At 37.6% G+C, this 121,896-nt stretch overlaps 2 protein-coding genes across 2 annotated transcripts; both read left to right on the forward strand.

Annotated features, from left to right (window-relative positions):
• The first annotated feature begins 44,009 nt into the window (after positions 1-44,009).
• On the forward strand, positions 44,010-56,175 carry ZC3H15 (zinc finger CCCH-type containing 15). The gene is made up of 10 exons (XM_076342173.1): positions 44,010-44,143; positions 46,549-46,650; positions 48,982-49,093; positions 50,577-50,729; positions 51,827-51,918; positions 52,979-53,161; positions 53,862-54,008; positions 54,188-54,292; positions 54,533-54,659; positions 55,376-56,175. The coding sequence occupies exons 1-10, from the start codon at positions 44,066-44,068 to the stop codon at positions 55,567-55,569; spliced, it is 1,293 nt and encodes a 430-aa protein (XP_076198288.1). The 5' UTR covers positions 44,010-44,065; the 3' UTR covers positions 55,570-56,175.
• Positions 56,176-70,377: 14,202 nt separating this feature from the next.
• Positions 70,378-121,671, forward strand: ITGAV (integrin subunit alpha V). The gene is made up of 30 exons (XM_076342174.1): positions 70,378-70,572; positions 75,180-75,307; positions 87,478-87,569; positions 88,074-88,188; positions 89,495-89,556; positions 91,154-91,199; positions 92,737-92,862; positions 93,588-93,632; positions 93,820-93,863; positions 93,952-94,008; positions 94,478-94,530; positions 94,942-95,144; positions 97,259-97,450; positions 97,559-97,604; positions 98,194-98,295; positions 99,081-99,139; positions 100,173-100,327; positions 101,855-101,992; positions 102,724-102,791; positions 103,990-104,137; positions 105,331-105,423; positions 106,431-106,510; positions 108,705-108,785; positions 109,849-109,954; positions 110,902-111,060; positions 112,465-112,578; positions 114,182-114,295; positions 114,390-114,497; positions 115,523-115,645; positions 116,046-121,671. Exons 1-30 carry the CDS (start codon positions 70,421-70,423, stop codon positions 116,139-116,141), a joined length of 3,105 nt encoding a protein of 1,034 aa, XP_076198289.1. The 5' UTR covers positions 70,378-70,420; the 3' UTR covers positions 116,142-121,671.
• Positions 121,672-121,896: the final 225 nt, after the last annotated feature.

The following is a 121,896-nucleotide window of genomic DNA, read 5'->3' on the forward strand; positions in this document are numbered from 1 at the left end:
CAATGTATAATATCCTCGCAGTCCTAGTGGTTAATATTCTAAAGTGCCTCTTCATACCATAATGCATTTTTAAAAGTTAATGATTACATAGGTCATAAAATACAGAACCTACTCAACTCAGAGGTCAATAGATGGTTTTGTAGCCACATTTTTGCCAAATCACATGGTACATATCCATTTTGTTCAGCCTGCCATGAATTGACAGCCACTCCTCTGAATCCATCATTACAAGAAAATGTGAAGATCAAAGAGATGAACCATGCTGCTGTAAAATGACCTTCAATTTACTATTACAGGCAGAAAGAGAGAATGAGCGTGCACAGGCAGACATGTTTTTCAGAGGAAGAGAGATTGTTTTATCCCGTCAAATTTATATTAAGCAATCCTACATTCATTGGATGACCAAAAAACCGAACATTTTCAGACACAGTATCATGAAATAACACTATTGTAGAGTGATGAACCGCCGCTAGGTTAAATAGCTGTGACTTTTTTAAAATCACCTTCTTTACATGAATGCCAGCTGCTCTCTTACCCAATCTGACAAAGATTCTGAAGAACATTTTACCCTCCCTTCAAGAGGAATTTTACTGGCAGCATCAATTTCACTCTTGAAAAAATAAGTAATTTGCTGCATGTTTCTGTCTTTGCTTAATGAGATGATATTACCCAAGTGCAGGTGCTCAGGAGGAATGGCTTGATTTCCCTTAAATTACCACTATTATTACCACTAGTGACACACAACAGATTGGTACACATAAAACAGATTTCGTATCAGATTATTAGCTCACTGTTAGGACCGTATGAGGCCACTTATCTAGATAGCTTGTCACTTTGCTTGCATTTTCTGTTTAAAGTAGCACAAAGAGGTGGCACTGTGAGCAACATCTAGGCCGGTGCCTGAAGTAATTTTCCAGTGCCTGTCAGCCTAAAGACAAAGCTTCATGAAAGTGTTTTCTTTTACAGAGCACCAAAGGAAATTTAGTAGGATTAGGAGAGAGACAGCAAACCTGTGGGAAGGTTATTGCCATTGTATTTCTTGCATACATTACATAAACAAGGCTGACATCTTCTGGCAAGCTGCAGTTTGAGTTCTTTGATGTTGCTGATTAGGTTTTGGGCTAAAACAAAGCTGCTCCTGAGAAAGTAGTGTGCCAGCATTTCAGTACAGAGACACTGATTATTACAGCTGCCTACCAATGACCCAAAAGCAACAGCTGCTGGAATAGGATGACCAATGAATCTACAACAGTTAAAAACTAAAGTGATCAACAGTATTAGGTGAAGTCAAACCCCTTCTGAACATCTGGTTGTCCCCTTCTAATAAGTCACTTAGGTTTAAAAGACCTCTGAAATACAGGGTCAACAAATTTATTTCATAAAGTAGGACTGGGGACAAGCTTACTGGCAAGATGTCCGACATGAAAACCAGCTTTATTCCTACACAAAGTCTTATCAAATATTAAAGTTTTGCCTGACAAATTCATATTGCAGGTTTGGGATCTCTGAGAAATGCATTCATTTGCTTATTAAACTATGAACAAGACATCCATATAGAAGGATGTCTAGACAGTTTCTGTACTTGGCAGCCACAGAATCACAGAACAGTTGAGGTGGGAAGGAAGCTCTGGAGATCATCTAGTGCAAACCCCTGCTCAGACTTGAACACCAAGAAGCAGACAATAGTTACATGCTTCAGAGCAGCCCACTTCCCTATAAATCAACATAATATCCTAATCCCAACCAAGACTAGTGAATATTTCCTACTTGGTATGTGCAAATTTCATTTTTTCAAATATTTAATTATATCCTTCTGTGCAGTTTAGACCTTGGAAGTTTCAATCGGTAAATTTTCTACTTCAAGTTACACATGTATTAATAAAATTTTTTAAACCTCTTTACAGAAGGTTACTGTCAGTATTTAATTCAAATAGTTCATTAAATACTAATTTTTTTCCTGAAAACACCTTTTCACCAGCAAAATATAATAAAGGTCCTCCAAAATGAAGTATTTAAGAAGCTAGAGTATATATATTTGTAGACAGCAATTAAACTACAATTTTAATTCTAGTTTCACTGAAATATTCTTACTGGTATCTAGAATTTGCCCTTGAATATAGATAACACCAGCTACAAGAGGGAAAAGATTAGGGTAATAGGACATGCCTGCATGTCATTTTTCCAGAGTTAGATAAAGCAGCTTTTTTTTTTTTTAGAGCAAGGTTTCCAATACTAAGAACTGTTTCATTCATTTATCTAACTATTCTGATTGCTATAGCAGTTGAATTTTATTTAATTACATTAGTTAACAACAATTTAAAGGCATATATTAATCAAATTCAAAGGCAGGGAAGGTACACAACTTGGGGAGAAAGCATTCTTGAACTTTTTTTTTTTTTTAACTTCTGTTCGTAATGACAGAATGCTGGTCTTGAGTAAACTATGGGACGGAAAAGCAAATCCTGGTTTACGTTAGTAATTATGCCATTCATGTCTGGAAAAATTTTCTCCAAGAAAAAAATTGCAAGATCAGTGATGTAAATAACACACTGGCAAAATGCAGGGCAAACAATGTTGGTGAAATCTTTCTAAACTGTATAACTACATTAGACTTATCTTTTCCAAGTTCAGCTGCCAACAGCATCAATGCAAAATGATGTAATAGTTTCATTCTGGTTTCTGACACACACAGAGCAATGAAATGATTTGACAAAAAAAAAAAAAAAGTGGAGTTTACAATGAAAAAAGGTCTCAGAATAAAATGTGACAGAATAGTAATCTTGCCCAAAAGGCTGTTCACCTTAAACAGTTGTGTTTGAAAAGCCAGTCTGACTCAAGACCTCTGTGTGCAATAGCAGGTCTTCTATGGAGGCATATACATAAAATGATTGCTGCCGCTATGATTTAAAACATGTTGCAATAGTGGAAAAATACACAGGACAGTCATATGTAGCACCTGGTTTTACACAGCTTTGTCATTGCAACGCATACAATTCCTTCTCAATAACAACCTGGCCTAAAGACCAGGTAAAATAGGGGAAAAAGCTTCCCATTGGATCAAGGTATAAGCCGCCTCTGTAAAGTAATGCAGCAGTATTCCCTCAGTATTTGTTTTTATCATAGGATATTCCGTTTTCTTTTTTACAACGATATCAAGATAGACAGTAAAGTATCTCAGAAAATTGAGAAGAAAATTTAAAGCTTTTCCCTTCTGTGCTCAAAAATCTCCTTTCTGACAGAGGCATCATCATGGCTTTTATGGTAGTCAAGCAGTATGAAAAACTATCCCAAATTGTTGGGTTAGTGTCTAATTGAATATGGCAGCATAATCTCTCAAGGCTGACTTGGTAAAGTGATAAAAAAAGAAATCTTTCTGAAAACGATGCTATTTAAACTATAGCCTTAATCAACGGTAGTTGTCAACCCACTATCCTTTCTCCATGGTAAAACTCAATTTACATTCAAGCACTAAAATCTTAAGTGCTTTCAAAATACTGTTGTCTCATTTCAGAGCTAGAAGTGTGGCAGAACAAACATCTTTCATCAGCTCAAGGCTTAGCATTTAGTCAAATAAAAGGAATATATTTCCATCAACATTTATAAATAATGTGAAATTTTGAAACACTAACCGCAGTGCAAGTATGCAAAACATCCCAAAGAATTAGAAATCTGTACAAAATAATAATAAAAAACCTTTAAACAACTTCTCCTTTAGATACGAAATTCAAACAGCAAACAAAATCTACAGTTAGCAACAGACACACAAGAACAAGAACATTAAAGAGTTCATAAAAGCAAAGTCATGCCTTTCAAGAACATTAACAGCATGATAAGGGCCAGCTAAAAGGTAAAAGCACTTGACTTTACCTTGATTTTTAACAAATAGTCTTGCCAGTAGCATATTTAAACCAGCTATATTAGGGTAAAAGATTATAACAGAGACTGCACATCAGGCACCAGCAGACATCTTTGGAAAACAGAAAAAGTGTCTCCAAAATCCAGTAAAGGAACTTATTACACCTTCTAGTTTGGTTCCTGCTAGTGCAGACTGATCACTCGTTCTCATTTACAAGCACTTGGAAACTGATGGGGTTTCCATCAACACCATAGTATTCCCCATGTCGCTCACTGCAGTTTCAAAATTGAATTCTCACTATCCCGAAGAGCTTACATTATTTTGAATATCCTCTGGAAAAACTCCTATAACGAGAAGCACAAGGGAGTATTCCCTTATGGTCAGTCTAAACCATTCCTTTCCTTAATTTCTGAATTTTGGTTTGCTTTAACATCTCAGCATTCTAAATTATCACTGTCCAATCCTTTACAAATCTCTAGCCACAGAACAACTAAGTGAGGATTAACTTTTGATCCATTAAAAAAAACCAACCCAACACTATATACATATTGTTTGTTGTTTTTGTTTTGGGGTGGGTTTTTCCTCCCCCACTTTAGTTACTAAGGAACCCTAAAAACATTTATTATTGCACACCAATCAGTTTGTAACTTCCCTCTCAAAGAGTTCATGTAGGAGAGGTCTCAGTGGATGCAGTCAGTTTTTTAGGCACTTAGGAAATTGGAAGCGATTATTAATTAGGCAAAAGCCATGTCTTCCAGGACTCTAAATAGGGCTACAAGAATCAGGCTACACAGAATAATCTTTTTACAACGGGCATTTTTTGCAAGCAGCATAAGCATTTAATAGCAGCATTTCCAAAAATAGAGTAATTCAGAACTGCAGGGAAAAGATTTTTCCAGAGATTGGTAATTGGATGCGGAGCATTAGATCATGAATGATTCAAACATAATCCAGCTCAGTACTGACCTTTAGTTGTTACTATTAGAAAGTCTAAGAAAATAAGCTGATGATCTCATTCTAGTCTTTAGCAAGAAGGTATCAATTTCACAAAACCACAGACACATTTAGAATTAATTGTCGCTCTTGTTGTCAATCACTACAAGGAGTTCACGGATTATGCGATGCTTCAGTCTACTCAAAGACATTGTCTAGACTCTTTGAAAAGGTACATTCTTCTACCTTAAAACAACTACTACATACAATCCATCCTTAGATACAAAGACAGCAAGGCCAGATACTTCAGTATTCCTCTTAACTTTAAGCAGAGGCAGAGTCTCTTCACCATGTGAACACACTAATTTGATTCTTCTACAAGTTGTGTTGTGGGGTTGTTTTGGGGTTTTTGTTGGGTTTTTTTTGTTTTTGTTTTTTCTTTTAAGAGGCCAAGGGAAGTTGAAGGAAGTAATTTGGCAAACAAATACCACCACTCCTGTTTCCAGCCTTAGAAGAAATTCATAGAGATAAAAATCAGAAAACAGCTCCAGTATTCAAGCACCTTTTGTACCCCAAAACTCATTTCATCAGTAGGACACTAAGCCATTATTTTGGAATATGGTGAATTTCCATCCACCTCATTTCTACCCTCATTCAAAACAAAACAGAAGCTACAGCATCATCTTCTGCTCAAGAGCTGCAGGGGATAGTCCTGCCCAGGAGGATTTCTATTTGTTTGGTTTTTAGTTCTCTGTCATTTAACATTTTCTGACTTCTTGCTGGACCTAGAATGGAGATGGAATGTTCTCAATGAAGAGAGAAAGCAGGGCTCTGAAGACTTAAAAATGTAAATCAATAATTAAAAGTGAGCATAGGTTGCTCAGAAGATTTAGTATCCCTGTAGAACATAACGCTTCTGACATTATGGACTGGTGCAACAGAAACACACAGGACTTGATCCAGAGCACATGAAAATGGAGGAACAGCACAGAAACAACACCTTATGGAAGAATTTAACTCTGCTGCTAGGGTGACAGTCTGCAGTTGAGATGACTGAAAAGAAGCAGGAAGGCAGGGAGGGTGCCAGAAGTGTCTGCATAGCTCTGATGAAAGTCCATTGAGTACCACTCGGATACTACCACTGACTCCTGTAAACAGTGAATCTCACTCCTAGTGTAAACAACAATTGTTAAGGTGCATAATAATTGTTTACACGTTACTTCAGTGACTGATCACTATTCTTCCTAAATATTTATTAGCTTGCAAGCTCATAAACACTACTCTCCTCAGTTTACCATGCTGCTGATGAGCTCGGTTTAGGATGGATAGTGAAACAGCCTTCTCTCCCCGTCATCTAGAAAGAAATACTGTCATTTCAAGATAGATGCTGCAAGAAAACTTGTTCTAAAACCGCTTATTAAGCACTAGGCTCAATCAGTAACCAAGAGACCTCATTCTCCAGATAAAATGCACTGACCAATGAGCCCTTAATAATTACCATTCCCAAAAAGATATCCCACACAGCTTTAATCTGATTTTGTACACATTACCAAAATATTAGAGTTAAAGATCTACTGCAAATATAATTTATGTGAATATTTGTTAAATATAAAATTATCCTTCGTATAATCAGGACAAACTTATCTCCAACTTAAGGAGGCATCTCACAGAAACTGACCCATACAAATGCAAGGTTTAGAGCCCAATCGAAAAAAAAAAAAAAAAATTAAGCTTCATCAAGATTCTGGGTTATACTTTATTTTAAGACCAAGCAACCACTGACTACAAAGCCAATTCTAAGTTACTGTAAACAATTAAGCATAGTCTATCTTTCATTCAGAATTAGAATTTATTTTGTGAATATAAATGAAAACAATCTGAAATAATACTTGTGCAATTAGTCACAGGGGTCTTGTTCTTGACCTTTGCGCCTCAATCAAAAGCAGCTGAACACTTACTGATGCTCTGCTCTTTCAGTTCTGACTCCAGGAGCCACAGCAACTGCCTATGCTCATTTATCCTTAAACAGGATACACCACCAAAGAAAGAAGTCTGATTACAAGTTTAGGTTAACTCATTAGTACCATCTGTATAAATTGCTTGCATGTCTGCTTTTAATGATCAGAAGAAAATATCGCTCTACTTCAAAGATACATCACATAATTATCTGCATTTCTGGATTCTATCTATAAACTAATTATTTGTTTGGGGCTCTAAGCAATTACTTCTTGTTACTGGAGATGCTATCCAACACGGGAAAAACTAGTTTCTTTGTACTAACTTTTTCACCCTTTTGACAGGAGGCTTCTTTTTATGTTATTTTTCATAAAAGTACAGAGAGGTGGCTAGTTTGAGGAGGTTTTGTTACTCCTGTGTATTTAATGGCAATTTTGAAGCATTCCCATCTAAAGAAGTATGATACAATGAAACATGATTTGAAAGGTTAAAGAACAGATGTTCTAACTATTCATTTCTGATGCTACTCTATTTTGAGTTTGGTTTTTATTTTCAGCTATAACTTCCTTTGAAATCAGGCCTAACTCCATTAGAGTGAGGGGGAATAGCTATTCCCACTTTAAAATTTCCATGTTATTGATAGTGTTCTCATTACTATTAAAATAAAACACACAAGATTCAATATTTTCCCTTTTCCCATCATTGGTGATATCCAGTAGTCCCCTAAACAACCTTCCTCTGTCCATTCAGAAGGCTCTTCGATCCACTGCTTCTTACAGACCATAGGGACATTTTGCACAGCTCCTAACTCCAGGATGCCTTCGTGTGTTCCAAATACTCCCAACATTTAATGCTTTGTGCAGCACTTCCGTTGTTTGCTTTCAGGTTCCAAGTTCCATATTTGTATTTAAAGTTAATTTCGATTTCTTTAGTATGGAGAGTTTTCCCCATTGTGACACATCCCTGCATACATGTTTGCAACCTCTGTTAAGAGCAGTGGAATTCAGCAAGTCTAAAACAAAAAGAAACCAAACCACAAAACATTTTGTGTCACACCTCTGACTCAACCAGAAATTTTCAGTGTTTGGTTATTTCCTTTCACAAAAATGGCAGAAGGTAGGACTGGGACTCTCTTGAACTGCAGAAGAGCAAACAAATCTCAAATCCCTCCACACCTATAGACTGTGCCAACACAAATCATAGTTGAGATCCTCACTCATTTCAGTAAGTACAGGATCAACACAAATCAAACCCTTTTAAAAGTATTTGCTTATTATGCAAGTTTGTATGTATGTGTAAGGGGGAGTCAGAACTTGTGTTCCTAGTACAGGACTATAAATTTCTTAAAAAAAAAATCTAATGGTCAATGAAAAATACAGAAAAAGTTAAGACAGTGACTTTTAAACACCCTTTCACCCTTGAGTTAATATTGATTTACAAGCATTCGTATTATTACATGTGTGTAATTTCGCAAGGATGGCCCATATTTACTAGCCCTTGGAGAAAAAAAATAACCACAAACCCCCACACACACACAAAAAGACCAAAAAAATGCTCCAGCAAATTACTAATCACTCTTGGTAGGCCCAGTTCAGACTACCACTGAAATCAGCCAGGTCTGAAGAGGCCATATATGCACTGGAGCCACCACAGTTCGAGTGAATTTGTGGAGCAGGAAACTCCAGTCTAACAGACCAGCATTAAACTTCAGCTGCTTCGGCGCGGATACATGCTGCAGTCTGCCATTCTTGCTAGTACTGTCCTGAAGGAGGGGAGAGGCTAGAATAAACTAACTCTTCAGACACACAAATTAAATTATCAGTTAAAATATGAGTTAAAACCCTTTGCTAGGAGGCAAATGAAAATGTATCACTCAGCCCAAGAGACTTCTCAAGCATATCATGTTACTTTCTACAGTTCCCTTGCAATAGCTGTACTTTTTTAAAGTCCATTTCTATATTCATGCATAATTTATACCCACATCAACTCACTTGACCTCTCTTGTAAATACAGATAGGCAAACACACTATAAACAAAGTTGCTGTAGTAGCTGTGGGATTGTATACATTTATACACACATTTTCCAACAAGTTGTCCAATAATTCCTTTTACTGGCAGGAACCTAAGACATTCATATCACTTGTATACTATATATACACATTACACAATTTATATTTATGCATGTATGTATAAAAACAGCCTGAAGAAAAATACAGAGGAAGGAAGGGCAAAGTAAAGAGGCATATAATCTTTGTATCATTTTTGAGAAAGTGATAGGAGATGCTTGGACCACACAGCTCCTTGCCAAAAATTGATTCAAAACTTTCTATAGTTGCTCTCTAAAGCCGTGAAGCACATTTATGGCATGTGCACTACCTGCCCCAGTTTAGTTTTTGTCTCATTGACTTACCTTGTAGAGCAATGCAATTGAAAATCATTAATGTAATAACAGCTGTAAGACTGATGGACCGACAACCAGCCCATGTCATTTTGTAGAGCTGCAAATTGTAAAGTGCTTATTATATTTCAGTTTCACCTTCTCTACACTTTACCACACATCTTCTCTACACTTTACTACACATAACATAGCTGTTTTGTCCTCTGTTATCAGTGTCATCTTTGCCCTTCTTCCAAAACATAATCTAAACATTATTCCTGCCCCACCTGAACCTGCTTAAAGCCATGTTGCTAGGCAGCAACTTTCTTAAAATTGCTTGCAGATTTATCTTCATTTATCCTACCTTTGCTCTAAATAAAACAAAATTCATAGAATTACACCTTTCTAATAGCGCAAGGTTTATATCATTTTCAATGCTTAAGAGCAACAACTCAGAACTGCAGCATCTTCCACCTTTTCGGTCTTCCCCCTTTGCTCTTAGCAAGAGCCCCCCCTGCTGCTATAACCTGCTCCTACACCCTCCAGGGAAGGTTACACGACAGCTGTCCCCAGCTAGAAAATTAGAAATAAAAACTAAGTTCGGGTTCATGTGTCAGAGAACCTAGCCTTCTTGCCAACAACTTAGTGTAATCCAGAACTGTTACATATACACAACATCCACCTGCATACCACTGACCATCTTCAGCTTTTCCTTTTAGATGCACGCAGTCTCCGGTTTAATCACTGGTCATCAGGAGGATTTAAAGAAACTCAGGCACACTTTCTCCAGCAATCACTTGAACACGAGTAACCTGGATTCTCAATCACAGGCTACAAAGATCATATAGACGACCTCCGTCAGCACTGTGCCCTGAAGGCTAATGCAGTAAGACTGCAGTTCAGCATCAAGATAATCTCGCCTGAGTTGTTATATATTATTTGGAAAAATCTGTTTACATCAACAGTGAGATATAACCCTTAGTTAGCAACACCAAACAAATCCACACTTAGATCCTGAAAATAAGGAATGAGATTGTCTAACAGTTCTTTTGCTGTCCCATCCCCCCCAGCATAATCCTTATCTTCCAGAAAGAGAAAACTAACATTTCAAATTATACCCATACTTTTCTTCAGACGAAATTGCTTTATATTCTGTGTGGTAGGTAAAATTCTGAAGGATCTGAAATAAGATCACTGACTGCAGAAACTGTACTACGGCAATACTGGTGCTAGGAGAGGCTAAAAACTCCCCAAAATAAAGTACGTCGCTACACAGATGCATCTAATACTTTGCATCCACTCAAGCCTTCCCTAAAATGTTATCAGATGTGTTTCAAGCACTACAGTATGAGATTCTATTTAAATATGAATAATCCAGTACATTGAAATTCAGTCACAGCTTAAACAATTAGTAATCACAATTGAATCTGACAGCTTTCAATCCTTCATTTTCCCCACTAATATTTCCATAGAGAAATTTAATTTATGCTGGAATCTACTACATCTTTCCCACAGGCAAACAGAAATAGGTTCCAACCAACTTGGAGCTGCAATAAAGAAAAATACTGGAAACAGTTTAAGCAACCACAGATTGCCTTTGGGACTTCTGTGTTCCTGCTTGGATCATTCAGGGACGTATGTTAATTCTAGACCCCTGGAAAAAGGCACCAATAAAAATGCCTACCATCTCTCCTTACAGTCACTAGGTTTCTTATATGTTTTGTGGCTGTTTTCTTAACTGCAGCGCAAGGAAGAGTTGGCATCCTTAATTTACAAGCTGCAAGCAAACTTTGAAGATGTTATTTACCACTGGCAATATTGGCTGTTCAATTTGCCCTCTTCATGTCTGCTTCCTTCTTCAACACCTTTCCCCACACAGGAAAAAAATTACCTAAGTACTCTTGAGAGTAGAGAGACCAAATCACAAACACTTCATGGAAGGAAGTTTGAACAACTTAAACTGTTCTTTGCAAGTTTTGTAAATGCTAGTTTATGCAATTCAGTATATTCATCACCCCACCTCTTTTGTAGGCCACAGGAAAACACTGCATTTATCCCTCCACAGTTGGATACACTGTTTTGTCTTCGCATTTTATAGTCAAGATTTCCATTCTTCTCTCTAATGACAAATTCAAAGTGTGTATTTAGTTATATATCCTTCTTATATAAATTTAAGAGTACCAGCTTCAGCCCCACAAAGCCACTGAAAGTTTTATTTTATCTCACAAAAGAAAATAAGAACCCAATGAGACATCAGCATCTCCTTCCTCCTGGATATGGATCCCTTTACCCAGATTTGGCACACACAGCTACATTAAGAGGACAAGGTGGAGTGATTCTGTCAGTGGATCAAAGAAAAGAACTGCAACTGAGAGGCTTTATTCTAAAGGCAATTATCCTCTGCCTCACAAAAGGTCTGGCTGCCACCTTACTTTGCTAACACCATCTGAGAACCTATACTCAGGCATCTTTACTTTCTCCCAACAGTACAGCAGCATGTTGATCTCTAGTAAAAAATCCACAGACGTGATCTCTTTGCTACTGCCCTGATTAAATAAAATTTAAATAAAAATAATAAAAACCCACCAACCACAAGCACAGCTTCAAGTTACAGTTACGTGAAGCTCTCTTACAGGTACGTGAAGCTCTCCTACTCTTAGCATTAAAGAAACAAAAAACATGAACACAGCGAGACTTAAAAACAAGAAATAAAGATCTTGCAATAGCACACTGCATCGCTCATTTTTTGTTAATGACAGCCCCGCTATTTTCTATAGGAGGCTAAGGTTGGGGAACCTGGAGGTATTCCTTCAAAGCAGCAACATGTTGTTGGGCAACTGACCAATAGTTTTCTGCTCCAATGCAAGGCAGGACTAGCACTGATCCAGTTACCCTTAGAAGTCACTGGAAAACAGCAGCTTGCACCTGGCTCCTCTTACAGACACTTCTCTAAAGAGTCTTGGCTCCCGACTCTCAGCTTTCCTGACTGTATTCAAGATATTCCTAGATCCAGTCTCATGCACCCTGTGATCCACGTATATGAGCAAATGGACCAAATGGCATTGCTCAAAACCTGCTGCATTTGCTTAACTATAATAGGATTTCCCAAAGGAACCTTCTTTGTGTCAGCTCTGCTCTCCTTCATTCCCACAGTTCCACCGCAGGTTTCTGCTCAAGGCTTAGTACAGACTATTCAAAAAAAAAAACAAAACAAACAAACACCCAAAACAGGGAAAAGAAAATTCAAGAAGTATTTCAACAATTAAGCTTTCTTCTGGAGTAGTGCCAAACCATATAATTCATGAAGTATAGAACATTTTTACAACTTTAAATAAAAAAAAAAAAAAAAGCCACTAATGAGAGCGCCTTAAGACTTTTATAAAGCATTTACCAGTTGAACAAATAAGATGACCAAGGTTTCTCTCAAAGGAAGAAAAACAAGTGTGGGTGGGAGATAATTAGCCACAGTGGCCAGTGTCACATTTTATTTCTGGAAGAATGAGTAATAGGGGTGTTTTGCTAGATATTTATTGAAGTAAAACCTGTTGTGGCCTGCGAGGATAAAGGGTCATATTTATCAAATGCCAACTGGTCAGTAACTCATTCTGACTTTTAAAAACTGAACTCGGGACACAGGGCTAAAAGGAAGATTTGAGAGATGTAGCTATGCAGTCTAATTTCTAACAAGTGCAAAGCTGTTATTTTGATGGCTGTAAATAACAATACACATTCCTTAGTGCACGCATTTATTTATGCTTAGGTTTGTTACGCTGGGCGATTTAAAGTGACTCTGCAAAAGAACATGTTTTGCAAAGAGAGTAGGCGAGCAAGAGTTAATTAGAGGCCAGCAGAAGGGGAGTAACTGAAAAAGCACTGGCTAGTAATGACAGTTCAGTTCATGCATTCGTGTATGCAGTCCCAGTCAAGTCAACAGAAGCTGAATGAAAATAATTGAATGTTGAAGGGAAAGGAAAAAGAGTCCATAGAGTTGACTCAAGATTATTTTTTCCTATTCTTAACAGGAAAACATCTCTTTAAATAAAACAATGATTTTCTTTAAGACTCCTAAATTGCACCAAATATTAAGCATTCTAAAACTGCACAACGACAAACCTGGTAAAAAAATAACTTGGGACAGACAATCTGGTGATATATGTTAACACAGTTCAACTGATCTCTGTAGAGATTCCTCTGTTTAAGAATTTGGTTCATATTTGACTATCCATACACATCTACTTGGAATCCCAAGTTAAAACTTTAGTAAAAATTCTTCTGCTTTTCAATGGTTTTTTTATGAGGAACTAAGACCTTAATAAAGCTAATCATTTTATTGTACCAGCTAGAAAGTCATTTGGCTGCTATACATTTTATGTGCAGATATATACATGTATACGTATGCTTAGAAGTATGCATATGTATATTTACATTTACACTATGAATATTTAAATATACATTTACAGCTATATATTTATATACACAACTAAAAACCCACAGCTATGTTAGATTTGTATCAATGTATTTTAATGGGGTCAAATGATGTTCGGCCCATTCTGGGTTTTACTATTTAAGAGAAATGTGCTGTAAAAAGGTCGACATTTTTTTCCAGAAGCAAGATGAAGTTTCCCAGATGTCATCATTCCTTGAATGCATTGTTTGTATCTCTTGTAATAACAGATATCTGCATTTAGAAGAAAAGATAAGCCAGATCAAGGCATATCCATAGGCTTCAAAATAATGTCATACATGGATACCTGACAGTTTGCCAGTAAAATGCTGTAGTCATACCAAACAGCATTAAAAGGAGATTCCTGTATGAAACTACCAGAGAGGCTCAAGCAGTACTTTTACATGCACATTTCACAGTTGTTTGCTGTAGGAAGCAACAAAAATAGTATTGTTGATTCACCAATAAAAATAGGAAAAGATTAAGTACTCTTTCTTTAAAGAAGTATTCTCACATGATACCAGGAGCCTCCTGAAAACCATTGGATACAATCAAGTTCCATGAAATACACTGTTGATAAACCTTACAGATCAGATAAGACAGAATTTTACATCAATCTCAATTTTCCATCTTAATATATTCTCTTTGTTGTGACAGGTAATTATACAGAATAAGATGGCTGGATGAATTTCAGTCTTGCAAAACAGAGATCACTTAATTAAACATAATCGGTACAACTGAACATTTTCTAAACTTCCACTCAACGAAAAAGAGTAAGTTTCCCTCATAAAAAGAGTAGCTTGAGGGCATTTAGAGGATTTCCTGGACTTGGGGGACAGGGCCCAGGGGAGATAGCTTGTTTGTTTTTAAGTTTTGTGGAGCTCCTCATCTGGATCACCAGCCATTGAAAACTGACAGAAATGTTAATTGTCTCATCTGAACAGCTCTCCTCTTTCTCTTTTTGGCTTCTCTCTCTTCTCTTAAAGAAAAAAATACAGCCTGGTATCTCTGAAAACAGAGATTCCTAAAAATGAAAAAATAATTTAATACTTCAAAGAATAACACTTTTTTCTACCTTTAATAATGCTTAATAAGTTTTTGCCTTTTCAAAGCTTACAAATAAAGCTTACAAATTAAACAAATTGTTACAGCTGGACACATTCAAATATTTCTTTTCTAACCTGAGCCGAAAAAAATATTTACATTCACAGCAAGAAGTCTCAGTTTTCAATGTGAGGAGCCACACAGATGATGAAAATGTCCACTTTATTGAAAACACTTAACTGAAAGTAGTCAAATTACCTTTTTCTTCTCTGAGGATATGCACTATAATACCGGTACCTTTCCTGTTCTCTTATTTAGAGTAGAAGAGACAGGACTGGAACATGTTTGCTAGGTCTAATAAGGTCTACTGTATATCTTTGTGATAGACATATTGCTATGTTTTAGACTGGTTCTTAATTCCTCAAATCCCCTGGGGTAAGCAAGAACTGGGCAGCCTCACAGACTTCCCAAGGGTCATTCCCAGGGGTTGAATTGGGACCAACAGACAACATGCACCGAGTCAGGCTGCAAACAAAGGCGCATGCAGTGGAGCATGCCTATGTCCTGATGAGACACTTCTGCCACCAATGCTCTTTCCACATGGATAAAAGGTGAAGCTGCAGTACACCTTTCTACCATGGTATACTCACGCTCATTCAATGCAGAACATCACTGGTGGGCAATATCTGAATTACAGATATGCTGCAATGATCAGCAGTGTGGCAGTTGCAGGAAGCTTTGCTATGTTTCCACCATTTCTATAATGTTTCTCTTCATTAAAGAGAAAGTATTAATCGCAGGGACAAAGACTCATCTAATTGAACCTATTCTTTTTATTGCAGCAAAGAGGGAAACAGGAGAAAAATAGCTTGAAGCTATACCAGTTCCAAGCTTTTATTAACCGTCAGGCATGCACTGACAGCAAGAGAGATGAGATGACAATCTTTAAAATAGCACTCCCAGTAGCAAAAGAGTACTCTCTTCATCTGACTGGCTAAATAGACCATATTGCATTAAAATAGATTTTAAAGTAAAGAAATCACATATATCTAGTAATTTTTACAAGGAGTATCCAGATGCTGATTTCTTTCCTCAAACCAAATATTTTATGAGACTAAATTTAACGCACCCTTACCATGCACAGAAAGCGTTGTGAAATGAGAAGTGCTAACATTTTCAAACAAATCGGATGACATTATAGAACATGATTCTTTTTGTTACTTGTGAAGAGAACATGCTCTTGGTGCAATTGATTTCACACATAAAAGGCAATGGTTTGAAAGACCAACACTGCTATTTTTGGCCAGTTAGTAGAAACCAATTTCTAAAGCTGATAGCAGCTCTGACAATTAATTACAAGCTAAAGATCAAGCATGTCAAATCCTTGTGAAATCCCTAGACATGAATCAGAATGACTCCCAAGTGCCTCAGTAGAGTTCAGAGGAACTATTCCCCTCTTTTTTTGGCTCATCTTTCAGTGTGTCTGAGCTGCAAAGATTATGAGCATGAATATTTTATGAAATAAGATAAACGGAGCCAGGAGATTTACCTTCTACTGAGTTTATGTACAACAGACTTACCACTGGTAAATAACTGTTCAGTTAGGTATTCATATGTATTACAGCCAGGTGAGTAGTGGGGAAAGATACTCACAAACAAGACTGTAAAATATATTGCAGTGTAAATTGCAATTATATCCATCCATGTCTGTAACCTTCAGTTTGCACAACTGTGCTAGGCATTTAATAAAGGTGTCTGATGAATTTGTGTAGCAGCACTATCGGTAGATAAATATATTAAGGATAGAAAATCAGAAATATTATGCCATACCTGAGTTGAGGCTGAAACAAGTCAGGGTAAGAACTGAAACAGGTTTTGCTGTGAGCTAATAGCCACAAAGACATAACCCAGACGTGACTGTCCCAAAGGAGGATGACTATTTTAAATGTGCGGTCTCTACTCTTCCAACAGGCCAAGCTAATCAACACATCTGACCATCTGCTACAGAATTTGCATAAGAAATCCATTGAAATTGTTTGGTGTAATGGATTCATTTTGCCAAAATATTAACTGTAATAGGTTGGCACGGTAATGACTTGAAGTTTTCCACAATACCATAAAGTACTGATTCTTCTGGAAAAACAAAGTAGATTCTGATGCACCATTCAGGCTTCCTGGAAAGAGACTGTGTAAACAACACTAGGTAGTTTTGAATTGGCCTTCTCCAGGTTTCTCAAGACTGGTGGGAAGGCTTGAAATATGTTTGGATTCTGATTAAATTCAGAAAGCAACACAGTAAAAGAGACATTAGAAGAGCTTTTAAGTATACCAACTATGACAATATTTACTCATTTTCTTCCCTCCCTTCCCCCTGGAGTCTGGCACTCATTAAAAACATACCTTAGGAAGCTTCTACTTAGTTCTACAAAGGCATGTTGACTTTTTGACACTATGATAATTAAAATCAACAGGGAAAATACAAGACAAAAAATAGAAAATCTAGGTTCTGAAAGGAGATGTTAACCAAGTCAAACCAAGATTTTAAAAATAAAATGTTCAGGAAATGAGTCACCCACCCCTAAAACAAATGCAATGGGAGGGGCGACTTATTCATTTCTAGTTTTACACTCTGTTTGCATTTCCCTCTTCCTTCCCCATTTATTTTAAATGCAAGCCCTGCTTTCTTAGTGACTGCTAAGACACTAGCATTTTCCATCCAGCCAGCTGAACAAGTAACTCCAGCTTACAGGCATTTAGTAGTGAGGTAAATTCTCTTTTCTATGCTCTACCAAACTGCACACCTTCTGAAAAGACAGTGTTCACAGCCACAAAGCAGGCCACAGCTATATGCTGCATTTTAAGATTGAGAGTAATCTTTTTGATTCTTTGGTACTGGTGGGAGAAGCTTCCCCACTTGTAGTAATAGCCATGTTTCTACTCATTAGGAGAAATGGGAAAAGGCATAAAATGACTCACTTTGCTTCCCATATAACTTCTGAAAGATGTCAATGAGAGAAAAAGCTGGTGCACCAATGTTTTTAAGTAAGCACATTGCTGCATCAGTGCCAAATTCCAGCCTGACAACAGAAAACTTCTTAAGCCACTGTGACACGTTAAACTTATAGAGCATTAATCAATCCTAGAACTAAATAATTACATTATTCTGGGGTAGTGACTTCATAGGTTTCCTAACGATTTACACCAAAGAGTTTAGATTACACTTTCAGAGAATAGCCAAAGTACACTTTACCTTAAAACATAAAGAGAATAGGCATAACTGCTGAGCCCCGCAAGCCTCCAAAACACTTGCTACACGAGTAAAAAATGCATCCAAATTGCACACACACACAAGACTCCACACAAAACAAACCAGCACTCAAGCAGCTCTGGCTTGCTCCCATCCTCTGAAAGACATGATGTACACAGAAGACAGCCCATTGAAATGGGTCTGAAACATCCACGAGATGCAAGTTAATATTTACATGGAAGAGACTGGTACTTATACAAGCTATTTCCAACAACAAAGAAAAGCAATCCTTCATGCCTTGTTGATTCAGGACCCTGCAGTCCCATGTAAAGTCTGCAGTGGTTAGCTTTTATTTTCCTCTCCCCATCCTAGAGCTACTTATTATTTAATCAGAGCTCCGATACAAGCGTCTGTATCAAAAAGAGAAGCTATTTCTGGAACAATCTTTCCTTGGCAGCTTTATATAAAACAAGGCCAGCCCTGAAACAGAAGACACTTTCCAAGCCACGAAGCTAGTTTTATTTCCCCAGCTGTAATTTCCACAGCTAAGCAAATGTTTCTAGCAGAAATTATGAAGTGATAAGTTTTGGCAACTACACAAAATGTCAGTCAGCTTTGTATGGAAACCCACAGCCTATTGGAAAATAGTCTAACAGAGATTAGGTAGTGAGAATAAATAACTTATTTTCACATCCCTGATGGTATTTACAACAGATAGCATAGTCTACATTAAAGTTTGTAACACTCCTACTGGAAAAGATGACTGTAGATTGAAGGAGGAGGTAGTTCCAAGCAATAAAGGTAATAAAGGGACACATACTCAAGATTTATTGCTTGCCATGCAATGAAGAATATAAGTGGCAGTTTAAAACATTCTAAAATTGTTTCATATAAAAGACTGCAACATGAAACTGTTGCTGCTATGCCAAGTAAGTAAACATATCACACCTGGTAAGCACTGTACTTGGGAGATAGCAATAACAGATGGATTAAATGATACCAGCTAAATAATTTACACCCAAGTATCATACTATGCTCTATTTCAACGTTTTTAACATTCTGTTAAATGGTTAAAAAATAAATACTTGATGCAAAATATAAATACTCCAGATGGGGGATGGAAGTGGGAAAAACCAAATCAAACCCCAACCACTTACTTCTCTGAGCACACAGAAGTTTCTCAAATTAGGACTTTCTCTCTCTTCTGACTGCTGCACTTTTTCCTATGTTGAAATCAAAATTAAAAACACAGACAAGGGATGAAATGCAAAATGAGACAGAAGACACTGAAAGCCACATCTTTTGCTTATGCAATTTGAAGGTACATAACTGACAAGCAGCAGATGATGTTTTGGCCCAGGACCTGAAAAAGTCAAGGTGTATTTCACTGCTAAGTAAAAGGCAGGTCAAAAAAATCAACACCAAGAAGAGTGCAAATTCTGTTGCATTTTGGAGGGCTTTCTTAGAGTTAAAGCTGCTTTAATTGCTGCCCTTCCCTACCTGATGTGGGACTGATATCTTGACAGTGTCCCCTTAAATAAAGTCATATCTTTAAATGATAAATTTCTATATAACCAATTTTTTTTAAAGTTTTATATATACATATATTTCTTACTGCAGGCTTAGTTTAAAAAAAAGAAAAAAAGCAACTTCTAAGAAGGTTGAAAGCTAAGACAGCCTACTTTTGATCAATTCTTTACAGGGAAATATCAGAAGAGAAATATGCTCAGTCCATAAATAGTTATTGCATATTGTTTTTATCCTGAACAGAGTGGTTGGTACTTTTCCCAAAAGACAGCATAAAGAAAATCTAAGAATGATCAACTGTTTAAAACCCTTTATAAACTGAAGACCAATGTTTTAATTAGAAGAAATCTAGGTAACTAACACACTTTTAAAATATAAAAACTTTGAGCTACCTTTGTTGTTGTTTGCTATTCTTCATCAAAACAACATTTATCCTCTGTTCTAAATAGCCACAAAGTGCCTGATGCTTGAACTGATGCTCAAGGAGTAGCTATTGATCCATGTAGAGGATCAAGGTTACTGTAATCAAATTTAAGTGTCCCACAGTAAATTTCAGTTTATCATGTCATTTCTGATTGATAGTCCTTCATCTCTGAAAGATATACATTCTCCTCTTGTTTCTGTTGTCTGAATACACTACACGAACATAAAAAGCCCATGAAAGTTCAAGGAGAGGTTGGACTGTTTCATAGAAGAAAAATCCATTGGGATGTACTGTATCTGTACAAACAAACTGTCTCAGGAAGTCCCTGAGCTACAGATGTTGGACACTGTTAGAGTACTTGGGAATTATCATACTTTTCGGTTTTATACTTTTCTTTAAGTATATGGTGGGGGCCACTGTCAAAGACAGAATACTGTTTCAGGTGGAGCCTGGATCTGACCCAGTAGGACACTGATTTTTATTAGTGTTATATTAACATGTACTAATCAGTTTATGTCCATATAAATACCTGCATACAGGTTTCCAGTATTTTTTTATTCAGATAGAAGTCAGCACACTCTCAAGAGGGACCGAAACTAACACCTCCGATATAATGCAACACGCTTCCAGCTTACCATCAGGTAAGCCAGTCTACTTCAGTCTCTTATCCAAGAGATATCGTACAAAACTGAAGGTGAGTTGACAAACACCAAATTCCAAGCATTTCATCTCTCCAGCACATAAGCATTTTTAAGAAGTTAAGGCCAGAAAGAAATAGAAGCCAGCTAAGGGAAGGAGCTGCTCACCATCTCATCCGCCTGCATGTCGTTAGGGAGCACACCTGGACTCTTCCAAACTCAGGATCCACCACCTATCCTCCTTTAAACCTTTCTGGGTTTTAGTCCAATAAACATTAAAATAGTTTCTGTGAGATAAGTACATTAGTTATTATTTATAAACAATCAGTTGTAGATACTACCTTTGTTTTCCACATGGAAAAATTCTTGAAGGGGATTTTAGCCAAAAATATATACTTCTGGACATATCCCAAGTGACTCCCTGTACTCTTTTAATAGGGGACAGATGTGGAGTTCAGAGGACTTGTGACATTTCTGATTAAAGTCCTTCTCCACCTAGAAGACAGGCTTTTTCCAGTAACAGATAGGTTTTAGTTCTATATAGATTAAATCCAGTTTCAAGAAAACATTACTTTTTATGGTTTTAGAGTAAGAAAATCCTTTCATGCAAGGAAAAAATGCTCTTAACCATAAGAAGAAAAAACTAAAAGTCATAAATATGAGCTATTAAGTAAAAAAAAAAAAAAACCAAACCCAACAAAAATTGTCATTACCAGTGAAAGATGAGCCCCAGAGCTCTTTTTCACCAGTTGATTGTTTTACTTCCCCCACTATCACAAAACACACAAAGCATTCTTCAGCCAAGCACTTACCAAATAGTAACCCATGGAAACAAAGAGCCATTCAAGAAGCAAATACACTATTGTATCATTTATATCTGTTTTAGTACAAGTAGTACAAGCAATATCATAGGTTTTCTCCAACTTTGGATAAATACACATAATGCAGAAGTCTCTAGCACATGTTTATTTGCTAATGGCTTGGACCCCAAGCAGGGAAAAAAACCCCCAACATTAAGTAGTAATATTTTTATACCACTTCACATTTACTGAGTAGCATAAGCACTATGTTGTAAACCTGCCCAAGGAGGCAGCAAGACAAACTTCATACCTATATAATAACCCAAACTCAAAACCATTAAAAATATACCACATGGACTTATTACTACAACACACCAAGACAAAAAAATTTCTGCTATAAATCTTCTACAATTAGCTCGCAAATTTTTTTTGCCCCATTTTATGAACCACTTCTTCCTAAAAAAGTTTCCAGACCCCTCCTTCTAGCCTATTACATTTGATAGAACAGCTACAACAATTTGCTTCATAAAAAAAACCAAAAGTCAAAGCTCTACTTAGCCACAGACCCAAAAAGCTCGCATATCATTACCTTATACTCATTTTATCAGACCCCTCCTACCACAAAGTGTAGAAGTAGTATACCAAAGCATATCTGAACCTTTCTGCTGTTTGGAATCCACTTCTACTTCCACTTGTAGGTGTTTCCTCTATAACAGAAACAGCTTGATTGGTTATTGGCTGTGCCTCATTTGTTTCAACATGAGGTTTTCTTGAGTAGTGACTTAGTACTACAAATTTTAGCCCTGTAGGGGCTAAAATGAAATGGAGAATGAGAAGAAAGGCAGGGCAAGCATCATCTGAACAAGAACTAATAACAACTCATGGCCCACCAGAAGTCTGAAAAAGTTTCCCTCACAACAGTAAAGATCACACAAGTGAAACAGAAGTTTCTAGAAAATCTGATCGAAATCATTTGTATAGTTACATCCATCTGTTCCCCATTAAATTAAATAACAAACAGGCATTAAAAAAACCTTTCTTTTTATGCTTTATAAAGACTAACCATGGACAGAAGAGACAAGCATATATTGAAACAGAAAATAAAAATAATCTTACAACATCCAGGTCAGAGACCTTTCGGGGATCCCTAAGGCAGAAGCACAATTACTAAACTACCTCTTTAAGAGTTAACCGCCAAAAACACATGGGGAAAGCACCACAGGTGATACTCATGGAAGCCAGGACCCGGGGGGGGGGGTCTCTCCCAGGCAGAATGTGAGACAGCTGTGGCTAATTTAGAAGAATATCTAAGGATGACAGTCCCATAAGGAGGTTGATACTGTTTGAATAAGATTAGTCTCTTGTTCTTAATGGACTGCTAAAAATAAATGTACATTTATTTGCATATTTTATATGTAATACTTGCTTGAATAACCACCCCCAATAATGTTTTCAAATAAAGTTTGTCATCTGATATAACTAAGAACTTGCCATTAAAAAAAGCTACTTTTCTTTCAAAAGTAAAATATTTTCTGTTGTTTTAAGGAAAAACAGGCTCCTCTGCAAGTATCAACAACAGCCTTTAGCTGTTTTATCACCTTAAAACTAGTTTAGTCTGAGTCATAGCTTCGTATGCTAAAGCTGTTTTAAATTATTAATATAACTTTCTCACAATTAGCTACACTGCTTTAAAAGCAAAGAGATTCTCCTGACTATATGTTCATTCCAACCTTACAACATCCAGCAGCAAAATTCAGCCTTTTCTTTGAGATAAAGATCATGGAGTTTTCCAGGAAATCTTACTGTGAGAATAAAAGAATATAGAGATGCAAAATTGTTTGTGTTGCACATATTTTTTACTAATGGTGCTTTAAAAGTGTTACGTGAATTGTGACAATCTCATGGCATGACAATACCTACCACAGGGACAAATACTATAGAACACTATAATGCTAAATCTATGTAACTCATGCAGAACTCTTATTTTATATGTACACAAAACATTTTTTGTGGATCAGTATTCAACAAATCCTTACAGCTATTTGCTTTACAAGCTCACTCTTTCTCAGTGGAGGTGATAAATATCTAAACATACAATATGTTATGGACCTTGAAAGGAATGCAAGTGTGATTCGCCCTTACTCCTCACAGGATGGATGGTGATGACCTGACAAATATCACGGATTTCTGGATCATGGCCATTTACAACGGCTCCTACTTTTTTGCCGAGAAACAGGGAGTCCCAATGAACTAGTTAGGTACTTCAAAGAATGTCTCACCTGCCAATAAAGGCTCCTGAAACACTAACTCAAAATACTGGGAGGAGAGAGGCCACGCAGACACCAGCTACTGCAGCTTTTAGATGCCTTTGACATGATTTATTCAGTATGGCCACACTCCACAATCTCTTTCCATAGAGATTCTCTTTAGGTACAAATCCAGACATTATGATGAAGGGGCTAATTCTCTACTGTATTTAGAATAAATCAGGGAACTTCACTGTGTTAATGGTTCATGTGCTCCCTTCACTTGAAACAGCTCCCACAAGACCTTGACAGAGAATTTGCTTGAACCACCAGGTGATCAAACTACATAAATCTTCAAATATTGTCCTTTCTAGCATATTTTCTTATCATCCTACACTTATGAGATCTGCCTAAACTGCAGTACTAACTATCTGGTCTGAACAATATTGCTATTCCCTCTTCCCTATTCTTATTATTCCCTATACCTCACAGAGCTCATTCTTATTTTTCTTTATGCTCTGCTCCAAAGCGTGTTCAAATCAAGGCTTCTCATTTTTTTTTCTTTCCCTCAATTGTGTTTAATTATGCTGCTTTTTTCTTTGAAGTCAAGGGAAAGAGTCCTATTCATTCCAATGAAGATTTAGCCTGGCCTTTCATTTGAAGTGTTCCACCTCACTGTATCTTCAAAAACGTTTTTCCATAGAGACAGGGATGCATCCAAATAAAGACTAATAAAAATGCAATTACTATGGTATTATTAATTGAAGAAATAGGATCGCATTTTTTAGTGTCAGTGATCTTCAATACACTACTCAAAACAACAAATAATATGGAAGTGTCTTGGGTCTAGAATAGAAACAACATGTACATTAAACAAATCTGAATAATATCCCCAAATATTGGGTAAATAATCAGATATACTTTGAAATTAAAAAATGTTTCCAATGCTCCAAAATGAAGCTGAGTTAATTTCACCTAGCGAAATGAGACTAGAGATTTATTTATTTGCACCTTTTAAGCATGCAAAGCATTATAGTTACATTTTCATCTTGGTGTTTAAAAATAATTCCACTGAAAGGAGAATTTCTACTGCCCCAGCTGTCAGTACCCACTGGTTTATGAGACTTGCCTTGTGGGGAGTTTTTCTTTTCACACTGCAAGTCTGAAATTACTATTCACTTTGACAAACCTGCTCCTGATTGCACCCTGATGACGTGTCCTCAATCCAGCTCATGACATTGGTAAGATAAATGTGTAGAATGAGAATAGGGGCAGAACACTAATATATGTTGCTTAGCTCAAAGAGATGCAATCAGACCCTTTCAATATTAGCTGATGTATTCTTGACAATATTATAAGGCAACTAATGTCTATATGTATTGGCTGATGGAGGTGAATTATGGTCAGTTCCAGGAGGCGATTGTCTGAACCTGGAGATGCTGATTAATTACCTAGCAATAATTCATTATTAAGACAGTTAGGTCTACTTGTGCTCCACAAAGTCAGAGGGAACAGTAGACAATAAATCATATTAAAACTATTCAGACTAAACAATGTTTGCAGCTTCAGCCATAAAGTAACCTATATACAGAGACAATAACATTTTCTTAGAAAAATTAGATTCTTAGAAGCAAATTATCAAATCAAGTGGGCTGAGTATCTCCATACCATGCAATGGATGTATCAACATATGCACCAGGAGTCCTTACACTAGAAGGCTCAGTATTTCCCAGATATACCCGCTCGCTACATAGAATAGTCACCATACACGTTTGTACACAGGGTACAAACAAGGAACCAGACTGCATAGCCTCAGGCTTGTATCTCATGCTGCTAAACTGAAGCAAAAGGACATGAAAATATATAAAGGCTGAATCCAGCTTTAGAGAAAAAGATCCGTATGTTAGTACTGATGTTAATTGACTAAATATCATTTAAAGCAGATATTTGCCTGTGTCTCATGATCACATAAAAATGTTTTTTCAGGTATGTGCAAACACAATGTGTCTATTTCATGGCATTTCTTGCTTTCCTTTTTCTTTATCTGGATCATACAAATGTCATCTTTCTTTGCTATCACCAAATTGTTGCCCCTTATGTGGATTGTTCCCTAAAGAGTTTAAGTATTAGAGAAATGGGTTACTGCACAGTGCAAAATTTGAATTGTGACTTAAGTATTTTACAAAGGGAATTTATCATAGTGGCACTCTTCCCCCAACACGAGAAAGTTATGGGAGTTATTCTTCTGAGCTGATGTTCCTCCTTCTAAGAAATATTTCAGTTCAAAGTGATCAAGACATTTAATGTTTGAATGAGCTTACTGATTTAAGTAGCAGTAGTATTCATATGTTTACAGCCAAGCATATGTAGACCATATATGCCTCACTGATTGAGCACGCAGGACTTGCAAGTCCAGGACTATTCTGAAAAACTTTAAAACACATACCTAAGTGTGCTTTTCAGCACAGATGTAAAAACATACATACATTGTTGCTCCCTGTTGTCTCTATTACCAGGCAATGCAATACAAAACAACAGAAGAAAACTCTTTTGCTCACATGGCTAACTTTTAAGACAGCAGCATTCTCTGTCATTTAGACCTTGATGACCCTCAAAATGGAATTGTTTACCGGGAGCTTCATCTCATGCTTTTTAGCACTCAGGACTCAAAGACAGCAAGAACAATCATATCTGTTTTCAAAGATGAAGAGTCCTTGCTAATTCTTCATTTATCCTTACTAAAAAAGCTAGAAAACTAAGCTTTATATTGTAAATGGTTAAGCAAAAGGAGAGCACAAATTTTCCTAAGAGCTACATGCAAGTAAAAACCACTTAATCCATTCCAAATTACTTCATGCATACCAAACCTTGCAAAGCATGCGTGAAAACATTCACACCTAGGCACAAGGTATCTGTACTGAGAAATGCAGTCTTTCACTTGCACATCAATATAAGTTAATAAAAATCTTTCAACAGCTTCCTCAGTATTTTTGAGCTTTCAAATATACATTTAAATAACTACTCATCAAGAACCCACATATACGTAGATCAGACACAGCAATAATAAATAAAAAACTGACTCTCTGAAGGAGACAATTTAATTCATAGTATACAAGGTAATGCAAACAAAACTAAAAGCAATAACTAAAAATAGTCATTATCTTCTCTTTTCATCAAAAGCTGATTACAATCCCTCTAAGAAACCAGCATGATCTACACAGGTTCCATTGTCCTATGCAAGATACGGTGGAATTCATGACTTGGATTCATATAGTGGATTCACGACCTGCTTAGACATGGTATAGGGGGCAGAACTGAGCAAGCATGGGAGGTATCTGTAGCATCTGTTGAGTCATACATAGAACATGTGCTCAAAGTGTAAGTTTTTGCAGGCAAATACACATTGCCACTGCAAAACCACACACATTATTTATGTTTCCAACACATTTCTACATACGATGTCATGCCATGCAATTTGTAACAAAACAAAAAGCTAGAATCAGGTGACTTCAGAGAATGCTTGCTGATTTACAAGGTTAATAAATTTACCATATCAGCATCTAGGCAGGTTAGTGAACTCTGATGCATTTTCCTTTCACTAATGGAATAGAATAACATGCTGACAGAACTGATGGAGAATATTTTTTTTTCCCTCTTTCATAAGGATATTTAATGTGACTTTTACATGACCCAACTGAGAAACACAGTATGAAGTGAGGCATTCTTTCTCTAAATAAACTATACATGACAGGGAGAAGAAAAAAATATTGGTTAGAAAGCAACACTTGCATAAACTATTAGCTTTTTGCCATCAGCCTTTGAAATTCCTATTCAACAGAGGGCTAGTATCATGGAAGGAGAGTAGGCAGGCAAATCCATATTCAGAATTAAATCTGTAAGTAAACAAAGGAGGATCCAAAATTTCAGATTCATAAATTTTATGAAGTTCACTTCTCTAATTCAAAAAGAGACAAGTTTTCTAAGTCATTGTTACTGAGGTAAGAATGTTCTAGGAGTTTTCTACCCCAAAGACAAAATTGCAATCCTGCCACATGCACTACTGCAGATCCTGTCTGCTACAAAGACCATGCCACAGTGGTATTAGATAGAACATGACAACAGCTCATGTTTGCGTACCTCCAAGAGTCCACAGGAGATGCCTCTGACTTCTACCAAGATTATGGACAACACACATCTCTGAACAGAATGACCAGCACAGTATTCTTATCTGTACAAGCAGGCAGCAGCAAGACAACCGGGAATAAAAGAAAATTCAAAAGAGAAGCTACCTGTCAGCTCTGTATTGCTTTCATTAAGAGATGTCACAGACCAAGGCATTTTTTATGAGATGCCGTTCACAAAAGTACTCCACATGTAAAATTCCATTGAAATGATTGCATGAAGAATTTGAATATGCTGTAATCACAGTAGAAGATTAGACATTTGACAGTACGAGCAAATGAAAAAGTGTTTAAATTATCTTATATATAATATTTACAAATATTTTTGTAATGGACCAGTATCATTCTGCCCTGCTTCATAGGGCAAAAAATAAACACTTTGGTAGAGCAATGCCTCATAGTATGCCTGCTCAACTCTGCAGCATATTATTAGCTGCAGAATTTTCTTTTAAAGTTCATTTAATTTTTATTATCACTGGTATCAGTCATTAAATGCAACTTATAGAAATCAAAATAAGCTGCCTAAATTAACATTAATATTGTTTTAATATTGGTTTGAAGAAAACAACTCTGAAGAACTACACACACTCTGAATTCATGTTTAAGTGATATCAGCAGATCCTTTTTGCCAGTATGCAGATATAAAACTTGCCTGGATCTAGTTTAGCAGTAATATACTTCTGTAAACGACATACCTCTGGGTATAGAGAGGAACTTTTGTATCTAACTGTACTGCCAAGAACTTGTGGGACTTGCAGTGACTGAAGACATAAAGTCAGCCAGACATAAAGTCCAATAGTTTGAGTCCACCAGAGACATAGAGGTGGACTCAACCTAACATGCCTGGCTTTCACAGGCTTAGCAACTCAACTTAGTACTGCACCAGCAACAGCTCCTCAACTTCTCGTTCAGACCTGACCTCAAGCCAGCCACCTGGAAGCACCATGGGCAGGGGGAGGCTGCACGTCAGAAAACACTTTAGGTATCTACCAATATTTCCTAAATTGCTGTAAGAAGGTCCAAATACCAAAAGCAATGCACATTTCTGGGGCTCTGCATAGTTTGGATGCCATCTGCAGCTCTATGCTTCAAGACAAGCATACCAGGAGCAGACTTCGCCTGAAAAAATTCTTTTGGCTTATATTTTCTAGAAACCACAATTTTCCCTGGCCTTCCTCAGAAGTTCTTCCATACTCCCTAAATGCCACCAGAAGTGTGAGACATCTGATCTACAGTTTGCTTATTCAGGAAGGCATAATAGATTTTCCAGATAACACATTCAAATAGTTGTTGCTGAATACAGTAGGATTTCTGACTACAATTACTCTTCACTCAAATGGAAAAAGATAAAATGTTGCACGTTTAGATATTATTGCAAATTCTGTCTTTCAGGATCTCATAGGATCAGAATTTTCCCAAGAATGCCCAGTCATTCTTCTGCAGCAACAGCCTTTTGAACTCCCTCTTGCAGTCAGTTTGAATTGGTCATGGTTCATCTTGGAACTAAACAAAAGCCCTGGTAGCAAAAATGAAGACTGAACCAAAAGCCACACTCTTCCTCTTTCTGCTACTTTCTTCATTACTCTGGACACTTCCCTACCAACCTCATTGTATTTTTCTGTATTAAAGGTAAAAGGGATGGATCCTCATTCATTAGGAGCATCTTCAGAGCTAATTTCAATAGAAAAACACATGCTTTATTGTTACCTGTTTTATTTAATTGCACGTAAACCCACAAAAAAAGGGAAATATGGATATACCCTCGATCTCACTTTATATAACACTATGTATAATGGCCTCTCTATTGGAATAAATTTACTGTCAGCCACTGATCTGCCCATTGTTTTACAACTATTTGAATAGGACCAATTTTAGATCTATTTATTTTATTCTTCTAATATTGAGATGAAAGAAGAGTCAGTTAAAAAGCTTACTGTTTGAAAGTTAATGTTCTTACGATGCTAGGTGAATATGAGAGACAGAATTGCAACTTGCTTCAGAAGGTGGTTACTGGGTAAGTGGTTACTCTAATTCACGGTCTCAAATGAGGTGGTCCTCACAAATGCTTAAAAAAACCCCACAGATTTCAAATGAGAGTCTGGTGGCTTATTCTAGTGTTTAAATGCATGTATGCATCTGAAAAACTTCTGTTAGCATTAAGAAAAAGAAGTATAAATACATTAAGAGAAAGTATGCATATTTCCCTTTATTTTCAGAATATTTTCCCTTATGTTCTGAATATGTATATATACAATATGTGTATACAGCATGTACACATAGGTATCAAATTATAACACACAAAATGCTGTTGACTGGATGGACCTGTAGAAAGTGTACAAAAAGCAGAATGACTAATGCTTTGATCTTAGATCTCTCAGGTCTTATTCTTAAAATACCCAGTCAACAACTTGATAACATGGTTCAAAAGTATATCAAAGTAAATAAATGCTTTTATTTCCTTTTTAAATCAGCTACAAAAACTTCTAGATTCATTCCAACTAGATATAACGCTAAAGAGACTGCAGAGTACTCCATAAGAAGGTATGTCTATATTGTGTTACTGGAAATGCCGCTCATTTTCTTAAATGAGACTGCAGCATTGTTGAAATATTTCTAGGATCAAGCAAACAATTCCCCTTATTTTTCTATGCATAAGAATTCAGGCTAATCTTGAGCTTCATTCAGGTATATACTTAAGTTTAATGATATTTTTCTTCATTTAAAGTTAAAAGAATCATCTTCATTTCTATGAACATCAGATCTATTTCAGATGCCGTTTATGACACTGAAATTCTCATGACTAAGTCACTCCCGAGTTACAGCAGTGTTTCTTCAGCAAATACGGAGCTCTTCCCTTTAAAAAGAGACACCCAAGAGGACCTGATAAAACTGTAATTTAGCACACACCCAAATGTACACAAAATCCTGTTCTTTTAAAAGCAGAGCAGGATGGCATAGCCAATATCACATTAGATTATGAAACAAAACATATTTTGTCAGTGTTGTGTTTGTTGTTTTGGGTTTTTTTGATTGCATGCTCATCCATCAGCCTGCTGGATGACAATGCACAAGTCACTTCACCTTTCTGTACCGTAAGTACCTATTTGTAGACTAGGGATAGGTATGCTGCCTTCTGTTGTAAAGCACCGGCAGATCAATTGAGACCATCTCAAAAATGGGTCTCACCTAAGAAATAGAGTGTTTCTGTGCTAAGGTTTTCTCAGTTGTAGACATTTTGCTATTATTACAATTCCGTAGCTTTCCTACTCCTGTAGCTACTTAATTGGAACTTAATCAAGATAAATGTAGAACACCTGAGGACACTATATATAGAGTCAGAGAGAATGTCATATATGTCACTCTGTATATAGTGACAGAGAAAGATTCCACAGAGCACTTCAAGAAATAGATAAAATGTGGCCTTGTGTGTATCTGCACACTCAGTTTTCATTCTTCTATTACTGGAATCCTTATACTGACAGAATAAAGTAAGCAGTAACTGCAGTATCATCTTGCACTGCTCTGAACTTTTCTTCCACTTACAGAAAAGGTGTTTACTGCCATCTTCAGGAGCGCCTGTTTGTCTTAAGCTACAACGCACTGTTCTTTACAGTATGGATAGAGTCGTTACTGAAGATGGAGGGAATCAAGTGTCCTCCACCAAAGGTACAATAAAAACAAAACTAACTATGCCTTTTTTCTCCTTGATAACTAGACTTAGGTGAAGCATTTCTGATACAAAAAACAAGCCCAAACTTCATGGAATTACACCAAAGATTTGAAGAACTCAAAACATTTGTTTCATTTTTCATTTTAAAGTCAATTATACGGACACTATTATTTCTAATACAGTCAAAATACAGGAATGTCAGAAACCTCGCAAGAAAGAACATGAACCAGTACAGTACTTATTTCTTAAGCCAGCCTGCACTCTAACACAGTTGAGAGTCACTTTTTTTTTAAGACAATAAAACTTTGCACTTATACACACAATAGCATCCTGCTCTGCAGAATTTTCTGACAGAAATTTAGTCCACAAACTTGCCAAAACAGAAATTTTGAATACTTTCATTTTACATATGCAGTATGAAATATTTCTGCTGCACTAAAAAGAAAAAAAAATCATTAGAGAGCAACTTATGCTACAAGGTGGAAGTAAAATATTATACAAGATTGCACCACGTCTTTTCCCAGTTAGCATTTATTCCATCAAGGGTTACAGAGTGCTGAAGGTGCAGAAAAGTGGAGAATGAAGAAACCTTATTTAATTGCAAGCAGTATATCTTGCAAGAAAAATCAACAAAATGTTTTAGTATTTATTTTGTCATATCCTTTTAAAAGAAATGAAAAAAGAGCTGCAAGTGACTAAGAAAATAAATCAAAGTAGAGGAAGGATGTCCTATCATATTTTTAATAACTGCTAATAAGCTCAAACATAGGAGCTCCCCCAGGTCTCAGTGTGAGAACAGCAGAATTCTAATTGCTATGGGCAATTATTAATTTACACTGGCAGCAAAGTGTGCATACACTAATTATAATTATATTTTATATTTTATGCATTCCAATTAATAAATCAGTCTCCAGAATTTTGAAACTTTTTTATGATTTCTTACTACTTTTTCTGAATGCTTTTAGAAGAAGTTTGGTGTCTAATATGGATGTCACCACTATAGGCATCAATAGCACAAGAGTGGGTTAATGCAGCATAAAAAAATTCAGGTAAGCTTAGATGAACAATAGCAACTAAAAACAATTGCCTGAGCAATTCCATACTGATTCACTCCAGATTTGTGACAGCTCACTTAGGCAGAGCTAAGAGAGGCACAACTCTTGATTAATTTCTTGTTATGGCAAGAACTACTGAAAAAAGAAGACCAGGAACACAGATTCTTGTAATAAAGAAACTGAGTAACTATATTGATTGTGGATCAGAGTTCCTGGCTGTGCTTCTCATATAGGAGCTCATTTCAGGAGCCTGACAACCCATAGGACAGAAAGTCTGGCTCCCAGGCTCACAAGAGATTCTCTGAGCTTTTGGCTAGAAAAGAAATCAATTAGCATGACCTTCATTACATCACAGGATACTATAGTTTATTCCTATCTTGAATCCAGATAACTTGCATATAACTAACTTATCATTTCCCAAATGATATCCAGATTTAAATGGAAAACAATTTACTGAATCTCTACTACAAATGTTATGGTTTTTCCCAGCTGCAAATTAGTTACAAATACAGACTCTAATTTAGCTCCAATTTCCAGCCTTTCCAAAGTAGACTTCCATTTGTACTTGGGATTTCCATCTTATGTTTATACATAGGATGTGAAAATAAGTATATAATGCATTAAGTTCCCTTTATTTTTTATATACTAAAATAAAAAAAGAGACCCCAACTTTGTCACCGTTGGAGATGTGTTCTCCAGAGGGGCACGTTTCCTCCATTTTTTGAGTAACTGTGACTGTTCGCTCTCTCCCCTTGATACTCTTCACATTTTTTCAAAATCCTTTTACAGTGATTTGACTATTTAATAGGGATGTCACCAATACTGATATCAAATGTCCTCCCTGCTACAACTAAGTTCTCCCCTGCTTATACATTTAGCATCACTTGAGTCTTCTTTGTGAAGGTGTTACAGCGAATATTCCTGTTGAATTTTTAAGTATTGTTCAGAAAGTAGCTTGTAAACAAAGAAAGCCCCTTTTCATAACCAGTTTTCTTGTTTCCAGAAAAAAAAAAATTACACTGGGCAGTAAGAAAACATTTTGTATTAGCACAGCTCACTAAATGGTCCAATTATTCTGCATAACTGCTTCATCTTTATCATTTACCAAGCCATTTATTTTTGTCATCCATAATATTTATCGTAAAAATGCTATAATTCTTTCCAGTTCAACAATGAAAATATTCAGAGAGGTCCTCTGCTGGTCTTGGCAGACAATGTTTCCCCACAGATACCTACTTCTGTGATCTCCTCTTAGTCAGTTCTTAGTGCATTTATTATGGGATAAAGTACCAGAGTAGTTTCAGCTTTGTAAATTAGGAAATCATGTGGTATTTAGACTTCATGAAAATTTATGAAACAGTTTTTTAACATTTAAATATCAGAATTGCTTTCCCTAAGTCCACAGCATTCATTAAAATGCCTTCTTTACAACATCAAATGCTGTTACTATCTCTAATATTCATTAGCTTATAAAGGGTAGTCCTACAAAGAGCTTATAAACCAAGTACCACTGACACTGGATCACGATAATTTTGAAAGCATTTCATTTTGCTGTCTCAAATGACACTTAAACCAGATGTCGCAAAATAGCTATGGTATCAGGAGCTTACAAACCTACTCTGTAATATGTGAACCTTAGACAAAAGCATCCATTTAATTCTTAAAATTGATTCATATTTTTTTTAACGCCTATTAAAAATACCTCCTTAATTATCTACCCTTTCATGTTCTAGGGAATGCTATCCTCTAATAGAATTTTAAATTTATCATATACAATTCTGTAGAGAAATTAGAATTATCTAGGATTCTTCTATAGCGACAGCGCAAACTCTGAGAATCCTAACCCAAATTAATATACAGAGAACACTTAGAATACAACAGCCTCGGTTAGGAAGATGTACAAAAAGAGACATAAAGGTTACAGCATACTTCCCAAAGCACAAACCTCAGAAAGGTAATGCCATCCAGCACAATCTCTGTGATATGAGCCAGGCTACAACAGGGTTATTCCAGACATGGAGTTGATGCTACCCTAGTGCAAATCCAGAGAAAACAGTGCTGCCACCTCTGGAGACACCTCCCCTCTCCTTCACATCCCTGTATTGGCACTGGTCATGTTCTAGGTACAATATATGTGGTTCCAAGAGTATGTCACATAAAAAAACAGGGAATAATGTGCAAGTTTACATCCCTTTGGATCTTCCCCACTAACCCTGTCTCTGAATCTTGCAGTCTTTGAAATTACTTCGTTAAATTCACACTTCTTTGTTATATAACAAGAAGCTATCCATTGTCATTTATTTTCTGTCCCTCATTCCTGGTGTGAAAAGAGCTTTTTTAAAGCTAAAATTTACTTAAAGGATACATATATATGTATGGCAACCATATAACTTTTCAGGAACTTGACTTGCAACCTGTGAACCCTTGTAATTACTCTGTAAATTAAAGCACAATTTGACTGTACAAGCTACAGTTTTCTGGGCAATTTACTTTGAACATGGGGGAATTCTGACACCTTATGGCTGTTCCTGTATATGACCTATGATAAGTCCTGAATAAGCATGGCCCCAGCGCTAGCAGAAGCAAAATGACCAGTTTAAGTGCTATTTGGATTCCTGTAAGTTAATTTACATTCTCACACACTTTGCACAGAGTCCCCTGATGCTCAAACAAAACAATCTCAGTGTCCTTCTGCTGAAGATTGAAGTTTTATGATCCTTTCTGTACCCCTTCTTGATTCACCTATAACTGTCTTCATTCACTATTTCTAACACACTAGATTCACTGACGAACAGTGCCTTGTGTTAATTAGCACCTGTCTCATCACAGCCATTCCAAATCAAGTTGGCAGGTATGGCAAGTGCATCTATAGTACATGAGAACTAACCACATCTCTGCACAAGGCGTAAGAAACATCTCTCACTGGAACTTCAAATAATCATTGAGCGTACTTTGCTCAACTGCTAGCACATGACCAATGTATATAGGATAGCTAAGACTTACCAGTTTCTCACCAGAGAATTAAAACAGTGCTTCAGCCTACACTCACAATTCCAGTGTGCTTTTTCATATCAACTTTTGCCTGATCTCACAGTGCTCATTGTGCAGGACTCCGCTCTTGAGCAAAACTGCCAAAACTCCTCTGAAAAGTTCTGAGACTTTCCCCCCCCTCAATTAGTTGCACAATTACCTGAGGAAACGGAAAGTAATGAACAAAGGGTTAGTGTGACACCTGCTCCATTGTCAAAACAGTCATGTAGCTGCGCAGCTCCTCCCAGGAAAGCTGGCATACACCCAGTGTTGCTTTCAAAAAGGTTTAATTAGATTTGTATATAAATAAATGTGAAATAATGCATTTCACCTAACAATATGTGAATAAAGTCTTTTTTATGGTAAAGGCCAATATATAAACCTCACAGCTTTCCAGACTGCCACATTGTCCTCATTCCTCCCATTTCATGGGGACAAAGGACTAAAAGTAGATTGTTTTTAAAGGCAATTACCTGCTCTGTGGATCAAAAAAGTAAGCACTGAGAAAGTAAAAGACATTCTAAGGAAAAGCTAAAATTTAGGAAAAAAAAATACTTGTTTAATGTCAGAAGGCATAGTTAGTTTAAGCAGGTGTTTTGGGTTCCAAGACTTAGCTAAAAGGCACAAGTTGATGGGACAGGTAAGGGGGCATCCCAACAGACAGAAGTTAGGAAAAACCAATACTGTCACTTAGATTTAAAGGCAGGGGTAATACTGTGACAATATTAATTGGAAGGCCTTGTGGATTTACAAGAGCCCATACTGAGAAACGGACAGTACAAAGTAAACCTCAAGAGACGCAAACCTCTGTTTACAAAACCCTGCAAATGAAGTAGGTAACTCTAGGTGCCAAGGAAGAAACGTAGCTGTGAGTTCATAATAAGCATAAATTAGCCTAACTGTAGGTTACTAACAGAGGAGTTATTTCTCCCACATGCCCTCCCTTGAATTAGCTCCAGCAATTGTGTGGTTGAGAAATGGCTGTTTGTAGACATAAAACTAACTCTGTTATTTGTGTAGCAAGACATGTTCTTTCCAACAGCATTTTGCTTAATAATGCAATTAATATTGACACTGTGAGATTACAGCTTCCTAAAATGAATCCTGATTAACTAGGGAGTAACTTCTTCCTGCAGTGACCTAGGTTCAGACTTTACTACATATGTAACAAGTCATCACAAAACTTTCCAATTGGGAAATTCAGTGATGAAAACCAGAGTTCATTTGATGTGAAGAAGGTACATTAAACATAATATTTTGGGGAAAAAAAAATACTTATTTAAGCATACTTAAAGCCAGTGCATTTATAGACTTCTCGTTTCTAGTGTGGGTTAATGAACAGAACCAGATGATTGCAAACAATGACGGACATAATACTAAATATCTATATTCATACAAATGCTATGTCTTAACTATTTGTTGCTTGAGACTCTTTAAATGAGCCTATTGCATGTTTCAGAAATGAAGCAAAAATAACAAAACCTATTAATTATAGTGCATCCTAGCCTGGAATGCACTCTTGACCAAAGTCAAGCTTGTCTATATTCAGCACCATTTTTTTTACAGGACTTCATTCCAACTGAAAGAATACTTCTACTTTATTTCCACCTACAAGAGAGCTAAAAAAATCATTTGAGAAAAAAAAGTCATAGTAGTACTTGAAATGTCATTTATAAAGTGCAATATACCATGAAAGCAATTTATTTCTGTAACACTATTTTTGATGGATACACTCTTTGATTATCTGCTATTGCAGTAAAAATAGTATTGGTCTAACAATGAAGAAAGGGTATTCTAACGTGTTCAGCTCATTGTAATGGTCCAACACTTTGGCATGATGTAGAAAGAAACAAAATGTTCTTTTAAGTCCTGACCCCAATTTCTAAGAATTTTGCTGTGGGGAAAATGAAAAAGGCCATGTTTTTGCCAAGTAATAGGATTTAAGAACAGGCCTGCAATAAGAGAGACACCTGTTGATCTTCACTACCTCTCAGGCCTCTAATTCTGCCCTTTCCCTCACCCTCTTGTGTAAATGAACGTCTCTAATCAGATGTGTAATTCTATACAAAAGGTGTGATTCTAATATAATAAACAAATGATGTAAGCACGGATTAAAATTATTTGTCTTGAAAAATCAGATTATTTATACCTTTGTCTTGGGTGGTTTGTTTGTTTTTAAACACCTAATTGTGCAATACAGTAACTGTAAGCCAGTTTCCCTCAGAGCAACCAGCAGAGGGGCCTTCCCTGAGGAGAATTGTTTACATACTGCTTCTACAGCGTTTCTCTCCAGGCTCCACAATGTCTTACTCTCATCAGGATATCAATCTCGCTATCTAGCAATCCTGTGGCAGTAGCCTGGCCCCAGAGAAAACAAAATTTCCCTCTTCCAGGCCGCGTAGGAAATCAAATGCAAGTGAACAAGGACAAAGGTGGAGCAAAACGGCACAAGTACGCTTACGGGTTCGCCCTGACTAAAAGCTTTGCAGCCACGCTGCCTCCGCAGGCTCTGCGCTCCCTCACAGAGAGGGCTGATGGCAGCTCTATGCTGAGCACAGGCCTTTACACAATATGTTATTTTAAATTCAGCCAAGTCCAACACCCCAGAGGTGCATCAGGATGGGTTTTGACTATGTCTGTAATTTGTTCCACTAACCTTGCTAGTGTGGGACTTGCCCATTTGTCATACCATCCTCTCGCTTTGAGATAACATTAAGAAATTATTGGCAGTGTAGCCACATGTTTGGGTTAATACCTAGACTGTAGTCTTCACTGTACTAGCCTGATTACCTTGTACAAACAATGCATGCCCTACAATGACTATGCGCTTGAAGAAGAACTAAAAGACTGATAAAAGGGGAACATCCAGCCCTAGAAGGCATCGGAGGCTAGGTGATTGCCAAAGAAACAAGAAGTCAGAAAGAAACCCTGCGGTAACTAGGGGAAAGGTAAAGGCAGCAGGGGGAGATCGCGACCACCGACTCAATTCAAGACTGGAAAGACTTGCCCCCCCCCCCCCCCCCCGCAAGGAGCATGTGTGCTAATTTACATGGCAAGCGAGGCTAATTTGAACATAACTAACCAATGAGCATGAACTTAGGTGGGTTTTTGCTAATCACGTAACAATATAAATACGCGGTAGTTCTTTTGTGTGGTGTGCTAGCTTTGTGGAATTACCACCTAGCACCCATCTTTGTGCAAACATGAGATAAATAAATATCTCAGCTCTGTGTGTAAGATTGGCTTACTGCACACTGGGTACAGGACCCTGCTTGTGGGACAAGAGCAGCAGTTTGCTTTCTTCCCTTTCCCTCTTTTCCTGAAAGGAAAAAGATGGTACATAAGACTTGGGAACCTGTTTCAGGGGAAGTCTCTGACCTTGCTGGTAGAAGCAGTCAACATTTTAAAGGTAAAAAGATGGAAAGCAGAGAGTTAGGAGTTTTACATTCTTATTTGGTTATGGGATACAAGTAACTCACCCACCACCAAAGCCCTGTTTGCAGAAAGGGTTCCTCTGGGGCAGGTGTTCCTGCCAAGACATTTTTGTGCCTTAAGGGCCTCCTCAGCCCTTCCTTTGCACCACTGGAGCTACGCTCAGCAATGAGGCTGTTCTGGTTAACTCTTAGCACAAATAAATGGTAACAGGCTGTCACCCCCAAATATAACTAGGAGAGCTGTCTCCTGATCAGTGAGATCACAGGAAGATGCCACAGCTGATCCATTATTACCCCACTAACACAAGTCAGCAGTCCCATTTACATAGCACCTCCACACACCCCTCACCCTGGGCTCATGTAAATCCCTCCCAGCCTCCTCAGCCTTCCCATAAGCAAAAAGAGATTATACATACATTAACATGCAGAAGATCACAACAACACTCACTTTTCACTAAATTCCTAGCAGGAATTACAAACCATTTCCTAGTCCCCCAAGAACACTATATATACCCTGCCTTTCCCTCAGGATATGAGCTGATAGATAAAGTTGTCCAGGTGGCTCCTGCCATTAGCCAGAACCTCTCCAGTTGATTTAACCAATTAAATTAGATTTTATCTTATAAAACCCTCCACTGGAGACTAGTGTGGCTTGAGGAAGGATGTGGTGGAGTGGTTTGACTGTGTCCCTGTTTGGGCTATGTTAGAGGGGGCCTCCTGAAAGGAGGAGAAATGATGTTTGTGTTGTCTTTGTCAGGTTCTTTTTGACAGTTTTGAACCTATTACTCAGTTTCAAGGAAGTCTGTCAGAGGGATAGAGGCTTAAAATGTTGTTTTAGCACAGATGTTGTGAAAACAGGTAGCTGGGGAGATGAAGAGGACTAAATGAGTGCCCTTGCTGGGGGGGGGTGGATTATTTAAATGCAAAAGAAATACACAGGTGAGTAGGAGTAACAACTGTACAGCGGGTTTCTGATGGAGAAGAAAGGATCTGAAAACTACTCCTCATTTTCCAATTCAGATGCAAACTGTAGCTCTTTCACTGTGCTTTTGTAAGTTCATACTCAATTTTTTCACTTAGCAGAAATATGTAGTTAGATTTTTATTTCAGTGGAAAGAAGAGTACAATATATCAAATTTGGCTTATTTTTTTAATTGTGGAAGATGCACTTATAACGTGGTGAAACAGAATAGTTAGTAAAGTACAATGGGTTTTTGGACTACCCATAAACACCTTAAAGTTAATTATTCACTTGTCATTCATTCAATTATTCATAAAGCAATTGATGTTAATAAGAACTAGAGTAATGATCTTAATTTTTAAGGTACGGCAAAGAAAGTGGAAAAAATCAAGAAGCTAGAGTTATGTTAAGCCTGATATTTCTATTGTTATTTAGGATTTTTTAAATGAAATATTGTAGATAGTACTGACTTGTATTTGCTCATAACTGTAGCCTCAGCTCGTTCTAAATCTAACGCTGGATGCAAACTAGAACCAAGTTGCATAAATTCCTAGGAACTCTAAATAAAATACTGTTCTTCAGGCTTAGATGGATAAATCTTTTAATTACGTGTTTTATAAAGAACTACAATCTCAATAAAGATAGGTTAGTGTGCTCAACACTGAAAGTTCTGGATATGATTGGTTCCTACAATGTATTTTAGATCAATTTATACATTTTTTTTCTCTCCAATATTTAGTACATAGCAATTTATTTTTTTAATGGCATTTTTCAGGCATTCAGGTCTCAACCTACCAGATATCATTGGCAAGAAGTTTTTTCTGCTTTTCATGTTTATCTGAAGAACCAGTCAGGAATTTAAGGATCTGCAGCCTCTGCTAAAAAGGAACTCGCACCAAAACTTACGGCAGTTCCGTATATGCTAGTACAGAATTAGGCCTTAGTGAGTGTTAAGTTTTGGGGTTTTTTTCTTGGATTCTGAGTCTCAGAACAGGCTTAATTATTTCTTAGCTGAACAAGTGATCAAAATACAAAATTCATCATGTGAATGTGCAACACAAGGTCGTGAACTACTTAAATGAATGGCTGAATGTACTCCGACCGCAAATCAAGCTTTTATAATTTATATCAAATACAATATTTATTATAATCTTTGTTTCCACTAATTCTTTCAGATCATGATGAGAGGAAACAACAAAATGGGAATAATTTTTCCTTTAAGTTGGAAGATACTGATGAATTTTGCTGCAAATGCAATACATTTCACAGGAGAGGAAAACATTACGGCCTGGCTCCTGGCACGGTGGAATCACAATGACATTAGTGGGAGCTTGACTGACTTAATGCAGCAAGTTGTCCCAATAGCTCGAACAAAATATGCTCATTTCTCAACTGAATTCCTCCTGTGTTAGGTTCCAACTATTGTGTGCTGCTATATATGTTCTGATGGCTCGAGAAGTCGTTGGTTATTGCAAATCTTACCCAATGTAATAAAGTATGCATATTAATCAATTAGCCTCTTAGACCCTCCATTGCCTCATGCTTCTTTGTGATTCTGATCTTAAAAACAAAATCTGAAATTGTATCTCCTATATTAGGCAGACTATGTAGAACCAAAACTGTAGAACCAAAATATTCCATCCTTTTTGAGCATACAAGTAGTGACAGATGTAACAAATGGCTGGTACAGTTATTTAGCTGAGCACTCTGAAAATTAAGGTGTTTTATTGATCTATTTGGATCTTTTGTGTTGCGGATCTGTGGGTGCTTAAAGTCCTGTAAGAACCGCTTGCTGTTTGCTTACAGAACAGCCTGTTTTCTTACCTCTGGTCCATGAGATCATTTTAAAAATATGCCTCGTTATTAAAATATTTTTGGATGCAGATTGTACCAGAAACTACTAAACTTGGTGAGGAACAGAAGAATCTTTACCTGCTGTACAAAGTATGAACCTACATCATAGCAAGACTTAAGCACCTTACTCAAAATGAGAAAGGAAATTTGTGCTATAGTGGCTGAAACGGACATTAAAATCTGTTATCAGCAACTAATATTTTGATACTGGAACATTTGTCAGAAATCAAAAGTTGGCAAATCTGGATAACATGTCCCCCTACATGTTACACTTTTTTTGAAAGCATTTCTACTAGTCATTTTAGATGAAACAGGTACCACTCACAAACAGCTAACATACATTTCTTCCTGTTGTAGAAGCTCCTCCACATGTGGGAAGGAAAGAGCCATGAAAGCCCATCTCATGAAACCAAAGGCAAAATGACACTCGTGGCATGATGAAAGAGAACATGCCTGCAAGCCATCGCATGAGAAAGTAGCAGTGCATGTCAAGGCTAAGAAACTCCATGCGGTTTAAGTACCAGACCATGGTCCTACTTAGGCATTTGGAGTCAATTTGGGATTGTTTCACCCTTTCTACAGAAAGATTTGTGCCAGTCTTGGTGGCACCCAAACCCAACCTTGGCTCTTTGAAAGAAAATGAAGAGGATAAATGGAAAGCTTATCTTCCCTCAGGCAGACTACCGTTGTTTCACACACCCAAACCTGATCCAGTACATAAAGTAGAGCACACCTGCCCACAGAAAGACTGCTTATTTACAAGGGATGGTTTATTCAGCAGGGTTCCCCTGGGCAGTAAGTAGCTAATGTTCAAACATCTGAGCTCTTTGCAGTACCAAATTCTCTCCCGTTAGTCCCTAGTGAGCATCAGTGCATCCAACATAGAATCTGAGTTCAGCACTGTAGTTGTTTTTTTGGAGGCAGTCTTTAGAGAAAGATGTGTTTGTCAGGTGGAACTCGGAGGGAAAAAAGATGACCGTGCAAGTGGCTGACTTCAGATATATTTATTACTTGACTGTTCACGAAGCCTGGGAGAGTGTGTTTTTCTCCCTGACGTTTGATTGTCTAGCTTGTAGGTTCTCTGGGATGTTATTTTGTAGCTGATCAATCCTAAGGAAATCATTGCTGTTAATAAGCAGCAGTGTCCTGTGTCCTCATACAGCAGTTGCCTTCCCTCCTCTGGCAAAGAGATTGCAGCAAAAAATACAGCTATATACATGCATGAATGCGCTATCACCTTACTCATCCCCACTCCCTTCATAAAGTACATGTCCTGTATGGGCCAGCAGTGATCCAGCGTGCAGGTGCTCTCTGAAGACAAACAGCCCTATGGTGGGTGCTGGTTGTTGTCCTACAGCCAGCTGCTCACAAATCTGCCGGCGGTCTGTTCACCACCTGCCACTTTTCCAGCGAGGCTTCCCCTTTGGCCTTACGAGGGCTGTGCAGCGGCACTGATAAGGGTGTCCGACTCCGCAAGGCTGACCCTTGTCCAGAGTTTCCCCTTGCGCCTCTGCAGGTAACACCAACGCGTACCCAACCGTCACTCTGCATCCGTTTAGGCAGTAATCAAACTTCTTGCTGCTTTCCGGATTGCTTCCTTGAAGCCTTGGAGCTGGCAGAGGTAAGGGTGGGGTGCCTAGAAGGACTGCCGCTGTTTAACTGGGTCCAGGCTCTCTGTGGCAGCAAGTTCAACACCCTGCTCGCTGGCAGGTCACTGTCGCTGAAGGTGGTGGCGGTAAGCGCATCTCCATCCAGCCACCGCTCATGAGGGGAACCGGCCACAGTTCCCACTGGGGAACCACCAAAAGGCGGCTCTCCCAGCGCTGGACAGGGGTTCGGTCGGGGAAGGCCCTCGGGGACCGCCATCCCCCCTCACTCGACCATCTCCCCGGCCGGCGAGGCACGACCCCCGCAGAAGGGGCGGAGGGGCCGCGCCTGTTACCGCCACGGCCGCCTCCCCAACCCTAGCGTCCGCCCGGCGGAGGAGCGCCTCCAGTCTCTACAGGGAGAGAGACTCCACAGAGCAGAGCCCACCGCCGGCCCCAGGCCCGGCCCGGCCCCCCACGACCGGGGCACGGCACCGGCCCGCTCCCGCCCGGGGGCGGGGCACCCCGGGCGGCGTGGGCCCCGCCCCTGCGTGACGTCAGGTGGAGCGCCCGGCCATCGCCCCGCCGCGCGCTGCCTGCCGGGAGATAGTTGGGCCCTCGCGCACCGCCGAGCTCCCAGCGCGCGGCGCGCCCCGCGCTGCCTTCCCAGCGTGCCCCGCGGCCGCCGGCGTTGCGAGCGGGATCCGTTGCGCCTCCCCGGCGGCGGCGCCGTCCCGCCCCGCCCTCCCCGCGGCCCTGAGAGCCCCCGAGCGAGAGCCGAGGCCGCTCCGCCCTCCCCGCCATGCCCCCCAAGAAGCAGCAGCAGCCGGCGGGGGGTAGCAAGAAGGCGGACCAGAAGAAGAAGGAGAAGATTATCGAGGTGAGGCGAGCAGGCCCGCGCCGGGCCCAGGGGGCCGCGGCCGACGCCGGGCGGGCCGCTCTCCCGCCGCGGCCCTCCCCTTGCCCCCGCTGGGGCCTGCCGCTTCCTGCCGTTTCCCTTCCGACGCGGGCAGCTCTCTCCCTGTGCCCCCCTCTCCCGCCCCCTCGGCCGCGGGGGCACGGACGCTGCTGCCGGCGGCAGCCGGCCTCCCCGAAAGCCCGCCGTCATGGCCCGCGGACAGCCGGGCCCGCAGGCCGCCCCTTCAGCTGAAGCGGCCAAGGAGATGGTCATAAAGCCAAAAACTTGGTGTGCGCGGAGGGGTATGCTCACGCACGCCTGATCGGTGCCGCAGCCCAGCCCAGAAGCACCGTTCCGGGGGATGCTGGTTCCCTTCGCGGCCCCAGCGCTGTCCAGACCTGTCAAATTACTGACCGTTGCCCTTTCACTTGTGCTGGTGGCCGCTTCTCGGACTGGGGTTTGGGTTTTCGGGCTGGACGTTTTCTGGCCAGAGCTGTCTTTGAACTGAAGGTTTTCTGACAAGAGTGCTGTTCTTTTTTTTTTCTTTCTTGTCCTTTCCCTTTTCCATCTCTCTGTTCTATGTGTTCCTGTATTTTCTGAGTCCAGCTCTCTGAGGTGTAGGTTTGCATTTCTCACTCAGTTTAAAACATGTGTGTGGTTTCTTTTGGGTTTTTTTTTTTAATACGGTTTGGCCTGTGTGGCCAAGGAGGCATTTCCTGGAGTAACAGTTTAGTAAATCTTTCATAGAAGTTGAATGCAAAATAATTCGAAGATTAATCAGTAGTATCTCATATTCTATTTAAACTTCTGATGCTCAATTCCACGGTAAAACCAGATTTTAAAAAAAAGTGCTGGGGGGGAGTGTGCGTGTGTGTTAGTTATTAGGATAGTCATGTAAATCTTCCACTACGTTAAAAAAAAAGCTATGTTGAAAGTACAAGGAGAGAGCGGTTGTAGAAAATTAAATGTTTGCCTGAATCTATTGGCAAGAAAGTTAGTAGCTGCTCAGCTGTTTAGGCAGAATATCTGTGTAACGGAAGTGTTCTTTTAAATCTAGCACTGTGGAATATTGTTTCTATGTTCTTTGCAAACGTTAGGTTGGAGTGGTTGTTCTCTCTGTTGGCTTCAGTGTTTCTTATATTCTTGCTGAATCCAGCTACATAGGAAAATTCTACCTTTCATTACAAAAAAATGCAGCTGAAAGGGGAAAAACTTGTATTATTAACAATAATTTATTACATAATTCAAATACACAGTGATTATATATTCTGTGTGGCATTTGACACAGAAATCAAGTGTGTGAATGATCCATTTTCTTTCCCAACTAGTTATTCTGACAAATTACAGACTTTTCAAATTAGTGTAAAGTAACAGAGGACTACCTGCTGTTGATAGGGGATACATTGTAAATGAAAACAGGGTGACTCTGGAAATTTGGATCTGTTTATAATTCTTTTATAATATATTTTTGGATTGTTAGGGTTTCCAAAAGTATGTTTGAACTGAGTTATTATCACTGGATGAACAGCTGTTACTTGTTCCTGGAAGAAAAAAAATGTTGGTATCAAATCAAAGGCACGGATAAGTTTTTAATGTAGGTATTTCAGTTACAAAAAAATAATTTCTGCTTTAGGTACCTGTGTGAAAGTGAGCTATCTTTTTCTTTTTTTAAATGAAATTTTTAATAGGTTTTGTATAGAAACCTGTCTCTCAACAATAAAGCTAGAGATGTAGAGGAAGAATTGTTTCAGGCAGTAAACAGAAACTTCTTGCAGTGGAGTTTAGGAAGTACAAACACCTGCTTGACATAGGAGAAAGACATCTTCAAACTAGTACAGTTAGAAAATGAAAAGCTTAAAATACTTGAAAATAAAAAGTAATATGTTACATGTGGCAATATTAATCTGCATAACAAATATATAACATTTATCTATGAATATTTGAAGATAAAAGTAATAAGTGATTTTAGGTACATAGGGGAAAAGAAAAGCAGAATTTATGGCTATTCAATCTTAATATTTTCCTCAGATGTTACTTGGGTAGTCGCCAAACGCATCTTGTCCTTTTGTTTTGAGGAGCCTGAAAACACTGTGTGTACACGCTCACGCTAATATTTGGGCACAAGTAGGTCTGGTGATAAAAGCAATAGCTCACACAAAAGCAGCATTTAGTAGGTTCTTTTGAAAAACAAATTTTGAAGATGATGTGAGGAGTCTAAATATTGTCCATACTGTTTCTTGGATTGCTTGTGTTGCTAGAGGAAATAGTCTGTGTCTAACTGAAAATCTGAGAGGAGTGGCAAGTCTTTTTTTTTTGGTAACAACTTAAGCTTCTTCCAACTGTTGGATAGTTTCAATTAATTTGGCTGTATTTATCTCTTGATTTAGGACAAAACATTTGGCCTAAAGAATAAAAAAGGTGCAAAACAACAGAAATTTATCAAGGCTGTGACTCACCAGGTTAAATTTGGTCAGCAAAATCCACGTCAGGTAAGCATTTAATCTGTAATGTTTTCCCACTGTATAGTGAAATCATCTTTCACTGCACATATAGATTGTCATATAATGCTGCAGTAGAAAAAAGTTGAGATGTTACTTGCCTGATGTATTGTGACTAGCACAGATTTAACTAGATAGTCTTCTTGCAAAGCTTGTCTAGCTGAGTATTATGTACCAAAAAACTCAAACTCAACTAATAAGGGTGTGTGTTTCTTTACACAGTATTCTAATAGTAACATAATTGAGTTTAAGGTATACCTGAAAATAAATTGTAGAAACTGGCTATCAGAAAAGTGCAGTTATATATTCTTTCTCTTTTAATTCCCACCTAATTGAAGAAATAGTGAACCATTAAAAATAAGAGTAGTTGTTACTAATATTAAAATTGGAATTGGGGGAAGATTAAAAAAAATGCATAAGCCCAGATGTGCTGCTTGTTCTACTTATAGAAGTATTTATTATTGTTTAAAATGGAAACAAGTCTGACAAGTCTGCATCTATTTGGTGAACTGGTCAAAGAAACTGAAATTTTGAGCCACTGTCTACTAATCTGCTCTTTTGTATGACGAAGTAAAATATGATGTGGCTGAGATACAATGTTTAGATTACACTTAGTCAGAAAGCACAAATTTCATGAAAATATTTTTATAATGGAAGTGAGCCAGGTCTCTTATTCCTACAGTGCTAGGGAAGCTAGTTGCTAAGTATTTATGCAGCTTCCTGTTCTATGAATAAGCCTGTAGAATATTACATTTGCATCAGCTAAATTCATGATGTCATAATTTATGTTAAATTCCTTGCATAACATAAGAATGAACTAACAAATGTCAAATATAACTTTAAAGGTAAAGTTGATATTCAGGTCATTAGATCTAACAATTTCATGTAGTGGAAAGGACTGCTTGATGTCACTTCAGAAACATTGGCGTTACTCAGACAGCTCTGAAATTTGTATATGAAATCCCTGAATCTGTAGCATTTAATGGGACACCAGTATGTAAATTAGCCAACCTAAAATAATTTGTTTCTCAAATGTTCTTATCTATTGACTGATAGATGTCAGAAGCTAATTTTTAGACCAAATTACACCTTTCTTACCCGGTAAAATGGTTTTCAGTTAGGATTGTCCCTGAGAAAGAAAGAACACTTTAAAGCAATTATTGTTGTCCTGAGATCCAAATGGAAATTATGTCAAGGCTTTTTGTTTAAGAAGAAAAAAAAAAAGGCAAGCTTCATCTTCATGCTTTTAGAACCCTAGAGTGAAACAAAAGCATTCTTAAAGTACTACTTTTTGTAGTTGACATATGTGGGTCTGCATGCTATGTAAAATAGGATTTGTGGACTTTCAGTATGAAAATTGAGTGTTCTGTATGTGGACCAAATTAATCAATTCCCTTTTAAAACAATTTAGCATTTTCTTGCCAAATTTACCATAGGAACAAAGTTGCTTTTTTAATATTACACTGTATTTTGCCAATAAAGTACCCCATGTATTTGTATAGTGGTGTTAATCTCACTAGCTTCCCTTAAGAATAAGAATCAAATCATCTAACAATGTTTTTCCCATGTCCTCTTTCATCTGTCTTCATCCCTCTCTACCACTCTGGTATAGATACAGGCCTTTTCTGGCTTATGCAAAAAGGGTAAGGCAGAGTCACATGTGATTTGTTTTTCTTTATACACAAACTTTTCTTTTCCTAGGTGAGCTTGTTTTTCAGACCTTGGCCCCTCGTACCTATAGAATGAATGTTCTTGTCTTCTAACCCACTGGTTATCAATGAATTGATATAAATTCAAATAAAAAAGTGTTCTAAAAGCAGTTCCTAACTTCTACAGACAGATTTCCTGGAAGTGCTGCTGGTACACATGAAGAGAAAGAACAAAGCAGCATGTAGGGGACTAAAGATAGAGAAGCTTTTTGCACAGATCTTGAAGTAACTGCATTGAATAGTTGCACTGCTAATGTATCACAAAAGAGCAACTAACTTTTCTTCTCCTTAGTCTCAATATCTTTCACTTGATTTCCTAGCCTGTAAAGGTGGAATAGAGGTAACTGCATCATCTAATGGTACCTACCAGCATCTCGCATCTCTGACAAACTGCATTTGAAATCTCTTCGGTTGGAAAGGTCGGTACCACTAGATGGCACTGGCCATTCATGCAAGGGCAGGAATTCTGAGAAATTCAGAAATCACAGGTTCTTTCCCTCCTCTCCTTATAAACTAATTTAAAATGACTTGCTATTTTAATGTACAGTTCATGTGAAGTGAGTAATGTCACTCTAATTATATATTAATAACTTCAAATTTGGGGTCATCATAGGCTGCTCAAACAGAAAGCGAGAAGAAATTAAAAAAAGAAGATAAGAAAAAAGAATTACAAGAGTTAAATGAACTCTTCAAGCCTGTGGTTGCTGCACAGAAAATTAGCAAAGGTATGAGTAACTGAATTCTCTTCATTTATGTTCTCTTATTCATAAATCTACTTCAGGTAAAATAACCCTTTAAAAATGCCAATTCATTTTTTAATAAAGTAGATATGTCTGTTTCCTTCTCTATCTAGTGTAACAAGTAGTTTGTCAGTAAGGATTTGACATTTTTTTAGGAGGTCATCTGGGGTTAGTAGATCATTAGAATCTCAAAAGCTACATTGATATTGACAGGGCAGCTACAGATACTTTGCTGTATTCAGGTTCATTAATTAGATGCTTCTGGATCAGTGGCATCACTTTTTTTTTTGTGTGTGTGTGATGGTATTTGTTTAAAGTAGTCTGTCTCCCCAGGGAGACATGAACATCCAGGTATTACAAGGAATATAACATGATAACTATCGTCTTCACAGAAGACTTGTATTCAAATCAGAACAGTAAAAATTTTCCAGTTACTTCTGTCCCACCTCACAGTTAACAGTGGGACTTGGTTTCGGAAGTGTGGTCTTATTTGAACTCAGTTATTGAACAAACTAGTTTTGTGATGAAATGTAAGTTTAAGAGTGTTTGATACTTCTAGGAAACTCTACAATTGGTTGCCATGTGGGAGAAAAAAAAAAAATCATACTTTTAGGAATGTTATCACCTCTTTTGCTTTATTAATCTTCTGGAACTAATGAAATTATGCACAATAATTTTTTATTAAACAAGTATGATTTCCATGTATGTCTTTAAAGTAAACCTGATATTTGTTCACTGTGGCACTTAACAGCAACAAAGGCCAGCTTTCTGTTTATGATCTGCAGTGGTTAGCTTTCTCCAAATAAAGTAGCTCTTGACTTAAAGTTATTTCAGAAGACTAATATTGTCCTAATTAAAGCTTTGCCTTTCTATTGAGATTGCCAACAAGGAGAGCTATATTACCTGAAGTTCTTTTAGGGATTCACTCAGCATTTAAAAACTAGATTTTTAGTTAAGACTTTAAACAGGTGTTGCTGTACATACTCTAGTCACTGGTGACTTGCACCAAGCTTAAAATCAGCAAGTGAAAAACTCGAGCTTAAAATCTTACATGAGCGCTTAATGAATATTACAAGATGCTTTACTGTGTATTAGAGGCAAAACCAGCTTATTGTATAGGGAAGAAGTTCCACAGAGTGGTTATCTCATACGTATTATGTTATATGAATGAATAATTTGCTCAGGCACACTGCTTTCTGTATTTCTTCAGTCAAGTGCCAGCTTTGATACGTTGCAAATACCGTGCCGTACAAAGCAAATATGACACATTCAGGACATGGAGTATTTACTTGTGATGAACTTCACATGAAATAACTTTGATTTTTAAAAAATGTGTTTTCATTCTCTACAGATCCTAAAGCTTGTATGATCCTAGACATTGTTGTCAGAACTCTTAATATACAGCTTTTGCTCCAGTTTTGTGTTTCACTTAAAAGTAGTATTAAATATAAAAACTTTCTTCACTCAGGTGCTGACCCCAAATCTGTAGTTTGTGCTTTCTTCAAGCAAGGACAATGCACTAAAGGAGACAAGTGCAAGTTTTCTCATGATTTGTCTTTGGAAAGGAAGTGTGAAAAACGAAGTGTCTACATTGATGCAAGAGATGAAGACCTTGAAAAAGGTATAACACTTCTAGAAAATGACTACTAAGCTATCTGATTCTGAAACTGGATTTTTAAGATTAAGAGTCATCTTGTGTTGTGATTATGATCCAGAAGAGCCTGGTCAATGACCGAGGCAACCCATACCACTATGTTCAAAATTACGAACAACAGTGAAACTTCCTTTAAAAAGTGTGCTCACAAGTATTCTTTAGACCTTATTTAGAAAAAGAAGTATGACCTAGTGATATTCGGTGGTGGTTTTTAATTCTGCTGTGTAACGTGTTATGTCATACAAGTAGCAAGTTGGTCTTTCTTATAGTTGCTGTTTTTTTCTAAGTTCTATGAAATGGAAGTGCAAAAGGAGGAGGTGTAATGAGCAACCATAGTTGCTTTCCAGAACTATTACTAGTGTTTGCCCAAATGTGCACAGTTCTAGAATTCAGGATACTTTGGAATTTTTTCTGTGACTTTATCTCCTTCCTCCAAATCATTTGCTGGCAAAGTACTCTGGATTTTACTTTTACTTAGCAGCGGTTAGAGATTTTATAGTCAAAGTAATTTCTTTTGTTTTTCCATAATTCATCATGTCTCGGTCTTTGTTTGAATTTTAGCCTGTGTCGTCCTAAATGAATGACAGGATCCCATAGACTCACTACTACTGTTGCCATTGGTGATCTTGCTTCTTTTGATGTCACCTTCTTTTAACTTTAACACAGAAAATTTGGTATTATCTCTTTCAATCCTCAAGTTACATCATCGGTATTTCTGGACATTAGCCTCCAACCTTCTCTTTTATTCAGTCATCTTCCTTTTCTTCTTTTCCCTTGTCTGTGCTTGGAAGGGTACAGATGGAATGACACATTTTTTAGTCTTTAACTGAAACACACTATGCATGTCAAAATATAAATTTCTAAGGCTTTTGAGGGAATTGTCTTGCAAGCAGCATAGGAGAGTTTGAAAACTTTTATTATAAAAGCCTGAATTTATTTTCCATTCTATAAACTAACTAAAATGTAAGAATTGCATATTAAAACTGTTATTAGGGAGAAAAGCAACTTGACAGCATTGCTTAGTATTTGGAATTTTTATGAAACCATCCGTTGTCTTTTTCTAGATACAATGGATAACTGGGATGAGAAGAAGCTGGAAGAAGTGGTGAACAAGAAGCATGGTGAGGCGGAAAAGAAAAAACCCAAAACTCAAATAGTATGTCTCTTTTTTTTTTTTTTTATTAATTGAGCTGTAGTAGAGAGAATTAACTGCAGACTGGTATTAGATATGGTTATCATTATCTAAAGATTTTGAATGGAATATTATAACAATCTTCTGAGTATACAGTTGGGCTGATAGTATTTCTAATAATGTATTTAAAAAAACAGAAACACCTCAAAGCTCTTTCAGTCATCATAAAGTTTTTTCTCATGTAAAATGTAAATGAATAGTAGATGAAGTGCTTCCAAAATAGAAATGCTAAAGGAATCAGTAATATATTTAATGCATCCTACTTGCTTAGAAGATTCAAGTATTGTGATTAGTTAGGTCTGTCATCTCATGTATACACTCCCATGTATATTGGCTTTTTTATGTACTGGGTGATGTACAAACATTTAAGTTTAAAGTTTCTCCTGTAAGCTGGAATTTACTAATTGAAAGTCATTTGTCGTTCCTGACCTCTAACTTTAAGATATTATACCATTTAGTGCACAAACTAAAGAATATTCTTGATCTCTTTCATTCTTCAGAACTATTTCACCTTGTTTTCAATACCAAATAATTAAATATTGTATTGATGCTGCTTAAATTTGCAAAAGTTAAAATTTGATAGGGCTAAATGTGAACTATGAATTGCTTGTTAGAAGCTCCAGAATGGCATCTTTACCTCAGGATCGTGAGCTGGAAGGTTTAACGTCTGAGGCAGATTCTATTTATTTTTATTAGAACTACACTGATGTTGGTGAGCAGGAAGAGAAGGACTGTCGGCATGCTTTTACATGTGCAACTGGTTTTACACAGTTGCCAGTCTTCTGAGTCATCCTTTCTTTTTAAATCGGGATTGTATTGAGAAAAAGCTGTTGACTACATGAGTTTTAGTTAATTAGTTGCGCTTCTTTTGTCTACTTTTTTAGTAGCAATGCATTTCACATGTTCTGTTTTGAGTACAACTGGCTTTGAATTACTGCACTTTGACAGGTAGTAGCTATACACGTAGTGTAAATTGCTGGGGATGAAAAGAGAATGCAGTGCTAACAACCATTGTTTTACACAGGTCTGCAAATATTTCCTTGATGCTATTGAAAACAACAAATATGGATGGTTTTGGGTCTGTCCAGGTGGAGGAGACAACTGCATGTATCGCCATGCTCTCCCTCCAGGTTTTGTATTAAAAAAAGACAAAAAGAAGGAGGAAAAGCAAGATGAAATTTCTTTAGAAGATCTAATAGAAAAAGAGGTAACGTTGTCAGACAGGTACCTTTTGGTGGTATTTGTTTTCGTTACTCTGAAGAGACAGTTGTAAATGACTTCCTAATTACTAATTAAAAAGTATAAAATGTTTTTATAGCTGTATGAGCTAGTGTGAAGGATGTGTAGTATTTGATTCATGTTTTTGTTTAGGAACTGTTACCTAGTGAATAGATTAAACTACAGCTGCATATACTTAGTGCAGCTGTTGCTAATCCTTTTTTAGGAGGCTTCTATTTCTTACTGCTATTTTTCCTTTATCAGTTACAACTGTTTCTATGGGCCTTTCTCATCCCCAGCCCACTGCCTCCTTAGTTCTCGTGTAACTCTGTAATGAGGAAGCAACACCAACAGAACAGGGCCTTCTGAAGGTGTTACGTTGCTGCTCTGCTTATTTCTGTCACCATTGCCTGGCAGTGTCCATTTGAGGAGAACCTGAGCTGTTATCGTTGGTTTCTTTCCTCCTCCACTTTTCATATTAACTTCCATGTTGACTTACCTTATTAACTGGAAAATCATGTGTTGAGTCAAAGTTTAAGTTGATGGTGCATGTTTAACAGTAGTAAGAGTGAAGAAGGAATTAGAAAGAAATGTTTTCAATTAGTTTCTGGAACAGAGTAATTAAATCTCTAATTTGTTCTAGCCTTTGGAAACAATTTCTAGCATTAATCAGTCTCTTTATTTGACAGCGTGCTGCCTTAGGACCAAATGTTACCAAAATTACTCTAGAGTGTTTTATTGCATGGAAGAGAAGAAAAAGACAAGAAAAAATTGATAAGGCTGAGCAAGACATGGAGAGAAGGAAAGCAGATTTTAAAGCTGGCAAAGCATTGGTGGTATGTTCTACACTCCAATTCTTAATGTAAGAAGAAAGAGTAAATAAGTTTTTGTAATAAGGCAGAGGGCCTAGAATTGCTTTGCTTTTTTCTTGGTTTTTTTTCCTCTTTTCTTTTTTTTTTTAGAGCAGTATAAATTCTATCAAATGATAAATTAAGATTTCTTTTTCTGTGAATAGATTAGTGGACGTGAAGTATTTGAATTCCGACCAGAGCTGGTTGATGCAGATGATGAAGAAGCAGATGACACCCACTATATTCAAGGAACAGGAGAAGATGATGAGGTAAAGAACAGTATGAACTCGAATAATATTTCAAGTTACATTAAGTTTGAAAACTTTTAATTTGAGAGCTCTTACAGTGCAATTAATAAGCTTGGTTCTTAATTTAACACTGATACAGAGTGTATTTTGTCAAAATTTTGGTGTCAAAAGGAAGATTAAAAAAATCTTGTAGAAATCCTGCAGAAATGAGAATTTCTGTAGAAAAGTAATTCATGCATAGCATCTTGGTTTATTTTTCAGATGGAAGACCCTGTGTGCATAAATGATGTAGATTTGAACCTGTATGTCCCAAAGGCTGTAGATGAGACTGGTATTACTGTGGCTAGTCCTGAGCGATTCAGCACATACAGTTCAATAGAAAAAGACGGTAAGTTCATTATTTAGACATCACTAATATGGGATTGAATTGTTAAGAGCTTCCCAAAAGATAGATAGAAATGAATTATTGATCTGCTGAAAAGAAGTATTTGTTTAAACAGGGCGGGGGAGTGAAATTACTATCAATGTAGTTACTAAAGAAAAAGCTTGTAGTAAATGCTATGCACTTCTTACTTTCTTAAATTCAAGTTTAAATAAAAGGTAGTGTTTATGGCCACTTCAAGTAAATCCTTAAGATGTTTGATTTAGTAGTTTCCCCTTTTTTTTCCAGATTTAGTAAATGATTGAATAAATAATACCAAAATTCATATTTTTCTAGCTAGTTTGTTAGCTTATAATTTCTTAGAGCAAAATCTTGATCTTGGTGTGCTTGTGGAATGCATACCCTGATCTTTAAGACCCTGAGTCTTTTAAGTGAAGACATTGAGTAGGAGCAGCTCATTAAGTTTGACCCAGTTATGAAAATAGGAGTTCAAGGAGTTGGGAGTTTGAGGGTTTTTTCTTTTCAACCTGTTTTAAGAATTGATGATCCAAACCTGCATATGAATCAGGTACATACAACTTAACCAATATAAGTCTACATAAATTTCAAATAAAGTAACTTCTTTATAGCTTCAAGACTTTAAAGCCTGTTTAGTAGGATTGTGAATTAGTGATTAAGAAACTTGTGACACTGAAATGTGTAAGAATTATTTTTATTTTCAGATAATAAATTAAGTGAAGCTTCTGGTGGTGATGTAAACAGCAGTGAGCAAAATGATTTAGAGGAAGATAATGATGGAGATGGGGAGTTGGAAAATGGAGTAATTGATGCAGTTCCAGTTGATGAAAATCTTTTTACTGGAGAGGACTTGGATGAACTAGAAGAAGAACTAAACACTCTTGATTTAGAAGAATGAATTAAAAAGCTCAAGTGAGGAGTTAAATCTATGTGACAAAGTGAAAACTGACTACATTTTTTCTCCTTTTGAATAGAATTCTTAAACAGGATGTTTATGGTTACCCAGCTGATTCTGATGGGCACGTCATATACCAGGAATATTTTCCTTCAATCTCATCTACTCCTATCTTGACTATGCTCACAGTAAAATATTCAGAGTAGTTCAGAATTACCTGACAGCTGAATTTGCAGAAAATGAGATTATAACTTTCAACTAAAAGTAGGAAGTGTAACTGCTTTGCCAGTATGCAAGTATAAGTGGGCAATTTGATACCAGGTACAGTATAAAAATCAAGGTATACATTCTTCACCAGAACTGCATTTTTATTAGTGATTGTCTTGATTCAGAAACTGCCTGAAGTGTTTTTAGGCAGTATACTCTAATGGAGCTGATGCAGATTATGCTTCTTTAAGTGGTGATTAGCTTTATTTGATCAGCTGGATACTGAAGATTGTGAACTGATACATCATACAATACAATATGGTGCCCTCTGTTTAAAATGTTTTAAACTTTCCCACCACCTTTTGCCAACAAAACTGTAAATAAAAACTATCAACTTTAAAATACCTGTGTTGATTTTTCTCTGTTAAGTTAGGATATCATACCAAACTGTTAATAACTTCATTTTCTAATACGGTGATAAACATTTTTTTTTCTCTCCAGTCCTGATACAGAAGTGATGATGTTGGCTTCAGTTAAATTAGGGCTAACTGCAATTACAATATTTTTTTTCTACACTTCATGCAGTGTAAAATTCAGCAGCTGACTTTTTTCCCCTACTGTTCTTATCTCCTACCCATCCATTAACTGATTTAATACATGCTGTAGATCACTCATTGCTATTTGAGTCTCATTCTTTCCCTGCTGTGTTTTGTATATTAGTGAAGACTTAAAGCTCTGCAGAGCAGGGATGTTATGGTCTAAAAAATGCCTGTCATACCTTTGGTGTTCTATAAATAACACAAAGTTTTGCAGTAGTGAGTTGCCTCAAAGCGGAGCAGTGTTGTACCCTGCGTTGTGTACCCTGCAGGGGACACACTGTCAGGCTTAGTTTAAGTCAATGTGCCCTCTTAAAATTCATCGAAACCCTGCCATAAAGATTTCTCAGTAGTGGTGCTTTTTCAAGGGGGCTGTAGGTTATGCCTCCTTGCCATGCTCCTAATAGTATCTGCAACAGTATTGCTGTACAAATGATACCGTTTACATCGATTTTTCTAAAGCTTTTAAATTACTACTTAAAGACCATTAAGATTCACGGCATTGTTAGTGAGCTTTCTCGAACTGCTTTTGGGTGGTAATATTAGCTTTAATGGTTATTTCTGACACTGCTAAATTGACTCTTGTATATTGAATGCTATTTCTAAAATAGCTGACAGACATTTTTTTGCCCTTTTTGGGATCTTTTGGCATTTGTTTTCTCCTATAGGAACAAGAAGCAGTGTTTGGGAGAAAGAGGCCTACTGAAATTGACTTCTAAATGTAAGTGTTTAAGGAAAAGCTGCAATATCAGATATAGATATTTATTTATGGAGGTTTTTTCCTATGGCCGTAAATAAACACTGTCGACAGATTGTTGTATTATATTGGCCAGCAATAGGATACCTGGATATCCGGATACTTAAGACTGCAATTCATATTTGAATGTATGATGCATAATTTTTCAAAGTTGTATATTTTAAATGGGAATAAAAGTAATTTAATCATTACCAAGGATGAAAATGGCTTTCTATATTTTGTGTCTTAGAGGCTGGTATATTGTATATAATACTGATTTCTATAATACTGATCTGTTTCACTGATCTAAACAGGTTAAATCTTTGTCACAATTGTGTCAATGTTGTGAATTATTTGCATTTTACAGTGGAGGAACGACAGGGTAACTCATACTAATTTCAGCTAATAAACACCAAGATAGATGGGCAGAGAGAGTGCGTGTGCGCTCTTTTGGGTCTAAAGGGCTCAGTTGTGCGTAACTCTTTTTGTACATGTGTCACTTAAACAGGACAGTTGCCTTGCATAGTATTTAAACATGTTGAATATCCGTAAGTTAGTTGAAGGAAAACTTATTTTCATAGGCAGTGGTTACTGACAGATTACTTCACATGGTCAGGAAACAATAATTCGCTATCTCTTTCTGGTTTTCACCCTTTCCTCTCAACTTATTGTGGCACTTCTCTCCTGACTGGACTTGTTCTAGCCTCTTGGCTTGGTTGGTCTGTCTAGATTTGTAGCCATGAAAGCAGGGTTGACTGCTTTTAAAGAAGTCTTTGTTAGTGTAGCATTCAGGCATATTTTTAAGGATTAGTAGCAACATGCTGCTACTTGTTCCTTCTGCTTGAAGACAGGCTTGAGTATAACCTGTTTAAAAGTTCTCAACCTTGTGAGAAAGCAGCCTAAATTTGCAGCTGACAGGGAGTTTCAGTCAATAAATGCTCAATTAAAAATGAATGCAAAGGCCTTACTTAGGCTAGATTAATTATTAATATTTTGGAAATGAGCACTGTGATAGAATGGAGTCCACCTGAATGTGACTTACCGCTGAGTTGTTCCTATTGATGCAAGTTTCCTGCAATTAATCTGATGTTAAAGTGAATGAGTCACAGGAAAATGAGATACAGTCTGAATCGTAAAACAGCAGTATCTTCACTTCAGTGACTATCCAGTTTGTATGGGTAAAAAATACAGTATTTCCCTGTTACAGGGGCAGGAAGGTTCGGTCCGAGATACTTGCTGGGTCGAGGTCAGGCTGTAAAGGATCATAAGCCAGGGAAGAAACACCTCTGCAATAAACTTTATTCCTATCCCTTGCAGCCTGCACCACTGTTTGCATCATGTTGTTTTTCTCGTAACTTAAATGGGTACTATGTGAGAAGTGTAGTGTAGCTAAGGCTTTAACATTTCTTGAGGCAACATGCTAGTGCAGCACTCTGCCTTCACAGCACCTTTGTTACTGGACACCTGTGTGGACAAAATCAATTTAAAAAATGCTGCGGAAAACCCATGCCTTTCCTTCCTGGTGTTTGCTATTGGGGAAGTAGAGTATTTGTTGGCTTTAAATTTTGATGTATGTTAAAATCCTATTTCCATCACACGCAAAAATGGCTTGAACTGCTTAAACTGGCTAGCTTTAAATTCTCATAGGATTTTTTTTTTTTGAGACCTGTGTGATTGAATTTTATGGTTGCCACTGCTTTGTTACTCAGAGCTCCCTACTTGTTTTATAATAAACACTGTTGATGAAGGCCTGGAAAAAAATTGGAGAAAAATTAGATGTGAAGACTGACCTGAAATATTACATTATTATGCTACAGTTGTTTGTAACAGAAGTGTGGCCATTTCGCAATGGACAATGCTTCCCAACTGCTTTTTATCAAGGGGAGGCTTTACTATTGATAAACTTTGGATGAAGCAGTGGCACTTTTCTTGGCAATTCAGTATTGTCATAATAGACTGTGTTTATTTAGCAAGTAAATTGTACAGAAGGAACTTACACATACAAATTAGTATATTTTTATTAATATTTCACAGTTCTTTAGCCAGATGTGTGGAATAACAAGTGTCAAAAAAGCATGTCTCGGACATCGTGAATGCTGATTTCTACTTATTTTGCAATGTTTATGCCCCTTTTTTAAAATTACCTGAATACAATAAGCAACGCAGACTTAAATATTTTGTGAGCTTATATATCCCGCAAATAACTTCCTTGGAAGTTTCTTAAACAGTGTTTGTTATTCTTGTTCCGTGTGCTGCTTTTGAGTAACTTACTGAAACTATAAAGTGATTAAGTGACTAAACTAAAAATCTTACAAAGTTAGAGCTTTGTTTCCCTCACAGTGAAATTAATTCAGCCTTAAGTTGAGAGTATGAGATTGCTTTCATATGCAAATATCTCTCATATATATTCACCTGAAGTATCTCAGGAGAAACACCCCCTGAATAACATGAATAAGAATAGGAAGAGAATTGGAGAAATGAGATCTGGGAAGGCCAGAGGAACTGAAAAAAAAAAGTAACAGCAGCTGGACTGCATCGGACCAAGAGACCATTTATCGCACTCCAAAAGCCAGACACGTGGGGAAGAAAGAGATAAGAAAAGGGCAAGCCAATATACTTCTCAGGAGTGCTTGTCATATGTAGCTTCCAACTATTTTTAATCTAGAAAATTTCCTCTACTAGATGTAGCCATGATAGCTTTCTCTTCCAAGTACGTTGCCTGTTTCTTCCTTGAATCCCTATACATTTTTAGCATCTTTTGGAAACCCAGCAGTTCCACAGCTCTGCTACAACTTGTTTTGAACATGACTCATACTAGCTTGGATTATTACATCTCTAGGGAAAAATACTTGGGGGAAGTGATACCCTATGCCTTGCTTTGCTTTGACTTGATGCCAAGTAGAGAAAGTGGACATAAAAAAAGGAGTTGATGCATCTCAGTTGTGAAGAACACAATCTCTTGATGTATTTGAGTGCTAGAAATATTTTTTTACAAAATTAGACACTTTCTCTTAAGATGCTTAATTCTTTGCTACGAATGGGCCTTAATCGGCAATATCTTTAATGAAGCAAATAGTCTTTGTTCCCGGTTATGTACCGGATGTATTTTACATAGCTATGATCACATTAAGTGCTTTTACAGTGATATCTGCAAATCACCCTTCTCTCTTTCCCTCACACTAGTATTAGAGGCTTAGAAGTGACCTTGGCTTAGTCTGTCACTTTTAGTTCTTTCGTTTCAATAGATGCTCTGTCTTTTTACAGAGAGTGGCTGTTGCTGGTATTAGCAATAATGCCAAGATGTTTTATTCATTTATGATGTTATAGCCCTAATATGTGACCACACTAGGCTCCTTCATAGCACATTATTGAAATGAATGGCAAAAATAATTGGTTCTTTTGATCATAAAATAGCAGTGTTTCATTTGTGTTTAGTGAAAGAGATCTCAGAGCCAATCTCTTTATTTTACGTTTGTGATTGAAAATTGTTAGAGTGTAATACATTTGGATGTAAATTTGAGTAAGGTTGGCTTAAAACTAGAGATGTTCCCAAAGTACACCCAATCAGAATTCAAAAATGAGATGGACTCCTAAATTAAAGCAAGATACAATGGAAAAGAAAGCATTACAGCTTTCCTTTAAAAATTGCTATATAAAATGCATGGAAAGAAGTAAAAGCATTCCTGAAGGGAAGAGAGGAACAAATTGTTATAGAAGGTTCACAAAGCAAAATTATATTCTTTGTACAGTCAGCCGTTAGGGAAGTGTGTTCTACGGATGCTGCATCCTTGGACCTGTGTTGGAATGAAACTGTCTTGTCAGCATGTAATATAGCTGTAGTGCATCTCTTGTTGTAGAAAATCAGCCAAAACCTTACATTTCTCAGCCCTCTAATAAATTTTAATGGGCTTGCTATTCTAGGAGACCTTTTGTCCTGTTCATGTTTCATCTCCGTTCCTGTTTTATTCCTTGGTTTACCCTCTGACATTGAGGCTGTCAGTCTTGTGCTCTGAACGCTGCGTGTAAAGATTGGATCGAAGATATCGCAGTAGTTTGGTCTCTATGCAGTAATACGAATCTATTGTAAACTCTCAATGTTTTCTACCAGTCTTAGTAATGTCTGACGTGTCAAGTAGTTTAGTTGTCGTGGTTTGGGAACAGTAGACCGCTTAAGAAAAAGATGAATTGACCTCCACTTTAAAAATTCTATAGCTGCAACGTAATGCCTCCTTAAAATCAGATAACAGCAAAGTTTCTAGTCAAGAAACCTTTAATCTTCACTCTTCCTCACTTTCTTTTGTTGTCTTCTTTCTCTTCCAAGTATAAACACTACATAAGGGAGACTCTTCTGACTGACCTCTCTAACCCATATCAACTAGTTTAGCAATCATTGTGTAAGCCAGCTGGCTGTGTTCTCCCTTTGAGCCCCCTCCACAGGCACGGAGCAAAGCACAGTATTGCCCTGTAGTGTGCTCTCCTAACGTGGCTCTAAACACTCCAGGGTTTTGTTTATAAGACGGAGAGAAGAAGGATTAGGAAAGTTGGTTAGAAAGGACATAGCAAAGATCTTCTCTCTTTAAATGTCTGTCAGACTAGAGTCGAAATTATAAGAGGGGATAAGCTATAAGGGATCAAAAGGAGTTTAACTGCTGTTGTCTCACCTTTGTGAACTTCTTCCTTGAGTAACAAGCTAGTAGGTGTCAGAACTGCACGTTGTGTCAGCAGTACCAGCCTTATACCACAGGCTTTTCAGTCTTGTCAATACAAAAAGTCTGTATTCTATAAATAGCGGTTCTGGATTTTGTGTCCCACGCAGTGTCTTCCACACAGAAATATAAAGTTACAGTCTACAGAATACTTGCTATACATAATTGCCCGTTCTTTGTTTGTATGGGGAGGCAGGAAGAAGTGGAAAGAGAACACTTCTGCCAAAATAGCAAAAAGGAAAAAGCTTTTAAATGTGCTTTTCATTCAAAGCACAGAAGTGACTGCAATTTCTATCACTGATAACTGTTGTCAGCATTAACTGGCAGGCTTCTTTTTGATGGATGCAAAAAAAGTTCTTTCACCAGCAGCACCCAACTGGGAGTCTATTGGAGCAACCTCCTGGCAATTGCAGGCTAATGTCTTAAAAGTAAACAATAACAACTTCAAAAACAAAACAAACCCACCCCGAAACCCCCCCCCCGGCCAAACCCCCTGTTAGAATGGTTAGAGACCTGATTCTGTATTGATCCGTTTTCTTTAGCTTTATTCCTTGACTTAAATATTTATTCTTTAACCCAGCAAAGATGTAGGCACCAGTGTAACATTTTGTAGATAACGACATGCTTTGGTTTAATATTAAACCAAGACAGAAGAGTATTCCTTGGATGTAGAGGATCAAAATATAACGGCTTTCAAAGTGAGGGTGAGTTTGGGTTCTTAGTTTGTTTTGGGAGAAAGGGGATTTTTGGATGGGGAAGAGGGAGGAACTTTGAACTCTGGGGCGTTCTGTAAGATGGTAACACGTCTTCTGAAGTCAAGAGGCTGAGCTGGTTTATCAAGGCCCGTGATGCCTGGGCTGAAACACTTGAAACACTTTTTGAGAGAGAGGGGGAGGGAAATACCTTTTTCCATGTCAGTTTGTCGTACTGCAATCTTCTAGTGCTTTTGTATTTGAGTGTAAAAGAATATTCAGAGTAACAGGTTTAGTTTGTTAGAGGATTTCTGAAGTATTAACACGTGATGATACCCCTTTCCCTATCGGATAGAAGGGAGCTTGGCTTGACTTTACTCCATTGCCTTTCAATCCTACTTGCTCTGCATGCTATTATTATTTTGCTGTATAAGTCTTCAAAACATTTAAAGTCTGAACTCATTACTAAGCATAGAGCAGTCTGAAGAATCTTTTTGCATATTGCGAACTAGGGAATTCTTCGTAAGTTTCAAACTTGGTTTTGTTCCAAATCCTTTAGCAAGAAGGTGGAAGTGTTACTGTAGTACAGGAGCATTAGAGGACAGATGCTTCAAGGCAAGATGTGGTACTATGCTTTTTAATTTACTATTCTAGAAACAAAGATGACTGTTCCCTGAGACTAAGCTTTATTAGATTACTTTGAAAATGCATGATGGAAAAAAATCATAGAAAAAAACCAGTGAAAAATTATCAAAAAACAGGGATTAAATTTGTACATGAACTGTCATGCTTTTTACTAAATAGATTATTTGCACTAACGACAGGAGTGGCAAGATCACTGCTTCTCATTACAGAGATCTCCAGTATTTCTGTATAACCAGAAGCAGGCAAGAATGTAGGACAACTAGAAAATGCCTCGTCTTCTGGAAATTCTCCATAAATGGAAATCTACTAGAAAGTGACCCTTGTCTTCTGTGCCTATAGATCCTGGTTGCAGGGAAGTGTTCTGTTTCTCTTTGCTCCTAGTAGAATACTGTTTCACAAGTATTTCTGCCAGGCATAGTTGCTTCCACTTTCCTAAAAACAACTCTGTGCGTGTTCTAGTAATGTGCTCTCTATGCATTTGCTATGGCTGATGGCCTCATCAGAAAGGATGGTACTTAAAATGGTATGAAAGCAATGACCGGCAAAAGAAGGGAAACGTTGTTAGGAAAGAAACTTAGCTGCAACTAAGAATAAGATGACAAACAAGTAATTATTTCTTCTTCACCTTTGGGGAACTGTACAAAAGCAGTGGGTTCAGGAGGATCTTTTGTGAATGTAAAAAGGTAGAGTTAAATTCCTGGCATACAGAGAGCAATTTACCTTCTCCAGAAAGGAAGAAAAAGGTGGAGGAGAAAGTGATGAAGAGATAGGGATGATTATTTATTCAAGCATAATATTAGCACTTTGTATTAATTGTGCCTGCTGTGTATTTACTAATTGTGCAGGGTAAAAACAGAAGGGTGGATTAAGAAGCAGTGCAGGTCTAATCTGAAGACAGAATCAGCCTATAAAGGAGCTGCCACTGCAGTAGTAACTACCACAGGGAGCTGGAGCTTTTTCATCTAGTGGGCTGACATTGCATAGCATCTGTGTAGCTGTTTCAGTAGGGTAGGAGAAGCAGAAATACAGAAACGCCTTCTGTATACAATACACATATTCCATGTGAGATGAAAGAGCAAAGAAAGCCTGTGACTTTGATGTTTCCTCTCATCTGTTTTCTTTGCCTGCTCTAGAAGCAGAAAGCCAGCTCCATTACACTCTCTAGATTAGCAAATTCTCCCCATCCCCTTCTAGAAAGTTCAGCTGAGACCTTTCCCACCAGAAGACAGAGACCCCCATTTCTCTCTGCCTGTCTCCTGAAAGTTCCTTCACCGTGGTTAGCTGAGAGCATCTGTGCTGACGCTGGAGGTAGATGTGGCGACTTCCCAGGCTTTCCCCTCTGGGCTGGTGTGTTCCCACACCCCATCCCTTAACGGAATAGGGTGGTACTTAACTTTTTGTGTCTCTATTATGTTTCATATATGCATGGTTATTATGAAAACACTTTTGAGATTGTACAGAGAATACTAGAGGTTGGGTTTTTTCCTGATCCGTTTCTCCTTTATTACATTATTTCCTGTCGATCCTTTTCTCTAGAGTAAAAACTGTTTAAAAATATCTTCTAAAAATACTGAAGTCTTTGGGGGTGTTACTGAGTGACATCAGGGTAAGTTTGTTTGTTAGATCTGCAGAAGTGCTCTGTGAAGCAAAAACTGAGGCACACACATGATTTTATAATGACTCATTTTGTCAGACTGAAGAAATATGAATCCTTTTGTAAATCAAGCAGAGCTGTCCCTGAACGTGATGCTATGAAATCCTAATGTAAAAGAAAGGCCTGGTGAGTAACTAACATTCCGTAAAACACAAAAAGGGGATGGAGGAAAGACATTGCCTAATACTGAAGTAATACAGCTATCAGTACTGAACAAATCAGAAAAAATCCTGGTATGACTCACTTCCTTTTGAACTGGAAGACTTCGAACTCTATGCTGAGAGTTGTTCACCAGCTAGAAGCCGATTTTAAAAACATAGTCGTACCCTCATTGTCCTAAAAAAACCATTGCCCTATAGCCTGTGGCTAAGGACAGCTTTTGCGTAACAACTAAGTGAGATTCTGCTGATACGGTGAATTGCTCGTAGGAGCAATAAGGCAAATCAAGCTTACAACATCGCTGTAGTGGTTTCCCCCTGTTTCTCACCCGGTAGTGCTTCCAGAGTTTTCAGATTTAATGTTTTTTTTTTTCAAGAAAATGAACACTAAACAAAATAGAAACAAAAGGCATCAACTGACCAAAACAAAATAATATGTGAGGTCCATCTTTTTGGTCAAGTTAGGCTTGCTTTCTACTGCCTTGTTAGAAACAGAATTATTTCTTAAAAGATCTGTCCTGGGCGGCTAAGCTGCTTTACAGGTCCAAGTGTCTGGATGGCACAAGGGTATCCATGCACACATCAGTGGTAATCCATTCTTTGCTCCAGATATTAATACTGCTGATACTGTAAAGCACTGGATCTGCTAAGAGGCTGAAGCTTATCGCTTACATGCAGGACACCTTGCTGAGCCTTTTGAGTAAGGCCACGGTGGCTTGCACGTTCGCAATTTCTACCAAATTATAGGACTCTGTCCCTTTCTTGCCGATGAGTGTAATGTCATGAGGAGGAGACATAATTGCAAAGGAAAACTATTCTGAAATACTCTATCCATGTTACAGGCTGGAGACTCAGGAATAGCAAAAAAATGAGTACCTGTCCACCAAAAGTGCTGTACGTCTTGCAAAGTTTTCAGCTGTGTTAATAAGTAGTTGTAGGAGTGAAAACTAACAAGACTAACAACCTGTAACAGGAAATTAGTTTTATCTATTGAATAATGGAAAGCAGTTCTTTAGACCCCCAACGAATTCCAAAATAATTTTATTCAATTATAAATACAGATAAAAATTTTGGTGTCTTGTTAAAAGGATTCCCAGTTCTGCCCATTTCTTAGTGGTTAATTTTCACCACTGAATACCTTGGTTGGTAGCCTGTAAGTTGAAAACTAGAGATAACAGGAGAGTAAATATAGAAACACATAATTCATTCGTTTACATTCTGTAATATGATTTCAGTAGCTGTTATCTATATGTTAGTCATGCTGAAAACTAAACAAGCAAGTAAAGAAAAATGGCATCGTCACTGAAAGGGTGTTTCCTGCTTCAAATTAACAGCAAAGTCTGTTTTAGGCTTTCATTCCTCTGTCTGTGATTCCGTCAGACATAGTAGCTCAACGCAAGCAATGGAATCAATCACTCCGTCTCTTCTGCAACGGAAAATAATTTCCTTCATTTACAGTAAGCTCGGCTTCGATTAGAAGTATAATCCCAAGCCTGTACACTTCAGTTTTTTCCCATGTTGAGGCTGGGGGGGTATGATACCATATAGGGAGATGTGGCTCTGCTCTCAGGCCGTCTAGACTGATTGACTCTGGTTGTGTTCTGAATTAAGGCCAGACAGGAGTGATGCCACCGCTTCCGCTTGCAACTGGTGACTAAACTCGGTGGGAGCGGAGCAGGGCGCTCAGTGCTGAGTCAGGAAAGTAACAGGCTGCTTTACCTTTCTCGGCCCAAATGATGGGAGAAAGCAGATATGCATGAAACAGCTGTTGAAAAAGCAATTATCTTCTTGAAGAGAGGAAATGGTTTGAAAAAAGATTTCCGGAAGGATGAGTAACCCCTGGCTCTATGTAAAGTCTGAGTTACTCCTCTGGCCTGTCTTTTAGCAATTCGCTGACAACAAGCACTACTGCTGCACAGCCAATCCTTAGGAAGCTAAAATTTATCATCTGGTAAAACAATTCTGATATCTTAAAAATAACTTATCCTTCACTGCTTGTGTAATGTTGTGAAGTTATATATTCAAATAGAGAAAATAAATCCTGCTTTTCCCTAAGCTACTGACTTACTGATCAAAGTACACATAAACCACGTTTTTCTTTCTTTAGTTTATTACCTTGTCTAGTTGCTAGAATTTGGGAACTTATTAACCCATCTGTAGTTTTGTTTTGATCAGGTCTGTAGTATAACAGCTGTGAGAGTAGTTGGTAAATAACAATAGAAGTTAATCTTATTAATGATTTTTTTTTTTTTACCTCTGAAGAGGCAGCAAAGTTAGGAAAATTATCAACAATTATCAAGCCTAGGTATAGGAACTCTCCTCAGATTCTTGATAGAATGAGAATTTTTGAGTTGGCTTCCTGAAGGAATTATTATTATCGCTTGGTAGCAAGAACAAGTGACTAGAACACAGGATTACCTGGTTCTTCTTTCTGGCTGTGCCATGGATTTACCTGAACAAAACAATTATCTTCTGCGTACTGCTGTTTGTCAAGCTGTGATATACTTTAATGCAGACAGGGAAGTTGTGAGAATGAATAAATGGAAATGTTTGAGGGGTTCTTCCTTTGTAGACGATGATATTGCTGAAAAACCTACTTTTAAAATGTACTTTTTTTTGAAGTCTAAATATGGAAAACATATGTATTATTTACTGCTTACAGTGGAGCAACAGTGCCGCAGGGTTGCACAAGTATCAAGGCTATGCGTGTATTTCTAGATGGGAGGAAACAGGTCAGACCTAAAGCATTTTTAAAATGGAAAACTCTTAACTCGCAATCCCTTTTCAATGAAAACAACTTATTGTGAAATACTCTCTCACTTTCTATCCTTGTTTTCTTTTTCCCTCATATTGGTAATTTTTCCAAATGAACTTGTAAAAAAATTTTAACAGTAGGTAAGTAGCAGTAGGCTTGTCAAGAATCCATGGTGTACAGTACAGTTTACGTATTTTACATCCAGCTTTTAAAAGGTTGCCATTACTCAGCCTCTTCTTCTTAGTCTATTGCACTTTCTGTTGGCTTCAAGACTACTTAATTTAGCTTGCATGTTAACATAAAATCTGACTGTGTTAAGATATAACAATATTGAAGTTCTTAATTTAAAGCAACTTTCTCTATTCATTTAGTGAGAAATTGAAATGATCACCCAATATCAATGTTCAGTTCTTCCCCTTGGAATCCTTTATACATTACACTTTTTTTTTCTTGTAAGCCTAAATATCATGGTATCAGTGAATGTAGGCTGATTGGACATTATGGGGGAAAAAAAACCCAAAACAACAGTGACTGTAAATCTGCATTCCAAGGGAAAACAGGAAACTGATACTAATTCTGAGATGTCTTTCATAACTTGGTGATGAAGAAAGCACTTTCTTTTTTGTGAAAGGTCCTTGGGTCCTTTGAAGGAATAATTCATTAAAAGGAAAACACAGACAAAGTTAAATGCACCTTAGTTCAAAGTTCTTAATATACTACTTTGTCTACATTGAATTAAGCTAATTGCATCAAAGCTTCAGGAATACGTAATGATTATTAAATCATGTCTCTCTTCAGTAGGTTAACTAGCAGTTCTTATACAAACATTATGCTTCTGAGTGTATTGAGCTAGTTGCCTACCAGTATTCCTGATTATTTTAATTATTTTCTGCCATGATGATTGCTCTCCATTGAAAACATTCTCAGTAAGTGGCTTCTAACTTTGCTCGCTCTGAATCTTGTTAGCTTTACCCGGTGTACCTGACTTTTTAGAACTGAGCCTGCAGAAGTCCACTTACAGTCAATTTAACAGACTTCAAAGTAAAATGGTATCTTGCAGAATGTAAGTCCAAAATTTCACCAGTGGTTCCCCTATCCAGTTCTAAAGTTTGGGGGGGAGTTATACCAGTATTTTAGAAAGACACTGTAACTGATGCAATTTCCATTCTTTAAATTAAACAAGCCCTTTTAAGGTAGGATTTTTAACTTCTTGTTGCAGCTATTGTGCTAGAATTCACCCCTTCTGTTAAAGAGGCCTCAGCATAATCTTTTCACAACACAATGTGTTTTCTGAGGCTTTTTCTTGTATAGTTTTGTGGAGTTTCATAGGCTTATTTTATAAATGATTTTCTTTCAGAATTCCCTTAACTCTGAATCTGTCCCTTGGTAAATACTTACAGGATATTTTTAACTTGTATTTAGGGCTTGAAACATCAGTATCTGTTCCTTTTAGTTTGTATTATGCTCACTTGAGAAAAGCCAAGCTAAAAGTTTAGACTTTTTGTGGCAATAGTGTGAAACTGATTACAGGGTAACAGTATTGGGTTTTATGAAGTACTATTCTGAATTAATGAGTTAATTATACTTTATAGGTATTGCAGCATGTTTTCTTTTTCCTGAAACACTGCTCTACTGAGCAGGTGTTGAACTCTGCTTGTAGGCTGATGCAGGCAAGGCTACGAGGGATTCAATAGCAGCCTACAACTGCCTGAGCTACCATGATGACAGTGCTAAACTCTTACTAGTGACAGATGATATAAGGGCCACAAACTGCAACTGAAGAGGTTCAAGCCGGACACTTCTTCCCCAGATGGGTAGTGCAGTGGTAAAACAGGAGGCGAGATCTCAATCCGGGAGGTTTTACAAACGCAGCTCTACACAGCCCTGCACCTGCTGTGTGGCAGCCCTGCCACTGGTGGAGGTGCTGCAGGGCTCTGCTGTGACCCTGGGATTTTAAATCACTTCATTTAATATCCTGTTAGTTTGAAAATCGTTGTTTTTTCCCCCATGGAGGGGTCCACACCGCCACTTACTTGACTCTGCTTGTGTTAACAGCTTTCCTGAAACAGATTGTCTCCAAAACTTGGTACGAAAGGCTTTGCTGAGAAAGTCTTACAAAGTCTTTCTTGGTAAGACAAAGTATCCCCCTCTTCTTACATCTAGCGCTTCTCAGTAGCACTTGACCTCTTCAAGGGTTCGGGTCCAGCAGAAACCGTTTCAAGACTCAGGTGCCTTAACCAAAGGGTGATCACAGGGCAAGTACTTTCCCCCCACGATTAAATTTAATCGCCCTGAAGCTCCAGCCCCTCCGGAGCGGGGAGGGCCTCTCCCTGACCGCGCAGCTGCGCTCCCCCAGGGGGGCCGGGCAGCGCCGTGCCGTGCCTGCCCGCTCCCGGCGGAAGGGAGAGGCGGGCGAGGAGCGGCGCGGCGGCCCCGGCCCGGTGCGGGAGCAGGGCCCGCCTCCGGCACCACATGATGCCGCTTCTCCTTCCTGCCGCCCCTGTCCCGAGGAGAAAAGGGAACTGGGCGCAGGGCGGGAGGAAGTGATTCCGCTCCCCGCCCCGCCGCCGGCCGCGGGAAACGCGCGGCCCCTCCGCCCCCCCTCCCCCTTGCCGCCGCCGGGCCGGGCAGCGCGGGGCCGGGCGCCTCCCAGGGCAGAGCTGCGCGGCTGTGGGCGCCCCGCGGAGGCAGCGCGGGGCCGGGCTATGGCGCGGCTGTGGCTGCTGGTGCTGCTGGGCGGCGCGCTGGCCCCGGGCAGCGCCTTCAACCTGGACGTGGAGCACCCGGCCGTCTACTCGGGCCCGGAGGGCAGCTACTTCGGCTTCGCCGTGGACTTCTTCGCTCCCGACCCATCCTCGTAAGTGCCCCGCCCCGTCCTGCCCCGCGGAGCCGCTCCCGTCCCGGGCGGCCGGCCGGCGGCTGCCGGGGCTGCCGCTCCCCGGGGCGGGGGGCCGGTCCTGGCGGCCCCTGCTTTGCTTTGCTCCGCTCCGCTTGTGGCGCGCTGGCGGCGGGGCTGTGACCGAGGGTGGTGGGGTCCCGGGGAGGTGCGCGAAGCCCCCCGTGTCAGCAGCCGAGCCGCTACCGCTAGTTCAGGGTGCGGGCTGGGGCGGGGGGGGGCTGACGCCAGGGCGGCTCTCGGAAGAGGAGCGATTAACTGATGGGAGCCGTTTGCTCCGGCCCGGGTGCGTGGACGGATGGGGAGCGCTGTGATGGAGCCGAGCCGCGCCTGCCCCCGGCCGGGCTGGCGGCTCCGGCGGGCGCGGTGCCCTGCCCTGCCCGCAGCTGGGCCCGCACGAAGGGCGGGTCTCCGCAGCGGGACCCCCGCGCTCCCCGGCGTGCACAGGCACGGGTACCGCGGCGGCAGGGGCACACAAACTCGGCCGCATCTCCTCCCCCTTCTGGGATGGCGCTGGCTGCCGAGAGCCTTTTACCGGGAAGCAAAGCTTAATTTCGTGCGGTCGGTAGGCTCTCTAACACGGCTTAAACTTTGCGTTGCTGGGCTTTCGGAATAGCCTTATCAGCCTGAAGTTTATGCAGATAACGGTGGTAATAAATACAGTGCAGAATGATGAAGGTACGGTATTTTGCTTCGTTACGTCTTGCGCCTGAGGTTTTGTCCCGTGAAACTTCAGAAATTCTGCTGTTCTCTTTTTTGACTGCTCTTAGCAGAAGTGCCGTGTTTTTGAGTTGTGCTGTATCTGTGCGGGTCACAAAGCTGCTGAGGAGTCTAGAGAAGAAGTAGTTCCATATAAATGCCCTCCACATCTGCTTCCTGAATATGTTCTCGTTTCGTGTTAAACGAAGATGAGGCAATGCGCAGTAGCTGGTTAGCGGGTGTATTTCAGACTTTTGAATAGTCGTGTCACTAACTTCAAACTCCTGGTGTTGCCGTAATGAATTAGTCTGTATTTCACAAGTGTGGGCTACCTTGAGATCCAGCTTTTGCCACTTTTTTCCCCCCTCCTTTCCTGTCTTAAGAAAGGGCTGTAAAGCTGGAAAAGCTGCTGGCTTCCATCATGCTGAGGGGATTTTCTCCCTCTCTTGATCTTTACCTCATAAAACTTTATAAACAAATTCTATAGTTATTGAGCAAGTCTTTTTGCAGTACATCAGCTAGCCTTGTTTGCATTTCTTTATTGCCTACAAATATTAGAAGTCATCCTGTCTTAACTTGCATGTGTTGCAACATCTTTCTGTGCTATCTTAATCCTGTAAGTCTTAGTACTAAAAGAAAAAATGTTCTATTTGTGTCCCTCCCTTTATTTTTCAGTCAACGCGTGCAATGCGTGTGGCTGCAGAGTTACCATGAGACTGGTAAATGCATGTAGTAAACTTTCTTTCTTGCTTTCCGATAAGGAATTATGTGACCTGGCTCTCGTTGAAATCACTATTTGGAACCTTTCCATTATTTTTATAATAACTATTGACCTCAGAGTGCATGGTTGTAAAAGAAAACAGTGTTGGCTTTTTTTTTTTTTAAACTTTGAACACTGGTCATTTTCAGACAGCATGGAGGACTCCTTCATGATTTTAAGGGAATTTCCTCCTCAAATTTTAGCTGTGACTAGAAGTTAGTCTGTATCTGCTAAGCTAAAGTCTAGTACTGAACTTTATCTTAAATTTAAGCTCATAATTGAAACAAAGTAGCTATGCAGCTTTCACAGGAACAGGCTCAAATGGTGTAAAATTTTGAGTTTACCACTATGGTAACTACGATCTTTTTGCCTCCTGAAATAGCCAGAAATACTTGTATGCTGTGTCTTCCAGACACAGGTCTGTGTCTTCCCCATCACTCAAGAAGGATCAACACACAGGCAACGCAGGCTGGAATGCCTGCAGGTTCCCTCGAGCTGTTGGAGGGGAAAGAAAGGTAGTGATGAACAGTGAGCTCAGCAATGTCTGCAGTTAATGTTAGGTAGAAAACTGAGTGAACTGTTTTGCAGCACGATTAGCAAAAGGTGTTTAGTAAAATGAGCCTTGTTATATGGTTTCTGTTGAGCGTCATGTGTGTCTCTTGGTTCCTGCATCTTTGTTGTTGCTTTGGTGAATTTTTATTTATCACCTGTTGTTTACGTGAGTGCTAGAGATTAAGTAAATTTAGTCGAGCTAAAGCTATTTGGATTGACTAGCCTTGCAACAAAGGAGCGTTATTAGTTCTTGAACGCTCAAGCTGCTGTTTCATAGTCTATTTTGACCTGCTGGATACCAAAATAACGCATATTTAGAAGTCCAGTGTGAAAGACCTATTCCAGGAGTCAGTGGTAGTCTTGTATCAGGGTGCTGTGTGATGCCAGACAGAGGGCATAACTATAACACTAACTGATGGAACGGAACTTTATAAAAACTGAAAAAGGTTTCTCATACATGCGGTGTTTTAAAAGAATTGCATTTGATAGTCTGTCTTTCGAGTGTACAAGTACATGGAAATACCAGTTTCTCTTTATTGGCCCATGGCAAAGCACTGGCAAGTGATTATTCCCCTAAGTACCCCCACATAAGTTGAACTGCTGAGGATGTCAATACGCTCCCAGTTTTGTCCACGACATTGTGCTGGGGCAGATGGTTGCATCAAGTAAGAGATAGGCAGTATCAAAGCCCAGCTGGTGTATTCCCATGGAAATAACGCATTTCCCTCTTTTCCCCCTTTCCCAAAGCATGTGGACTAGAGACTTCTTTGTATTCAGGTAATTTGTATATTATTATGAGACCTATGACAAAATCTGCTTATTTGGTCTATGATGATAAAAAAGCTTTTTTTTTTTTCTTTGGGAAAAGAGGTGATTAAACCTTTGTGGAGTCCCATAATGATTCCTTTATTGGTAATCTTGTTAATAAACTTCATGACAAAGATTATCTTAAAGATTTAAAATATATGGTTAGAACGGGAATGATTTATTTTTTTTAAACAAGTATTTAATTTGGGGGGCTTCTCAAATGCTAGTGATACAAGAGTAAAGTGTGAGCAAGCTACCACTTGTTTAGTAGTTTGTAATTATAATAATTCATGTGTTTCTTTACTTGGCATTATGATGTTTATTTTTAAGCATTTCTGTTATGCCCAGAGAGAACATTTTAAGTTGATTAAAGCGTTTCAAATTCTTGTTCTTGGAATCTAGGGAGTCTATGAATGGCAACTAAGGGAAACAAAATGGATTGCTAACTAGCCTAGATTTTCTGTCAGGGTCCACACCAGGAAATTTTTAAGGTTCTGCAAATTCAAACAAGTTGAAAACTAGCAGCCTATGTTGGTCTTCATATGAATTGAGTTTTGATGAGGTGCTACATCTTTATACCTGGTATTTACATATTAAGAAATATAAACGTAGCTCTGTACTAAAGTGAAGTCTGGGAGATGACTGTGAAAACCAGAACAAGTTTGATAAGTCTGGATCTGCCTACGTGTAGACGTTCTCTCCAACCAGTCTTGCAGCTTGTTCAGCTAACCAGATTTCAAAACTAAATAACCGCGATGCCTGATATGGGATGATAAGACTTGCTCTTGCAAGCTATATTCTCTCTTAAACAGTCTAAATGGAAACAACAGAGAAAATTCTGATGAAAGGAAGCATTTAGTTTTACGTCTGTCTATACTTCAAATTGACTTCCTCAGGAAAGTGCTGATGAGTCAAGTGTGTCTCAGAGGTGTCAGAGTTCCTGGAAGATGTTAATAACCTTGTTGGAAGATGCTTACAACCTTGTTTGGTCTGGCTTTTTCTTCGATCTGTTTCTTACTTCAACTTCTGAATTTTACCACCTGCACAGGCATAATCTTGCAGCAGTTCCTGCTCAGAGTGCACTTAACATGTTCATATAAGCAGAGATTTATAAAAGCACAACAGATCTTAATAAGAAAATTATTACTGTGTAATGAACTTCACTAAAGATTCATTAATGTACAAACCTGTGGTTGACAGTCACTTGGGTACTTGGAGATTATTTTTAAAAGAGCATTTGCTAATACTAGGCTGACTCACCACTTAGTACCTTCTGAGCTCAGAAGCACTACTGTTTTGTTTATATATTATTTCCATTTTTGACTGACTTCCTTGAATTACTCTTACGTACAAAATTAACCAGAAATTATGCTAGCCGATGACTTTCTTAAATTACAGAAGCGTGTGATTTCCTGTTCCACTGCATACACACATATTTTTGAAAGGAAGAAAAGAATATAAAAGTTGTTTATCTCATTTTGCATATCATTTTAATACTTTAATTTTCTCTTATCTTCTTTTGTCTCGTCTCTTTGGTAAATGTTTTCTTTTGCCTGCTTTTACTTGCAGAAAAGAGGGACCCAAGACCTAAAACCTAATATGAATTTCTCTGAAACTCAAAGTCGTTCTAGTCAGATTTAGATTTGAATGGGCAAGGCTTTTGCTTTATTAACTCTTCAGCTGTCATAAAGTAACAACATCTGTGCCTTAGGATTTGAAACCTTTGTTTTGTTTCTCCTTTTTACTGCAGGATATTTCTTCTGGTGGGAGCTCCAAAAGCAAACACTACCCAGCACAACATCGTAGAAGGAGGCCAGGTACTCAAATGTAACTGGAATTCCAACAGAAATTGCCAGCCGATCATATTTGACTCCACAGGTAACACGTAGTTCACTGTGGGGGGAGATGGGGTGTCTCTGCTTTAATCCTATTGTGAGAGCGCAGAAGGGATTCAGATTCACGTGGGGCTTTTTGATGGTGATGTGAATGCAGCCGTTTTTGGACTGGCAACTAGTCAAGGCTTGTTTTGTTTTTGTGGGTTTTTTTCTCCTCTCTTTGAGAATTCTGTTGTCCTTGGTATGTGCTGAAAGCCTGAGTGAGCATACATTATTCTGCTTTTGTTTTAACCAGTTTATATTTCTCCTCTGTACTTTCTAGCAATCCTAAAACATTTAGCAACCTAATTCCCAATAAACCCCAAGAGATTTATTGTCTATTAAGAACATGGCATATGAGGAAAGATACTTTCTAATATCAGCAAAGGTGGTATATGCAGAAATATTCAGAAGTTTAATCTGAAACTGGGAGTATAAACTTCAAACTGGGGGGGAAAAAACCCTTTTTTTATTTTTCCCCTTGGATGTAGCTTCGTAGTATTTGTGACATTTATGATAGCAGCACTTGGGGTGCCTCAGGTCAGAGGCATTACTTACCCATTTCTGAAGTATACTAAAGCTGAGCAGCAGCAATGATGACATTAAACGTTTCACTCAGTCTTCATGCTCTGGTACACATAGTGATTTCCACAAGCTGTGGCAGGTCATATGAGAACGCACTGCATGTGCTTTTCTGCTTGAGCCATTCAGTGTTGAATCCTGTTTTCCACAGCGTGTTTTAGGCCAACAGAAAAACCTTTCCATGTCATGGGAGTGGATTAGTAAGACCCATATGGTAGGGCAAAGGAAACACCTGTGCTTTTAAGGTCTAGGTGGTTATAATTCATTCTTGCCTCTGCTGGTATTTTGGCTTGGCAGTCTAAAGGCTGTTAGATTTATGCAGCCTTCGTAAATCGTGTATGATACAGTAGAGAAGCTCTTCTTCCAATTCCATTGTCAAGGTATACCACAAAATGTTGTTGGGGTTCAGACTTCTGAAATTTCCTTATATTTTTCTGAAAACTATTATGTTACCAGCTCTCTTGCAAAAAAAAAAAAAAGTACGTAATGGTACACACAAAACTCAAGTCGTTATCCGTTTCTTTACTTCACTCTACAGGAATGTTTCTGCCAGATTACTTAAGATCTCTAGTAAGCTGCAAAGTGTGACATTTTGTCTGCATCAGTGTAAGACAGCAAAAATTTTTTTAATTTTTTTTTTTTTTTTTACTTTGGGCTTATTGTTTACTAGAATACAAATGTGGTTTTTGTTTGCCTTTTTTTTTTTTAAAGAAAGACTCTAGATGTCCCTAATTAATCACCACTAATATAACAGCCAAAAAACTTCTGGTATGGAAAGATGAGCCACGTGGGTAGGTTCTAGATGCATCTTCCAATGGGAATTGCAGTGCATTTATCTGTTTATACTGTGAACGTTTGCAATAGGCTTTTCCATATGCCAGGCAGAGTAAATGGATACAGAGGCCATGCTGCTTTGCTGTGTGTCTGTGCTTAAGATATATGCTACTGGGCAAACAGAGAGTGTTTTGCTTGTAATTTGCCTTTAAGTAATGGGCATGTTAATCTCCTGAAATTTAACAGTAAAAATAGCAGGTCATAATGGCTTAAGAGGATTTCTTTCAGGCACATTTTAACTCATTCCAGTTTTGTGGCAATGAATTGGGAAATAATGCATTTGTCAATTATTCTCTGGGTGAAAAAGGGCATTGTATTTCAGCATAATAAAATAATAAATGCACTGAGACAAAATAAAATGTCTCTTTCTTTGTGCATAAGACAATGGTCGATTCCCTACGTTATGGTGACAATGTCTTACTGCCAACACAGTGCAAACCCCCACTCCTGCCTGCCCCTACCTCATAAGGTAACAGGGGTTAGGGAAGACTTGTGGTTCACTTCGCAGGAAATAGGAAGCAGAGGATTTGACCACTGACTTGTGGCGCTAATGCGAAGCTGCTTTTTGTAGATGACTAAATGCAACCTCTGCAAGAATTCACGTTCATCCGTCACTGCTTCAACATTTGTGTAATATGATTTGTAACTCCAGAGGTACTGCTTAGCCCTGCAATACAAGGCAGATTTTTACTCCCCTCCCCAGATGATTTAGCTGTTTTGTTAATGGAAAAAGCAGCACAGGTTCTGCCTAATTAATTAGATGGGTTTCTTCAGAGTTCTTTTCTAATTGTTTACAGCTAGTGAGAAATCTGACCTGTGAAAATAATGAGAACATTTGTACTTGAGGCTTTTCTCTGTTTACCTGTTGCTGCCAAACTCCATAGGTGGAGTTGCAAAATTTAATTACTAGAAGGCATGTCCCTGTTCCTCTTCCTGCTTCCCTGTGCCAGGTAGCTTAGCTGGCAGACCCTGGACCAGGCCAAGCCACTGCATCTTGCATGCAGTGTCTGAGAGCGAGGAAGAGGCCGTGTTTCTGTGCTGTGAATGTAGCAAGGGAATGGAGGAAAGAGCAAGTCTTGTTCTGACTGTGTGAGGTTGTGTTTGTCCGCTTGTCTCGCGGTTGTATCACAAATAAATGTGAGTGGGGTTTTACAGAGGTCCAGCAAGCAAGGGTTTTTCCTCTCTCGCTTACTATTATTTTTTCTTTTTAAACTTTCCTTGTTTTTTAGTTAAGTTTTCCTCCAGCTTTATGGGTCCTTTTCTCTTCCCCATCTGTACAACGGCCACACTGAGCTCAGCCGCACAGCAGTGGCTGCATGGAATTGGGTTTTATTTTCTAACACTTGCTTTTGGCTTTAATATTGTATTAGCACAGAAGCGTGGTCCTTTACATGAGACAAATGCAACAGCTATTACGTAGCCCAAGAGAGAAGGTACTAGCTGCTTTATGTTAATCTTTGGAGGCGTTGTTCAAGCTCGTACCTTATACCAGCATTGCTTGTTACTTGCATTTACCCCTCACCCCAGCTCCTCTGGAGGAAAGCGGTAAGTCATTAAGCTGATAGTTCCTGTAGTACTAAATTTACTACTTTGCTTATTCCTTCCTGTGCATGACAACTCAGCACTTTCAGGAGGGGAGCTGGGCAGTAGGAGTCCATTCATGGAACTCGCATAGCTCTCATGCTGAAAATATATGTATTTCCCTCCCTTTCATGCCCTCCCCACCAGCTTGCAACATAAAAACCCCTCATTACAGCATGTATTACAATTTTTAAACTGCTGGCCAAAAAAAATATCCTTTCACTGTTCCTACACAGCGTGTTTTCTCATTTAAAACAGCAATATATTTGCAAAGGGGAATCTCCCCTTCTCCTAGATCTCCCAGCACAATGGTTACACTCATGTAAAAATACACAGGAGAATATTCTGTATATATGTCTGTGTGCGTGTGTTTCTGTGCATATTACACTAATTGCTTTTGACATTCTGGTATACATGGTGGCTTTGGAAGGCAAAATGTTTATATCACACATTAACACTTCCCAAATGTAAAGATGCTTCGCTGTGGGGCTTCTGAGCATTTTAGCATTGACATCAGTTGGCTTTGATTTAACATAGTTATGACTATGTGAAAATTGCATAACAAACATATGTGGTAGAAAATGCCCTCAAATTCAGGGGTGTGTATAGCTGTGCTGCATGTGCTTATGTGTACGTGGCCAGAAAGTTAAAGTAAATTTTTTTAAAGGCTTTCAAGTATCATTAGGCATGCATTTCAGGCTGACTTTTGCTCTTAGAAGCACGTAAAGGTTAAAGTTAAAAAGGAACCAACCACCAGAGCAAGCTTCCTCACATGCATGCACGCTTTTGTTGATCCTGTTGCAAAACTGAAATAGGAAGCAGTGCTTGTATCTGTTACTTGAACACGTTATCCTGTAAATCTAGATAGAAATAGATCTGATTAAAAAGTGCTATGTAAGTGCTAAACTTTTATTGCCTTATTCTTGTTAACCTTGTTAATTGAGTAGCTAAACATGCCGCTGTCACAAAACTAAAGTTTCTGGTATTTGTGTTCTTGTATATCTTGACTTCTTACTACAATTGCCACAGCATTACCACAGTTTCAATTGAATTGTTATGTAAAATACTTGGGATTTTTTCCTCCTCTGTCTCAATTAACTTTCAGAGTTTCAGAATGTGTAGGAGGCTGTATTTTTTCAGGGCAAGCACTGGGGGGAAATTTACATTCTCAAGATAGTACATTCTTCAAAATTGTCATAAGCATAAACAATATTAGTAAATCCTTTCCTTTGCAAGATGTTTTACAATTCACATTCAAATTACCAAAACCCACAAGTTACAGGTCAAGGTGGGTAAATGTTTGTCTTCATTCTTATGTGTTTTCCACACCAGATAATTTTGTGACTGAAAATTTAGTTCATTTTTTGTTTTAATCCATAGCAATAGGGGAAAGTTCTGAATCTTATGAAGAAGAAAGAATCAAGCAAATGGTGGAAAAAATGCTCTTAGAGCTTGCCGAGCTCTAGTACTACTCTTTCTACGAGACTGACTGGAGAGGTGGTTCCTCTCTTAGAAAGCTTAACAGTTGGCTTCATCTGCCAGCTGCTTAGCAGCTTTTTCCAGGAAAAACATATTTCTTGTGGGTAAACTGTAAAAGGAATGCACTTAATATAGCAGTCCACTTTCTGTTTCTGATCAGTTTTGAGACAAAGGTCCAAAACCGTTTGTTTTAAAGACACATCTATTCTCCCTCCCCGTTTCTCCTTCCACAGCCTTCACAGCCTAGCATGGCAAAACTTGCATAGATAGTACCAAATATTACTGAAAGTATTTCCATTATCTTGCTCAGGGAAAAGATTCTTGAAAAGTTAAAGTTTTTTCTTTGAGTTTTGTATTTATTTTGTATAGTTGTCCATTTTTTGTGTATAAAATCAAACATGTTTTTTTCTGTGCAAGAGGAGGATCAAAAGCTCACTGAGCCAGACAACAAAACCAGTGAGCAGAGGGGTGGTCAAACGTGCTTTTTAGGAAAATCAACAAGTCTGGCATACATGGAATAGCAGGGTGGATACACTTAGCTAATTGTCTGACATCTAGATAAATACCTCCATTATTTGGCCACGGAATTTTAGAGAGCAGGATCACTCTGAATTTTCATTCTGACAAACAAAAAATTCTTCAGAGACCCATGTAACCAGTTGGAGTTAATCAGACTGTACACATGTGAGCAATATGTAGCAAATTAATGAGTTTCCTATGTGCTTGTTTTCCAAACGGAAACAATCTTCATAATTAGCCATATTATTTTACTTCTCATCTTTGGGGTCCTAGCTCTTCATCAGTCAAGAATAGTGGGAAGTGGGTTGGTAGAAATAGCATTTCTTCATGCTCCCATGGCTCTTCATAAAAAATGTAACAAAACAGTTTTGTGATGGTAAAGTTTCTCTTGCAAAAACCTGCCGGTTTTTTAATGAAAACTTCAATTGAGAAATGTACCTGCTCCAGTACGGGATGCTTGAAAGCGCAGCTCTTTGTCAGCATGAAGAAGTGCGGTACCGAGACTGTTTCAAGAGCTTCTGCATTTAGAATAATCTGATGAAATGCAGACAGCTCTACGAACTGTTACAAAGGAAAATATACTCATAAAACAACTTTGAACTTCTATGCTAATGAATTGCAGATCTCTTAAGCAGATTTCATTTTTAGCACAGAAAGATCTTGCTCAGACAATGTTATTGTTTTGCTCTTCTAAGACACACAGTATAACAGATCGATGCACTGCTAAATTGTCATTCCTTCTTTTGGTAAAAAAAAAAGCTTTCCCTACTGCTTTTATTGTCTATATCAGATCTCAGAATTCAAGATTGGGGAAACTTACAGAAGCTGTTGAATACCAAAAACTAAGAGCATCTCAAATGTTTTCAGCTGTGTGTGGTGTGTTTTTATTGCTTTGGAAAAAGAGTTCGGTATAGCCTCTGGCTGCATGAAGCTTTATCACTTTGACAGTTGTACCGGCCCTCCTCCCCTTCCCATGTGTTTTGACGCACCAGAGTAATTTTGGAGAAATGGTTTGTTCTTAAATATTTTTTTATGAAATTCTTTTAAGACTGGTTATTTTGATCTGTGCTAAAGAGGAGAAAGAAGCTTTTGAAAAGGAAAATGCACTACAAAAACTCTCCCGATTTCTCCTTATGTTTCCACATTTGTGGGTTGGTTTTTTTTATCCCCAGTGGGTGATTCTAGACAATAGGAGTTTTTGTTTGGAAGCCTAAACCACCAGTTTGGCATGGCTGTATCTATCTGTGACCTATTTAGTTTGAAGTGGGTATTTTAACTGCCTTGCGCAGCTTTGTGCTGTAGCATTGCACAGCGTAAGATCTGATGATGTTGGGAAGTTATGTCTGGAGTGGGTGTCATGAGCTTATATTTGCCTTTTGGAGATTTTGATCGTTTGTGCAAATGAGTCAGTTGTTCATAACTCCATCTTTTCCACTTATGGAATAAGGAGGTGGATAAGGAAGTGTGGGATAGGTCGGTATTTTGTGAAAAAAACATACTTTAACAAAGTACTGTTTTATTTTTAGCTGATTGTTTTCTTGGTATTAGGGTGCAATCTGTATGGGGATTTCAACCTCAAAGGCTATCGATTTAGTCAACAACGAAGCAATAAATCTTGTGAAGACCATTCATTCATTTGCAGTAAAATGGATTGATTTTTGTCTCACTAAGTCTGTCATCACCTCAGTCCCATTGAAGTTTGGTTGTTATCCTTATCGTGTGTGCTGGTATAACTGAAGCCTGCGTTGGGCTCTGGGTACTGCTCTGAATACAAAAGAGGGCGGCAGAATGTATAAAACCTCCTCCGCATGTTATAGCTGACAGTGGAAAAATGCTCATGCTTTTGTGATTAGGTAGACTCCTGCGTGAATGCTGTTGGCGCTGTGTATGCCTGTAGCTGGATCTCAACTGTATGACAAGTTGGAAAAAAAAGTGTCTTTCTTATATTAGGCAAAGCAAAAAGATGCTTTTGTTCCAGCACTGCCTGGGGAAAGAAGCAGGATTCATACCTCAGGAGAGGGAAGGGGAGTAGTGGGAAGCTCTGTATTCCCGTCTCTCTGAGTCATTAACAAAACACTGTGGCTAAACCAAGGTTGCTAAACCATCAGCTGCCTCACAGCATGAGGAGTTTCAAGTAAAGATAAGCTTGTACTCGCTCGCTCTTGCCTGATTAACTAAGGTTGAAATCGCTGAGATTTTGGATGGAAGATAGCTAGCTTTGTACCACGTAAAGTTCCCATACTATGAAAACAGCGCTCTTGTGTATTTTCTAAGTTTGTCTGTCTTTTGGCTAGCTGCATAAAGTTTCCCTTTACCTAGAAGGGGCAACATCATTTACTTTGAATTGGCATAGTTACAAAGAGGTTTATTTTAATGGAAATTCTGTGAATTGGGTGACTATTTAAATTTTACAACTTCTTAAGTATTCATAGTATGATGACACTGAACCAGGCTTCATCAGTTCACTGCCTCCTGACTCACGATTATCTCAGTTAAGTCTGGCACTCAAGATCAGGGGCAAATATTTCAGTTCGGTTTTCTCATTACCATGCAAACAGGCGGGCTGCAAGTTACAACTCGATCCACTTACTCAACTGCAGTCGTTTTGTAGCAACACCATTGTTTCTGTAACTGATAACATTTGCATTGGAAAAAGAAGGTGCCAGCTATCCAAAGCTGATAGCCAAAAGAAATTCAGCACTGAAAGAACTTTTGATCTTATTATTATTATTTGGAAGATGGCTTAGACTGATTTTTTTTTTCCTTTTTCTGAAATTTCTACTTGGCATCCCTCCACGTTAGTTTCCATTTATAAATTTAAATCCTATGTAGCGCAGTAAGGTGACAATGTTCCATTGGTCCAGCAGCAACAATGCACCTATGTAATGGATTTCTAAAGCAATTCTGTTCCTGCCTTGAGAACCCCATCATCCCACCTGGAACGTACTTTGTGAGACAAAGCACTGTTGACTTGGCATGTCAGCCTTTTTTCCCTAATGAAAGAGTTATGCAAAATCATCATGTGATGTCTACTACAATGAGAAGGAGCAAGGGAAAAACCACGGCGGCGTAAGCTGCCTTTACAGATACAAAATAATACCCTATGGTCAAATGACCTAATCCTGGAATTAATGACCCATCAAGTAGAAGTCCTTGTAGCGGCTGCATTTTAGTCTGACAAATAGCGTTGTGTAAAAACTCTGAACGTTTTCTTGAATAAACCTAGTCAGAACATAGTTTGTATTGCCTAGATATATTTGTTTGAATGCCTGTTTAAAATGTACACCATTGGTTTAAAGACATTTCTAAGGTATTATTGGGACACTCTAAATTGAAAATAATTTAGAAATACAAGAAAACCAGCAGCGGCTATAAGAACCGTTATAGCAGTAAGGCTGACTATGTTACATCAAAACATTGGTCTGGATTTATGAATCCCTGTATGTTTAAGTCCTACCTGTATTACAGTTTGCTTCATTTAATGTAGGTACTGTTTTTAAAGGGTATGGGGGAAGGCTTTGGGGGTGGGGGGTGGGGGTGGTGGTTTCTTTTTTGTTTTGGTTTTTTTTTTTAATAGCTACCACTGAAAAAGTTATACCATGATAAAAAAATAATAAAGTCAGGGTCTTTATACTAAAACACAGAAATGCTGAAGTCAGTCCTATATCTTCCCATGACAAATCTACTTTACAGTATAGCTAAAACACCTTATTTAACTCTGATTTGCTTCAGTGAGGGCTCACATTTAAGCGTTCTTTAAGTTTGTTTTCCACAGTCAGGAACAGAAACACAAATGGTTTCTCATTTAAAGCAAGGGGATTTTTGATGACAGGGTGTTTTCCAGATTTCCTCATAAAACTAGTTTCTCTTCTGGACCTGAGGGAAAGGCTCATAATCTATTTACACAGTGTTTTCCTGGGGAGAATTTTGAATTATTTATTTACCCTGGGGTGAGTAAATAAAGGTTACTTTTCTTTAATAGAGAGTTAAATACAGATCAAATCTGATGTTAACATTTGCAATTTTTTATTTGAAAAGTCCATGTTTCCAATGTACGTACTTTCTATGTGATCTAGTTTTTGTGTCTTAATGCAGTTTCCTGTGTTACAGCCAGTCTCAAGCTGAACAGCAACCCCCTCTCTCCAAGACCTTAGTTTTAGAGAGCCTAATGAAGCTTTGAATACAGGATAAACTCAATGTAAGGCATCTTAACCTTGTAGCAGATGTTGTTTTATGTTATGTGCATCTGCACTGACATTAGACAATTTGGGTAACTAAGATGTTTGTAAAATATTTTTGCAATAGTTGCGTATTATAAATAAAATATATTTAGCCAAATTGCCTAGTGGAGCACATTTTACTATGTGGTGGCTTTTTTTATGCATAGGAATTCCTAATTTGTTATTTAGGCCTTCAGAAATTATGATGCTGGCTTCTGAAGTCATCGTATTTGGAACATAATAAACTTGGTCATGTTCATTTGCTTTCGGATTTGGAGATTTTAGTTTTTCATATGCCAGCTTCTGACTTATATGTCAAAGCCTAGATGTTTACCTATTAAAATAAAATTGAAGAGAGGTTCCCAGTATTATCCTCAATTTAAAGCTGAATCAGGGTTTTTTCAGTACTCTAGAAAAAATAATTTTGTCCCCTAAAGGCTGAGGGAGAGAGAAGGGTTTTTTTGTAGCTGTCATCCTGGACACTGATTCTTCCTTGGGCAGGGGCAGTGCCTGCAGCTCAAGAATGCACAGGGAAAAGGCAGAGAGGGGCTGTTTTGGCAGCATGTGCTGGTTAAACTACTGGTTCCCCTCTTCTCCAGTGCAGTCAACATAGACTATGGGTAGATGGCACCAGTAATCTGTCTTTTTTTTTTTTTTTTTTTTTAAATTGCTTCATGCTGTCTCAGCTGATGTGTTCAGCTGAAACTTGAAGGAACTAATTTCCTTGGCACCTGTGATACAGTCAGATCGCTGATAATGCCGAATGGCTGCTTACCTGCTATTGCAACAAGACCATTCCTTCTACTTGCTGCCTATTGTTTTAAACTTAAATGGGAAGTTTACATCCTAGACACTTCTATAGTACTTAGCACAACAGGATTCTGCTTTACACTACAAAACTGCTATACTACCTCTCATTTTAGTCATAGATATAGCGTTGTATAAGTATCCAACAGTAGAGAAAGGTGTAAAATGCCATGCCGTAATTATTCTCAAGTTTTATATTGTTTAAAGCTTGCTTTGGCAAGTAAAGCTGAGAGATTTCTTTGTATTCAAGAGTAGCTGGACAAATAGAGGGTAGAAGCCAAATCAGACTTTCTAGGCTGCGTAATCTTGGGTGTGTTTACAAGCAGAATAAACCAATTTTAAGTTCCTGATGCTGCCAAAAGGGATATAGTTCCCAGCCGTATATTTCTGCCTTCTCCCCAGCAGGTTAGCGCTACTTCCCTCCCCATGCAGTCAGCTGGGTTGGTCCCTGATCCAGTTGAATATTTTTTTAGTAGGGTCCGTTCTTAGGTGGTTCGTGCTGTGACTATGTGACCAGAAGGTAGTAGTGCCAAGACAGAGACTGGCAGCAGGAACATACGGACAGGAGCAAATGGGAACGGCTGCCCCTTCTGGCGGCAGCTTCAGCTGAAACTCAGTCATGCAGCTGCACCCTTTGAGCAAAACTGTCCTTGCGTGGATTTTCATGAATTAAAGGCAAGGAGGGGAAAAGATGATGATAAAACAGGGATTTTAGGAGTCTGCTAAAGACAATTCCCTATTTGGAAAACATCTCGATCTGTTTTTGGTTTTCTGTACCATGAGAAGGTGACATGCAGGTCTCCAAACTACATTTCTGTCTGTGCAAGGGTGCTGGTATAAATGTTCAAGTGTACATAAATCTGTGCAGATGTGCTTAATCATCAGGCCCTCCGTGTCTTTAGCACCTGTTCAATAAGAGGGTGGAGGAGGGGGTGACAGAAGGAAGTGGGGTTTTTTAATTACCTTTCATGAAATTAGAAAAAACACGGTATTTCTCTGTGACGCTATGCTTTCGGCATTGATTTCTACATTGCTCTAATGTAAGAGCAAAAGTAGTCCAGATACATGCTTGTTTTGGCTGACTGCAGATTACAGTCACTTTTGTTGTCCTTTTCATGGGATTTTCCTAATGGAAGTAACAGAGTCTCTCAAGATAAAACATTCTTTGCAAGGTGTAAGACGAGCAAGGAAGTTTTGATTCAAGTGGTCACAGGTCTCCGATTCATGGCAGGGTTGGGTTTGGGGATTCCCCGCAGCAGTCTGTGGAAGTGACGTGTGGCTGTTGACCTCATTGACTCCTTTAGCTTTAGGCACTGTAAACTAGCGATTTAGGTGATTTTTAGAAAAGAGATGTTTTCCAGAGTATTACACCATTTTTCTCGTTAGGCTGGCAAAGTTTCCTTTGTTGTTCCAATGAAAGTACACAAGAAACATTAAATGATTTAAAGACTCTTAACATTCACACTTGCAGAAATACCACTCATGAAGTTGCTTCTACCAGCCTTCATCACCGAACGGTTAACATACAGACACCAGTGCAAATTATCCCTTATTTAACTTACTCATCTGTATGGAAAACTCTCTTAACATCTATGTTACTGAATACCTTTCACTTTACTTGTAGCTTGTAAGCATGCTAGTTGCCATGCTTTGTACGCTGCAGTGACATTCAGAATAGAGATGTTAACACTTGGTAGAATAGTAGAAGAATTTCTGTCCCGATTCTAGCCAAAGGCAAAACTCACATAATTTAATCAGGGCAATATTTCTGCTATAAGCATTAGTCCTAACTTGGCTTTGGCACTGATTCTTGAGCAGTGCTGTAATCTGACTCGAAAGTCAAATATCTCAAGTATGAGGTATTTACTGTGTCGCTGTCAAAGACGCTATAAACTTTGTGCTCTTACAACAAATCAGTATTGTATTGTACTAATGCTTCGTATGTAAAAATAGCTGCATTTGGCCCTAGATGTAAAAATGAATAATAAATCCTTTTTAAAGCCTATTTCTATGAAAGGGTGATATCCTCCAATGTTACTGTTTTCCGCTTTTCTCTGTATGTGTCAAAACCAATGACTTAGCTTTTTTTTTTTGTTCTTACTGTACAGTTTCCTGTGAAATTATGCTGCTTTTTCATTTTTTTTTTTTGTAGGCAACAGAGATTTTGCTCCTGATGATCCACTGGAATTTAAATCTCATCAGTGGTTTGGAGCCTCTGTGAGATCCAAAAACGATAAAATTCTGGTAGGTTTTTGATGCCCTTCAAACGCCTCAGTACTGGGATATTGTAGTGGAAAAAAATGTGAAAAGATCCAGATAACTCAGAATTTAAACAAAATCCCACTAATCAGCATGGCTCGTCTTTTTCAGAATTTATTGGCTAGCCTTTTCTTAACTCTTTATAAACACAGGTTGTAGCATTTCTGTCTGGTTTTGAGGAAGGTAGTAGAATGAGTTTGCTGAAGTTAGACTGTGTTAAATTCTTTATGAACTCTTGACAACTGTTGCTTTAAGAAAATACTATTTCTAAAATTCTAGCGATAAATCAGCTATTTCTAAAAATACAAACTGGTGATACTTCTGCCCCAGCACTGATAAGATAAATCTCCTCTAATAACACATGGTACATCTGCCAAAATTTTTTTTGGTTACCATTCTGTAGAAAACGGGAGTTCCATTATATTATTCTATACCCCCCAGCGTTTTCAAGAGGGGTGTGTTTCCTCACTGCTATGTGTTCTTCCTTAGGCCTGTGCCCCGTTGTACCACTGGAGAACTGAAACAAAACAAGAGAGAGAGCCTGTAGGAACTTGTTACCTGCTTGCCGGATCTAAATCTGTGGAATATGCACCCTGCAGGTCAAGTAAGTGTAGAGCACTTTTGTTGCTTTTCTGCTTGGAATTTCTCTTGTGTTATGTTTTGTGTACATTTGAAGCGGGACGTTTTACAGGTATTTCCCCCTTCCATGTATAGCCTCGTAGCAGTTAGAAAAAAACCTAAGCTGGATCCAGACATCTGAATTCTCCTCCAGTTGATGTTCAGGATGCAGACCTTGCTTTCTCTACTGTAGGCCAGAGGAAAATCTTAGATCCAAGTATCATTGGAATTGAGGACTTCAGTTTCTGAAAGGACCACTTCTGTAGTAATCACTCGAGCAAAATTAGGTAGCGAGTGCTTTTTCAAAGACCAGCTCTAGAATTTTCTGAAGCTTAATTATTGGTATTCAAGTAATTTAAAGAGAAAGCTCATTTTAGAAGACAAGATTTTGCACGAGTAGGTTCTGATTTCCATGTATGCATACATACATAGCGATGCATTGTTTTAATTATATTCATTGTTGAACATTTTGAGTCTTATTTTCCAAACGCTTTGCATCCATATCATGTAGTTGAGTTGGCAGATTATTCAGACACTTATGACCTTTTTTAAAATATAGAAGCCTAGAAGTTGAACATTTAAGATAGGATTTTTTTTTTTTTTGTTTGCTGAAAATCATTGGTGAACAGCAGGAATGAAATCGTGTGGTCCAACATAAAAAGAAGTTAAATAAGCATATATTAAACTAAATCATGCTAGTTAAGTAGTCACATTTCCAGATAAGGGGATCTTGACTTTTCTACTCTGGAGCTCTATAATCATCAGATTAACTCAGCCATAACAATTCTTGCTGGGATGAGTGTCAGTATGTAGAGATTTTTTTTCAGTCAGGTATGCTTCTTTTTGTTTGTTGTAAGCCAATATTTGAAACCACTTATGGTTATGTAACTTTCAGATTTTTATTCCATACCAAAAGAAAAACTTACTCCCTACTTTCCAGATACCTTATTTCCTGAATAAAAATGGCAAATATTTTTCCCCAGAACTTTTGAAGATTAAATACAAAGGAATATGGAGTTGCTGTTTACTTTGACTGTGTTAGGCTAGAACATATGTTAATGTTATATGTATGTTAGGCCAGCCCTAAAGTTGTTACAGCATTTGGCTGTGAGTTGTTGATAAAGAGAAAATACTGATTTAGGAGGAAAAAAATTCCAAGGTTCAAGTTCAGGAGTGCAAGGTTACTTAGGAAGATGCATTGGAAAGTATCCACAGAATCATCTGATCTAGTACTGATAATATTTATTTAATGTATTTTTCTCTCTCTCTTTTCTGTCCGCTCTTTTTTGTAGCCACTATTGATGCAGACGGACAGGGATTTTGTCAAGGTGGATTTAGTATTGACTTTACCAAGGTATGTGATTCTTTGTCAATTCCTACGAGTCGGCAGACAGTTCCAAGTTAACCACCCTGATACAGACCACATACAAGCACAGCTATTATGAAACTAAATGTAAACTACCATTCCTGGGGGGAAAAAAACCACAACCAAACACATCCTTGTAAACAACTTCAAACCACTCTGGTATTATAAACCTGTTTCTCCCTACATCTTCACAACAGCATGCTTTCACCTCTTGTAGGAGTCACGTCCTAAACAAATAATCGGCTTTTCCAGCCTCATGCCATAAACCTCTGCTGCAGCTAGTCCTCAAGTGAAATAAACTGTAGTAGTCGGGTTTTTTGAGACACTTATTTTGAAGGGATCGGTGCATAGCTAGTGTTACTTCTTGAGGAAGAATAATGTACTGCTAAAGGGAACTGGTAAACGGTGTTCTTGTGAATTATGCTTTGTTTTTCTCATCAGCTAGCAGAAGTAGACTTTTTTTGCTGTCTGTCTTATGTTTTCTTCTACTTTTATGTTCTCCCTGCCTTTTATAGTTTGGGTTTTTTTTTTTAATTCACAATTACTTTTTAAATCCAAGCACAATAAAACTGCACAAATCTGAGAACTAACTGTAATTTTTGATATTGTACAGTTAAATTGTTTAGCATAGTCTGGACATATTAAGACCACGCAAGTTCTATTTGTGATGTGGCAATTTTTTGGGTTCTTCACACCTTATGATTGGGTCATATCCCTTCACTCTTTGCCCGTGGACAGTCTTGTTCTTCCTCCAGAGGAAACTGTGCGAAGTGCAGTGTAGGACTGTAAGTGTTTGAGTTATTTTGCATGCACCCCTCAGGCTTACCGTGCAGACTCTATCCCCAGTTAAAACCAACCTTGGGCTCTCATCCAAAACCCTAGCTGAGTGGGGAAGCCTGGGTATAAGGTATCTGCAAATCTCTGACCTAGATTTTCCTGAGTGGTGAATACGGGAGTTTTTAAGATTAAAACCTGAATAAGTGGCTTAATTATGCAGCAAAGCCTATGGCCCAGTTCAGTACTTATGGAGCAAATTCCCAGCACTGGGCTAGCTAATGTGGTTAAAGTTTCATAAAATGGTTTGTGGATTGTAGTTGTACCAAGGAAGACGGAGTGGGGGAATTACATCACAGCTTTTCTGAATTAAACTTTTCTAAAGATAAGTTACAGAAAGTGGCAGGGGCAGAAGATGAAACTAGTTTTGTGTACTGACCTAAAACCATGTTATGATTGCCTTGTAGCAGTCTTAAAGTTTTCTCCTAATTGTATTTCTGTTGTCTTAGATTTGGGTAGAAGGGTCTATTACAATAAAAGCAGAATTCTGCCTAGAATTTTAAATGGGTGAAAGAGAGAAGCAAGTCAGTGAAGGCGTATTGTTTGTTATCTTAGCATTTTACAAGACGCATTTTTAATTAATCATTACTTCAGAAAATAAAATGTATTGGGGTCAGTGAAGCTACAGTGATAGACATGCATGGGATTACTTCCCATAAGCATAGGACGTTCTCTTGTCTTTAGATATGCTTAATGTGTTGTTTTCTTTTTTTCTTTTTCTTTCTCCCCCCACCCCCCACCCCACCCCAAGGGAGACAGAGTGCTACTTGGAGGACCTGGAAGTTTTTACTGGCAAGGTGAGATATATCATTTAAGGCACGGAGAAGCTGACCTCTTTGATTTTTCTCTTTATCCTCTTAATCATTTGTATCTGCATTCCTCCAACCACTGTTAAAGTCTTCGTCAGTAAGAAAACTAAGAGAATTTTTCTTCATCCTTCAAAATATTTCCTGAATAACCAAGGCAACCACAGATTAAAGCTGAAGTAATAATTGTACAGATGTGTCTTTTGTCTTTTAAATAACTCTGTGATCATTTTAAAGGCATTTTCCCAGGAATGTGGAATTTGTTTCCACTGACAACATAAGTTTCCTTTAGGATGTTTTGCTGCTTGTTTCAAAATCTACATGTTTTGTAATTTCTGACGCACATATGAAGCATGTATTTTCAATGAGAAATGTACCCTGCAAAGAGAACTACCATTATTTTCCTTTGATGGCAAAGATGTATTGCGCTTGTTTATATTGATCTGTTTGTACCGTGGTGCACATTTTACCTCTAACTGCGCTGTTTACACAGAACTTTACCTATGTATTTTGCTAATGTGGGCTTCAGTCAGTATTTGTTTGCAGGATCGTTCAGCGTTTAGCTATAGCTCTCCGTTCAAAAGACGGTACTGCTACAATCAGGACATAGCTGCCAAACTGCTGCCTGTTTTTAATGTTTATGAAAGGTTTTCTGTATCATGCCAGCCTACATGTAGATGCAGCAGCACAGGAGGCTTGTTTCCAGTCCTATGTTTTAGATTCTGAACAAAATAGAATGATTGAAACTAAACTGCAGATACAGTATAATATAGATCATGTTTGTTTATTCATTTTATTGCTTTTTGGCAAAAGTGACATCTCATCTGCCGAAACAACCTTATTCTCTACTGTTACTACCAAAAAAAAAAATATCTCAGCTCTGAATAGAAGACAATAGTATACTTCTAAAAACTAGAGGTTTTTTTTTTCACCCCAAATTTTTATTGCACATTCTGAGATGTTGGAGGAGTAGTTTTCCCTATACTTCATACATGTATGAATATGTATGTGAAGTGCGTGCTCTTCTGAAAAAAATTCTTTTGTGATTGAAGATTTAATTTAAATTCCAAGAAAATAATGTAATGAAGTCACCACCTAGTGGCTAGCGAAGTGAAAACAGAGAACGCGGTAGTATGCTATGCTCATCTTACTGGCTTCTTGTCTGCCATATTAAGCTCTCATGTTATGGTATTTAGACAAGGAGCGATGACTCAGTTCTGCAATACCATAAGCATATGCTTACTGTTACCTAACTGAGCAGTCCCATTTAAGTCCTGGCTTACACGTAGGAGCGGCTTCTATTTTCAGTGAGAACTCTTTGTATGCTTTTGATTAAATCTTTGCTGAAGTAGGATCCAGATTTTCACTTATATCCTTTCTAGTGGTGCTGCTGTTGGCTATTTTCTGGTCGGTATTGTGGAATAGTTGTTGCTTTAGAAGCAAGCATTCTGTAAATGAGTCCTGTTGCTTATTGAATGAGTGCACGCATATTTTATTTGTGGTTTTAAGCTGTTTTCTTTCTCTTTAGGCCAACTTATTTCTGATCGAGTGACAGAGATTGTGGCTAAATATGACTCCAAAGTCTATAGTACAAAGTATGATGACCAGTTAGCAACCAGACCTGCCAGTGCTGCTTTTGATGACAGCTACTTGGGTGCGTAGTTTGAAAAGGAAGAAAACCTAGCTGTACTTGAAAAACTCCCTTGTGCTATTCATAAATTTTAAGTCTAAATCACGCTACTATTAATTCAACATTTGACAGATAACTAAAGAGCTACATACCTGAAAATGTACTAATTTATGTATGATAGAAGCTTAGTTATCTTGCCATAGGCTTGATTCAAAAAGCACCTGATGACAAAATAAATGGAAATACCTCCGGAAATTTTTGTGCTCTGTGATTGAGGCCAAATATGGGAATGGCTGAGGTATGATTTTTTATGTGAGAAGTTAGTCACATACCTATTTTTTTAGAAAAGCAGCTGTTTCTAAATAATCTACCAAGACAAAATAAAAATGTGAAAGAACCATGTTTGGGAAGAAAAATAATGAAGAGGGTCCCTTAGAGGAGTGGGACATCATCATTTAGTTTCATATATGTCTAACCGGGTTCAGAAAAAAGCAAGGATAGACCAGGACAGTTCCCAGGATGATAATTTTAAAATTTTCTTCTTCTGATCTCAAATTCATGGGTGCTGATGAATTACAGTTTACTCATGTAGCTGTTCATAGTCTAAGCTACTTAAAGGCAATATTTATTCCATTGCATTATAAGATGAAGCGAGAAGACTGTGCATAGAGACCTATGAAGAGTGTAAAGAGAGATGAAAGGTTTAGTAAGGTTTTTAAAGTGATTTACTAATTTTGTCTGTTGATCAGGTTATTCGGTGGCTGTTGGAGACTTCAATGGTGATGGCATAGAAGGTAAGACCCTTGCTTCAGTAAAAAAATCACGTTAATAGGCTGGGAAGGTCTTTCAAATAAATGGTATAGAACAAACTATACAGTGCACGGAAATGCATAAAGCACTAGGAATGAGCTACTCTGTTCAAGCAAAGTCATTGTGCTTTGGGACCTGAATGTTATCTGGGTGTCTTGCTTTATATTTCAGACTTTGTGTCAGGAGTCCCAAGAGCAGCAAGAACTCTGGGCATGGTAGGAAATTTGAAACATTAAACTTTACCATAAATAAAAAAAGATGAATATCGTTGGTATGCTGTAATGTGTATTTCTTCATGTGCAGGTGTCTATTTACAATGGGAAAAACATGTCTTCCATGTACAATTTCACTGGAGAGCAGGTATGTAGCTTTAGTCAGTGTGGTGGGTGACCGGGAGGCTATTCCTGTAGAAAGATGACATGTTGAGACAGTATTTAGGGTATTAGAACATATAATACTTGGTATGTTATTAGTTTATGTGCCAAAGAAAAATTTATTATAAAGTCTGTAGGAATCCTAAAAATATATGTTCTGTGAGTTGCCGGTTTGTAGTACTACTTAGAAGAACAATCTTATTTAAATGAAGGAAATGCTGCCTATTTTGGGAATTGGGGAAGAGGACTGGATCATAAAAGGGGGAATGGGGAAGGTAACTGATCAGTTTACTCTCTAACAGACTAAGGAAGAGAAAGGAAAATATAAGGAGACAAAAATTTTTGTGGTATATATTATCATCTCCCTAACGTCTTTTCTATACAGCTTTGTATAAACTTGTTTGCATGTTTATATCACGACAACTCACAAGTTTGGTTTGAATTTTGTTTTCCAGATGGCTGCCTATTTTGGGTATTCGGTGGCTGCCACAGATATCAATGGGGACAAGTAAGTGCCCTCTTCTCCCCACTGCCACCCAACTTGTTTCTGGAAAGAAAAAAAGGAGGTTTTCCTAAAGTGTCTTTCCTACAGTATAGATTTCTGTCTCCATTACTGGTTTAACATGTACCTGCACAACACACTTTCTCGCTAGCACTCAACATTTGTTTTAACAGTTGTAGATTTGGGTTTGTATTTATTTACATGAATACACATGTGTATTCACGTGCTTTAAATGCATTAAATTCTGGTATATTTGTGCTTTGTCAAAAATATTTGCCTTCAGTTGCAATTTAAAGATAGGTAACTTTCATCTTAATATTGACTTCAGTGCTGAGTTAGTCCTACTAACAGATGCTTAAGAGAATGAAATTGAGTTTTCGTGCTGTTACTGAAGAACCTTATCCTTCTTTGGTCCAGTTATACAGATTTGTTTATTGGAGCCCCTCTTTTTATGGATCGAGGTTCTGATGGGAAACTTCAGGAGGTCGGCCAAGTTTCCATTTGTCTTCAACGAGCCTCTGGAGGGTTTCAGATCACAAAGCTGAATGGTTTTGAGATATTTGCAAGATTCAGCAGTTCTATTGCACCTCTGGGGGATCTAGATCAGGATGGCTTCAACGGTAGGACATCATTTATTGATCAGTATTTTCCATTTATAGATGAAATCTAGAAAGCACACAGAATGTGGATTCTGCACACAAACATTAGGCATTCTAACCATGACTGAATGTTGGACACTAAGGTCTAGACTCCTTTCGATGCTTGTATGCTACTCCCAAGAATGCTAACAGGAGTTACATGTATGCATCGAGCAGAGACTATACCATTTAAACTACAGCATGGATTATTTTAGCTGTCACACTGATTAATTTATTACTTTCTAAGTGATAAGTACAGTAGAAACTTCGATGAAGTATCTAATTCTCCACTGTGACTTGTTAGGACATGTTCAATGTAATGTTCCTGTTTCCATTGCTAAAAGCCAATTTTCCTCTCCAGAAACACAATGATGACTGAAAAGGTTTTGTTTCAGAGAGCTGGTTAAAAATGTTCTGATAGAAGAGATTTTCCTGAGAAAAGTCTAGATTTTTTTTTTTTTTTTTTTTTTTTAATTTCAAAATGGAAGAGTCTGGTGAAAATATCCCATAACAACTACAGCCACCTGTACCAAGAGATGAGTGTCTTGACCAAGTATTTGGATGAGAAGTCTGAGTCTGATACAACTGAAGCTGTGGACTCTCAAACCCATTGCCAGTGCTTCTTGTTACTTTCACTTAGGAATGGAGAGCAATGAAACAGACAAGAATCATATAGTTTTGGGACGGAGACTTCCAGGAATCCTAGGGAGAACACTTTGTTTTGCAAGTCATACTCCAGTGTTTCCTAAGGAGTGGTAGGAATTTGAGTTCTGCAAAAAATGCTCGTTTTTGTTTTTTCCATTCTGCTTGCAAGCTAAATATTTTCTGAAAGATCAAAAATTATAATAGGCTAATATTTCAAATTCCGAGGTAGCTCCAATTTATTTTTTAATGAAATCATAAAATCATAGAATAGTTTGGGTTGGAAGGGGCCTTTTTAGTTGCTAATAGTATACAGAATTAGTGTGAAGATGCAATATCACTGCAACTATTTACAGAAGACATTGGAAAGGTTACAGCTGATAGCCAAAAATCCAGTCACTTGGTGAGGTTATCCAAAAAATGTTTTCATTCCATCATAATTCAATCTGGAATACACTGTAGGTGAGAAAATCATAGCAAAAGCTGCCTCTTTTTAATGACTTTGCCATTATTTAGTCTGTTTTTTAGTCTCTCTTCCTGCTCTGTTTCATTTTGGGAGTGTTAATTAAAATGCTTTGCATCGCAGCATGGTGCAAGATTGGAATGTCTACTGTTTTCATAAAGTTTGTAAAGATGAGTCAAAAATAAAAAATGGTAAACTTCTGAATCCTTGTTCTTTTCATGAAATTTTCTCAAATTTAAGGAAAGAGGAGGGAATAATGTAATTACTCTGTATAGTGTTTCGTGTTTGGTCTGGAACTGACTGTGGAAGTGTTGAATTTAGATCATATGTACACTTCTAAAGCTGTCTTTACAGATAGTCCAATTAACACTTTGTTTATTACTGTTTATTAGTCATTGATAATGAGTACTCTCAAATTTATTAAGCTTTAAGAGTTAGCATAATTGCACTAACTGAAAGTTCTCCATAAAACATATTGCCAAGCCATGATCAGGATAAGACTGGTATTTGATATTTACCATTGTTTTAGGCTGATTTAAATTTTCCAGAATTATTAAAATGTCACACCCTTTGGAGGAACATGAGTGTGTTAATGAAATGGGCAGATAGTCCCACTTAATTTTGTGATTTGGCGCCAACAGTGACTAATTCTGGGTGTTTAATACTCTCAAAAGCATCTCAAATCCATATGATTTGGCTCTAAGTCAGTTACTGAAGAGCAGAAGTGTTTGCAGAACTATTCCTTTCCCTCCCCTCTCTGCTCCCCCATACAAGTCTATGATATATGTTGTTGTTAAACATTTATACTTTCTAGAAAACCAGCATCCAATTAAAAACAAAGTTGTTGATGAGCATTTTAAAGGCTGGTTGCATTTCCTCCCTACTGACACACACTGAAACTGTAATATCAGAAATTGCTGATGGATATAAGCACAAATATGTTCTCCTAGTCTGTGTCTGGAGAAGTTATGATTGTTCTTTTGGTTTACAGATATTGCGGTTGCTGCACCATATGGTGGAGAGGACAAGAGAGGACTTGTCTATATCTACAATGGAAGAGCAAATGGTTTGAATGCAGTCCCATCTCAAATTCTTGAAGGGCAGTGGGCCGCTCGCACTATGCCACCCAGTTTTGGGTACTCACTGAAAGGAGCCACAGATGTGGACAAAAATGGATATCCAGGTCCTTTGCTCTAAATGTCACTTTAGAATAACTTAATAGTAGCCCCACCTCTAACAGCATATTTTAAAAAATAACTTGTAATGTGTAATATTTCTCCTTTCTTCCTAGACTTGATTGTAGGAGCCTTTGGTGTTGACACAGCTGTTTTGTATAGGTAAGTATCCCTCTAGGCTTTTACATAAGTGCAAGCAGAATGAAAGCTCAGCAGCATTCTTGAGTTACAAAAGAAAGCAGGATCAGGGAAGTCTGAAATTCTGCCACTCCACCTTCCAAACTGCTGGAGGTAAAAAAAGGTTATACTGCTGTTTTCACTGAGTAAATCTACAGTCTACTATCTATTATTTGTCCTTCTCAATCTATAGTTAAGATAAAATATAAATAAGCTGTCTTCAAGGCATTCTGAGTGTGTTTTCTAGATTCTGACACATACAGGGTACTGCTAGCTATTACACTGCAATCCCGATATTCTCATCCAAACTTCCTCATTTTGGGAAAATACCTTATTTGTCTGTGCTAGAAATAGATAGACTTCCTCTTAACACAATTGTCCATGTTCTGACTCTGGTAATGAAAGGGCACAGAAAAGCTTCCTGCTTTTCCCTAACCTACTCAATGATTATTTGTTATTCTTGCAGTTTCCCTAGATATTGTCTAAGTGTGTATGTGTGTATTTCACAGTTTGATGGGGAGGGTATTGTCTAACATGGTGTTGAATGCTGTTCAAGAGGATGTTTTCTTTGCAGGGCTAGACCAGTTATTAGAGTAAATGCTGCCCTGGAAGTTAATCCAACCATTCTAAACCCAGAAAACAAAGCCTGTTCATTGTCAGATGTAAAAGTTTCTTGGTAAGCAGGGTATCTTTGTTTTCCTTTGAGGGGAGGGACTTCTTTGGTTTTTATTTTCATAAGCTTTCAATTTTGAAAGGATTCAGGAATTCTAGTCAGCTAATTAAAAAAAGGCAATCAAACACAGATTTTTCTGAAAGAACAGACAATACAAAATAAGAACTCTTTGACAACAGTGGGAGGACCAACACTGTCTTCAAATAGATGCTAGACTGACTCCTAAGTTACATCCTACCTGCAGAGATTGCCAGTTGTCTGTGTTGAGTAGAGGAAGATCTTCCCAAGATGGCAGTGGATCACACAGCTTTGGCAATGTTTTACCCATTAACTTAGTTTTTTGGTGGGCTTATGGAAAACACTTGGGAAACGATCTGCTCTGCAAAGTGGTTTTGGTTCTTGTTCCTGGACTGTTACCCAAACCCACTTTTCCTTTCTAGTGCTAACTTCCTTGCAACTCAGTATGCCAGTTCCTTCTAGCTTTAAAAATAAATGAGCCACATTTGATTTCGGGAATAAACACTCTGCTTCACAGGTCACTAGTCGCTGCCAGTTCACAGCAGTAGTCACTAGTACATGAATCAAGACTCCAAAGCTTTGCGTTGTTTGCATTGCTGTCTGCTTATTAATAGGTTATAGTTTCTCTCCCACCAGTAGAAAATAGCTTTTGGGAGTGAGCTAGAGTCTCAAAAGGGAATACCTTTGAACTGAGAGAAACAGTAAAGAATTTTAGAAGAAAACGAGAGAAAAAGTGTGAGAAATTAATCTTTTCTTTTCCTCCAAAACAGCTTCAAAGTAAAGTTCTGCTTAAAAGCGGATGGCAAAGGAAAGCTCCCTAATTCACTCAGTAAGTTCTGCTAGTTTAAAAACTTTAAAGTCTTTTTATATTGTTTGCAGACATGAGCACTGGTCATTGTTCTTTTTTATTATTGAAAAAGTTGGCTACCCTTTACAGCACAATCCTACCAGTTCAATAACCATATGCATCTATAAGACTGTCTTCAGCAGTTTTTTTGCTGAAGTTGTGTTGAAGTCAGTGGGATTTGAGCATACTTGGGACTTCAAGCATATGTTTAACCACTTGGTGGAACTACTCTTGGAAAGTTCTTTTTATTTTACAGAATTGAGATCAACTCTCGTTGACGGGAGTTTTAGGCAAGAATATTCAAGTATGTGCATTGTTAGGCCTGAAAAACATAGACAAGCCACAAGGGACTTCTCACATTTCTGTTGAAATCATGAAATTTTGGTAGATATCACTGATTTTTGCATCAGATTCTCTGGATCAGAATCAGGAAAAGATTGTTTCAAATAGGTTTTTAAGTTGTCTCTCAGAGATTTTTTTAGTGTGGCAGACAGCCTGCTACAATCAGGTTTTGTCTACTGATTATAAAAGCTTTTCCTGATTTCCTGTATGGCGTGTATAGAGGTGGTATGATCTGCGAGGATTCATATAAATAGCTGTTACATATTTTAAATTTCATTATCTAGATCAAATATGTGAAGTAATTAGATTAGCAATACAGTTAAATAATGTGTGTTACGTGCAGGATTGCTTTAAAATTTTCTGGGGGAAACAAAAATTTAACTTTTGTTCTTGCAGTTCTATAGCAATTATAAATTATAAATGTATCGGTGCTCTTATGTTTCCAGTTTCTAAGGAAAAAGCAGGGTCCAATTTAGGACAACAGCAGTGCTTGTTAGTTACTGTATTGAGAACTAGTTTAGTAACAGATTTTATATTGAAAGAACTGGGAGTTCTAAAAGTTCCGAGTACTCAATTTTCATTGTAGCTGAAATCAGCTTTCAGCTCCATTTCTGATGGGAATCTGCATTAATTGAATGCAATATACCTAACCTAAACGCTTTGGATTGGACAGATTTCCAGGTGGAGCTGCTGTTGGATAAACTTAAGCAGAAAGGAGCTATAAGGAGAGCTCTCTTTCTCCACAGCAAACAGCCCAGCCACTCTAAGAACATGACTATTACAAAGGGGGGCAAAATGAATTGTGAAGAACTCGATGCCTTTTTGAGGGTAAGTAGCCATTTACATTTTAGTCAAATAATTTTTGGTGCATTGTCTATTACAAGTTCCTTGTGTTAGGCATTTAAAAAAAAAATAGAAAAAAGAAATGCTAGAGAAACTTCATGCCCAATGAATAGACCTGAAATTACTAAAACTATATGTCTGTCCCGGGTTATCACTGCTGTCAGAGGATGAATGATGGATATTATTGTGACTAAGGTCCTGGTCACTCAATGGATTGGGAATTCAATTCTGAACTTTGTTACGGACTTCTTGGACAAGTCATCTAGGAACAAAATTAGTTCTAATTTCCAAGGAACATGAAAGTCAATAAGCAGAGGTTGTGCTTCTACTTTGGAGGTAAAAGAATAAAGACAAATACGGATCTGCAACTAAAAAGCAAAGATCAGCAAATAACAGAGGAGACAGAGAAGGTTCACTTTTTCGCAGTCTTTTTGTTTTAGTCCCCACAAATGTGGACAGATGCTAACACAATTAAAAAGTGTAACCCAGTAGAAGAGACACTGGCTGAAATAAGACATGTGAAAGTGTAGCTATGTAAGCTAAGTGCAGCTCAGATTTATCTCTGAGTACTTACAAATCGAACATAAACAATACTTACTCCCCTCTCCAAAAAAAAAACCCCACTAAAAATACTCGTGATCAGTAAGGATTCATGGAGGATACGTAATACCTTTCTTTGACTGGCCTTGTGAGTGGGATATATATGGAAATAGACATCCCAGATCTCAGTGTTAGTAAAGCTTCAACGCTTTTCCACCTGACATTCTCATAAAGAAAGTAATGACACATGACCTATATGAAATTACCTTAAATTAGATGCAAAACCAGTTGAAAACTATAAGGAAAAGAGTTATAGGTTTCTGCCCATAGAAGATGGCTTCTGAAGTAAGATCCTGCAATGAGCTCTTCTAGATTCAGTAATTTTCATTATTCTCAGAAATGAGCATCTGTGGCTAACGCAAAGCTAAGAGATGGTTTGTAAGTACTCTGAAAGGCAGGATCAACATTTGATAAACAGAATGATTTGAAATGAACAATATGAAAGTCAGCAACTCTAAGTGCAAAGTAATAATTTTAGGAAGGAAAAATCACAAGTCCAAAGATGAATATCTATGAGGGAATCTTAGAAGCATACTGAATTTTGTCTGACAGGAAAGGTTGAAATTGTATAGCCCTTTAGGCTCCTTGCTCTTATACTTCTATGACTTAATACTTCTGTATGCTCCAGTTTTCCATCTGTAAAACAAACAGGCATGTTACTACTAAAATTGTCCATCTTCAAAGTTTACACTGCAGGTTTTCTGATGAGTTTTTCTAGTTTCAAAAGAGCTCAGAAGTTTTAATGTTGTTTTGGCTTCCTCATTCCTACTACAACATGAACAATAAATAAAAATACTGCTCAGTGTTGCTCTTGGGATGATTTTGTTGCCTATAGAGACTTTTGAAGGATATGTTTTTGTTGTTGTTTTCTTCACATGTTTTAACTGTAATTCAAATCTTTGGTTTTCTCAGGATGAATCTGAATTTAGAGATAAACTAACTCCCATTACTATTTTTATGGAATATCGTCTGGATTACAGAACAGCTGCAGATGCAACAGGATTGCACCCTATCCTTAACCAGTTCACTCCTGCTAATATGAGCAGACAGGTATACTTTATACATGATCTGTGATGAGAGAACCCAGAATGTATTTTCAGCTTTCGATACTTATTCAATACTTACGTTCATCTTAGGACTTCTGAAAAATTAAGATACCAAAATATACATCTAGGCTTTAGTCTTCGAATTATGGAAATATTGATGGTTATTGTATGTTTGTCACCTTTTTTTCCTTTTCTCTGTGTCAAATTTCTTTTTGACACATTATTCCTTAGTGCTGGACTTCCTTTTCACGCATACTAATTAACAGTTTTCCAGAGAAACACAGTTAGAGTAGTATTGAGGGTGTTAATCTTGAAGGATTGGAGTGTTTCATCCATTGCTCATACTATGCTGCTCTATGTATATTACGTTTATCTCCATAGTTCTCAAGATAATAAACATAGTTTTTCTATTTCTGCCTTTTATACAAATTTTTACACTTGTTTGTAAAGAGGATAGTGGAGATGCAACTCAGGATGAACAGGTTATTCAAAGTATGGAAAGACAATTAAGATATGTAGACATCAGTCCTAGAATTGCAGTGTGGCAGGATGAGGCACAGTGCCCCCCATGCGTAAAAACTTATTTGTTCTCTTCTGAGAATGATGAGATGAAGATATCTCATAACCAGCTGTTTAGAAATTTTTTTTATTTGGTGGTGAAACAGTATTATTGGAAATGTATGTTAGAACAGATGCAGGAATTATTAAAACAATACGCATTTGATTTTTGCATAGGCACATATTCTGCTGGATTGTGGTGATGATAATGTCTGCAAACCAAAGCTGGAGGTTTCAGTAGAAAGGTAAATACATGAGAAAAATACTACAGGGAAAAGTAACTTCCCTACTTGAATTCTAAACTTCAGGAGCTTGTAATACTTTTGTTAAAAGGATGTATTGAAAGAAGTAGGACTCCTCAATGTATACCATCTAAACTCATGCTTATTTGTTTTAAGCAAAATCCCTTTTCTGCTTTGTAACCTAATGTCTTTAGCATGTAATACAGGGAGAGCACACACCCCCACCCCCACCCTGGCCCCACTATAAGTACACAGTATTTATTTGTGTATTTGCTAAGCTGGACATGCATAGCAAACATAAACCAACGTTAGCTGCAATTGTACCACTGTTCTGTTATTTAATACTAGACAGACACATGAAGATGTGAACAGGCGTGATTTTATCCAGCAAGGGGTGGAGTAGGGCTCTGTTGTCACATGTATGAAAACAATTGTTGGTATTGGTAATATCTTTTATTAAACCTGGAAAAAAGAAACAAGTTTAACTCATAATTCTTTCATGAGTCTGGGCTTTTTGTGCTTTGTATGCCTAAAAGCCATTCTTAGTGTATTATCTCTACTTAAAAATGTCATCTGGCTTTTTTTTTTTTTTAATGCCTTTAGTGCAGAGCTATAGCATATGCACATGTATGTAGGTAGTACAGTTCACAAATATACAAATTCATGCAAATGCTTCAGAAACATTTTACATCAGTGCAGGTACAGTTAGGTTTCTTTGTAGTTGGTGAAATAAAAATACATTGTTTGGAAAGAGATTCTTTTTGTATCTGGAACAAATGTATTGCAGAGGTCTTGGCTGTATTCTGTAGTTGAGCCTTCCTTCAAGTTTTGTTATAAATGTGTGCTTGTACCTCTGCTAAATAGGCATGTAATTCAAAATGTACACAGTGATTTAGCTGTTCGTAATTATTTGTTCTTTGTTAAAAAAAGGTGTCGGTGGTTTTGTGGTTTATTGGAAATTTTATAAAAAAGATTCTTATAAAACAGCATGTAATATTTGCTCAATTTTTGTGATTATAGACACGTTTTTGTTTTAAACATAGCGTAGAGCTCTCCTGATATTCCTGAAACATAGGTACTGCCTCTAGATTTCTCTAATGTCTTTGTGCAATTTCAGAATGTCTCGTTTCTGTAAGTTCAACCAGTTCAATACACTTTAAAACCTGAATGCAGAGCTCATTTTTACCCTTGTTTTTTGTAGTGATCAGAAGCAGATCTATATTGGTGATGACAATCCCTTGACACTAATTGTCAGTGCTCAGAATCAAGGGGAAGGAGCCTATGAAGCAGAACTCTTTGTCATTGTTCCGCCCCAAGCAGATTTCATCGGTGTTGTTCGTAACAATGAGGTAAAATTCCAACTACCTTCTTGAGTAGTCATACTTCAGGTGCTGCTATGGAAGTCTGTGGGAGAGGGTCCATCACTGGTGGTTTTTATGCTTCAATCTTAAAGCAAAGCACGGAAAAAATGATAAGGTTCTTCCAAGCCCCAAGGCTATATAACACCTGGCTGGATGTTTCCAGTTTAAGAGCCTACTGCTAGCAACAAAGGAGAATCAGCTGTGTGATGGAGCTTGGCACACAGAGTTTATCTGCTACAAGTCTTAATTTGAACAGTGCCCTTGTTAATTTATTTAAATTTAGACTTAGCATGTCATGTGCTAGGTAAAGAGCTGGGCACCTGTGGGGCAAAAAGTGATGTTGGGTATTACTATTCTCTTCCACCTAAATATGTAGAAAGTCTTGGGTGTCAGTTATCCTGACTACACAGAATACTAGAATTTATTTCCTGACTCTCTCTTGTATTACAAAATGTCTGTATAATTTCGGTTTCTTTGAAGAAACGTGGGTATAGTCCAAATTTTGTTTTAGCCCGTTATAGCTATATGTAAGTAATACACTTTCAGATTTTCTTCATCCTTGTTTTTATTCGGTATAATCTATGATGAATCAATATATCTGTAAAGTTGCAGAACGTTAAGGGGAAAACTGTTTTCCCCCTGTATCATCAAAGGATTCCAACTTTGATACCACATCCTTCATAGATGTTGGACCATGCCTTGGTTTCATTCTTCAGTTTGCCTCTGCTACTCTAGAGCTTTGTGATGTGGCTTTATCCAAAATCTGATAGCTCCTCTAAGACCTCTTTTTGAGTAAGCTAGTAAGTATTCATGTTATTTTGCCTTCCAATCTTTATTTTCCTATGGAGAGTTTGCCCGATTGCCAAAGTTTCTTCGCATAGGTTTTAAAGAATCATGTGGAGAAATGCTTTAGGTCACAAAAATCATCAGTGCTACCCAATATAAGAGTATTGAACTTCTCTTTTTATAACCTTGGAAAGAGCATCTTTCTCGTATCAATATTTGTCTCCATGAAAACTTTCATACTCAGATTTTATTTAATTTTAGTGTTTGACTGTATTAGGACTGAGAAATTATTTTAAAATTAACGCAGCATATCTAGAACTTTTCTCCCGACTTTCATCCAGGTGTCCAGATGTAAAGAATGACACTCCTTAAGATTTCTTTCTTGTTTATTGCAGGCTTTAGCGAGACTGTCATGTGCTTTTAAAACAGAGAATCAAACTCGCATGGTAGTTTGTGACCTGGGAAATCCCATGAAAGCAGGAACTAAGGTAAGGTGTAATTAGGAGTGCAGTTGGCATTTTTCTTAATTACAGTAGGTTTTGGGCAGGATGTTTACTCACAGGAATTTAAATTAGATCCAGCTGGCATTTAGCTGCCCACCTGTTTGGTTAGTTCAGTGATAATTTTCAGCTAAATTAAAGGCTGAAAGGAGTGTTCATGAGTTTTATGATGTGACTCAAAAGGAGTAGTTCATTAAACAGTGGAATTAATGAGCTCTGGTCCCTTATGAGTTTGTCTTTAGATTTATCTGATAGGTATTTTTTAGTATGTAATGAAGAGCTAGCTCAAAACACACCTTTATCTTAGTGGAAACCTAATAGTGCTTCTCTCTTCTGCCTAGTTTTGTGAAGTTTGAGGGGGAGTTTTGTCTAGTTGAGGCCTCTGCACTTCCTCCAAATGTAGCTGAAATTGGAAGAATTAAAAAACTATTAGTGGGACCTGGCAGATATTAAGATGATATGACATAATAAGTCTTATTTTCTGAGGAAATAAAGTGAAAATCAGTCACAATTATAAACACTTTGATTGTGCTTTTCTTCCAAGAGACATTTTGTATAGATGAGTAAACGCTATTTCTGAAGTCTTTCAAAGTATATCAAGCTGAACTGAGTAACTGTCATGCACTGACTTAGAACAAACCTTGGGAACTGAATTTAGAATCACTAAAGTATGCCTTGTTCTTTAGACTACAGTACTTTTTTGCAACATATAGGGAGGCTCGGTTATGTGTAAAAATGGCTGAAGCAAGGGGGGTGAGCATGATGTAAACCTTACATTGCTATTTTGTGCCAGTGGTGCACTGGCTGAAATCTACAGAGCGCGCGGTACATTTCTAGTCTTGATGAACTGGACGAGTTTTATTTGCCAATTCTTAGTGTGTGTTCTCTTACGACCACAAGCCTCAAGCAATTTCGTTGTAGTATAATAGTATTAAGAAGGTTTTATCATGTATTTTATTGTGCTTCCACTGAACCACGGTGATTTTTTTCTAAAGCTGTTAGCTGGCCTGCGTTTCAGCGTGCACCAGCAGTCTGAAATGGATACCTCTGTGAAGTTTGACTTGCAAATCCGAAGGTACGGAAATGTATGAGTATGTACCTCACCTGGTAGATAACATGCTAAGTACATTGACTGTGAACTAAGCAGCTAGTTTCACTCTGGACTAATTCTCTGGTCTTTCCCTTATAATTTTTTAAAAAATAAACACATCTTTTTAATGAAGTATGTTTCTAAAAAAGAGGAAAAAATGTAAGAAAACAGTTTTCTGTTTGAATGCAGTTTCTTTTGCTTACAGCTTTTAGACAGGCCATGGCACAAGTGAAATACTAATAATGAGGTACAAAACCATTTAAAGTGTTTCAAGAAAAACTTTGTGGTTTTGTACCTGCGTATCGTTGTGTACATCCTGATACTTGTGTAGTGCCACAGAATGACTTGTGTCTTTGGGTTTCTACCCCGGTTTTAAAACTGATGTTTGAACTCTGAATTCCTTCTGATGTAAAGCCAGAATTTCAGTTTTTATGTATTTTGAGGATGAGAGGTGTAAGTCTTTCAGAAAAGGCAATGCATGTGATGGTCTGAGCAGAAGCAACATGCAGTGAACCACTGTAAGTGTTTTACAGTAGCCAGCATAAGAGAGTCTAAAAATTAAATGGAACAAAACAGTAGTGTTCCTGTTAATTACAAGATGAGCACAGCACTTTCATATAGATACGATATATAAATCTGAATTTATACGTGCTGGAGATGATAGTTAAGATTTGGAGATGTGATCAATAGGAATCGCTTTACCCAATACAGTTTTATGTTACTTAATGGACAGTACAAATAGAGCTGCTTTTTTCCCTGTGGTGGACCAAAAGCGCTTTTTTTCCTATTTAAGGACTTTTTTTTTTTTTTAATGTAGTGAATAAATTATTCTCATCCACATAGGCATTTTTTTGTCTGCAAGAGTTAAATAAGTTTAAACCTGCCATTCTATTTTAATGATACAGTGGTTTGCCATACTGATCAAAGGCCTTGGCAGCATTAAATATCTCTTTGATCTCACACTGCTGTCTGTTCAATTTTTTTCCTCTTCTCCATCAGCTAGTAAGCTGTGCCAGTGGCATGTGACTCCAGTTCTTTGCAGAAGGTGATCTTCTCTGGGGTGTCTGTCGTCTTCCTTAGGCTAACAATGGTCACTAACTACCTTTCACTGGGAGAAAGAACAGTCAGTGAGGTTGCTTAAGTCATGCTTCTCTTCTGATGGAAGAGAAGGGAAGTTCCTGTAATGTTTTACACCTTTTATGGAAGGAATTTCCCTTTACATGACTTCTGAATGCAAGAACAGTGGTGCAATCGAACACGGTAATCACAGTTCATGGTGACAGGCATTATCAAGGTATTCTCTTGAAGAGGTTTTAAAGATCACGTTGGTTGTCTTAAACTCACAAAGCTAGATTTCCAAAGCTGGCATAATTCCTAGCAGAACAACTCTAGTCTCTGAAAGAATGGGGTATTTACAGGTTGGGAAGAAAACACTGTTGCATCTGTTTTTTGATTACAGCAGCAGTGAAGAATAATTAGAGGATTTAAGATCTTTCTAAAGGAAATTGTCTGGTTAGGTAGACATAATAATCAGATGTGTCTAAGGAGATCGGGATTCTGTTCCCAGCTCCACTTTGAGGGGAATAGGAGCGTTCTCTGTATTTCTTTTTCTCTGTTTACAAAGAAAGTCCAAAGAAATTTTGTGTGTGAATGACTCTACATGCCTTAATATCTGTCATCTTTTGGTGTACCTGAAGCGTAGGAATTGGACGTTAACTGTATTCATTTACTGGTTCAAACACTGTGAAGAGGGGTAGGCAAAAGTAGTCCTTGCATACTTTTCTGCCTTGGGACTAGTTTGAGGCCGCCAGGTCCCTGAGCAAAAGAGATGTCCTAAAGTGGAACTTAAGGCTCTGCTAGCTATATAGTTGATGTTATCCCACAGCGCTGGCATTTGCATTTTCTTACGTGCGGCAGCTAAGGAACAGTCAGCGTTGGCTTTGTGTCCTTTATCGACTTCTCCCTGCTGAGGGACCTCCAAACTGCGCTGAAGGTGGGACTGTCACACATTTAAGTGAGAGCTTGCTTGAATCTGCTCCTTAGTTTTTAGTAAATGTGATTTCCTACAGTGGCTCAGGAGTCATGTTACGATGTTGCATATGATTATTTTATGTTGTTTGTTTGTTTTTTCAAGTTAGCTTATTTCATTTAAGAAATTAACTTTTATTTTCCTCTGCAGTTCCAACCTGTATGACAATCTAAGTCCAGTAGCATTCTATCAGGCTGACCTTGCTATTTTAGCAGCTGTTGAAATTAGAGGGTAAGCAGTGATACTATTTTAATAAACGTCTTTCTCAAATGAGCTTTGCATGTTTGCTTCTTTATATTCAATGAACTTTCTTTCAGGTCTGCGTAAGTTTTCAGGAAGCCTTAGGGAATTTTTAATCATAAAGAAAATGCGGTTCTCTCTAGCCACCCTTTGGACTTTCAGATCTTACTTAAGATAATAATAATTCTAAATAATTACAAAATGAATTCCAAAAAGGAATGTTGTGCCTCTACTACTAGAGGTTTTTTTAGATGAAGGAAAAAAAACAATCGCCCCTCATTTTTGCAGTTGCACGCATTTCTCCAGGTCACTTTCTGCCTCCACAAACTGACTGGGTTTTAATCCGAAAACCCCTGAAACCTTTTCTGAAACCAAAGTTGAAAATCCTATTGAAGATAAGTTTGCAATGCCCTCGCCTTCTTCAGTCTTAAGCGTAGTATTAATATTGTAATGACTCCCATTACCTCCGTTACTTCCGCTTACCAGAAATCTGTCCTTCACACCTTAAAAACTATACAATCTTCTTGCTTAGCCAGTTAACTCAGATTCCCGAGTAATAATTCTTTAAAATTTCCACTACATTCATTATTATGATCTAATTTTGTTAATATCTGAGAGATGGGGGGGTGGCACAACTGGAAATCATTATTGCTAGCTTCACTGTTTTCAGTGCATGCCGAATTATTCTTATGACTGCACTGATAAAGTTTCTACATCATCAATATTTCCCATTATCGAAGTATTTCACGCTTTGTGTTTTTTGGATGACATGTATATATCTTAACTCTATTAATGGTTTACTAGATGTAGCAGGATGAATCTAAAGTTTAGGACAGGAAAAAAAAGTTTCTAAATACAAGGTTCATCTTTTCACGTAGAGAAGAAAACTGAACATTTAATATACAAGCCACTCAATCTCTGTTCTGTTTTTATATACAGAGGATGAAAAATTGGAGATTGTATTTTAAGTGTGTTGATTTTTTTGAGATGTTCTAGAGAATTACACTTATCGTTTCATACTTTATAATAACGACTTGTTTGCTCCGCTGTTTAGTGTGTCGTCTCCTGATCACATATTCCTTCCTATTGCAAATTGGCAGCCAAAAGAGAATCCAGAAACAGAAGATGATATTGGGCCTCTAGTTCAACATATCTATGAGGTGTGCAATTACTACTAATCTCAATTACACAGTTCCGTGATAAATGAAAAGAAATCTTTTGGTGTAGCATTTCTCTGGAGTAAATTATAATTTTTTTTTTCCTTCATTTTATTCTTGCATGGAAACAAAGATTTTATTTTTTTTTTTTAATGCTGGGTCAATAATTGGTATCTGCAAGAAGGGTTGGAATGCCTGCAATTAGCGTAACAGGAGTGGCCAAATAGAAGAGGCTGATTTTTTACATCATTACACATTTTATTTTCTAGCCCTTTGAAATCTAGATAAAACATTTGAAGTAACTTGAACTCAGAAAATGACTCATGGGTGTAAATTATTCAGTATCCTCATTTGTATTCCAACTGTTCTGAATCATTATTGTAAAGTCTTTTGCCTTGAAAAAATTTAAGTATTTAAAACTTCCTGAAAAGAATGATCACAGCTTTAATCTAGATTGTTTAATTAAACAAAACTTACTGAGAGCGCTGTATGAGTAAGAATAGTTAAAAATTGTTCTAGAACTTAAAAGACCATTTATCTAACGAAACTTACGGGTATATGTATCTGTGCTCAGAGTATCTTGGCTGAGACACGTACAGTGGCTGTGATTCATGCAATAGACTACAAAAAAAATACATTTTTTCAAGGAAAAAAAATACATTTCTTCAAGGCAAAAACCCTAATGCCATATAGCTTTTCTTCAGAGTAATTTTTATCAAATTACAGAAGTAATTTTAAGTTTTGCCTGTTGGGGGACTGAAGTTTAGCTGCCATTTTTAGGTGAAGTTGTTGATGCTATTGCCATAAGAGGTTGGGGGTAGGGGTAGAGGCAGTATCGTTTATGGCTCAAATATAAAATAACAACTATATGCACATTAACAAAGAAGGCGGCATTGTTGGGGTTTGGGTTTTTTTGTTTTTACATCTGTTAACTTTATTTTCCTAATCAGCTGAGAAACAACGGTCCAAGTGCATTCAGCAAGGTGATGATGACTCTGCAGTGGCCTTACAAATATAAAAACTACACACTGCTGTATATTGTTCAGTATGAAATTGATGGTCCCATGAACTGCACTTCTGATATGGAAATCAATCCATTGAAAATTAAGGTAAGCAGGACTTCCCTTTTGTTTGAGTGGAATGAAGTATGTTTGTTTTGGAAACACTCAAAATACTCAAATCTCTGAGAATATCTAACACTGTCTGAGTTAAGTTTTCATCTGTTGCTGAGGAACAAGACTGCACTGTTTGATAGTACTTGTCAATGCATATAGCAGGTGGAATAAAAGGGAGACAACAGATTGTCAACCCAAAGATAAATTTGTTGTTTCTTTTTGGTTTGGTCTTTTTTTCTTGAAGACTGTAGTGTATGAGTTCTAAGTCCAAAGCAATGGAATTATATTGAATGTGGTCGTGAACAAAAACATTCAAGAAGCTTCTGGGTTGTTTATGTAAATTTCCTGGATGTTATTTCTCGGAAGAAAATGGCACTGTTTTTTCTATTACTAGCTTATTTATCTAGGCCCTCATCCAAATGCCACAGAGGACAATAGGGGTGTTTCAGTGGGTCTTAAAAGTATGCTATCACTACCAGTAAAACATGCAGTTTGCAGAGCACAGAAGAAACTCCTTTTTCCTAGGTTGGACTAGACAAAGAAACACCAGATAAAAAACAGCAAGTTTGAGAGTAGAGAGCTGAATTCTAAGACAATTTAGAACAAGTAGTAAAAATCAGTATATCAGTTCTAGAAGAATTTAAACAAACATATGCATAAAAAGACTAAAGGAAGATATTCAATGTATAGAAAGAATACTCGTGTATCTTTGAGAATCACTCAAAAAGCAACTTTAGTGAATATATAAATACAAATTGCCTGTACTTTTGCCATACCATTTGTAATAATATATTTTTTACAACTCTCTTGTAAGTTTTCTCATAAAATCTGTTATGTAGAGAACAAGTAGCATGGCTCTGCCTAGTCCCATATGTAAATTTGCAATTTTACATTGGGACTTTCTAAGGGATTACTGAAATAATTTATTAAACCTACTGTATACTTTTTTCAAGGCCCTGCTAAAAAAGTTGTTGTGTATGTCTGGACATGGGTACACATGTACAGTGGTATGTGGTACATCAGTACCATACTAGTGGTATTTTTTCAGAGTTAAAAACTTGAAATGCTGAGGAAAAATCTTTTATTAAAGATTGCAAAATTGAATTATTTATTGCAGTCTAAGGTTATTTTTTTTCTATACATGAAAAAGTTTTGAGTTGAAAAATTAAGGTACTCAAGGCTCTGTGTTAGTTCTTAGTAGAAATTTGCATCAGTGATCTAGAAAAGGCAGAAGTAACATTTTAATTAGAGCTGTAGGTAAAGCCAGGTTCTGAAGAATAGCTAGGATAGAAAGAGAGAAACCTGATCAGTTATGTATTTTTTTGACCTTAACTTTGAGTCTGCAAATATCTAAATCTAAGAATTATTTATTGTTTGGGTTTCCCTGGTGTATCCTAGATTTCTGCTTCTAAAGATGATGATAAGAATGAAACACTTAGCAGGGAAGATAATCGTGATCATCGTATCAGTCGAAGGGATGTAACTGCCATTGAAGGAGACGTGCATACTTTGGTAAGCTCTCAGCATCGATATGTTGGTATTTTGGGTTTTTTTAAAAATGAAGATGGAGATGACAGCTCCGTGACATAAAGAATCATTTCAGAAAATCCATGTTCTGTATTTAAACGCTTAACAGACAAAAAAGTCATATGCTCTGTAGCGGTTTTGGTTTTGTTTTGGTTTTTTTTTTTCCCAATGTGCATCAGTTTTCCTCAGGGTAGTCAGCCAAAAGGCATATGCCTATAGTTTTGTGCTGTTATATTTTAAGTCCTTAAAAACAAAGGTCAAGTTGGGCACTTCATTCACTGTCAGTCTTCTATATCGTGCTATTCTCTGAATTTGAAAATCAGTACTTCACAGGAGGAAGGCTGGTAAAATAGGGTAACTGAGAGGAAGCAGGTGAGTGCTGCAGTCATCATCTTTGCTACAAATTACAGTTGATTTCACAACATGTGTTTCCTAGCTGATCAGTGGACATTCTGCAATCAGACACGTGGAGGACCTGTCCTCTCTAAACAAGATTGGAAATAATCTGTAATATGAAGTAAATATATTAGCATATCGCTGTCTGTAACTGCGCTTGCAGAAATGAACCTATTCCTGCTTTGGGCAAGGCAGGATTGGCAGGCACCTGAGAGAAATGCTTGGGAGTTTAGGGTGGACCAATGAGACTAAGGCAGTACCACCCCGATTCCAGAAGTGTTTAGGCTTTGGAGAGGACAAAAAAAAGGGCTGAGCAAAGAAAGTGAAAATAGGAATTAATTCCTTATTTTATGGTGAGAAAAGTTACTTTATTTTTTTTAGATATAAGCTACAAATATTCTTCAGTATCTATAAATGCAGTTCTGAAGGGGTGTGTGTGTGTTTGGTTTTTGTTTTTTTAAAGGGCTTGTTTTTTGCCAGAGCTTCCCAATGACTTAGCAGGATTTCACCCCAGAGCCTAATACCCAGTATTGATAATATTTTCATTGAGTTGTACTTACACTGGCAGATGTACCTAATACCTACACTGTACAGTGCTTTTATCTATAGTATAGCTAAAATCACAATTATAAAATTAAGCCTTGTTTTGCTCTGCTTTCTTCTTGAAATACTGATGGTTTAGCATCAATATTATCTGATGGATTTCAATGGAAATGTGGTTGAGAAGGGCCAGTTGAACATCTGTAGTCCTAAGTATGGCTTATAGATTAGGTCAGTCAAGTTTCTGACTTCTGTTGAAAGGAACAAAGCATATTTGGTTGGCACCAAGTGTAATTGCTGTGAGTTTTCCTATCAAAAACCATGTGGAGGATGGTAATGTGAATTGACCAGAAACGACCCCCCCACCCTCCGACATTTTTTCCTATGTATGTAGATAAAATACATACCTTAAAGCTACTGCCAGCTGTTTCACCTTTGGGATCCAAGTGGCTCATATGATACTTTTCTGAATGCAAACTTATGGGACGCTGTAAGTAATTATTCAATATTGGGGGTTATTTAATATATTTGAATAGTTTATGGTGCTTTGCCAGGAAGAGAGGACAATAAAGTATGTATGTGAGTAAAGTAATGCCGTTAACGACTTCAAATATTTTCATATTTGGAATATCCTTCCTATTTTTATATGCAGGGCTGTGGAACGGCTGATTGTTTAAAGATAGTCTGTCAAGTTGGCCACCTGGAAAGGGGAAAGAGTGCAATATTATATTTAAAATCACGCCTTTGGACCCAAACTTTTATGAATGTGAGTGACTGTGAATATTCTGTCCCTGCTTCTGAAACAAAAAAAGTGATTTTTGTATCCACATGCAATACTAACTTTGCTTTTTCTTACACAGAAAGAAAATCAGAATCACTCCTATTCTCTAAAATCATCTGCTTCTTTCAGTGTTATAGAGTTCCCTTATAAGAACCTTTCCTTTGAAGATATCCACAATTCTACAGTAGTAAGTCGTTTACATCCAGCTTGAGCTACCATACATACTTACTTTGAAATTAATACAAAAACAGTGATTGTTGAGTAGCTTTTTTGTGGCTTGGTATAATTGTAACTTCATCAAATATTTGATTCATGTATTAATTTCAATTATACACATACAATTGAGGGTAAAACAAAAATTTTTGTCCTAAAACTAGAGTTAACGATATTTGTAGCTTTAAAGACTTAACTGAAAACGAAAAAAAAGATGAACAGTCCTAATGTTCTTGTTAATGCCATTGTTGTTAGAGAAATACTTTACCTGAAAATTGTCTTCTACTGTAGTAGCACTTAGAGTTTGAATAATGGACCTTTATTATATTATATGAAGTACTATGTGAATGTGGAACAAAAAGACCATCTGTGCCCTAGAGGGTTTCAAAGAGAAAGGAGATGGGGTGCAAACGGGAAGATACAAGCCATTTATTTGGGCTGCCAAATTAAAAATTTTTGGTAGGCACTATAGCATAAAAGATGTTAAGAAAGGGGTTGAAAAGGATTTTGACTGATTTACTTTTTTTAATATAGTTTCTAATGCCTATTAACTTTTTTCTCTCCTAAGCCTTGTGAAGTTGATTTTTTGTTTAAGGGAATACTGCCTTTTAAGAAAAAAAGGAAAAGCCCTGAATGATTTTTCTTTAATTCCCAAATATTTCCTCAGATTCCTACAGTTTTACTGAAAATCATCAAGCATTACAGAATACATGTTGCCATGGTATCACTGATTGCAAAAAACCCCAAACAAACAAACAAAAAACCCCCTCCAAACCCGTTTTTATTTAATTTTAAAATCCTATTAAATTCGGGTCAGTGAAGCTTTTATGTCACTATTAATCTATAGCCGTTTACTCATATTGGAGAGAAAAAGTAATTTATGCTGGATTAAGGTTATTTTCAACATTATAGAATAAAGATATACAAGACTTAAACTGCATGAATGAACTTGGCATGTCACTGCTGTGCAAAGTGTGATTTAATGTGTTTTTCCATTAGGTTACTACAAATATTACATGGGGCATTCAACCACAGCCTATGCCTGTGCCAGTGTGGGTTATAATTTTGGCTGTCCTAGCAGGATTATTGCTCTTGGCTGTTCTAGTGTTTGTCATGTACAGGGTAAGTACTGTATTTGGGTTTTTTGTATTGTTTGTTTTTTTTTTTTTACCTGCTAGTGATTGTATTACTTCAAATAGCACCAGCAGCTTGCAGAAATACCTTGGTCCCCTAATCATCTGAATCAGTTAAGTTTTTGGGTAACTGTAAAAATTTTTCAGCTTTGTCAGGAAGAAGTTGAATAAAAGAGGATGCCTGTGATTGTGCTGAACTACTCAGTTTAATTTTTCAGCTGATATTTATTGGCTTTGGAGGTCAAAAATAAGGAAAAAGAGAGTAGGATGGGGAAAAAAAAATCAAATAACTTATCAGTTAAGATCTGATCAAGAAAGGAAGAGGAGAAAGGATGGCTGTATGTTTTGAAAATCACAATGCAATTTCTTTATTGTTCTCTGAATCACAGATGGGCTTTTTCAAACGTGTAAGACCACCTCAGGAAGAACAAGAAAGAGAACAACTGCAACCGCATGAGAATGGGGAAGGAACATCAGAAGCTTAAGCAGAGTTTTATCTGTAAGACATTCTGAAATTTTAAAATGCCTACATCTTGGTTACGAATATTGGCTTCCCCCTTAAGGAAAAAACACTCATGACTGCAAAGCTGCTGGTCTCAGAAGGTATCAGCATGTACAAAACGAGCAATATATTTAAATCCTCCTTTTTGTATTAATTATGTTCATAGATGTGACTAACGCATCTGCACTGATTTGTGTGTGAAAAAATTAAGTAATATGTAGTGCTATGATTTTTCTTTTTGGGATGTAGAAGACCATCTTTTTTTAATTCACAGACTGACTTTACGTGAATTGCTACACAGATTCTGCGTTTGCTGTTGAAGCCAACAGCTTCCATAGATACTTGCTGAATTACATGTTTAGTTTCAATTGATTTTTTTGTTGTTGTTGTTGGAGTACACTACACTTCATTTCCTAGTTCTTAAAAGCTAGTTGCACAAAAAAATGAACATAGCTTGTTTTACAAAACTGAAGAATATTCTTTGATCCATTAACTCTGCTGCTGATTTTCCTCCTGCTGAAAAAATATGAAGGAGATTATTCAGCGGAATCATTCACATCTGATACCTATTCAGCATGCCTGTTCCCCTTCCTGCTCAGTCATCTGTCTTGTGGTTTCCCTCTAGACTTTACAAATATTACTCTCCAGGTCCTAGGTCTCCTACTGTAGGGATTGAGCCCACAGAAACAGAAGTGAGCAGTAGAAAGCTGGGGATGATGTACTTTCTATGGGACCTAGTGAAAAGATTCAGGGCAAGATCCAAAGACTCTGCTGTGTATTTCCACAGAGCAGGATCCAGGTGTTCCACAGAATTCTTGGCAGCATGGATCCATTCAGGTACTGCCAAGGACAAGATGTTGGACTGTGGCTGCCAGCAGACATGTCTGATGAGAAAACCCATAGCCTTTACATTCACAAGTCAAATCTCCATAGGGTTTGAAGTTAAGTCTGTATATTACTCAGGTTGAATTTTCAGTTTCTGGCAAAACAATGGAGGGAATACTTTGTGACAGGTTACCTGATGCACTGTAAGGAAGCTGTTGTTAATTCTCGCATTCTGTGGTTAACCATGTCCAAGTGCAGGATGGAGTAATATAGGGACTGTTTCAACTAGACTATCTGCCAGCCAAATGTATCTAGATTACATCAGTACTTTAGCCACACTCACGCCTGCCTTGCCACCTGCCCTGAGAAAACAGTGAGCTTGTCAAATGAAGCAGAGTATAGCTGGCAACGCGAAAGGGTTTGAAAAGAGAAAGTTGATTTGGCTCGTTTCATTTCATTCATTCATTGTATGTTTCATTGCACAAAAGACATTTCATCACACAAGACATTTCATTATGTTCAATACATTTCATTACCAGAAAAGACACTAAATATTTTGTTTCACTGTTGTTCTTTAAACATACCAAAAGTTCAGCGGTTTAAAGCCACGGGTTTAAATCATTGTTAGCTTGTTTCCCTCAGCATTGGTGTGGTAAAACGAAGCTTCTTATACTTACGAGAGAACACAAGAACATTGTCTATATGCATTTCAGTAGACATGTAACTGCAAATTCGGAGGTTGTTTGGCTTGCGACCACGTGTAGCTGTGTTGCACAAATCTTAGAGTGGACATACTTAAACTATTACAAAGGTGCCTTATATGAGATTTGTTTATTCTCTGTTCCAAAAAGGGAATAAATTACATTATCAACTCCCTGTATGCAGCCACATACAGAAAAGACGACTTCTACAGTAATTATACCAGTGAGATTTCTATGTAGACAAGCTCTTAAAAGTACAAAAACTCTGGTATGGTTTGGTTTTATATCTTGGGGTTTTTGTTCAAAGCTGAATCTCCCCCATAAATACTGCAATGCCCAGTAATCCCAGAATTATCTGAAATGAACAGTTTGATTCAACTCTCATTTCTGCATCCTTTCTGAGATTTAAAATCCACAAATGGCTTTCGTTGTTAAGTCCATTCTTGCTCACTGAACTGTGATGGCATTTGAGTCATTAAGAGAGACAGCACAAAGTCTGTGGGGGCCAGTATGTGTATCGGATATAGGCTTGCATATTTATCCATTTACATGTTTTTGTTTTAGACAATTTGTTTAGATATAATTAGTCTATATGAGAGAGTATAGGTCATAATTCTGCTTTCACTGAATTTTCAAGGTCTTCAGTGTGGCCAATGTTTTATTTTTGTCTTTACTTCTAGTATTGTTATTAGTAATATAGTAAAGAATCAGGAGTCGGGTTTTGATCCTGGCCTCAAAATGTGACTTTTAACGCAATTTCAGTTACTTACACAAGCTTTCAGTTCACACACTTTGTCAACTGATTATCTATATGCAAGGAGATTGTTTTTACCCAGTCTTAATCTTAGTAGGTTAAGAGGTTTAAGAGACTGTCAGACAGATTATAGCTCTAATTCTTACATGTGTGCTTTCATTACATGTATGCACCATGTTGACTTGAAATTTATTAGACTACTTGCATGTCTAGGCATTATAAGGAGATGAAAATTAAAAAAAAAGGCACAATCAAGATCTCTTCAGCTCACGTGGAAGAGATACCGTAGCATTGTTAATGTCAGTGCTAACTGCATCTTAATTTTACTGTGGCAACTGGAAACTCATTTTGCTGATTTTCAGGATAAAAAGGTACATTTTATTGGTTCAACTACTGTAGCTATGGAAAGTTTCTTCCATTTATTGAAGTTCCATAAAGTAAGACTTATTTAAGTGATTTTTATTTTCTTGCATTCTACTGGAGAACAAAAGCAAATAGTTGCTTCTGCCACGTCTGCTAATTTCCAGTTTGGTTAAAAAAACCCTGGTAGCATACATAAATGGAGTATACAGGTTACTTAGTGAACATAGATATAACACCCCAAATTCAGTTTAAAGTAACACTTGTGTTTCAGGAAGATTCTGAACAGGATGTTTTCCTGAATGGGGGTGCGGGAAACACTTTATCACATTCTAGATTCAGCAATAAGATTACAGGCTGTATATGTACTTGTGTCAGTATAAATTTCATACTGACTTACAGGCATTGATATATTCTTATAGCAAATGTTGTAGAATGATGTTAGAACTTTTAAAGAAACTTTAAAAAATGTATTTTGGAATGAAATTAATGTCCTTGAGTGAAAATTGATGTGCATAAGATGCATACTGCAAGCATTAAAAAAATACAAGTACAGTAACAGAGAAATAGTCTTCTTTTGAGAGTTATATTTCAGAAGCATATTTTTATGAATATAAAATCAACAGCTATGTAATTATTTAGACAATGAAAACATTTTAAGAGAGCTGTATCTTTTATAATGGAATATGGAATCCTGTAAGTACTCCAGTTTGCAATTATTGCAGCGTCTCATGATCAATATTAAAAAGTGATTTATATTACAAAATGCATATTATCTATTACTATATTTGCCAATATTTAGAAAATGTAAAGCTAGGAACCTAATTTATACGTTTACATTTCTTTCAAGAAACTACCAAATTGTGGAGATAGCTTTTGTTTAAGCATGATTGCGAAGTCAAATATGGGATACATGTATCAATGTAAGTTGAAGTCTTTAAGGAAATGTTCACAGATATCAGTATCAAGTTTATAATTTTATTTGTCCCATTTTTCTGTTTTAAATTTTAATTTACATGTTGATCTTTGATTCACATAATGCTTCTGGAAACTTTAAGGAATTTTATTATATATGCTCTTTCCTTATAAAACACTTATTCCAAGCAAAGATTTTTAACATTTAATTGTTTCTAAACTTGTGTCCATGCTTAAATAGTCTTTAAGGTAAACTCTCACGGGTATTTTGAAAATATTTCAGCTATAGTCAGCACGTTCTTGGTGATTTGAAGGATTCATGTTGCACTTAGATTTTTTGCAACATTTGGGTTTGCTGTTGGCTACCCTGGCATAAACCCTGCAGTATTTTTGGCTATATCCTCACAAATAGTCACAGAGCAGCGTTACCCTGGTGAAAATCTAGTCCGTTTTTGTCTTCGGTCCAGACTAAGACCTATTCCTCAGTCTAATGAAGTCACAGAAAACCTGACATTCATTGCAACTGGCTTTGAATGTGACCCTTTGCGTTCAATGCTGCTGGCTGTTAATGAGAAAAAAAAAATAGGATTTTATAAAAGGAAAATGGAAAGTCAAAAAATAAAAAGGTGGTGGCAGACCACAGATGAGCCTTACAGCAATGACATGATTTTGCTTGCTTGTTTGTCTGAGATGGGAAGGACCCATTAGTTCTCTGTTGGCAGTGGCCTCCTATCACAAACAAATCCCACAGTTTGGATTGTGATTATATGCTGAGCTCTAATAACTCTCGTTGACTTGAGTGGGATCTGAACTCTTTGGTACTGACTCTCTAGCTTCTAATTCCCAAGTGCAATATAACATGATCAGATCTAGTTCACTGCCAAGTCGTCTGTTTATTTTTGTTTGCCTAAGAAGGGATGTAGCATTTGTTGACTTGCAGTGGTCAGTATTTTTAAGGACATTAACAAAAGCAGTGTGTTAAATTGAGGTGATAAATGAATAGTATAGAAAGTTTTTGATCACCCACATTGGGTGAAACATGATGTATATTCTAAAGTGTATCCATTACTGAACTAACTCTTGAGTTATTGAGAATTGGTACAATATTCTTCAAGTCCACTGTGGAAAATTTGACAAGAGACTATACAATAATGGGTTTGAGTCTGTAGTGCTACTACTGTTTCATGTGATTATGGTATTTAGTATTTCGGTCTATTTTTTCCAGTGTGTAGAATTTTTATATAACACGGGAAATTAACCTTTCGTGCAATGACCTTCTCCAAATACGCTGCATTAAGGTTGAATAACTTGACCCTTGGCTTTTGCAAAGTAAATGAAGATTTAATGTAGCATTTGAATCTTCAAAAAAACTTTTACAGGTTTTGGTGGCCCTTTCTAGTCCATGAAGGAAACCTGTATTTGCTATGATACATTTTCAACATATTTGTAACATTTTATTTCTTCGTAATAGATTTTTTTTTTCCTTTTTTGTTTTTGCTTGTGCATTAAATCAGTAGAGCATTGTTTGCACAAGCAGAAAATTAACATACTAATGAGTGCTGCATTTTGGGTTATTTAGTCATGTAATAAATACTTGTAACATAAATGGGAATATTTTCAGTAACTATGAACTTGTTTCAAAGGTCTTCGGTACAAGTTAAGGAGAGCGATATACATTTGAAGTCACCTTATTTTTATTAAATTATAAATCTTGCAAAAAAAAAGTGGGTATTGTGGCACAGTAATTTTGTACTGATATAAAATATATAGCTATTAAGCTATGGTTTTCTTTTCAACTCATTCTTTTCATCCTAATTCAAATTTGATTGATTTCATTAGGTTGTATTTTTCTATATATGTATACAATTTCAAAATATTACGATTGGATAAAATTAAAAATCTAAGTATTGAGTTGATTCTGATATTTAGAATTTTGGAATAAAATACCTCTTCATTAACAGGAATTCTGTTTTTTTTTATCCCAGGCTTATTTTTTAAAACGCATTTAATTCACCTGAAAATATTTCATAGTATACGTTTGTAATCCACAGTTATCTACTAAATACAAAAAGGTCACATTTACACAACTTTTAGATTCTCAGCTAAAGCGGCACATATTAATCTTGACTCAAATTTTGTCATCACAAGCAAGAAAGATGATCTAGTCACAAATTATATTCTGT

This window comes from Aptenodytes patagonicus, chromosome 6, assembly GCF_965638725.1.
Source record: "Aptenodytes patagonicus chromosome 6, bAptPat1.pri.cur, whole genome shotgun sequence".
NCBI lineage: Eukaryota > Metazoa > Chordata > Aves > Sphenisciformes > Spheniscidae > Aptenodytes > Aptenodytes patagonicus.

Coding starts and splice junctions, on each gene's coding strand:
- ZC3H15 (XM_076342173.1), top strand. CDS start 44,066: ATGCCCCCCAAGAAGCAGCAGCAGCCGGCGGGGGGTAGCAAGAAGGCG. Junction 46,651..48,981: donor GTCAGCAAAATCCACGTCAG/GTAAGCATTTAA, acceptor GGGTCATCATAG/GCTGCTCAAACAGAAAGCGA. Junction 53,162..53,861: donor AAGATCTAATAGAAAAAGAG/GTAACGTTGTCA, acceptor TTTATTTGACAG/CGTGCTGCCTTAGGACCAAA.
- ITGAV (XM_076342174.1), top strand. CDS start 70,421: ATGGCGCGGCTGTGGCTGCTGGTGCTGCTGGGCGGCGCGCTGGCCCCG. Junction 93,633..93,819: donor CAATGGTGATGGCATAGAAG/GTAAGACCCTTG, acceptor TTTATATTTCAG/ACTTTGTGTCAGGAGTCCCA. Junction 97,605..98,193: donor GACACAGCTGTTTTGTATAG/GTAAGTATCCCT, acceptor TTTTCTTTGCAG/GGCTAGACCAGTTATTAGAG.